Source organism: Acomys russatus, chromosome 16 (genome assembly GCF_903995435.1).
Source record: "Acomys russatus chromosome 16, mAcoRus1.1, whole genome shotgun sequence".
In the NCBI taxonomy this organism is placed as follows: domain Eukaryota; kingdom Metazoa; phylum Chordata; class Mammalia; order Rodentia; family Muridae; genus Acomys; species Acomys russatus.
The window spans coordinates 26127746-26243454 of record NC_067152.1 but is presented as its reverse complement, the minus strand read 5'-3'; the positions used below and the strand labels follow the sequence as shown (position 1 = coordinate 26243454).

Here is a 115709-nt window from a genome sequence, read left to right as displayed (position 1 = left end):
GTTTATTTACAACGAAGACCGTCACCGTCACACAGGCTTTATCAAAGAAAGCATGTGTCCTTTGAGCATATGAATCTGGACCTAAGCTTGAGACTAGTGGGAGATGAACATGGGAGTTCACAAGGCATCAACAATTTAGATCCTAACTCTACTTTGCAGAAGAATCTACAATCTTACGTAGGATGTCCTGACCTAGGTATAGTCTTCACCAAATAAGAAAATCCTATGACCCCACAGATACCATTTTAAAAAATTTTTTTATTATTAATTTATTCTTGTTACATCTCAATGGTTATCCCATCCCTTGTGTCCTCCCATTCTTCCCTCCCTCCCCTTTTCCCATTATTCCCCTTCCCTATGACTGTTCCTGAGGGGGATTACCTCCCCCTGTATATGCTCATAGGGTATCAATTCTCTTGTCAGTATCCTGCTGTCCTTCCTCTGAGTGCCACCAGGTCTCCCCCTCCGGGGGACATGGTCAAATGTGAGGCACCAGAGTACGTGAGAAAGTCATATCCCACTCTTCACTCAACTGTGGAGAATGTTCTGACCATTGGCTAGATCTGGGTAGGGGTTTAAAGTTTACCGCCTGTATTGTCCTTGGCTGGTGCCTTAGTTTGAGCGGGACCCCTGGGCCCAAATCTGCCTATTATAATGTTCTACTTTAGGTTTCTAGGAAATAGAATCATGTCATGCTTCCAGAAAAATGTGTGCTTTTTAATGCATATCTCAGGCAAATATGACAAAGCTATCATTCATGTCAGTAAATATTAGTAGAGTATGTACTCTGAAGTCGCTGTTTTTCCTCATCATTATTGTTCCTTCCCTATAAGGTAAATAGTCTGATGACTCATAATAGCATTGTTTTGCCAATTATGAAATTTTGTTCAAATTAAAATGTCTTAGTATATATTTTGCTTGTTTTCTTTTTTCCTCACCCCTAATTATGTTTGTTAGAATAACTTGCTATTGAATATGGTACTTGTTTGTTCCTTTTTATACAATTGATTATTGCTTTGCATAGTTTTGAAAATGTATTTATTTGTAATTGTGTTCGTCTATTTCTTTTTTCCTTTTTTATTATTAATTTATTCATATTACATCTCAGTTGTTAGCCCATCCCTGTATCCTCCAATTCCTCCCTCCCTCCAGCTTCCCCCCCATTCCCCTTTCCTATATCTGTGACTGAGGGGGACCTCCTCCCCTTGTATAAGCTCATAGGGTATCGAGTCTCTTCTTGGTGACCTATTATCCTTTCTCTGAGTGCCACCAGGCGTCCCCATCCAAGGGACATGGTCAAATATGGGGCACCAGAGTTTGTGCTTGTCTATTTCTTCATCTATGTACATGCACCAAATGTGCAGTGACCAGAGAACACTCAAGAAGATACCAGCCTTTGGGCTGAAGTGACAGGCAGGCGTAAAGCCTCTGTGAGCTTGCTGGGAATTAAGCCTGTGTCTTCTGGAAGAGCAGCTAGTGCTCTTAGCTGCTGAGCAATCTCTCCAGCCCCTATTGTGTGATATTTTGACATATTATTATTGTGTTATTGACAGAAAATTTTTATGATTAGGAATTTTGTTATTCATGCTGTCATGAATATTTTTGTCCAGACCTTGGTCTACTTGAGCACACAATCCTGTAAATATATTAATATTCTTAAAGTGATGATTCTGATTTACAAATTTTGCATTAGGTCAACATTAGCAGATACCTACCCATAACTTATTATTCTTATTGCTCTATGCCTTATATCCATCTATCTATGTATCTATCTACCTATGTATGTATGTATGTATGTATGTATGTATCTGTCTGTCTATCTATCTATCTATCTATCTATCTATCTATCTATCTATCTATCTATGTGTATGTGTGTGTCTCCAGGCACATGTGTGTATCATGCAGAGGTCAGAGAACACTTTGCCTGAATGTTTTCCCTTCCACACGGTGTGTTCCAGGGACGAGATTCAAGCTGTCAGTCACTTACCCATCTCACTGGACCACTCAGTTCTTTATGCTTTAATACCTGGTGTTCTCACTCTGGGATTTCCAGAGTTTTTGTTATCTATATAGGTAGAACATCTCATTATAATTTCTATTTGAATTTCTGACTATGGATGAGTTTAATTTACATATGTTCTTTAGATCTTTGTGTTTCTCATGTGTAAGGCACTATCATGTCTTAAGTTTGTTTCTGCTGATTTGTCTTTTAAAAATTCTTCATTGGAGTTCTTTAAATATCCTAGGTAGTAGCCTTTGTTCACTTCATCACTGACCTTTCCTGTGCTGGTGCTTGTCTTCTGTCAGTTTTAGTTCTGTCTGGTCATGCAACCTTTTCTGGGGCATTTATCGACCTTTCTGTTTCTTATTGAGGACACTGGCCATCCAACGACTAGGTAGATATTATCTTCTATTCCATGCAAAGATGCCATTCTCTTACAACTTACTCGGAATTTTTATTTACCTAAATACCTTAAAATACTTAAAATTACCATATTTCCATATATGTATATAAAGGACCTGATCACATTCACTTCCCTGTAACACTTTCTTGTTCATTCTCCCTCATCTCAGTGGTCCCCTGCCTCAGGAAAGGTCCCCGTTCTTTCTTCGTGGCACAAAGTAGTCTAGTTCTGCATCTGGGAGAAGACATGCGGTATTTGACTTTCTTCCCTATTTCACTTAACATTATAATCTCCAGGTCTGTCCATTTTCCTGCAGATGAAATACTTTAATTCTCCTGTAGAGTTGAGTAGTAACACTCATCACGGTGTCCACAGTCATTTTCTGCTTTATCAGCTCCTAGGCTGATGCCATGGCTTTGCTATGATGGCAGGGGCCACAGTTACCCTCTTATCCATGCTAAAATAATCACACCTGGCACAGCTCACCTTCAGAGACAGCTGATCACTTCACCACAGGTGACCTTTCCCCATTTCACAATCTAGAAGACCCATCTCCCTAACTTTCCTAGGTCCTAGGTTTAAGAATATTCCTGAACTTCCGTTCATTCTCTGGTTGTGTATATGGGTCTTTTTCCTGCACGCACATCTGTTCACCATTTGCGTGTAGTGACTGTGAAGGCCTGAAGAAGGCATTGGGTCCCCTGGGAATAGACTGGGTATTTTTGGCTCTGCAGAAGAGTACCCAATGTTTTTAACCCATGATTCACGTGTGCAGTCTCGAACATAATTTTGTGTTAATTTTATCTTTAGTTAATACATTATATGTTTGTAAGTGAGGGATGATAGGAATCTGCTTTCATAGTTTGAGCTTTGCTTATTGAACATTGTCTGAAAAGCTGTAAATAGAATTGACAGTTTTCTTTCAGTCACAGTCTTACCCAAAATGCTCTTCCTCGGACCAATATTATCTGAAGTATATTTCCTTTAATTCATTTAAAAATGCCCAGACTTTGATTTTGTTGATTTCCTTCATTTTAAGTTCATCATTTACTTCCATAACATACAGCTCTAACTGCTTTTCTTAATCTGGTTTCACTCTCCTGCTTAAAAAAAAAAAATTATTTATTTATTTATATTTATACAGTGCTCTGTGTGTATGCACATCTGCACACCAGAGGAAGCCACCAGATCTCATTATAGATGGTTGTGAGCCACCATGTGGTTGCTGGGATTTGAACTCAGGACCTCTGGAAGAGCAGACAGCGCTCTTAACCTCTGAGCCATCTCTCCAGCTCTCATTCTCCAACTTTTAAACTGGAATACTACATTCAGTATCTTTAAAGATTTCTTTGTAGCATAAATAATTAAAGACTACTGATTTCCTTCAAAATGTCTTTAAAAAATTCCTCTAAGTTGTGACATCTAGTGTCTCCATTATCATTAAGTCCTCAAATATTTTAATTTCTATTATACAACTTTCCAATTTGGTATGCATTTCAAGTCGGTAGCTTTTCATACATTGAGTCTTGTCTATAATAATTTTGTTATTCAATTTCCTTTGGTTCTGTTTAATGATTTTTTTCTAAGAAATTAAGAATTAAACAACATGGTAACTTTACAACAAAAAGAATGGTCTGTAAATGAAATTAATAATGTAATCACCATCATTACACCAAATGACATTACGGTGTCAGGAGGAAGGGGGTGGACCCTCAAATCCAAGACCCAATTCTAGACGTGCTCAGGTTTCTGTGGTGCCTGTGGGAGGTGTGAGAGGCTTATCAGGCTCTGACTTTGAGACTTCCACAGGCTCTAGGGGGTTAGCATGGATGTGAGAGCTGTCAATCAACGTTTCAAACATTCCACTAACTAGTTCTGAGTCATGAAAGGATAGTGAATAAGTAAACAGGGACAGTGAATCTCTATAGCCTTGTAAATATGATGCTCTAATGTCTGTATCTTCAAAATCGTCTTCATTTGTCTGGGAATATTTTGACATATGTCATTTTAGTAGAAATAAGCACATTATACCATTTTATTCTTAGTTTCTCCACACTGTGAGTAAGTTACTCCTGAACATACTATTGTTCTTATGAGAGAAATGATGGTCCCTGAGAGATGGGCAGGTCCTAATCTATGCAAGGTGGAGAAGGGATTTTGCAGCTGTAATTAAGAATCTCCAGAGGGAGAAGTTGTGCTAGACTATTTGTAAGTGTTCAATGTTAACCCCAGCTCCTGAGATAGGAAGATGGAGGTGGAAAACATGGGCAAAAATAATATAAGTCATGGTGCAAGGATTATGGGTAGTGTTGCAAGATTGAAAATGCCAACATTTGCTTACAGAAAGAATATAGCAATACCAACACTTGGATTCAAGCTCAATAATACTGAATTTTGACCTCTGACCTCTAGAACTAGAAGTTAACACTCTTGTACTGTTTAAACCTCTCAGTTGGTAATTCAGTGCAAAGATAACAGGAATTGAACACAAATTTCCAATCATCCTATGCCTGAGCTCTAAAAACTTCCTGTGTGTCTCTTAAAGTTCATGAAATTAAAACGTTTATGCTATCCTAGAGTTTGCAATTGTCTTATTGATAAATGTAGGCAAAAGCGAAGAGTTCAATTTCTACATTGTGTGTTAAGGGGAGAATTCCAGAAAGTCATTACATGCAATGGTTACATAGTTTAGTATAAATTGATTGAAGACTAATGGACAACTAAGTAAATTTAAGTTTGGGTCTTGAATGAAGGAGAGTATCAAATGAATATTGATGTTCATCTAAAAAATGTCTGGGCTGATTCACTGCTCTTGGAGGCAAGTTTACTGATCCTACTGGGAGGATCTTCTGCCAAGTGTTCATATCAAAACCACTCAATGCTCAGCCCGTGACTTCCCTCTTCTTTTTACATAAAAAGAAATGAAATAAAAATAATTTTCTGGGCTAGATCTCTCTCTCTCTCTCTCTCTCTCTCTCTCTCTCTCTCTCTCTTTCTCTCTCTCTCTCTCAGACACACACACACACACACACACACACACACACACACACACACATTTCTATCAAGTTTCTTAGCATGTGTCTGAGAGGACTGTGTGTCTGTGGCATCTCTTCCCACTAAGGTAGATATTTCTTTTCATTGTTCCCACATTTCTGTAGCAGCATCAGCCAACAGATTACTAAGTTCTCCATTTTTCTTTCTCCCAGAATGCCTGTTGTTTTCTCTTTCAGCTCCATGCTCACAGCTACCACTGCTCCTAGGGCCTCCTCTCCTGTTGTCTCCTCCCCTCACAACCTCGCTGACCTCAGAACCAAAGGTTTCATTTTTCTCAGTTGACTGTTTTTACCCTCCAATAGTTCAGGTATATTTTTGACTCCTTAACTGGTTCAAAGACCATGAAAGATCAAAGTGATGGCAGCATCACTAATTTGTTGTCTCCAATCTTGGGATTTGTCACCCTTCTATTTCCTTAAAGCAGTACGACCTGGAAGCAATTATTTCTGCAAGTGTGAGTGTGAGTGAAATCTTTTCTAGTTTTTTTCAGTGATACACATAGCCATATAAGAATAAGGACCAGAAAAGCAAGGTCATTTCTATGACATCAACAAACTTTTACTATGGTGGCTATTCACATCAAAGTCTCAAGACAGAGGCGGGAACACCTGGCTTATCATATGTGTGTAAATGCGTTGACCATTTGCCCGACTTGAGCTCACATCATTTAGTGGGGATCTAAAAACACTGCAGGTCTTAAAGTGTGGGTGGTGGTGATCAAGACATGAGTAATGGGTAGGGAAGAGCTCTGTTAATGAAGGTGAACCAAAAATGAGAGGAGGTAATGATGTTGCCAGAGAAGAAGGCAAAGTATACATCTTCCCAGTGTCCAGCTTGCAGTGTTAGGGTTCCTGATGCTAACACTGCACCTGTGACTCCCTGACCTCAAAATCTCACTACCTGGGCCCTTGGTTTGATCCTGTCTATCCCTAATTGCCGGCTATGACATATGCCACTTAACTTGTGTTGGGTCTGCTCAGGTGTTACTGTTTGAGTATAAAAATGCCCTCCATGGGTTCACACACTGAATGCTTGGTCCTCAGATGATGGCACTGTTTCATACGTTCAGTAAACTGGAGCAGGTGGAACCTGGGTGGAGGAAGTAGGTAACTGGGCCTTTGTCTTTGAAGGTTAAATGAGGCTCCTCACACTTTCTGGCTCTGGCTTCCTGCCTGTGTAGGAGAAACAACTTCTCAACTGCTCTGCCCACTTTGCTTTTTATCCAAATACTGGTGGCCAACCAAACCTGTATTGAAACCATGAGTACAAATAGGTCTATCTTTCATCACGTTGTTCTTTTATGTCCTGTGGACACATGATGAAATTCTACCAGCATACCAACTTTGAAACTGTTTCCAACTTAGATGATATAACATAATTTGAAGAACAACAACAATAAAAAAATCAAAACAAAGTACAATATATTCAAGAATTTATTAGAAAAACTAATGGACAAGGTGGGGTTTTTACAAGATGAATCATATAATCATATTTTTTCATTGTGAGGTTCTAATTAGATATCATGAGTTGCTTTTCTCACTTTTAATTTCTTCAGCTATAAAGGCAATTATCTCTTTGTTAAGGCTGAGAACACAAACACAGGTCAAGATCAGTTGATGTTTAAAAGCAGTCAGATGGATAAGAAGGATATCAAAGTGGATGGGATGGCATCCAATGATTAAGTTACAAATCTGTTAACAAGAAAGTGAGTGGGAGTTCTGTGAGATGCACATGCTTTTAAGTGCATATTATTAGCAAAGAGTGATGGTAAATATAATGTCCTGTGGCTATCTTGCAGATGTGTTGTTCGTGGACCTCTGGTAAGTTGATCAACAGCCACAGCAGCTGGACCCACAGCCTTGGGAGAGGCATCCAGGCACACAGACACTTGTAGGCTGGTAGCAAGTCCTGGTGCAGGTGACAGGTCCAGAGCAGGCTGGCTGGCAGCACAGGTTGAGACAGAAGGGCTGGCAGCAGGGCTTGCAGCAGCTGGACTCACAGCACCTGGGCTGGCAGCAGGGCTGGCAACAGCTGGAGATACAGCACCTAGGCTGGCAGCAGCTGGACTCACAGCACCTGGGCTGGCAGCAGGGCTGGCAACAGCTGGAGACACAGCACCTGGGCTGGCAGCAGCTGGACTCACAGCACCTGGGCTGGCAGCAGGACTGGCAGCAGCTGGACACACAGCAGCTGGGCTGGCAGCAGGGTGTGCTGTAGCAGCTGCTCACACAGCTTGGTTGGAAGCAGGTCCTACAGCAGGTGGTTTGACAGCAAGGCTGGCAGCAGCTGGAGCCACAGCAGCTGGACTGGCAGCAAGGCTGGCAGCAGCTGGTCACACAGCTTGGTCTCCAGCAGGTGGTCCTGCAGCAGGTGGTCCTGCAGCAGGTAGGCTGGCAACAAGGGGAGCAGCAGGAGTTGGTCATGGTGTTGGATGTGGAGGGAGGGTTCTATACAGGTGTTTCTGGGATTCTGACAGCTGTTTTAGACCTGGGGCTTTTATACCCTGGACACAGCAGGGCATAGCTTTTCCTTGTTGTTTGTTTCCAATGGTCATGTGAAAATACTCTTGAGGAAGTTGTTCAATGTATTACAAATCTTCGATAATTTTCTTTAAATAGCTAATTGTGGAGAGTGTGTATAGGGACTCATCAGCATTGTTCCTGCTCTGGCCGTGGTTATACGATGATCGTTGTGGCCATAGGAAGTGGTCTATTTTTTTCCCTTCATCTTGTACCAGTGGCTTAATGCGGATTAGGGAAAGGCTATCATACTGATATGTTCATAGGGTTGAATCGAATCCATGTCTGGGTCTAAGCATGTTGCTTAGCAAACCCTGCTTATTCCATACTTCAACAGGCAGTGAATATTTTCTGTGTTACATCAGCTGTATGCCCTGTCTTTTTCATATGCAAATAAACTCAAGTGTCAGTCAATAGAGCCAGTAAAATGACAGAAGGATCTAGAAATCATCAAACATTTAGATATCCCTTCTTTTCATTGGCCGGACCAATAAACTCAAGTCAGACACCCCGATCACCGCATTGTTTTTAAAAAGTGAGGAAATTCTATTCTGTAAGATGAAATCATATACCTCTATTTAAAAGAAATTGAATCCTAATGCATTTTCAGGAAAATACGTTTACTTGTATACGTAGCTTGACTGAGTATGATAGAGGTGGAGTGTGTTCATCATTCACATCAGGAAAGAATGGCATGCCTGGCTGCTGTCATCATGGTGTTATCTCTGCCCTTTTCCCTGAGGCAACTAGTGAGTCAGAGTTTGTCGATTTCTGATCTTTATTAAAAGTAAAATCACGTAGCTTGTAGTTTTTCATTTTCTCCAATTTGTTTGTGAGACTTATAGATTCCATTGTCTACAGTGATCATTTACTCATTTCTGTTAATATCATTGCACGGTGGGATCAAGCTTTATTAGTGTGTTTCAATGCTGACGGACATATTTCCATCATTTAAACCAGCATGCTTCATCTTGTCATGGATATATTTGTTCATATCTTCTAGTGAATATTTTTTTTCATATATTTCTAGAGAGAAGTTTCTGGACTATAAATCACATGCCTGGACAACATTAGTAGGTCATTGTGAATGTGCTTTTTTAAATGTTACAATATTGACCTCCAGTGCTTATTTGTAACACCCTCACTCCATCACCAGGGATTAAGGAATATAGCAGGAGAGGAAGTGGAAAGGAACTGAAGGGTGGGGAGAAGGGTTGTGAGGGGAGGAGGGCTGGGAAATGCAAACTTCTGAACTTGATGTGGCTATAAACACTCATGCTGACTGTAGCCAACTGCACCTGACCTGCACACCATCAGAACAGCCAGAATTCCTTCCCACGTTGGGAAGGGATTTAGGAACCCATCTGGCAGTTGATAGCTGCTGGTTGAGCAGGGTGGGACCACTCTGATTTGAGTGGATAGCCACTTGGTAGATTTCCCATGTCCCAGTGGATGGCTGCAAACCCATGCATATATGGTAATCTCTAACTGGTCCTAGTGGGTTATCAAAAATACATACATACATACAGACAGATAGACAGATAGATAGACAGACAGACAGACAGACAGACAGACAGATGAAATGACCTGAGGGTGGAAGGATTCCAAGTTGGGGAAAGTTGGAGTAGGTAAATCAGGAGATGGGCATGACCATGTTTCAATATATTTGTTCATGAAATTCCCCCAGAAGAAAGATATCTTTAAAATACTTTGAAAAGATAAAGTAGTCTGTGCAAGTAATTGTTCCAATTGCCTTAGATCTCATTTATACTTGGTATTTTATCTCTATTTTCTTTCCATTTTGGTCATCCATCTAGTTAGCATTACCTCTGTTGATAACAAACAAAAGAAACTTGTTCTAAAAACTGCCATTTTGTTTTCAGACTCTATTTACTCATAGGGGGGAAAGCTAAGTTCAATGTTCCAGGCCCTAGGGGAGCTGAGGACTTCTCAATATTTGAACAGCTTCTGTTGTAAGGAGACAGTTGTCTGATTCCACCCATCTCAAGGACATCTTTTCCATCTTGCTGGCAGAGCCAAACTAAGTTCATGTTCCCAGGCCCAGGAGCCAACTCATGCTGATTGGTGGAAAAATGTAACAATAACTTAACACAGATATTTGCGGTTTGCAAGCTTAAATGTTCTGTGATAAGGATATTATGGCTTGGAGTTGCAGTTTATCTTTTAAGGCTGTTCTGCAGCTCTGATCAGTAGCAACCTGATTATACTGAATTTCTGTCACCTGCACTGACCTGGTATTTGAGTTATGTTGGCTCTAAGTGGAATCCGTAACATCTCAGTATAGTTTTAATTTTATTTCTCCTGAGAACCAATGAACTGATTTTTCCTATGTTCACAGGACATTTGCATTTCCCTTTCATGAGGTGCAGAGCATATCTGAATTGTTTCTGCTGAAATATCTTTCTTTTAATTTACTCTCCAAAGCTCTTTATACATTTTGGGTAGTAGTCTTTATTTTATGCCTTAGCAGTGTCATTTTTGTATACCATGACTTGCCGTGTCTTTTTCTTATTGATGTGCAGCTAGTCCTGTTCCCCAGGAAGTAGTGTCTATAGCATTTTCTGTTTCTTGTGTATATTGATTGTTTTAAAACCATGCGGATACTATCCTACATTATATGTAAGACATGCCATTGCATTGTCATTTAATTTAAAAATTAATTAACCCGTATCAATTGTACAAATAAGAGGTTTAGTTATAGCATTTTAGCATGTGTATGCTGTGTACTTTGGTCATATTTGGCCCTCCCCACATCCTTTCTTCTCTCACTTTCCTTTTCTGATGGCCGCCTTCACTTTCCAAATAACCCCTTTCCACTTTCATAGCTATTAAAGAAATCTAGATTGCACATATGTGGGAAGAGATATGGTATTTGTCTTTCCGTGCATAGCTTACACACAAACAAAAGGCATCATTCTTTCTTACAGCTAAATAACATGCAGAGGTACACACATGCTTCCGTCATTCATTTCTCGATGGACACCAAGGGTGATTCCATGGCTTCGCCATTGCGCCATGATAAAGAGATCAGTGTTTATTGATGGGGAATTGGCTTGAGTGCAATGATAAGCATGAAAATCCTGGAACTGCTTCATATCCAGTTCAGTCGGCTGTCTTTTGTTTACACAGCTGTTTTGAATCCTTGAAGAAAAGCAGCCTTTCCCTAGCCGTCTTCTGTGCTAGCCTTGCTGCCGATCAAGCAACCTTGTGGGACTCACTCTCACTTCTGTACTAATTCTGTTCAAGCACGCCCTTGGGGAGGAAAGAGGCTAAAAATGCTGTGAAACTCCTCTTAATATTCTTTCTTTCTCAGACATTTCCTCAAAATTCTGCATTGTCCTGGCAGGTCTCCAGTAAACTGGTAAGGATATCAATATTTTTATAGATTTATAATTGCTGTTGACTGTGCCACTGTAGTACTATTCACTCCTCTTTCTCTGTTTGAGAAGATAGAAAATTGGGGTAGCAACAATAAAGGGGAAAGAGAGTTGAAGAGAGAGTGTCAACCTTGGGCAAAGCCAGCCTTGCTAACAGTGCCTACATCTCATTTCCTTCACCCCGAAAGTGCATAGAATATCAACTTAACTACTTTTTAAAGTTTTAATAAGAATGTAATTATATCACTTACCCCTTCCCTTTCTTTCCTCTAGCCACTGCTATGACCCTTTCTCCAATCCCTCCCATGCCTCCTAACTCTAAATCTTTTTAGCCTCTTTTGTTATTAACATTACATACATATGCAACAATAATATATAACATATTAATTATAATTATGTATAGTATATTGACTATAATATTATATAGGCATGCACAATATATAAATGTGACTTGCTTGCTCCATTGAGTGTTGCTTGCATGTACATGTGTTTAGGGCTGATCACTGGGATTGGATGACACGTTAGAGGGCTTGTTCCTGGAGAAGGATGAAGATCTTTCTCTCTGCAACTGTTAACTGCTCATAGCTCTTATCTGGGGGGTGGGGCCTAGTGCGATTTCTCCAATCCATGTTGGCATGTCAACTGGTGTTGTCATTGTGATTGTCTCAATTTTAAACTTTGATTCATCTCACGATCTTTACTTCAACTTCAGTGTACTTTGAATAGAATAAGGGTGATAATTCTTACTGTGGAACTCACAAGATTTCATTCATTCATTCATTCATTCATTTCAAAACATGGTAGCCCCTTAATATCCATTGGAATCGGTTTAATGATACCTTAATGATATAAAAAAAATCTTTGTATGCACAAATTCTTTGTATAAACTACCAGAATATTTACATTTAACACATGCACAGTCTTCCACACATATTATGAGAGTTATCTCTGGGTTACTTGTAATAGTTGGGTTGAATGGAAGCTTGCTTGTTTTTGCATTGCTAGGCCTCAAACAAGAATTTCACACGTTAGGCAAATTCTCCGCCACTGAGTTGACCTCAGCAGCTCCAATATCTTGCAGAATGTAAGTGTGATTTGTATAATTGTCTCACTGCATTGTTCATAGAATAGTATATTCAATACAGTTGCATTTGCTTTTCTGAACAATTTGGTCTGGGGTGGATTGTAAAAGAAACCTTTATTTGCCTGCTTCAATTGTTGTCTTGGAGGATTCCTGCCTCTGTCTGCTACCCTAGGCCTAATCCTGGAAGTGTCTAGCATTTGTAATCTAACCTAGACCTTGAATGTTTTCAGCCTCTGAGACTTACTGCTTAATAAGCTCACCCTTTCTTGTTCTTACTGAACTTTAGGCTGGCTGATTCAACTCAGCTATTCTGGCTCAATCTCCTCTCCCAGCTGACTTATTCCATCTGGCTTCTCTCTCGGCCCCTGAATTGCTCTTCTTGGCCTCAAACTAACTCCAGCAATCTGCTTGCATCTCCTGGCTCCTTCGTTATTCATCTGAGTGTAGCTTGTTCCTTCTCTGTAACCTGTCTCTTTGTTACTGTCCCAGTAAAGCTGCCTCCTCTCTCTCATTCAACCTGTCTGTCCTCTTGAGAGTTGGGCATATGCTATCCTGTCAAATATTTCTCGGATTTGTCACTTTTTCTCCCACTCAATTAAACATCACTTTCAAACATGGGTGATTCCTTCTACAAACTAACTTTACCTTCATTGTTTGTGATTAAAGGCATGTATCACCACACCTGGACCTTTTCTTTACCTGAAACTTGTCCTATACCAGCCTGGCTTTGAACTCAGAGCTGCTTGCCTCTGTCTCCTGGGTTAAAGGCATATTTGTAACCCAGACAGATCACACAGACCTAGGTCTTTGGATGTGATCTCTTGCCAGAGCAGCCATGTTCTGAATTAAGGTTCCTCTATAGTGGGTTGAATATATTGATGGTGAAGCCACTGATAAAGGGATGACTACATGAACTAAATATTATTCATTAAGAGCTGCCTAAGATGCTCAGTATTGCCGAACAAGGACCCAAGACATACTGTGCCATGTTCTGGGTTGCTTGGGTCTTGACCTGGCTGGGTTGGGAGGGAATGAAGAAAGAACAGACACATACAGTGAAGATGGGATACAGTGGCCTGTGCTTGCTCTGATGGAAGGTACCAACTACATAGCAACTCAAAGACTCATTGTATTTCTTCTGTATAGCACAGAGGGAACCTGTGGAGTTGGGTGGCAGGGAGGGCTTTGTCAGTTTCCCATGGGTCTGAAGCATTGAGTCCATGACATCACTGTGCCCATGCCAACAATAGATATTCAGCCAGGACTTCATTCGTGCTTTATGTACCCCCCCCCAAGCTTCCTTGGATACCTGCAACCCTGCAAGAATTACCAGCTCTCTTTCAAGATTGTATCACAGCAATGCAGAACATAGGCTTAAGAGAGCACAGGGATGTTTATTCTACCTTTACCAATTATTAACCCCATAGTTTTACATTTTTATTTTTCCAAAGGTGAAACAAGAGCATTTTATCCATTAAAATAGATATAAGAGGCTGCATTTTAGTCTTCATTTGCACTTTCCTGATCTTTTAAGATTGACCATTTTCAGGTAGATCGCTGTGAGTTCAAGGCCAGCCTGGTCTACAAAGTGAGTCCAGGACAGCCAAGGCTACACAGAGAAGCCCTGTCTCAAAACAAAACAAAACAAAACAAAACAAAAAATCGACCATTTCTTTATGATTTTTACCATGTATGTTTACTTACGTGTTTCTTAAACACCATCTATCTTATAACTTGTTTTTTGTTTTTCTGTAACTGTCTCTGATGATCGTAAGCTCTGCATGTTAGCAGTCAAATATGGCCATTTTCCTTGTGATAAAGTCTTGACTTTTCTCATTTTGGGAGCCAGAGGAGTCAAGGTCACCATAAGAAAACCTATACAGTCAACTAACTTGGGCCCATAGGGGCTCACAGAGACTGAACTTCCAGCCAGGGAGCATGCGTGGGGCTGAGCTAGGCCCTCTGCACACATGCAACAGCTGCATAGCTTGGTCTTCACGTGGGACTCCTAATGGTGGGGCTGTCTGTGACTCTGTTGCCTGCCTTTGGGTCCCTTTGCCCTCTAATTAGCTGCCTCTTCAGCCTCAGCAAGAGAAGATTTGCCAAGTCTTCCTGCAACTTGTTATGCTAAGGCTGATTGACATCTATGGGAAGCCTCCCCTCTTCTGAATAGAGAGGGAGTGGAAGTGGATAGGGATGGGAAGAAAGAACTTAGAGGAGAGGAGGGAGAGAAACCTGTGGTTGGGATATAAAGTAAGTAAATTAATTGATTAAAAAGTCTTGTCCCTCCTCAAGATCAAAGAGATGTACATATGTATGTGTATATATATTTAAGTTTTTTATTTAAAAATTTTTTGTCTTTTTTATTATTAATTTATTCTTGTTACATCTCAGTGGTTATCTCATCCCTTGTATCCTCCCATTCTTCCCTCTCTCCCATTTCCCCCTTATTCCCCTCCCTTATGACTGTTCCCGAGGGGGACTTCCTCCCCCTGTATATGATCATAGGGTATCAAGGTAAACTTTAGACCCCTACCCAGATCTAGCCAATGGTCAGAACAGTCTCCACAGTTGAGTGGAGAGTGGGATATGACTTTCTCACATACTCTGGTGCCTCACATTTGACCATGTCCCCTGGAGGTGGGGACCTGGTGGCACTCAGAGGAAGGACAGCAGGTTACCAAGAAGAGACTTAAAAATTTTTTTTAAACAATAATTTTGCTCTTTGTTTGTTTGGGTTTGTTTTTGTTTTGTTTTGAGACAGGGTTTCTCTGTGTAGCCCTGGATGTCCTGGCTCTGTAGACCAGGCTGGCCTTGAACTTAGAAATCTACCTGCCTCTGCCTCCAGAGTGCTGGAATTTAAGGCGTGTGCCACCATCACTTGGCTGAGTTTCAAGTATTTTAATTGATGTTAAGTCTTTAGTCTCTTTGGGTTACATTTGTGTCAGTTAGTGCAATATGTACGTATTTGCAATAGAGACTGTGTCAAGGACTTTCTCTTAGCTCACAGAACATTATCTGCCCCTTTTCATGTTAATGATGCTCTGCTATGCCTGCAGACATGAGCCAAGCTAACTGTTCTCTGAGAAGTTCCACCCAGACAGATGTTAAGACCCACAGCCAAATGTTAGATGGAGATCTGGGGATCTTGTAGAGGAGTTGTGGGAACAAAAGAGGGACCCAAAGGCAACAAGAACTCCACAAGAAGATCAACAGAATCAACTAACTTAGACCCCTGGGAGCTGACAGAGATTGAACCACCAACCCAAGTGTATGCATGAACCTGACCTAGGTCTTCTGCACTATGGCGCTGATGGACAGCTCAGTCTTCATGTGGGTACCTTAGCAACTGGAATGGAGACTGGCACTGACATGGACACAGTTGTCTGCTGTGCAAGAGGACAAACTTAGGCCTGATGTAACATGAAGTGCGAGGGCAGGATGGCACATGGCGGCAGGGTTGGGGACTCTCTTTACTGAGAAGAAGAACAGGGGGTGGGGGAGAAGAGGGTGGGAGGATGGGACTGGGAGGAGAGGCAGGAGGGGGCTTTGATAAGTCTGGAAAGTGAATAAATAAAGAGAAAAAATTTCACAAAAAAATATTGAAAATTTTGCTTTTTTTCCTTACCAGTGTCATCACAAATCAATGCACCCTCCTCCAATATGGCTATATGTACAGGTGACCAGAAGAACAAGGACAGAAAGCACACCATTTCTAGAAGACCAGCACTTGCTAGATTAATCCTCTCACATCAAAATCCTGAGTTGGTTGGGCAGGTAAAGGTGCTTGCCTCCAAGCCCGAGTTTGAGCCCTACGACATATATGGTAGGAGGAAAATGACTCTCCCAATGTGTCCTCTGTCTCCCATGGCCCCCACACACACTGTGAAAAAATAAAAATAAAATCCAGAGATAGCTAGCACACTGTGGTTGAAAAATATTTAAAAAGTCATCACCAGTGGCTTTCTAGGCTCCTAAAACCACCTCTTTTGTTCAGTGGTTACAAGGGGTTGAGATGAGCTGAGGGAGGTTTTTTTTTTTTTTTTTTTAAGAAAAGGTAATTGGGCCCAGCCAGGGAGTGAGCCCCAGATGACCAGCATTTTGGCCTTGAATGGCCTGGGCAGGCAGACCACACCTGAGATGACCTCTGCCCAGTGCCACATTGCACAGGTGGGGCAGAGTACTCCTGAGACAACTTCAGAAGCCCAGAGACCCTGGTGATGTCTAAGAGGAGCAAGTAAGAGAAATGGGAGAACAAGAGAAGCACAATATACAGAGGCAGAACTGGAGACTCAGGGGTAGTGGGGAACAGCCACATGTTAGTAGCCAGTGATGCCACCTAAGACCATGGGGAGATACTGGCTTGTGCTGCCACCGAGGGCCATGTCTGGGTCGGTGGCTCTGCAGCAGCAGCAGCAGTCTGTTACCACCAAAGGCCAGGCAGATGTCTCGGGTCTGGGCTGCTGCCAGGGGCCATGTTGATGTCTGAGGGCTGGGAAGAACTTGCTTCCTCCCTCTCCTGGGCATTATGGGAAAGCTGGCCCTGAGGTTGTGAGAGCAGAAGAGCTGCCCCTGCCCCTTGACAGCTGCAATAGTCAGGAGAGCTCCCTGAACATTGTCCAGGAGGCACAGTGGAGCTGCCCCTGGTTGTGGAGTTGCAAATGAATCAGCTCTGAGGGTATGAGTGTGGGAGAGTTGGCCTTGAGGCCATCAGAGCCTGAGATCTGGCCCTGCCTCTCACTTGGGCAGCATAGTAAAGTTGATCCTGGTGGGGGTGGGGGTGGGGGTGAGCCATGCAGTGGTTTGGATGAAAGGAAGAGAGAGATGATCTTTTCCCCTGCCTGTCTCTCACCATCTATGGCAGGTTGGAGAACTGGCCAGGACTCATGAGAGTGGGACAACCGGCTCTGTCCCTCACCGGGTGCAACTCGTCACTTGAGCAGCAAAGTAGAGCTGGCTCTGGTTGTAGGGGTTGGCCAGCCCATTGCCTGTTGGGAGACTCAGGAGAGAGGGCCCTACACCTCACCTGGGTAACGCAGTAGAGCTGACCTTGATGACATGGGTACAGATGAGCCAGCCCCCAAGGGAATGAGAGCAGTAGAGCTGGCTCTGCCTCTTTCTGGCTGTAGCATTGGATGAGCTAGATGGGGCAGGGCTGGAAAGCTCACCCCAGTGATGTGAGTGCGGGAGAGCTGGTGGGCTGAACAATGCTTATACCTCTTAGGCTTTGAGTTGGCCCACCCCAACATCTACCCCACCTATGAATTGCAGAACACATGAAGGGGCCAGTCCTACAGATCCCGAACTATAGGATCTCCATGACACAGGGTGACAACGGGATATCTGAGAGATGTCCCAGTGAGGTTCCAATATTGATAGTGTAGCAGAAGCCAGAGGCCTTGAACCAGGCCAATGACTCGTTGCAACAAACATTTGCAAGCAAAGAAATGTGGACAAGAGATTATAGTGTGAGACACAATGAGATTTCTTTTTCTTTGGGGGAGGAGGTTGCAAGGAAGGAGAGCAGGTGCAAGAAGACAGGGAGATGAGTGGGATTGGACTGCATGGTATGAAATTCACAAAAGGACCAATAAAAAGTTTTAAAAAGGAAAGGTAATTGGCAGATGGCGGAGAGAGGCATGGGATGCTCAGTCCCAGTGTTTTGTTTCATTAAGCCATCCCCATCATCACACCAGACCGGCAGCCATCATGTCCAGCTCTCAAGATGATGCTCTATCTTTAGCTGTGTGATCTGACATGGCTCACATCCCCTGTGTGTTGCCTCTGCCCAAATCTGAGACTAGGATGTGGGGTTCACATGAAACAACAAACTATGACAAGTAAAAGAGAAACAAAACAACACAATTCAGGAGACAATTGACTGAAGACTTTATTAGTAAACCATAGATAATGGCCTTCCAATGAGAGGCAATGTACAGGTTTTATGAATGAATTACAAGATGAGTCATAGCCAATTATAAACACATGGAAATGAAATGATGACTAACATTGGAAGAAATCTGAATGCTTTCTTTTTTTCTTTTGATTTTTGCAAACTTTCTGTAAGTTGAAAATGAAATAAGCCTTTTCCCCCAAGGCTGAGACTGGAAACCAGAGGAATGAGTAGGGACAAAGTAGATAATGCTGTACTTACTAAGCAAACGCACAAATCTGCAAATGAGATGACCAGTAGTTAGACAGTGTAAGGCTTATTTTCAGAGAAATAGCACTGAGTTTGCTTTAGTGTGGCTATCAGACAGGTTTCATAGTGGTAAGTTGATCAACAACTGCAAGGCTCACAGCAGCTGGACTTACAACCTTGGGAGAGGCATCCAGGCACACAGACACATGTGGGCTGGTACCAAGTCCTGGTGCAGGTCACAGGTCCAGAGCAGGCTGGCCTGCAGCACAAGTTGAGGCAGAAGGGCTTGCAGCAGGGCTTGCAGCAGCTGGACTCACAGCACCTGGGCTGGCAGCAGGGTGTGCTGCAGCAGCTGGTCTCATAACACCTGGGCTGGCAGCAGGGCTGGCAGCAGCTGGACGCACAGCAGCAGGGCTGGCAGCAGGGCTTGCAGCAGGTGGTCTCACAACACCTGGGCTGGCAACAGCTGGACTCACAACACCTGGGCTGGCAGCAGCTGGACACACAGCAGCCGGGCTGGCAGCAGGGTGTGCTGCAGCAGCTGCTCACACAGCTTGGTTGGAAGCAGGTCCTACAGCAGGTGGTTTGACAGCAAGGCTGACAGCAGCTGGGCTGGCAGCAGGGCTGGCAGGAGCTGGTCTCACAACACCTGGGCTGGCAACAGCTGGACTCACAACACTTGGGTTGGCAGCAGGGCTGGCAGCAGCTGGACACACAGCAGCTGGGCTGGCAGCAGGGTGTGCTGCTGCAGCTGCTCACACAACTTGGTTGGAAGCAGGTCCTACAGCAGGTGGTTTGACAGCAAGGCTGGCAGCAGCTGGAGCCACAGCAACTGGGCTGGCAGCAGGGCTGGCAGCAGCTGGTCACATAGCTTGGTCTCCAGCAGGTGGTCCTGCAGCAGGTGGTCCTGCAGCAGGTAGGCTGGCAGCAAGGGGAGCAGCAGGAGTTGGTCATGGTGTTGGATATGGAGGGAGGGTTCTCTCACAGGTGAGTTTCTCAAAAATCTATTTTTTTCTACGCGATTGTGCCTTTTATATATGATGGCCCAAATGAGTTTGGGCCAATGAGCAAAACTTGAACTTGCGTGTGTCATTGTTTATGCTAATTTCCCCACTCTGTTAAGTCCTTCAAGGAAGAAGTTGCTCCTTAAGCGTTTTGGATTTTCCTTTAGTAAAAGATGTTTACTTCCCTGATTGGTAAATAAACAATTAAAAACTTTTTCCTGAAGTGAGAAACCAACTGCTATTGATTATATCAGCTTTAACACTAATCTTTTTTAACAGTGTGGATAAAGAATTAACTATTAATTATTTACTATGACATTTTAAACATACAGTTTTTTTTTTCCAGCAGAAAAGTGTAGCTGCACACATTTAAGTGTTTTCTTTGTAAAATGCAATGAAAATGGGTGATTGTTCTTTGCAGGTCCCAGTAATAATCTTGCCTCCTTTTTGCGTACTATAAAGGATATTCATGTGCAGGACGGCATTAAGATCCAATAGTTACTGAACAATGCCACCAAACGATCATCCAAAGGGTGCGTGCAGCAAATGGCTTCACAGTGCACCGCTGCCTCTCTGAAGCTAGAGATGCCCTCTCTGGATATCGGACCACTGTAGTGTGAAGTAGATTGTTAGAATTTCATTAGCAATTTTATTACGTGCCTTTTAGAAAGAAAAAAAAATGATATGATTTCTCTTATAGTTCTCAGGAGAGACCTACTATTAGAACTGTAAGAGCCAGTGATGTTTTGAATAACCAAATACTCTTTGACCAAGGAGGACCCTAGGGATGATGCTTAATTGTCATTCAGAAGGGCAAGGAAAATAGATACTGGAAGCAGTTGAAGAGAGAGAACAGGATGGGAGCCTACCATAGATGTCCTCTGAAAGACTCCACCCAGCAGGGGATCAAAGTAGAAGCTGAGTCGCAAAGCCAAACTTTGGGCAGAGCACAGGGAGTCCTATGGATTAATAGGGGGATAGAAGGACCCAGAAGGGGACAGGAGCCAATGAATCTGGGCCCAGGGGTCTTGCAGAGACTGATGCACCAAACAAAGACCATGCACGGAGAGGACCCAGCCCACCCCCAACTCCTACCCGCTACTTTTGATGTAGCCGGTAGGCAGCTCAGTCTCCATATAGGTCCCCTATTAAGAGGAGCAGGGGCTGTCCCTGCCATGGACTCTGTTGTCTGCACTTTTATCACTTCTTCCTGGTGGGCAGCCTTACTATGTCACAGAGGAAGAGGATGCAGGGAGTCCTGATGAGACTTGATAGACTGGAGTAATTTGGTAGGGGAGAAGGCCTCTCCCTCTCTCATGACTAGGGGAGTAGGGGGTATGATGGAGGGAGGGTGGGACCAGGAGGAAATGGGGGAGAGGGCTATGATTGGGTTGTAAAGTGAATAAAATTTCAAAAAAAAATGATTAATTTTGTTTGAAAGTCTATTTTGTTCGATACTAAAATGGCTACGCCTGCTTGCTTCTTGTGACCATTTGCTTGGAATATTTTTTTCCAACCTTTTACCCTGAGGTAATGCCTTTCATTATGGGTGAGATGTGTTTCTTGAATGCAGAAGAATGTTAAATCTTGTTTATGTACCCACTCAGTTAGTCTGTGTCTTTTTATTGGAGAATTGAGGCCATTGATGTTGAGAGATATTAATGACCAGGGACTGTTAAGAGTCTTAATTTTGATGTTGTTTCCAGTCGAGCGTTTGTGTAGTTGTGTTTTGGGTAAACTTTAAATCCCTTCCCAGATCTAGCCAAAGGTCAGAATATTCTCCACAGTTGAGTGGAGAGTGTGATATGACTTTCTCACGTACTATAGTGCCTCACATTTGACCATGTCCCCTGGAGGGGGAGACCTGGTGGCACTCAGAGGAAGGACAGCAGGTAGCCAAGAAGAGACTTGATACCCTATAAGAATATATAGGGGGAGGTAATCCCCCTCAGGAACAGTCATAGGGGAGGGGAATAATGGGAAAATGGGGGTGGGGGAGGAATGGGAGGATACAAGGGATGGGATAAAATTGAGATGTAACAAAAATAAATTAATAAAAAAAACAACAACAAAAAATGAAAAAAGTTGATGCATGCCAACGCAACTGTAACGTATAAACATCGATGCCCTTCGCTCTGTTTCCAGTATATACTAGAACTGATATAAGATGGTTTACCTCTTCCCATAATTCACCTAGGTGATGCTTTAAAGCTTTAACATTTTTTTGTGACTTACGATTTCTGACTTTTAGATGAATTTTCTCATCACCACCACCACCTTTTCAAAATGACTGCTTGAAGTCAGTTTAATACAATCATGACATATGTTTCCGATTTGCTTCCTAATAATGATTTTACTAGAGGCTGTAAGTCTACACAGCTGGGAAGTGAGATGCATCGCTCTCTTCCCGTAAACTACTGAGAATATGAAGGCAAGCTACTGTGATCTACCCAGACAAGGCACCGACTGATCATCCCCTGCAGCCCAGAGCTTCTCTTGATCCCAGCTCAGCCCAGCCCCACCCACTCACAGCCTGCTGGGATAGCTACCCAATCTTCATCTTAAATTCATTCATACATATATAAAGTACTTTAGTGATATTCACTTCTCTCTCTCTCTCTCTCTCTCTCTCTCTCTCTCTCTCTCTCTCTCTCTCTCTCTGTTTTGCTACCATAACAATTTTTAATTAATTAATTAACTTTATGTCCCTATCTCAGCTTCCTCTCCTTTATCTCCTCCCAGTCCCTCCCTCATACCTTTCCTTTCCCCATTCTCCCTTCCTATTCTGCAAAGTTCTCCGAACCTCTGGAGGGTGGGGTGACCACTGTTGGATTAGCTAGACTACAGCCTTTACACCATTGTAAGAAATTTCATATACACACATTATACATACACATGCATACATACATACATACATACATACATACATACATACATACATAACGCACACACACACACACACACAAACACATATATAAAGCATTTGTGACTGTAATTGGTATAGTGATAGCATGTTAGGCATAATTATGACCTGGTATTGTTTTCATATGGAAGTTAAGCATAGTATAAAGAGACATGATTGTGTGTCAAATGGACAAGGGGTGGACCTGTGAGGGCTATCCTTGGTTGTCAACTTGACTACATGTGGAATTAACTAAAACCCAAATAACTGGGCATAGCTGGGCGAGATTTTTTTTCTTGCTTATGTTGTTTGAAGTGGGAAGACCTACTTCTAATCTGAATCTTTGCAGTGGAAATATGTCTTTAATTCAGATCTTTTGAGCTGGGAATACCCACCTTTAATCTAGACCACACTCTCTGCTGGCAGCCTCTATAAAGGACAGAAAAAGGAAGCTTGCTTCTGCCCGCTTGCTCTTGCTTTTACTAGCAAATCTATTACTTCACTGGTATTAAAGTCTACTTGTTCAGAATTTCGGCATAAACTGAAGACCAGCTGAAATGTACAGCATCATGGATTGAGCAAACATTGGGTTCTTGAACCTTCCATTCATAGATAGCCATTCTATTGTTAGATTAGCTGGACCCCAGCCTATCAGCCATTTTAATAAACCGCGTGTGTGTGTGTGTATGTGTGTATGTGCGTGTGTGTGTGTGTGTGTGTGTGTGTGTGTGTGTGTGTGTGTGTGTGTGTATTTCTGGGCATTTGAATGCTTGGTCTGCATTTGGTGGCCCAGTTTGGATAGATTTAGGAGGAGTGGCCTTGGTGGAGAAGTGAGTTACTGAGGGCAGACTCTGAGGCTGTTTGAGTTCACATTCTCTCTGCCTGCTGTTTGTGATGTGAGCTCTAAGTTTCTGCTACCATACTTTCATGCCATGATAGTGACAGACTCACCCCTTCTAGACCCATAAGCTCCAAACAAACCTATACATTGTTTTAATCATGGTGTTTTAGCACAGTAATAGAAATGTAGCTACTACAGACTTCATCTATTCCCCCCTCCCCATCCCCGCTCTAGAATGAGCACAGAGAGAAATGAATGTAGAGACCAAACCTGGAGAGAGTGGGGGCAGGGTGGAGGGCAGGAAGACAGAGAGTGTACAGAGAGAAGAGAAACCATGGGCAAGGACATCTTTGTGAAAAACTGGAGATCTAAGATAAAGTAGGTGTCTGGGAGGATATTGGAGTCACTCTAGTGGAGACTCTTCATAGCGGGGGTCATGGAGACTGCTGAGAGCATCCTCTAACTAGACAGGATTCCTAGTAGAGGGGAGGAAAATGCCAACCCACCCACAAAAGCTTCAACCCAAAATTTACCCTGCCTACAAGATGTGAAGAGATAAAGATAGAACAGAGATTGAGGGAATATCCAACCAATGCCTGGTCCAACCTGAGACCCACCCCATGTGAGAAAGCCCACCTTTGATACTATTATCGATATTCTGCTATGCTTGCAGACAGGAGTCTAGCTTTGCTGTCCTCTGAGAGGCTACACAGATGAAACGGATGCTGAGACTCATAGCCAAACATTGGTTTAAGCTTAGGGAGTCTTGTGGCTAAAGGGGTAGGGGAGGATAGAAAGAACTGGAACTGACAGGTGCTCTACAAGAAGACAAACAGAGTCAAACAACCAGGGCTCAGAGGACCTTGCGGAGACTGAAACACCAACCAAGAACCATGCACGGACTGGACCTAAGCCCCCTACACAGATGTAGCTGATGGGCAGCTCAGACTTCATGTGGGTCCACTAGTAAGGGGAGTGGGGCTGTCTCTGACATGGACTCTGTTGTCTGCTTTTTGATCACTCCCCCTGGCGGGGCTGCCTTGCTGGGCTACAGGGGAAGAGGATGTGCTCAGTCCTGATGAGACTTGAAGAGCGGTGATGGGTGGGTGAGCTCCCATTTTCTGAGGAATAGGGAAGGATGGAGGGGGAAAGAGGGAGCAAGGGTGGGGCTAGGAGGAGAGAAGGTAGGGGGCTATGATTGGTATGTAAAGTGATTAAATATATTGATTAATTTAAAAAATAAAAATAAGAATTGTTTTGTCTTGCTCATGCTAATATATTTTAACAGAGGGGCTGAAATGCTGAGTTGTCACTTGTGTTTAAATGGAGTTACAGAAAGGGGAGGGTTGCCTCTGTACTGTGTTTATTGAGGGAATCCTGGAAAAGTGTGGGCTCCTGAGTGGTGACGTTACGCTTCACTAATGAAGTCAAAGACAGGCTTCCAAGATTAAATCTTATATTTATTTTGAAAGAATAAGAAAGCAGATGAAACACTGAGTCACTAAAAATAGAATTAGAATATTATGCCCTGGAATTAGAGAAACAGTTTATAAACGAAAAAAATTAAAATTTAACTGTAGGTGCAACTGAAAACACATATCCATTTACTTGTTTGTTTGTTTGTTTGTTTGTTTTTGGTTAACTAAATTTTGTTCTGTCACAATTCCATATATATGCACTATGTATTCTGGTCACTCTTCCCTACTTTCTTCTATTTCCCTCCCACTCTTACCTCACCCCCTTGTACACCTCTTTTCCTTACTTACTAGTTGGTTTTTTCATCGCCACAACTATGGCAAGAATGAACAGCAGTTGTGTATACTGGCAAGCATGCACAAGAGTTGATCTTCCTAAAAGTCAGCTATGGAAGAGAAGGGACTCATGAGCCCTATCACTTACTCCTGATCTATTGACAACCAAGGGATTCTGAGAGAGGCAGAGGCATAGTGTCCTTTTGTATATCCACTGATGAGTCCACCATGTTAATTCCATAATCAGGGTCATTTAGACTCTGTAGGATAGTAAACAAAACACACATCTGTCTTCGGCTCCTTTACCAGTGTTATATATCTGTTCCTAGAAAATACTGGAGTAAAAGGACTGGGGCACTGGGTCTGGTCTGCCAGTCACTGAATACATAGCAAATTGTTCTTCCATCATTGAAATAAGAATGATAGTTTTCACTCGGTTTAACTTGTAGTGTCATTCCAAGACTACAATAAACTGATAAACGTAAAATTCAGCTAACAAGATATATCAATGTGACCTAGCTATACCACAGCTGATGCAGGGCATCAAGTCCATGAACCACAGAGGCACTTGCACGTCAGTGTTCATGCAGGACTGTTCATAACAGCTGAGCTATGGAGCCAACCATAGATGCCCACAAACACAGAAATGAATAAAGAAAGCATGGAATATGTACACAATGGAATTTAAATTAAGCTATTTCATTTACAAAAAAAAAAAAAAAAAAAAAAGGATCCAACTGTAGGTAATCATGCCACGCAATTTAAGGCAGTTTCAGAAAGAAAAATGCTATGTTTTTCTTCTAACTTGTGGTTCTTAGACCTTATATTGTCATAAAGATAACCTAAAATAGTCTAGAGGATTAGTTGTAGGGGAGAGGAGAGAGGAAAGAAGGGAGAAATGGGTAGGGGAATGGCGGGGTTGGAGAAATATGTGCATATGTATGTACGTATGATGCATGTATGTATATAAATGTAAAAAATAAAAAGTAAAATTTACCATACGTCCTTATGAACGAACTGTTGTGATTAGACAGCAAAGCAAAAAGTTTACCACACAGCACGAAACAATATGGATTTTAATAGGGAAGGCCAGGTAGGAAAACAACTACAGTGATTTGAGAAGAGTTTTGGCAGAGCTTACTAACCATAATGCATATACTAGAAAGACTTTGAAACTGATTCTTCTAGAGAGCCAAATGCAGCCCACGAAAGCTGATTATCACTTTCTCAGGGCTCAGACCATGGAGCTGACCAGCATATATTAGGCTGACCGAAGGACAGTGAAGAACAAAACCAGGGCGAAGCTGAGCATATCCCTCGGTGGTCTTTCAGATGCTGTAGAGGGACGATGGAAGCACATCTCAGTATCATCGTGCTGTTCTCAGCAAAGCTTAGGGTGCAGGCTCGCTGTGGGGATGTGAGTGGTCCACAACATGAAGACATCAGCCAACAGGAATATTGGCAGTGGCTGCACAGCCAGTGAGAGCTGCAGGAGCATCTAAGTTAGCAGCACGTCGGGTTTTGCAGCACTGGCCACACAGGCTGGTCTCCAGTGGGTGGTCCTGCAGGAATGGGTTCTGCAGTAGTTGGTCTGGCAGTAGGAGGAACACCATGTGGTGGGTCCTGGTGACATGTGTGGAGGCGGGGCTTCTGAGGAGAGGCACATTTCTCTTCATCAGCGATCTTCTCTATTAGGTTTTTCATGTACTGGTTTTCAGTGTAGGACAAAGGAGAGCTGAATGCTTATTAGCTTTAAAACTTGTAGTTTGTAAGATAGAATCTCAGAGTCATTTTGATTTGCATTTCTCTGATGACTAAAGACATTGAGCATTGCTAAGATAAAAAATTCAAGCGACACCACATGCTGGCCAGGATGTGGAGAAAGAGGAACACTCCTTCATTGCTGGTGGGAATGCAAACTAGTACAGCCACTTTGGAAATCTATTTGGCACTATCTCAGAAAACTGGGAATAGGGCTTCCTCAAGACCCAGCTATTCCACTCCTTGGAATATACCCAGAAGAAGCTCCAGCACACAACAGGGACATATGCTCAATCATGTTCATAGAAGCCTTATTCATGATAGCCAGAACATGGAAACAGCCTAAGTGTCCCTCAGTAGAAGATTGGATAAAGAAACTGTGGTACATTTATACTATGGAATACTACTCAGCTATTAAAAACAAGGAATTTCCAAAATTTGTGGACAAATGGACTGAAATAGAAATGATCATAATGAGTGAGTTAACCCAGAAGCAGAAATATTCAAATGGTATATACTCACTTATATCTGCATACTAGCCTAAGGGGAATGTCCCATGAAAGTCTTCACTTATCAGGAAAGTGGGACCGAGGGGAGGACATCCTATTGGGACTTTAAGTGAGAGAAGCATGGGAGAATGGGGAAATAGAAGGATCCAGAGGGTCCTAGAAACCTACAAGAAGAACATTAGGACTGGCGGATTTGGGCCCAGAGGTCCTGCTCAAACTATGGCACCATCCAAGGACTATACGTGCAGTAAACATTGAACCCCTACCCAGATCTATCCAATGGACAGGACATTCTCCAAGGTTGAGTGGAGTGCCTTTCACACGAACTCTGGTGCCCCATATTTGACCACGTCTCCTTGATGGGGAGGCCTGGTAGCACTCAGAGGAAGGATAGCAGGCTACCAAGAAGAGACTTGATACCCTATGAGCATATACCAGGGGAGGAGTTCTCTCTCAGTCACAGTCATAGGAGAGGGGAGTAGGGGGAAAGCAGGAGGGAGAGAGGAATGGGAGGATACAAAGGATGGGATAACTATTGAGATGTAATATGAATGAATTAATAAAAAAATATAAAAAATTTAAAAAGTTGTAGTTTGTAATAGGACTGATGGATATAATTTTGCTATTGTATACCGATGTCTGACTTCTGTGTCTGATGTACTCATGTTTACATCTACTTTAAATATCATCCAAATGGAAGGGATTATGTTTCCCTGTCTCACTCAGGAACAGAGAGTTAAATGGTTAGAGGAACAACTCAGCTTTGCTCAGCACAGCAATGACACACACACACACACACACACACACATACACACACACACACACACACACACACACACACACACACACACAAAGCACAGGAGGCTCCGGATGAAATGATGCTGCAATTTAAAAGGGCCTCATGCATCATGAGATGTAGAGCTGATTCAGTGAACATCATGCAAACATCTCTTTAAACGGCAAATGTAATTGTGTAGACAGTGTGTCACGACCAGAATGTCTGGAAAGGTCATAGTCAGAAAACAATTACAAGCATAACAATGCTAACATAGTAGCAGGATGCATATCTCCATATTGGACCATCTTGTGTCTCTGGGGAGCCACACAGAACCTCCATCCAGGACAACATGGTCACCTCTTGTAGCCTCACCTACTTTGACCAGGATTGTGTGTGGCTAAAGGCCCCGCTAGGACCTCTGATGGTGGCTGACCATCTGTTATTAGACTGTTTACTGTCACCCAGTTTCTTGCTTTTGCTGCTTGTCATGGGTAACTACCATGTTGGCCCTGTGCGCCAGCCTTCCTTATGTTTTCTCCATTACATCCGTGCCTGAACAGAGCCATCACTATGTCCATCAATCATTCAGTCATGCTATCAAGGAGCCTTTTTTTTAAAGTTTATTTTGTTTTGGCTCTTTGAGGCAGGGTCTTATGCATCCTAGGGTACCTTAAACTATCTACTTAACTGAGGCTGGCTTTGAACTCCTGATCTTCCTGCCTCTACTTCTTAAGTGCTATCATAAGAAGGATATGGTACCATACCTGGTCTAAGAATTATTATTTATTTTGCCAGCAACTATTTAAACTATAAAACACATTAGTGCTAAATTCCCTGTTTATTACCATGGCACTCTGACAGATGACAGAAGTGTCATGTGACTTTATTGACCAAGTTCATAATATTACTATCCCAGGCGTGCCTCGGAGTTTTTAAGGAATCATGTGGGATAGAATGACTGCGTCCCAATAAATACCTACTTTATTAATATCACAAACATTTGTGGCCATTAGGTGTACTTAACCATCACTTTATTTGGAGAAATGTTTGGGTCGCTGTCACGTGAACAGTGAAAATAACTTGCGTGTAACATCCATATCATACTAGGTAAATTGAAATGTTGACTCTTAAATTATTCATGTATTTACCCGCAAGTCTGTGGAAGCCAAGACAAACTGAAAGACGACAGATGAATTATTATCCCAATGGTGGGAGAGATGTTTCCCTATATCATTTTTTTCTTCCTTTGCACCAAGAAGGCTGGCTATTTCCAAAGAAATAAATGGCCATGAGGTTTGGTTTTTAGACCAAGTTAGCATGTTAAGTGCTTATGTACTTGCTTTGGCCTTGATAATGACTTCTTTGCAATGTGTTGTCCATAAAAGGTCAACTCTCCTGCTTTTTATACGCACCCAGCCTATGTTCAAAATAACTATTGTAAACACATGGGAAAATGATGACAACCTAGACTTGGATTCTCATAAAGTTTTACAAATGATTATTTCAAGATGAAGAAGGAAGATAAAATTTGAATAGAACCAACCTAGATGCCATGTCTATTTACCACCCATCTCATCTTATGCCTGAAAAAATTGCACTTCCATGGTTTTCATATGTACTTAGACTGTTTATTAATGATATCAGACTACAGCGAAGCTCTCAACAGTAGAGATGATATGCAGGTTTCCTTCTACCCCAACATAATGTAACTAGACAGCACTACCAGGGAATGCCATAAGAACTAAATGGAGAAGCTAGGAGCTCAAGACAGCCAAGGACTTGAGTGCAATTTTCACAAAATGGCTCATTTCTATTGTTACAGCTCCTTTGTAATAACACAAACTTACAATTTAATACAGTACAACAATACAATACAATATACAAACAGTACAACAATACAAACAACAATACAATATAACAATACCAACAATATAGTGCAATAATACAGAATTGTGAGTTTACAATTCTTCAGAGAAGTCTGCTTCACAGCCCATCTGTGAAGGTTGTCTAAAATCAACAGTGTTGTCTTCAGAAAAACTGATGTATGTAAACATCGTTTATCCTAACTATTCTCTACAAATTGAAAGTTGCATTCTTTCTCACATTTGTTGACATTCTAAATTTCCCTCTTGAGAAATATCACTGTGGGATGGTCCCATGCCCATGTACAAACTCGTTGTCCTCACTTAATCTTAATCCACACGTCAGCACTCACACTTTCTTCTAGCACTTTAACAGTTTACTATTCAAAAGTCTTTAGATATGATAGACACAGTCCCATTACAGGGCTGTTATGAGGCTTCATGATGACATGTGGAATATTGGATCTAGTTTGCTGTGTCAGCTCACAACTCTCAATCAGCTGAGTCAGAACAGGAATCCTTGAAATTTGATGATACACACAAGGAAACAGAAGAGGTGACTCAAGAGAAAAGACTGGATTTGATAAACTCTGACCCTGTGAAAGAAAATAATGCATTCCATCTAACCTTTACATGGAGTCTTCCATAATTAACTAATTTAGTAACTGTTTATTTATTTAGAGAAACAATAACAATAAAATGTCCTGGCAACAACATCAGGGTATAAAAGAGGACAGGGAATAAGGAGACTCACATATCTGAGAAACTCACTCTCTTGAAAACCTACTCAATACCTCCACCTCTGACACCATGGTCAACTCCTGTTGTGGCTCTGTCTGCTCTGAGCAGGGCTGTGATCAAAGTCCCTGCCAGGAGAGCTGCTGCCAGCCCAGCTGCTGCCAGACTACCTGCTGCAGGACCACCTGCTGCCGCCCCAGTGGCTGTGTGTCCAGCTGTTGCAGGCCCAGCTGCCAGACCAGCTGCTGCCGCCCAGTCTGCTGCCAGACCACCTGCCGTCCCAGCTGTGGAGTGTCCAGCTGCTGCCGCCCAGTCTGCTGCCAGACCACCTGCCGTCCCAGCTGTGGAGTGTCCAGCTGCTGCCGCCCAGTCTGCTGCCAGACCACCTGTTGTCAATCCAGCTGCTGCCGTCCAGTGTGCTGCCAGACTACCTGCCGCCCCAGCTGTGGAGTGTCCAGCTGCTGCCGCCCAGTCTGCTGCCAGACTACCTGCCGCCCCAGCTGTGGAGTGTCCAGCTGCTGCCACCCAGTCTGCTTCCAGACCACCTGCCGTCCCAGCTGTGGAGTGTCCAGCTGCTGCCGCCCAGTCTGCTGCCAGACCACTTGCTGCCGTACAACTTGTTCTGGTCCCTCTTGTTGAATTTTGCACCTGACTACCAACCCTGAGGCAACCATAATCACAATGATCTGACCTTCTCATCCATGTTAACTTTTCCATGTCTTAAAGAATTCCTACTTTTATTGTCCTGACACCAGTAAGAAACTGGCAGAAGAGAGTCCTACATTGAGTCCCACTCATGTTTCTGAAGGATCTCCCCTCTACATGCGTATCTCACCTGCCTGGTGCAGCTAAACAGACCCCTCAAGTCTCCAACTGTCATCCTGCTCCTGACCTTCACCATTCTGTGTTAACTACTCTTCAATAAATATTGCCTTATATCAGAAATATATATATCTTCTCATTTATTTTAAAATATTTTATTTTCTAGCACTATTTCTTCCAAGATGAAAAGATGTTTGGGTTGTTGTGAGCATGAAGAAAATTAGTTTTGTTTGCTACTATGTTAGAGGCCTGCGTAGTCCCATGTTTATTGCAGCATTATTTGCATTGGCTGGGAAGCAGAATTAGTCTGTGTCTATCAACTGATGAGTAGTAAATACAATGCCTTATACATAATGGAATGCTCTTTACCCATAAAATGAGTGGAGTCTTGTAATTTGTGATGACATAGAATTGGAAGATGTTAGGAAGTGAAATCAGCCAGACATAGAAAGAAAATACACATGAAGTCACTCAAAGGTGGAATCTGAGAGAGAAGGGGAGAAGAGGGAGGAAGGGAGGGAGAGATTTTATAGAAGCTCCGAGATGCTGGGGACAATAGAGGGACAGAAGTGAAGAATACCAGGTTAACGTGCGATAATACAATTAGAGGAAAGAGTTCTAGTGCTGGAGGTATGGCTCAGTGGTTAAGTACTCTTGCTTCTCCTCCAGAGGACACAGGTTCAATTCCCAGCACCCACATGGCAGCTCACAGCACGGTATCCAACACCTTTGTGTGGCCTCCTCAGGCACCAGGCACACACATGGTTCACTGACAAACACCCAGGCCAAACACCACATACATAAAACAAGCAAGCAAGCAAACAAACAAAAATAGAGCTTTAAAAATTAAATAGTTCTAGTGTTCAATTTCATAGAAAAGTTGCTACAGATGATTACTTTCAAAACCACCTAGAACAAAGCATACTATATATTTTCCCCAGCCAGAAATAATATATGACTGAGAATGTAAATATGTTAACTTGGATGTAAACAGTGTGTCATGCATGCACATATAAAAACATCACATAGTACCCCATAAATATATACACTTTATTTGTCAATTCAAAACAGAAAAGAAAACTGATTTTGCACAAATAATCTACTACCCATATTGTAAAAAGGACTGTATTTCAAGCTAACTTGGTCTACCTTACTTACTTAATTAACAATAATTTACCTCTTGAATTCATAAGATTATTGGCAGGTTCATAGGGCCACTGAACTCTAAGGATAATAAAACATGTGAAGACTAGTAGTTTCCTACAAATAACTCACAGTCTAGCGTTCGAAACAAGGGTCAGTTAATAAAAGGCATGACCCAAGCAGATGGGATGTATTGGGCACAACTTCTCATCTAGACAAGAGTGATATGGGAGGATTTAATTTTTTAAAATATAAATAAAGTGACTTAAAAGCTAATAAATGCAGCCAGGCTTAGTGGCACATGCCTGTAACCCCAGCACTCTGGGGAGGCAGGGGGCAGAGGCAGGCAGATCTCTGTGATCTACAAAGTGAGTCCAAGACAGCCAGGGCTATTACACAGAGAAACCCTACCTCAACAAACAAAAACAAACACTCAGAAAACAAACAAACAAACAAACAAATGAAACCTCCCAAAACCAACAGCAAAAAGGTAAATGTTAGGGAAGTATGAAAGTCACAAATTCATAGAATGAAAAGAGAAAGAGAAAAAGCAAGATAGGGAAAGGGGAGGGGGAGGAGGAGGAGGAGGAGGAGGAAGAGGAGGAGAAAGAGGAGATAGAAGAGGAGGAGGCAGAGGAGGAGGAGGAGGAGGAGGTAGAGGAGGAGGAGGAGGAGGAGGTAGAGGAGGGCAGAGATTCTTTGCATTCTTATAATGGAACATAAAATGAGCCCAGAGATAAACATCCATGGAGCAAACATGGCAGAAAATGGACCATGCTGCTCACTCCCCTGTCACCTTCACATTAACGACACCATGCTAAAAGAATCATGTGTAGTCTAGGAAGCTCTCAGTCAGAGTGGAGTGCACAGAGACTAGTGATGATAACTCTGGGGTGAGGGGGTGAGGGAAGAGCTTAAATAGCAGGCTAGGAAACAGTTTCATGAACGGGACCAGCAAGATGGCTCCAAGGGTAACAGTGCATACTGTCAACCCTGAGACCCATGTGGTGGAGGGGAGAAAGGAGGTAACTGACTCCCACAAGTTCTTCTCTGACCTCCCCACACATGCAGTGGCATGTATGTGTACCACCCGCCCGCCCACACACACATGCAATGGCACTTGTGTGCACTCCCTATATAAACACTTATACACACAAATAGGCAAAGACGTGATAAAAAACAATTTAAAAGTTGCAAGAAGGAAGATCTTGGGCTGTGTTTGAAAGCTGTGTTCTGAGTGTGTCGTTTTGGGACATTCTAAGATCCTGCCAACACTGTCAAAACTCAGGTGGGTTTGGCCATGCCCAGAGGAACAAACAAAATGCCTCTTGAAACTGCGTCACTGGCTTTACTTAAGATACTTGGCCAAAACAAAGCCAATAGAATAGTTACCCCATGGGAAAGACCTGTAAGGCACCAGAGACATTTTAGAGTAGGGGCAGCTTACCCTTCTGGCAATAGTGGAGGAGCATCATCAATAGTGATGTGTAGGCAGCCATGCCTGCATTTAGAGCTGAAGGGCAGATCCAATGGAGAGCCATTAAGAATGGAGTGTCGCATGGCTTGTGGCCGGGGCAGTAAGGAGTTGAGGCTAGGAAGGCTGTTGGATTTCTGCTTGATTGTCATAGTAATGGACTTGTCACTGCCAACATTTGTCTGTGATGGGCAAACCCATTGTTAGACTTACTTGTATTTCATCTTCCTGAGAGGAAGATGTGCCAGTTAGAATATATTAATTTTCATTGTACTTTTTTTTTTTTTTGAGACGATGTTTTTCCATGTAGCTCTGGCTGTTTGGGAGCTCCCTCTGTAGACTAGGCTGGCCTCAAACTCAGAAATATGCTGGCTTCCACTTGCCGAGGGCTGGGATTAAAGGTGTGTGCCGCCACTGCCCAGCCAGAACATATTCTTACTGGCAGAACTGAGTAGGCAACAGGAGATAAAGTCATTGCCCTTCCTGTCTCCCCAGAAGAACTTGGGCAGTCTTTCAAAATATAGGCTGCCATGCTGTTCTACTGAATGCTTTGTGTCAATTGGTTATTTCAAAAAGCAAAGCTTTGATTTGTAGGGTGATACCACCTGTCCAACAAGCAAACATTGGAAGGAAACACACCAACATACATTGGGTGGAATTTCATTCCCCAACTCCCTAATCCCCAGCCTTCACCTAGAGCCATGCTCTTCCTTCTTGCTCAGGAGTCACTCACAGCAGAGTGACTGGTCCTCTGTACAAACCCGTGTTCCATTATGCTACAACGGGAGTGACTTCACATCTATTAGTTTTTGAGATTGCATTCTCATCTCCTGTGTGTCCTATAAAATGAGACCTCGCAGTATGTGTCTAGATTGAGCCATGGGTGAGGGGAAAATAGTGACACCCAGTCACAAATTGTTGGTTCCCCACCACCAATTGGAAGAGAAATTATATGATTCACACAAGGAAGGGACGAGGGTTGATTTGAAAACATCAATTTGAAAGCAAGTGTCTATAGTTACCCAGTTTTATAATGTCTTATCTGTTAACATAACCCATAAAACTAAAGATGCCTCTTGATGGGGGGGCGATATAAGAGGTATAAAAAAGACTCCCAAATTCAGAAAACCTTTTCTCTTCAATACCCAGGGCAAACCTCCAGCTTCAGCCATTGTGGCTCTGTCTTCTCTGATCAGGGCTCTGACCAAGGCTGCTGCCAGAAGAGCAGCTGCTGCCAGACCACCTGCTACAGGACCACCTGCTACAGGACCACCTGCTACAGGACCTCCTGCTACAGGACCACCTGCTACAGGACCACCCGCTACAGGACCACCTGCTACAGGACCACCTGCTACAGGACCACCTGCTACAGGACCACCTGCTACAGGACCACCCGCTACAGGACCACCTGCTACAGGACCACCTGCTACAGGACCACCTGCTACAGGACCACCTGCTACAGGACCACCTGCTACAGGACCACCTGCTACAGGACCACCTGCTACAGGACCACTTGCTGCCAGCTTAGCTCTTGTGTATCGAGCTGCTGTCACTCAGATGTTGTGTGACCAGTGGCTGTAGGCCCATCTGCTGTTTGTCAAGTCACTGCCGCCTCAGTGGCTGCCATCCCAGCTGTTATATGTTGAGCTGTTGTGGCCCCAGCTGCAGCGTGTCCATCTGTTGCCACCCCAGCTGCAGTGTGCCCAGCTGTTGTGGCACCAGGTACAGTGTGTCTAGCTGTTGTAGCCCCAGATGCTGTGTGTCCAGCTTCCTCCATCCTAGCTGTTGTACATCTAGTTGCTGCTGTCCTGTCTTTTGCAAGACCACCGACTGTCACCCACTTTCCTGTGGATCATCTTGTGGAATTTCATTCCCTCAGGCCGACCAACATGTTGCCTGACTGTTTTCTACCACACTTGGTCTTGTTCTGACCCATTACTGCATCTATTCACCTCAATAGTGATGACATCAAGCAACTACTTAAAAACAATTGTTCAGGCTAATGCCAGGTGGAATTGTCATGTCTATGGCCATGGCATTTTGTCAGATGACCCAGTGTGTCACACTAGATCACTGGAGCAGGCTGCTGTTATTGTACATAACTTATGTTTTAATGGAATTATTTACTGTAGGCTGTATCCCTATAAATGCTTTACTAGTATCGTCAACATTTGTAATATTTATTCTCAGCATCTATTTATTTTTATATGGGGAAAATTTTGCATTTCTGTGATCTAAATAAAGAGAATAGAATGTTCAAATGTTAATAAAATTCTATACTAAAGGAAATTGCCAAATCATTAGTTTTTCCCCTTATTGTAAGATTTCCCACTTTAACTTCAAGCTTATTTTTTAAAAAGAGTAACTTCCTTCTCACTGGTTTTGACTATGGACAGACCAGCAATCTTGGGCTGTGGCAAGTGCATATGTTACCCAACATCCAGCTCCTATCTTCTTTAGATAATTCCGTGTGCAGTCTGGGATTTGGATTTGATAGGAAGACCTATGCCGGATAGACATATACATCTTTGACATATACAATTTTATTAATCTTTCCCAGGAAAGTACACAAAACAAGCACTCCCACTGATATGAAACACACAAGCATGCTGACACAGTGTTGGGGTGGTTTGAGGGGGGCTGGTATGGAGGGCAGCATCAGAGGGTTTGCTGGAGGAGAGACTATCACACAAGTGGTAAAGAACAAGTAGCAACAAGTAGCGTAGTGTCACTCTTGCATAGTGCCTGCAGCAAAGCCAGGGACTTTCTAGTGCCATTCCTTCTGTTGGCTATAGCAGTTCTACAGGGTTCCAGTTTATGGCTCTTACCAGGCTCAACAGTGGCACTCCACGGTCACTTCTGGCTCAACAGTGCATCTGCAAACACGTGCCTGCTATAGTGAACTGGACTGCGAGTCGCTGGGCTCTGGTGGGTCCCATCTCCATTCCTACTGAAACCATGTCTTGAATGTCGAAGACTGCAGTCAGTGGCTCATTTTCACTCTCACAAAAGTACTTGAATTCTAAGAGTGTTACACATTCCTGGAAATATTGTATGTTGGGACAATATTTGATGACTTGCCTGGTAGGTTACCTGATAATCAGAAAAAAATGCCTCTGTCCACCCTTCTTGTGTGTGTGCATGTGTGTGTGCCCGCATGTGAGTACACACTAATTCAAAAGCATGTGCACCTTAAAAAACAGAGCAGTTGTGAGAGGTTTGCTCAAGACAAGATAACAGATACAAATAGCTAATAGATGTAAGAAAGGAAGTTAAGTGAACTTGCAACTAAGAAAATGTGACTCTAGAAGTAAATTGATCATAGTCAAGGCTGCGATTGGTCGCAGGGTTGAGGACAATGTGCAGGATCTGGATGGTCTGTGTTGGTGACGATTGTTTCAACTGATGGCTTCTTTGGAGGGCCACATGGCAATAATCACTAAAAATGGAGAGGCAGACCTGTAACCCAATAGTTAGCTGTGGTATGCATGCCTACAATCTCTGCACTCAGGAGGCTGAAACAGAAGGACCCAAGTTTAAGGCCAAACTAGACCAGATTGTGTCTCAGAAAAAACAACAAACAAACAAGCAAACAAACAAAATTCCTATCCAATAATCTCACTTTAAGATTCTAAAGTTCCTGAGGGGGATTATCTTCCCCTGTATATGCTCATAGGGTATCAAGTCTCTTCTTGGTAACCTGCTGTCCTTCCTCTGAGTGCCACCAGGTCTCCCCCTCCAGGGGACATGGTCAAATGTGAGGCACCAGAGTACGTGAGAAAGTCATATCCCACTCTCCACTCAACTGTGGAGAATGTTCTGACCATTGGCTAGATCTGGGTAGGGGTTTAAAGTTTACCGCCTGTATTGTCCTTGGCTGGTGCCTTAGTTTGAGCGGGACCCCTGGGCCCAAGGAACAGTCATAGGGGAGGGGAATAAGGGGAAAATGGGAGGGAGGGAAGAATGGGAGGATACATGGGATGGGATAACCATTGAGATGTAACAAGAATAAATTAATAAAAAAAAGTTTAAAAAAGATTCTAAAGTTTTCTTTGGCTTTGTTTTCTCCTTCTTCTCTGCTTCTGTTTGCCTTTTTGTTGTTTGTTTCTTGTTTTTGTTTTGAGGTATAGTGTCCCTGTGTCTGTCATCTGGGCTGGTCTCAAACTTGCTTCACCTTCTGCAGGACAAAGATGACAGGAACGCATAGCCCCATGCCTGGTTTCTTTTTCCTTTTTGAAGTAGGCATTTATCGCTTTCTCTCTTATGACTTGTTTCTCAGCATCCCGTTAGTTTTGGTATTGCCATTTTGATCTCTACACTCGAAGGGGGCTCTTAAATAAAAAAAGTGAATCAAAACAGCAGGCCTAAACTTTCTTCTTGACTTGGCCCTTTGCCAAGAGTGTGATCACCCCCACACACCTGTTAACGGCCCCACTCTTCCTTATCAATATTAACTTCTAATCCATTAAGTTCAGAAAGAAGACTTGGTATGCTTCCCCCTCCCCCCGCTCTGTCTCCCATGCTGTATTTTATGTTTTTTTTTCAGTTTTGTTCTGTGTTATTTTCTTTGGGGATTTTGATAGGTGTTCCTTCATCTCTATTCCTATGGTGTAATCCCTATCAGTATTTGTTGTAGTATTGGTAGCCGTTTCATAGTAATCGCAGTGTTTCTAAGCTGATAACAATTTCCTTTGCCTACGTGAACCCTCTGCCCTAGCTCCTCCTCCTCCATTACATGCCTTTGGTCCTAGTTTGCTTTCTATCTCTGTGATAAAACACCAGGGAAAAAAAAGCGACCTGGGGGGCGGGGAGGGATTTATTTCAGTTTGCTGTTTATAGTCCATCACTGAGGGAAGACAGAGCAGAAACTCAAGACAGGAACCTGGAGGCAGGAGCTGATGCAGAGGCCATGGAGGAGCGCTGCTTACTGGCTTGCTCTTGCTCCTTATGGCTTACTCAACTGCTTTCTATTATCTCTCAGGATGATCTACCCAGGGGTGACACTGCCCATAGTGAGCTGGGCCACCCCACATCAATCATCAATCAAGAAAATGCACCCCAGGCATTTTCTCTATTGAGGTTCCTCTTTCCAGATGACTCAGTTGTGTTAAGTTGACAAAAACAGACAAACAAACAAACGAACACCCTCAAACCGATCATGAGACTTTTCACATACCAATTGATGTATTTCTCAATATACTGGAATTTAGTTAGTTATTTGAAACACCTGGGTCTTGCAATCTTCATAATTGTCTGCCTATTTGTTTTGTTATTTTGTTCAGGACATATTACCCCTCTTCTGCATTTCAACCAAATCTTCCCATTGCTTTCTGCATATGAAAGTGCCTCCACCCCTTCCAGCTCTGGTCCAGACTTTTTAGATTGGCCGCCTTGGGCCAGAGACTCTGAGTGCCTCTCAGTCTTTGCTTTGGTTCAAATCACTGTCTCATTCCAAGTAGTACCCCAGGAAATTATAGTGTGACCAGTACATTACTGTCCCAAGATGTGAGGCAGAGCCTTGTCATTCAAGAAGCTGGAAAGTTGGGCTTGCTCTCTGTGTGGTCTGTTTCCCTGATTCCTCAGTGACAAGCTGGGAGTTGGCTTTTATCCTGAACCCACTCAGCACAAAGCTGGGTGGAGGACCTCATGGCACCTTCACTCTCTTTCACTCCTGTCCCTTGCAATGGGATAGTTAGTCTTTTACACAACCGTGGACTACACTCCCATTGGCAGGCAGAGGCAGGCAGATTAGTTGGGGCTTGGGGGGTTGGGATTTGTTGCTGGGGAAAGCCTGGGTGGAGAATTGTGGGAAATGTCTACCCACCTGCTGTTTTGGCTTTCAAAGTTGTGGTAATTATCAGCTCCGTCCATTCCAAGGCTAAAAGGTTAACTAAAATTCTGACATATGGAGAACAGCTGAGAAATTTGGGGCCTCACACCTAATAGGAAGCCAAGCCCATTCCAGAGGGCAACGGGAACTGGGTAGTTTTGTCTGCCAGGTGTACACTGAAAGTAGAGAAATAAGCACTGCTCTGGAGCCTCCTTGAAATTGCCTCTTTGATCCCTATCGTCCCCGAGGACTCTTGTATTTAGGAGCTAGTCCCTTTGATGGGAGCTATAAAAGCTGGAGTGCTTGATGTGTAGTCAAACTCCTTTCCAGGGGAAGGTTGTAGACTTGGTTTCGTGGGGGTAGGGACCAGGCCCATAACTACTACTAATTACATGTGCTGCTGGCTCCCAGATGGAAGCTAGTTAAAGGCTTGGCTCTGGAGCATCAGCACTGAGAGGATACAGTCAACCCCCTCCACGGGGAAGCTGCATTGAGGGTGGGGTGTCAGGGAATCACAGTAGCAAGTGCCTACCTGCATGTTGTTTAAAGCCATCTCATTGCCATAGAGCACTGATAAAACCAACCCCCGCCCTTCCCAGAGATAGATGACTTTGGAGTCAGTCTCTCTGTGAGAGCTATAAATGTTGAGGAATTCAGCTGGCCGACCAACTCCTTGCTGGAGAGAGGTCGGGTAGATGATTCTGTACCTCCTGTGAGGCAGGAAAAAGAATACTGGGGAGAGGTATCTTCCAGACACCCGAGTTTCCCCTTCACTCACGAACTCATAGTGGCTGTGGTTGCTTGCGCAAAACCTACACAAGATTAGGCCGGTCAGCATTCCAGCATGGAGCAGCGAGGGGCTCATGAGCCCCTCACTCCTAAGGTGAGGAGCTGTGGTAGCTGAGGGACAGTTAGTTTTCTTGAAGTGTGTGGCTCCTAGTAGGTCAACCATGTCCCAGTGGATGGCCTCACACCCTCGAGTATGTGGGCAGTACAATCGAAGTCAGTGGGTTAACGAGAAGGGGACAGGAAATTAGGAGGGTAGAGGTGGAATTCGGAGCGGTTATGTGGAGGGGTGGGAGATGAATACGATCAAAGTACATCGCATACAAAAGCACATTCTCAGGGCACCAATAAAAATATTGTATTAAAAAAATGTTTTCCTGAGGTCTTTCGAACTCCCTGCCCCTCTGACTCCCAGGTCAATCCATTCCACTTTGTGCCACTTACGTGTGCTTCCATCTTTAAAGTCACACAGCGGCTACACTTCCATCTCTCCTTTGGCAGCTTGTTCTGGGGTATGGAAACTCTAGCTGTGGACTGGGATGTCACAGAGAAAATAAAGAATAGAGGCATGATTTCTAGGCTCTTCCCCAGACTTTTCTGAGTCAGCCCTCCTGATTAAGGCCCTGCCATGTACTCTTTGGGTTTGGAGCAAGCCCATTCCCTCTGACAAGGCATTGCTTTCCAATCTCCCAGCAGGCTCAAGGCATGTATGTGCCTTAGGAGAATGCTGTCCCATGAAATGCACCAGTGGAAATCAGAATTTTATAACAAGAGCAAGATTCAAAATATTTACAACACAGTAACTTAAGGTTGTCGATTAATCAGAATGGCCATCAGACTTAGCTGTGGAACTTGCTCGGCCTTGAAGCCACCTGTGTTCTTAACTGTCTCTTGCTGGGTCACAGGGCTGTGGTGTTGAGGATGACTCCTAGGGCACTTGGGTCAATGGCTGCTTTACCCAACAAACTTCTTCAGCATCTGAACTGGTACTGCTGGCTGACCATCGGGTTGGCCTGGGATGCCCAAACCTCCAGCCTTAGAAGGTCATGGCAAAGATTCACATTTTTAAAAATGTAAATGTACATTCTTTTAAAAACTTTCTGGTTTATAAAGAAAAGAGTTGTCTTGTAAGAAATTTGAGAAGAAAAGCAATCAGACGAAAGTTGAGCCACTAAATAAGATAAAAATGAAAAAAAAATTATAAGAAACCATTATTAATAACTCTATAACCTGCATCAATCTCTCCCTACACATGTTCAAAATAATCCATGTTAGTTACATATTGTATTTTATATAAATTTAAATATAATGAAAAAGATATGGATATAAATATTCTTAGTAATGTAAGCTTTGTTGCTGACTTCAATGTTGATTCCAATGTCCACCCCAGAAAAAATACTGACTTTCAAAAATCTATTCTTTGAAGATTTCATGCATAGATACATTGTTTCTTCATTATATAGCCCTCACTCCTTCTCTCTAACTCTTCTTGACCCTCAACAAATCTCTTTTTCCCCCTCTGGGTCCAGTTGGTGCTGCTTCTCTACTCAGGGATGTGGACCATCCGCTGAGACATGTGTAACCTAGTAACGGTCACCCATCCAAAAAAAAAAAAAACAAAAAACAAAAAAACCCGTGACTCTACCTCTTTAGCTGTGGGTCAGGAGCATCAGGAGCCCTTCTGTGAGTGCTCAGCCATAGCTGAAACATCTATGCTTTTCTCACCCTGCTCCGAGGCTCAAGGGACACTGTAAGAGTGGACAGACAGACAGAATGCATTATCTGGAGGATGGAAAGGAAAGCTGTGCAGTGCCAGCCTCTGGGCATGACAGGGCTGTTGCACCCATGAACTGGAAGAAACAACCATGCTTACTTACATGAGAGCTACACAGTCCTGTACAAAGGCCTATACACATTCCGCCTGTTAAATATATCGACTTTCCAAAACCAGAAAAGCTGTGAGCCGTCTCAAGTCCAGCAAGTGGGGTGGGGATAGTTTGATTGTCATGGGGTTCCCTTGTTGTCGCTCACTGACTGTTTATGGTTAAAGCGGACCGCACTATATAGTTTAACTTGTCTTTTGGTGCTTTTGAGACTTCAGGATATCTCATAGGACCTATTAGGTCTCTTTTCCTTAGAGAATGCTAAAAATATTGTAGGCATTGTGTGAGCTACAGTCAGGACAGAGCCACACCTGGACCATGGAAGAAGCAGAAGGATTTTAAAAGCACACAATGAGCTCAGGGGCGGGAAGATAAAAATGATTCAGGTCAGGAGGGAGGGAGGAATGGGAGGATGCGTGGGATGAGATAGCAAATGAGATGTAATATGAATTATTTTATTTTTCAATAAAAATGTGTTTAAATTTAAAAAAATGATTCAGGAGGAGAGAACGGATGGAGCGAGCATCGGCGCAATTAATTTGAAATACTTAGTCAGTACCTGAACCATGATGATTGTGCTAAGTGTGTTTCAGGAAGTCAATGGATAAGCCTTAACTTCAGTGGGAAAACAAGACAGTGTTTTCCATCAAATGTAGAAAACATAATTGCCCAGTTTGATGTTTATTTACTTAGTAGGATTAACAACAACAAGGAAGGAATGACCCCAGCAGGGTATAAAAGGGGATCCGGGGAACGGACATTCCCAGATTCAAGTCGTACATTCTTTTGGAAATCCATCTCCAATCTACATCCCAGACACCATGGTCAGCTCCTGTTGTGGCTCTGTCAGCTCTGAGGAGGGCTGTAGCCAAGGCTGCTGCCAGCCCAGCTGCTGCCAGCCCAGCTGTTGCCAGCCCAGCTGCTGCCAGCCCAGCTGCTGCAGGCCCACCTGTTGCCAGCCCAGCTGCTGCCAGCCCACCTGCTGCAGGCCCACCTGTTGCCAGCCCAGCTGCTGCCAGACCACCTGCTGCAGGCCCACCTGTTGCCAGCCCAGCTGCTGCCAGACCACCTGCTGCAGGCCCACCTGTTGCCAGCCCAGCTGTTGTGTGTCTAGTTGCTGCAGACCCAGCTGCTGCAGGCCACAGTGCTGCCAGTCTGTATGCTGCCAGCCCAGCTGCTGCCGCCCAAGCTGCTGTGTGTCCAGCTGCTGCAGGCCCCAGTGCTGCCAGTCTGTGTGCTGCCAGCCCACCTGCTGCCGCCCTAGCTGCTGTGTGTCCACCTGCTGCAGGCCCCAGTGCTGCCAGTCTGTGTGCTGCCAGCCCAGCTGCTGCAGGCCCAGCTGCTGCCGCCCCACCTGCTGCATTTCCAGCTGTTGCAGGCCTCCTTGCTGCCAACCCTCCTGCTGCCGCCCCTGCTGCTGTGTGTCCAGCTGTTGCAGGCCTTCCTCCTGCCACCCTAGCTGCTGCTGTGTGTCCAGTTCTTGCAAACCCACCTGCTGTGTGTCCAGCTGTTGCAGGCCCAGCTGCTGTGGTGGTTCTTGTTGCTGAGTGTCCTGACCTGGATCAGCTCTCTTGCCTTAATCCCTCAGTCTATGCATCTATTCAACAGGATATGTGATACACTGCTGCTATAACAAATAGGATCACGGAATGATTTGGAAATGCCTACTGTTTGCTATTATTTATTTTCTTTTAAAAATAATTTTTGATCTACTTCGGAGTTATTGCCAAACCGTCCTTCAAATTGTTTTCGAATTTCTTGCTCTGTTCCCAAATACAAGCTGTTAAATGGTTTGTTTCTAGATTTTTTTTTCTTTCTAATGTTCCCCCCATGCAAATTATTTTTATGTGGCTTGCTTGACATCTCATAATAAACTTTCAACCCTCAAAGGCATAAAACGTGCTTACCTCTCATTCTTCTTATTCTCATTTGCTTTATTTTGGTTCATATTCATTACACATAGTACTAGGTTTCAAAAAGACAACCTCTTTCAAGTGTAGCATGTATTTTCATCATATTCATCCCCATCCTTGTATCCTCCTGCCTCCTTTCCCTTCACTCTCTTCTTCCACTTTCATGTCAAATATACACAATACACTTATTTATCTATATATAACCCAGAACCACAGAAAAAAGAAAATATGCAATCAAACATATCTTACTTAATGTGGCTATTTCCCATCCAATAACATAATTTCATCCTTTTACAAGGTATATAAACTCTGTTGTGTTTATATTCCACATTTTCTTTATTCATAGGTGCCTGGTCTGATTAACAGCTTGGTTATTGTAAATAGCACTGCAGTGAATACGGATATGTGAGTCTCCATGGTGTGCTACCTTAGTCTCCCTTGTGTACACACCAGAACTGGATAACTGAATCACATGGTGTGTCTACTTTTAATCCTTGAGGCATCTCCTTACGGACTTCTATAGGGGCTGAATCAATCTACATTCCCTACCAGAAATGTCTAAGGCTTGTCTTGCCCTGTGTCTTCACCAGCACTTATTGTTACTATACTTTCTATTCTTTTTGCCTGTCTTCCAGTCTCCCTTCCTTCCTCCCTTCCTCCTTTCTTCCTTTCCTCTCTCTCTCTCTCCCCATTTTCTTCTTTCTTCTGTTCCCTTCTTTGTTCTCCCCCTTTTATTTGTGTAGATGATCACACCCTAGACCTTATACATACTAGGCTGACATTCTACCACTGAGTTGCACCTTCCTTCAGCCCTATGTTTGTTTCTTCATGACAGTCATTCTGGCTAGAGTGAGGAATCTTCATGTAACATTTTTTTCACATGTTTATTGACTGCTTGTACTTCAGCTTCTCCTTTGTCCATATTTCTATCTCTTTTTTTCCATGACACAGAAGGACTCAGCATCTGTGGGTGGGGGGTGGTCTTAGACTTGAAAAATTAAATTGGCTTTTATAAATAAGATTTTAAAATTCAGGCTAGAACTTAGTCTCACAGGAAAGGAGACTCATTTGAGAAAGGATTGATACCCAGTTTTCATAATGAGCTAAGGAAGTATGCCATTGAAAGAACAAATGGTCCAACCAGAAATGGACAAATGAACTGAACAGTCACATCTTAAAAGAAGTACAAATGGTTGACTAATATGCATTTAAAACACAAAATGTCTTTATCCATCAGGGAAATACAAATCAAAACTGTGCTGAGATTCCTCACTCCATTCAGAATGGCTGCCTTGAAGAAAGCAAGCAACAAATGCTGGTGAGGATTTGGGGAGGGGAGGAGCCTTCACTATAGCTTGGGAGGAAAGTGAGTGGAGCTGTTATAGAAATTAGCATAGAGGATTTACCAAAACCCGAAAACATATAACCCCACAATCCTGTTAGATTACCCTAGTAATCTTCTGAAGGAAACTGAATCAGTATGCAAACGAGATATCTGTATATGCATAATTATGGTGAAGCTATTCTCATTGGTCACTATAATGGAATCAGCCTAAATGGATGAGTAAGGAAATTATGGTATATACATATACAATGGATGTTATTCAACCAAAAAAAAAAAAAAAAGCCAAAAAAAGTCATGTCATTTACAGAAAAATATTTACAAACACAGAACACTGTGGGGTTTCATTCTTTTTTTTCAAACGTCATCCATGTACATTTATTATTCTCCAAGCACATTAGCCCTGCATTACCATTTCCTTTATCACCCACTCTTGGAGTGTCACTTTCCTTTCTCCAAATAGCTCTCCTTCTACATTCATGGTGTGTGTGTGTGTGTGTGTGTGTGTGTGTGTGTGTGTGTAGATACAAACACATATCTAGATGTAAGATACATAGATCTATATTTTAAACTCTGCATATGCTAAGCAAGCACGCTACCACTGAGCTATATATAGGCACTATGATAGAAAACATGTGATATCTACCTTTCTGATTCCAGCATTTGGCTGGAGAAACAGAAACGCTACACAGAGAAATGTGTCGAAGCTGAACCCAGCTCCTCGAAGGAGGGGTGCCAAAGCCTCATGCACGTGGTAAGCCAGTGCGAGTCAGGCTTACCTTGGTTTGTCAACTTGATGCATCTTCAGAGAGAGGACCTCATTGGATGAATTGCCTCCAATGGACTGGGCTGTGGGCATGCCTGTGTAGCATGTTCTTAACTGTTGATTGACGTGGAAAGTCACTGTGGGCTGGGTTACCCCCCTGTAGTTGGTCTTAGGAGATATAAGAAAAGTAGTCGCATATGAACCTGGAAGCAAGCCAGTGAGTAATATTCCTGAAGTTTCTCCTTGAGCTTTGCCTTTGAGATCCTGCCTTTGGTGATGGGCTGTAAGCTGTATGCTTAAAATAAACTCTTGTCTCCCAAAGATGCTTTTTGGTATTGGAGTTTCTTATAGCAACAGAAAGCAAACCTGATTGGTCACTCATCTCTGGGGGAGACTGCCTGGCAATCTTAGCCCTGGGATAAGCCCATTATTCTCACAATCTTAAACCCAAATGTGGGGACTTGGTATGACAGCGACTCCTGCATGGCAGGCTAGAGCGGGAGAGAGAATCTGTTTAGTCACTCCCCATGCTTCAGGGTGTCATCAGGCATGGTGCTGGGTGAGGCTTATGGTTTGAGATTGAGCTTCTCTGGGGACCCATAAAGAAGGAACAATCACAAGCCAGGGAGCTGAGGATGCCCTGCTACAGCATCTGGGTGGGAAATAGACACCAGAGACAGACGTGAAGAGGGGCAGGTCTGATCTGGACACAATGAAAACTTTAGGCAGGAGAGGAGCAGGTGGTTGGCAACATGAATGAAAATCTCAGGTGGAAAACTGATATTTAGGGAAGGGAAGGGAATGGAACAGGAGTGTTAGAAGTGCTTTTCTTCTCCACTGAGTCATGTGTAGCCATCAGTCATCAGGGCTGCTCAAGGGCTATTCATTTCCTAAACACAAGAGCTTCTGTGGCTATTAGACTACCCCTTGGGTATAATCGTGGGATCACAAGGGTCTTTGCTCCACAACAACTCAGGGTTCTTTCATCCTTCCTATGTTGTAGAACATTTATTAAATTCTATTGTGCTTTTCTATTACCCAGATAGTTCCCCAATAATTGACTGGAGGAGACCTATGGATTTATTTAAACAAGCCTTAAACATAATAACGGGGCAGGTATTATTCAAACTAATTTTCTAAGCTGGTCTGGCTAGCTCCCAGTAGCACTCCCCAAGGTACTTGTCAATATATCATCCTGTCTGGGTTGGATCTGCTCCATCAGGCCATATTCTTTCTCTCCTCCTCCTCCTCCTCCTCCTCTTCCTCCTCCTTCTTCTTCTCCTTCTTTCTTCCTTCTTCTCTCCTCCTGCTTTGTAGTCCCTATCTGAGACCCCAAGCCTGGGGACTAAAACTCCACCTACTTCTCTTCTGCTCAGTTACAGGGTGTCCAGCATTTTTCTTAACCAACCAGAGAATATTGGGGAGCAAAGTTTATATAACATCATTCAGTGTATGCAAGAATGTACTCATCTGGATTGTAACCAGATCTTGGGGCCCAGAAATTAGCAGTTGTACACACAGCTCCAGACTAACTGCTCAACACTCTTATAACAAAGGGAAAAGGAGAAGTCTTTCCTAAGAACTGTCTGTAGAGCCACATTCTTTAGAGCCGGGACACAATGCAGGCTCAGGATACCAGACAAGTCTCCTAACAAGGTCCAATCAGCAGCTCAGACTATTACCCTGGCTACACAAATCTTGCAATAAGGACCAAGATGGGCAGAAATAGACCAAGCACAAAGGAGCCTTGGAAGAATATCATGATTCAAATGGGCTTGTAATTGCCAGAGGGCAGAATGGATTCTCGACGTCATTGCATTATCATCTGGTTCTTGAGTCTTCCTTAGCAACATTAACTCATGCTAAGTCCCTCCTGAGAGGGCAACCTACTCCACCAGCCCAACCTCACAGGGTGAGTCACAAGCTTTTCCCTGAGATGCCCACTTATCCTCTATCAATACCTCTCAGTCATTTGGGGCGAGTCCCTCACACATGCTACATGCCGCATGCCATCATTTACTCTACTTTTTCTTCTTGGGGCTCAGTTTCCAAAGCTCATTACCACATTAAGTTTAATCTCTATATACCACATTCATTTCCGCTGTTCTGGTCTCTGGACTTAAACAGTGCAGGTGCCGGTGGGTTCTGACTGCTTAGAGCAGAGGGGAATTATTTCTTCTGCAAAGTAAACACCACACGTCCAGGAATGCACAAGTGTTTGTGCACAGGGGCTTCAGTGTCCCAGGGTTTAATGTCTGCAGATGGTTGGCATTGTGAGTTAACACCGAACTCACGTTAGCCTGAAATACCTGAAAATTTGTTTTTATAAACCACACCAACCTCTTTGAAATGCACAGTGGCTATTTCTTTTTTTTTCCTTTTTTTTTTATTAATTTATTCTTGTTACATCTCAATGTTTATCCCATCCCTTGTATCCTCCCATTCCTCCCCCCCCCCCATTTTCCCATTATTCCCCTCCCCTATGACTGTTCCTGAGGGGGATTACGTCCCCCTATATATTCTCATAGGGTATCAAGTCTCTTCTCGGCTACTTGCTGTCCTTCCTCTGAGTGCCACCAGGTCTCCCCCTCCAGGGGACATGGTCAAATGTGAGGCACCAGAGTACGTGAGAAAGTCGTATCACACTCTCCACTCAACTGTGGAGACTATTCTGACCATTGGCTAGATCTGGGAAGGGGTTTAAAGTTTACCTCCTGTATTGTCCTTGGCTGGTAACTTAGTTTGAGCGGGACCCCTGGGCCCAAATCTGCCTATCATATTGTTCTACTTGTAGATTTCTAGGACCCTCTGGATCCTTTTATTTTGCTGTTCTCCCATGCATCTCTCATTTAGAGTCCCAATAGGATGCCTTCCCCTCTGTCCCAGTTTCCTGGTAAGTGAAGGCTTTCGTGGGACATGCCCCTTGGGCTAGTATGCAGATATAAGTGAGTATATGCCATTTGATTCTTTCTGCTTCTGGGTTAACTCACTCATTATGATCATTTCTAGCTCAATCCATTTATCCACAAATTTCGGGAATTCCTTGTTTTTAATAGCTGAGTAGTATTCCATAGTGTATATGTACCACAGTTTCTTTATCCACTCTTCTACTGAGGGACACTTAGGCTGTTTCCATGTTCTGGCTATTATGAATAAGGCTGCTATGAACATGGTTGAGCAAATTTTCTTGTTGTGTGCTGGAGCATCTTCTGGGTATATTCCAAGGAGTGGAATAGCTGGGTCTTGAGGAAGCCCTATTCCCATTTTTCTGAGATAGCACCAGATAGTTTTCCAAAGTGGCTGTACTAGTTTGCATTCCCACCAGCAATGAAGGAGTGTTCCTCTCTCCCCACATCCTCGCCAGCATGTGGTGTCGCTTGAATTTTTGATCTTAGCCATTCTGATGGGTGTAAGATGGAATCTCAGAGTTGTTTTGATTTGCATTTCCCTGATGACTAAGGAGGTTGAGCATTTCTTTAAGTGTTTCTCAGCCATTTGATACTCCTCTGTTGAGAATTCTCTGTTTAGTTCCAAGCCCCATTTCTCAATTGGGTTATTCGGTTTGGTGGTGTTTAATTTCTTGAGTTCTTTATATATTTTGGATATTAGACCTTTGTCAGATGTAGGGTTGGTGAAGATTTTTTCCCAGTCTGTAGGCTGTCGCTTTGTTCTCTTGACAGTGTCTCCTGCCTTACAGAAGCTTCTCAGCCTCATGAGGTCCCATTTATTAATGGTTGACATTAAGGCCTGGGCCATTGGTGTTCTGTTCAGGAAGTTGTCTCCTGTGCCAATATGTTCCAGGCTCTTTCCCACTTTTTCTTCTAAGTGGCTTAGTGTCTCTGGTTTTATGTTGAGGTCTTTAATCCACTTGGATTTGAGTTTTGTGCAAGGTGACAAATATGGGTCCAGTTTCATTTTTTTACACATAGACCTCCAGTTAGACCAGCACCATTTGTTGAAGATGCTATCCTTTTTCCATTGAATGGATTTGGCTTCTTTGTCAAAAATCAAGTGACCATATGTGTGTGGATTCATATCTGGGTCTTCGATTCGATTCCACTGATCAACCAGCCTGTTGCTGTGCCAGTACCATGCTGTTTTAATTACTATTGCTTTATAGTACAGTTTGAGATCAGGTATGGAGATTCCTCCGGAGCACCTTTTATTATACAAGATTGTTTTAGCTATTCTGGGTTTTTTGTTTTTCCATATGAAGTTCAGAATTGAACTTTCAATGTCTTTAAAAAATTGTGTAGTTATTTTGATAGGGATTGCATTGAATCTGTAGATTGCTTTTGGTAGGATGGCCATTTTTACTATGTTAATTCTCCCAATCCATGAGCAAGGAAGATCATGCCATCTTCTCAGGTCATCTTCAATCTCTTTCTTCAGAGTTTTGAAATTTTTTTCATACAAGTCCTTCACTTGCTTAGTTAGGGTAACTCCTAGGTATTTTATATTGCTTGTGGCTAATGTGAAGGGTGTGGTTTTCCTAATTTCTTCCTCTGCAAGCTTGTCATTTGTGTATAGGAAGGCTACAGACTTTTTTGAGTTAATTTTGTATCCAGCCAATTTGCTGAAGGTGTTTATCAGCTTTAGGAGTTCTCTGGTGGAGTTTTGAGGGTCACTTATGTACACTATCATATCATCTGCAAAGAGGGATAATTTGACTTCCTCCTTTCCCATTTGGATACCCTTGATCTCCTTTTGTTGTCTTATTGTTCTGGCTAGAACTTCGAGTACTATATTGAAGAGATATGGAGAGAGTGGGCAGCCTTGCCTTGTTCCCGATTTTAGAGGAATTTCCTTGAGTATCTCACCATTTACTTTGATTTTGGCTATTGGCTTGCTGTATATAGCCTTTATTATGTTGAGGAAAGTGCCTTGTATCCCCGATCTCTCTAAAACTTTAAACATGAATGGGTGTTGAATTTTATCAAATGCTTTCTCTGCATCCAAGGAGATGATCATGTGGTTTTTTATTTTCAGTTTGTTTATATGGTGGATTACACTGATGGATTTCCGTATATTAAACCATCCCTGCATGCCTGGAATGAAGCCTACTTGGTCGTGATGAATGATATCTTTGATGTGCTCCTGTATTCGTTTTGCAAGTATTTTATTTAGTATTTTTGCATCTATGTTCATAAGAGAAATTGGTCTGAAATTCTCTTTCTTTGTTGAGTCTTTGTGAGGTTTAGGTATCAATGAGACTATGGCCTCATAGAATGAATTTGGTAATTTTCCATCCATTTCTATCTTTTGGAGTAGCTTGAAGAGTATCGGTATTAGCTCGCCCTTAAAGGTCTGGTAGAATTCTGCACTGAAACCATCTGGCCCTGGGCTTTTTTTGGTTGGGAGACCATCGATGATTGCTTCTATTTCTGTAGGGGAAATGGGACTATTTAGCTTGTTTATCTGTTCTTCATTCAACTTTGGCAAGTGAAATTGTTCAAGAAAATCGTCCATTTCCCTTAAATTTTCAAATTTTGTGGCGTATATGCCTTCAAAGTAGGATCTTATGATTCTTTGAATTTCTTCAGTGTCTGTTGTTATGTCTCCCTTTTCATTTCTGATTTTGTTGATTTCAATACTGTCTCTCTGCCTTTTAGTTAGTTTGGCTAATGGTCTGTCTATCTTGTTGATTTTCTCAAAGAACCAGCTTTTGGTTTTGTTGATTCTTTGGACTGTTTTCCTAGTTTCTAATTTGTTAATTTCAGCCCTGAGTTTGATTATTTCCAGGCATCTACTCCTCTTGGGTGTTTCTGCTTCTTTTTTTTCTAGGGCTTCCAGTTGTGTTGTTAAGATGCTTATGTGCGATGTTTCCAATTTCTTTTTAAAGGCACTTAGTGCTATAAATTTTCCTCTAAGCACTGCTTTCAATGTATCCCACAAATTTGGGTATGTTGTTCCTTCATTTTCATTGAATTTCAGAAACTCCTTGATTTCTTTCTTTATTTCTTCCCTGACCCAGGTGTCATTTAGCAGAGAGTTGTTTAGTTTCCACATACGTGTAGGCTTTTTGTTATTTCTGTTGTTGTTGAATTGCAGCCTAAGAGCATGGTGATCTGATAGGATACAAGGTATTATTTCAATCCTCTTGTATCTGTTGAGGCTTGCTTTGTGACCTACGATGTGATCAATTTTGGAGAAGGTTCCATGGGGTGCAGAGAAGAAGGTGTATTCTTTCTTGTTTGGGTGAAAGGTTCTATAGATATCTGTTAGATCCATTTGACCCATGGCATTGGTTAGTGATGTTATTTCTCGGCTTAGTTTCTGTTTCAATGACTTATCCTTCAGTGAGAGTGGGGTGTTGAAGTCTCCCACTATTATTGTGTGGGGATTGATGTGTGGTTTAAGCTTTTTTAGAAGATCTTTTACAAATGTAGGTGCCCTTGTATTGGAAGCATAGATGTTCAGAATTGTGATGTCATCTTGGTTGACTTTACCTTTGATGAGTATGAAGTGTCCTTCCTCATCCCTTTTGATTAATTTTGGTTGAAAGTCTATTTTGTTCGATACTAAAATGGCTACACCTGCTTGCTTCTTGTGACCATTTGCTTGGAATATATTTTTCCAACCTTTTACCCTGAGGTAATGTCTTTCATTATGGGTGAGATGTGTTTCTTGGATGCAGAAGAATGTTGGATCTTGTTTATGTACCCATTCAGTTAGTCTGTGTCTTTTTATTGGAGAATTGAGGCCATTGATGTTGAGAGATATTAATGACCAGTGACTGTTAAGAGTCTTAATTTTGATGTTGTTTCCAGTCGAGCGTTTGTGTAGTTGTGTTTTTGCCATGGGATAGTTATCTATTTCCTGGGTAGTTTTCGTTGTAGCTTGACCCTTTGGGATGGAATTTTCCTTCTAGTACCTTCTGTAAAGCTGGGTTTGTGGATAGGTGCTGTTTGAATTTGTTTTTGTCATGGAATATTTTGTTTTCTCCATCAATGGTTATTGATAATTTTGCTGGGTAAAGTAGTCTGGCCTGGCATCTGTGGTCTCTTAGGGTTTGCAGGATCTCTGTCCAGGCCCTTCTGGATTTTATGGTCTCTGCTGAGAAGTCGGGTGTAATTCTGATAGGTTTACCATTAAATGTTATTTGGCCCTTTTCCCTTGCAGCTTTTAATATTTTTTCTTTGTTCTGCATGTTTTGTGTTTTGATTATTATGTGGCGGGCAGTTTTTCTCTTCTGGTCAATTCTATTTGTTGTTCTGTAGGCCTCTTGTATGTTTATAGGCATTTCTTTCTTTAGATTGGGGAAATTTTCTTCTATGATTTTGTTGAGAATAGTTTCTGGGCCCTGGAGTCTGATGTCTTCTCTTTCTTCAATGCCTATTATCCTCAGATTTCTTCTTTTCATGGTGTCCTTAATTTCTTGGATGTTTTGTGTCAGGAGTTTTCCAGATTTGGCATTTTCTTTAATGGTTGATTCAATATCTGTGATTGTATCTTCTAGACCTGAGATTCGTTCTTCCATCTCTTGGATTCTGTTAGAAAAGCTCACCTCTGTGTTGCTCGCCTTCTTCTCTGAGGTCTCACGTTCTCGTTTTTCTTCTGTCTGTGTGTTTATCATTGAATCCATTTTCATTTTCAGATCTTGAACTGATTTTTTGATTTCTTTCATCTGATTTTTTGTATATTCCTGAGTTTCTTCCATTGCCTCTTTATAGGTCTTCAGAGCTTGAACTGTTCTATTTATTTCTTTCATCTGGTTGTTTGCATTTTCCTGCAAATTTTCCAGTTCCACTCTATGTGCTTCTTTTATGTCTCTCACCTGTTTTCTGCGTCTTCCTGCATTTGATTACAAATTTTATTTGTTTCCTCCATTATCATCCTCATTACTAAGGATTTGAGGTCATTTTCTTGTATTTCCGTTGTATTTGAGTTCTCTGTGTTGTTTTCTTTGGTATAGCTGGAAACTGGAGACACCATGTTGTTTTGGGGTTTTTTGCGTATGCTTTTTCGTTGTCCTTTAGACATCTTGCCGTCTTTGTTTTTGTTGGGTAGCTTCCAGAGTTGAATGGAGGGTGTCTGACGATAGATTCACTTGTTTTCTCGCGATTTCCCTAGGTCCGAGCTCAAAGCTTCACTGGTATGGATGTTAGGAGGTTAGCCCTGTTGTTCTGGTCTCTCACAGCCAGTGATCCTCAGTCCCCCTCTGCTGTGGATCCTGCAATCGTTCTGGGTCTCTGAATGAGCGTTGGGTCAGGCCAAGGTATCCACAGCCTTCTGTGTTCCCTGCCAAGTCCAGCCAGGAGCACTGGGACTGAACCACGGGCAGAACTCAGCTAGATTCTCAGGGCCTGAACCGTCTGCCAAGCTCAGCTAGGGATTTTGGGCCCAAAATGCACACAGGGTCCAGCCAGAATTTTTGGGCTGGGACTACGCACCAAGCTCCGCTAGGGCCTTTTGGCCCAAAGTGCGTGCTGTGGTCAGTTATTGACTCAGGGCCCGAACTGACCACCAATCTCAGCCAGGAATTCTGGATTCAAACTGCACACTGTGTCCAACCAGAGTCTTAGAGCTGTTGGAACCGAGAGCTCTGTCCAGCCTGCGCCACAGCAGGAGAACTGCGGCTGCTCTGAGTTAGCGCCAGTGGTGGAACAAGTGCTCCGCCCAGACTGTGTCACCGCAGGGGAGCTGCCGCTGAGCTGAGGTGGTGCCTAGGATGGAACTGAGCCTGTCACCAAGCCTGCGCCACAGCAGGAGAACTGCAGCTGCTCTGAGTTAGCGCCTGTGGTGAAACCAAGTGCTCCGCCCAGACTGTGTCACCGCAGGGGAGCTGCTGCTGAGCTGAGGTGGTGCCTAGTGTGGAGCTGCGAGCTCAACTAAGCCTGCGCCACAGCAGGGGAGCTGTGGCCACGCTGAGTTAGTGCCTCAGGCAGAATTGCTTGCTGGGTCGGGCCAGTACCCGGGACTCTGGGGCCGAACTGTCCGCCGAGTCTAGTCTGGGTCCAAAGGCTCCACACGACCCAAATCCTGCCCCGAGTCCCCTCTCCCGCAGCAATTCCCACCAGCCACCACACCAATCGCCTCCACCGGAAGGCTATGAGCTGCAAACCTCAGCTGCCGCTGCTGGTGCCGCTGGTGCTGCTGCCTCTGCCGCTGCTGCTCCGATCAGAGAAAAACCACAGTCCTCCCGTGTGCAGGGGCACACAGGTCCTCCGCACCCTGGTCCCTCCTAACCGTGGAGCACTCCCGCTGCTGTGATGTTCGGACCTCGGTGTTCCTGGCTCAGAAATCTGTGCAATTCCCTGAATCGGTCACTGGAGCCTCCAAACGCGGTCCACACTGCTCGCCGCCATCTTGGATCTCCGGCACAGTGGCTATTTTTATACCAATTGGTCTTAACCATTTTTCTTTTCTAGTGTTCTTCTGATGCAGCTCAGGTTAGCCACAAATTGATGCTGTAGCCTAGGTTTGCCTCAAGCTTATGGATATCTTTCAATCTCCTCAGAGCTGAGATTATAGGTATGCACTGCTATGTCCAGTAGTAACTCAAGAGTAATGGATAATTTGATCTAGTTTTTTTTTGTGTGTGTGTGGGGGTGAGACTGGTTAAAAGTTGATGAGGCTCAGCCGAACCTCAGGGACTGTAGGTTATTTTTAAGAATTCCTTCCAAGAAGTATAGATGCAGTCAATTCCTCTAATATTGGTCACTTTCATGATGGCAGCCTAGTGAGTTCGTTTGTTTGTTTTGGGATTTGACACTGCCCCTGAAATAATCCACCACCCCTGTTAGTGTTTTCTCTCATGCAAGCATGGCTCAAGCACTTGGAAAAATGATTCTGCCATTCAGCCGTTAATCTTTCCTAGAGTCAAAACCCCCAGATACGTAGAAGAGTAGAGTTTATGGGAAAACTGACCCCAGACTGAAAATAGGCATGACCATTATGAGAGAGAGAGAGAGAGAGAGAGAGAGAGAAGTCTAACACAGGTGTTGTTGTGCAGAGTGTCCTAAAGTGAAATGTGGCAGGAACCTGGAAGTTGATGACGTAAAGCCAGGATCTCTTTCCTCAGCCCGCCTTGGCTCCAGAGATGGAAGAGCCCAAGAGGCTGTCAGCAGTCCCTGTTTTCCAGAGTCAGCAGCTAGCAGCTGAGTTAGGCATATGTTTTCAGTCTTTCAGCATGTACTGTGTTTTCACAGTGAAAAAACACTGGCAGAAGTCCTCTGAGTCAGAAATCTGTACCCTCTCTTCTCCTGTTTGTGGAAAATAGAACTAGAGATTAAATGCTGACAGCCAATAAAGCAGAGAAGCCCTGGGGCTTTATAGGCCCAGCCCAACATGGCAGGATCCAAGTCAGAGCAGCAGGCAAGCACACAGTGAACCATCGTGGTGGTGGCGGGGAAGGCAGGCAAGATTGCCCTACAAAAACTGGAACTGGGTCAATGTGGCCCACAGAAGCCAGAAATCCAGTACTCAACAATGAAAATCAGCTCCACAGCAGCAAGCTGAGGGACCTGGATCTCATGGTAAAGCTGGACTTGACAGCCAACTTCCCTGAGATGCCCTAAGAATAAGTATGGGGTGTTTGTGCTTGGCAAAAAGAAAACATCACAATTTCATGTCTTATTATTGTATCTGAAAATGGTGCTGCACTTCCCATGAGAAAGTCTAAACACTGGGCAGTCAATCACAGCCAGCAGGGCATAAGCCCTGTTTTTCGCATTCAGTATTTTATTTTTTTGGTAATCTGACGTGTAACAAATGGGCAATCAGGCTGTTCAGTGAATTCATTCATGTGGGTGATCAGAAACATTTATATGCAAGTAGAATCATTGTCACACCAGGATAGACAAGCTATGCCATGTGAACTGAGACTGAAGTATATAATATCTAGAGGCAAAATGTCATGTGATGGTGCCCTTTGAAGATGAAGAGTTAGAAAGGTAATTCAGGAAGTGTGACAGATGCATTCTAACACACCAGGAAGAGAAGTTGTGTTTCCTATCCGACTTGAAAATGTAACCAGGAAAACAGTCTTGCTTAATTTTATAATCATGGAATATTTATCAACACAAACAACAAGGAAAGAATGCTTATTGTGAGGACAGCAGCCCCTCAGCAGGGTATAAAAGGGCGTGTTGGCAGGGAGACTCCCACTTCCAAACCTTCCAACACACCTTCTTTTAAACCCACCTAGAACCTCCACCTCCGACACCATGGTCAACTCCTGTTGTGGCTCTGTCTGCTCTGAGGAGGGCTGTGGCCAAGGCTGCTGCCAGCCCAGCTGCTGCCAGCCCACCTGCTGCAGGACCATCTGCTGCCGCCCCAGCTGCTGTGTGTCCAGCTGTTGCAGGCCCAGCTGCTGTGTGTCCAGCTGCTGCAGGCCCCAGTGCTGCCAGTCTGTGTGCTGCCAGCCCAGCTGCTGTCGCCCCAGCTGCTGCATCTCCAGTTGTTGCCGTCCCAGCTGTTGTGTGTCCAGCTGCTGCAGGCCCAGCTGCTGTGTGTCCAGCTGCTGCAGGCCCCAGTGCTGCCAGTCTGTGTGCTGCCAGCCCACCTGCTGTCGCCCAAGCTGCTGCAGGCCCAGCTGCTGTGTGTCCAGCTGCTGCAGGCCCAGCTGCTGTGTGTCCAGCTGCTGCAGGCCCAGCTGCTGTGTGTCCAGCTGCTGCAGGCCCAGCTGCTGTGTGTCCAGCTGCTGCAGGCCCCAGTGCTGCCAGTCTGTGTGCTGCCAGCCCACCTGCTGTCGCCCAAGCTGCTGCAGGCCCAGCTGCTGTGTGTCCAGCTGCTGCAGGCCCAGCTGCTGTGTGTCCAGCTGCTGCAGGCCCCAGTGCTGCCAGTCTGTGTGCTGCCAGCCCACCTGCTGTCGCCCAAGCTGCTGCAGGCCCAGCTGCTGTGTGTCCAGCTGCTGCAGGCCCCAGTGCTGCGAGCCCACCTGCTGTCGCCCAGCTTGCTCCAGTTGTTCTTGTTGCTGAGGGCTCTGACCCACAGCCTCCCGTTCTTCACCAACCGACATCCCTTATGCAGACCACCTGTCAGCTGAACCCTAAGACTAGAGATGCAAACTCTTAATTCCAGTTGACTAGTATGCTGGTTTTGGCCTACATACATATCCTATCTCCCACTCCTGTACTCTCTCCCATATGAACACAACTTTGAATTTCCTTTAAGTTCCTTGAAACTATTATGTGACCCTCATGGAAATACTTGGTATCTACCCTGTTTCCTCAAATGGAGTCGTCGCTACAACTTAAATAAATGTGTGTTTTGCAGCCATATAAAGGCATTTTGTCTTTCTTTTCCTTTCTTTTTGCTACGTATCAGCTTTTCTGTAGTTCATCTCTAAAAACAAAAAGACCACGGGAAGCAGCGGCCTGCACGCCAGCTCCTTGCCTGCAGAAATCTTCATTTGAAAGCACAAATATGGATGTTTAGAGCAGGTACCTGGGTCTTGCCTGCAGAAAGTCTCCTACAAAGGCCAGGCTTTAGGCCGGAGAGTTCACACCTCTGTGCTTGTGCATATAACTTAAGGGGATATCAGCGGGCAGCTTGCTGCTGAGGCCTGCTGAGTTGAAGGTTCTGCCACTGCATGAAGTGTGTGCGTTGTTGTGTTTAGAGAGGGGAGAACCTCAAACAGGAACTTCTGCAGGAAACATTAGCAAGGAAACGCTCTCCAGAGGAACCTGGAAGAAGCTTCCAGAAAAAAGATCACAGTAGTAGAAATGAAGTGTGCCTTCCGTAAACGCCAACCTGGCTGACATCATCTGACAGGGTTAGGTTAGTGCCTGGACTTTTCTTTGCACGGCCACTTGGTTATCACCATCTGTGGCCACTCAGCATGGGAGGAGAGGGGCCGGTAGGACAGACATGTATAAAGTCGCAAGCGTATATAAAAACAATTACACCCCCCCCCCCCCCCGAGAACACAGCACACAGCAAACAAGCAGTGTGAGCCACCGGCGTTGCGTGCTCGTACTCGCTTAAAAGGTGAGGACCATTAGGATAAAGGGCATCTGAGTAGAGCATCCTATATCCCCCCATGCGCCTCTTTCTTCTAGTTACTCCAGCTCATTAGTGGGAATAACTAGAGAAAGTTATAGTGGGCGTATCAGATGCCAGCTTTGAAGAGCCACTTAGGTCACATCCTGAGAGTTCTGAGCTAGTGGTTCTATATTCTTATTTAACTATAGCTTTTCTTCTCGGCCGTTCACACATTGCACTCAAATTAAAATAGCCAGAACTGCTCATTGGGCCATCGATGCTAAGTACGCTCCTCTCCTCTGTTCGTGGGGTCCCTACTTCACCTTGATAGCAGTCAGTCACTGTGAGCCAGCATCAGGTATTCAGAAGGCTTGTGTCCTTTCAGACTATATTGCAACAAGGAGCAGGAGAATCAAGGGGACCCGAGGCTATTGCAGAGAATTTATATTTCTATTGGCTCTATGTGGCCCAGAATTGTCTTCCCTTACCTTGATAGCATTAGGGCCCCATTTGCATTCCATACCACATACTGTTAGCTTACTTCACCAGCATTTTATATATTTCAAGACAGCCATAATTGGATCTGTTATTTAATTGGCTTTATGGTCCTCCATTGCCCTTTGTTATGACAAAATTTTCTTAGTGGAGACTGTCCTGGTGAATTTTACTGATGGACCAATCTGATGGGATTTACCCCCTATGGATGCATTTGAAGAACCTTTAATCTGTGAGTTTTATTGACTAGCTCTCATGGAGGATGGGCATGGATGTTAGGCCATTCTGGGGGCTTTGTGTGGCCTTCTCTATTCCAATAGCTCCCATTCCACAGCCCAAGGAAAGAATGTGCGATAGCTTATGCCTGTGGATATGGGTAAACGGTCATATGAGGCACACGTAGATTGAGTGGACAGACTGTGAGAGCCGCATTGGCCAAGACTCCATTTATTTTTCTAATTATCACCACTGGGTCCCAATGGAGGCTTTGGTGGCATTTTGGAATGCTGTTGTCAGTGTCAGCTCTGATCTGAGGCTCAACAACACCCAAATGTGTGGGCAGTTCACTTGCCTCTGAGTTGCTACAGGAGGTTTTAGAAATAGACAAAAGGGTTACTGTTGCACATGTTTGTTTCAATTCTATCTCTCAGAGGACTGTCTTCTTTTTCAATTGATGAGCCATGGGCCTGAGAAGTTTAACCAAATTGGAACTTGGAGGAGAAGCCATGCCTTTCCATTGGTGCAACTTTCCTTAACGCTTTCCTCAGTTCTTTCAGGACGCACATGTACATGTTAGAGAGTGTTCCATAAGATTCAAGCGTGTACCCAATTTCATAAAACAAATACCCCGGATACAAATGGATATGTCGGTCCAGACATAATAATAGGGAAAGATTTCAGTGCGCTACTTGGTCAGTCTGTTGGTCATCTAGACGCCTCTCCAAAAAGGACCATAAAGCTTTCGGGCTAACCTATACTATTAGATCAGGCAGATGGAAGAAGAGTCTAAGGATGTTTTGTTATACACACTATGTGTTCCAGGGATCATCTGAAACTTTTTCCAAAACACATTTAAGATCATAAGTCAACTCTTAACAAATATAAAAATTTAAAAAATGTTTTTGTATCTTATCAGATCACAATGAAACGAAATCAGAAAGTAGCAGTGAAAGAGATTACACAAACTATACAGACGTAAAGAGATTAAATAATATGCTTTTGAGTCACCAGTTATCAGATAAATCAGCAAGGAAACTGTCAAATTTCTAAAACCAAATGAAATAAGAACACAACTTCTCAGAACCTGGGGTCTCCAGCAAAGGCAGTAAGTACTAATGTTTATAACCATGAGTGTCTGTAGTTAAAAAATGGGAGATCTTTTAATAATCTTCACACAGACAGCCCCACAAAGACAACCATCACAGTTTCTTCCATATGTATAAGAACTGTGTACATGAAAATGGAAGAGGGCCTTTAGGAAAGGGTAGAAGGAGGATGAGAGATTTAGAGAGAGGTATAATTGAAGTATATTATATACTATATGGAATGTCATGATGAAATCCATTACTTGATTCCATTAATGTATGCTAATGAAATCATAAACACATATGCACATATGAAATAATATGCATATATCTGTAAAGCCTACAATAACAGATATTCCAAGTTTGTGTTCCTCTGTCCTATAATTGGTAAGAGCAGATTCCCCTTTAAAATTCACTGATTGCTGGAGAAGTTACACTTCATTCCTGCTCCAGTTGCAATAACTAAGTGGTTACCCATCCGATAATTATAGTCATATTAATTCTCAGGGCTAAATGATTCTACCTGGATTCCTTTGTGATCTTATCATTGTCATTGCTCCTATAGACCTACATTCTGCAGCAATGCTTCTATAAAACCGACAGCATTAGTAAACTGTTTCTACTCTGAATTTCCCCCACAATGCTGGTGCCCCCTTAGCTGAATCATCCTAATCACCTTAGTAAACAGAGCATCCCTTGGACCACCCAGGAGCAAAATGTGTTTGCTGGGCTTGTGGCTGTTCAGAAGGAGTGCATTCTAGCATACCTATGTCTCCTCCACCTTTGGTGGCTTCTTTTCCTTGGCGTTCTTTGCGCTGTTCATGTGTCATTACACAATTTCAAAACTTGACAACATAAGCACTAATCAGTATAAACTCTCAGGGCCTGTGGGTGAGGACTCAGAAGCAGCATCGTTGCATGGCTGGTGTCCTAGCATGTCATATGCTTCAGCAAAGATGTTGATTGGCACCAGCGTTTCTTCTGAAAGAATCTAATTTTAAGCTCACTTCTGTGATAGTTGAGGATGCCTTCTTCCTTAACACCATTGGGATGAGAGCCTCAGCACCCTTGTGGGTGTTGTGTGAAGGTTGTCTCCAGTTTTTGTTTTTGTTTTTTGCCACATGAATCTTTCCCACATTGCAGCCGAATTCATCAAAGCCAGTGACAGAGGAAAGAGCCTGCAAGAAAGAGTTTACCAGCAAGAGGAAGTGACTTTAAAACCTGACGGGGATTTTCTTGATTGACGATGGAGGTAGGTGTTCGAGCCCAGCTTACTTGGTACTACTCTTGGGCCTGTGGTCCTGAGTTCGGTAAGAAAGCATGGTGAGAAAGCCATGAGGAACAAGCCAGTGAGTGGCACTCCTCCATGGCTTCCTGCGTCACTTCCTGTCCTGCTGGAATCCTTCCCTGACTTGTCTCAGTGACAGATGAGGACCCTTTCCTCCCCAGTTTGCTTTTGTCTATGGTGTTTATCACAGCAACGAAAATCACCAACCAAGACAAACCCCAGTGGAGGGCATGCCTATGAACCTATAAACCTCTCCTGCGGTTCTCTCTCTTGAGGATTCACAACACCTCCTGATGTTGGCCCTCTGCATCACAACACCCAGACTGTAACACATAGCATTGGGTGGCCACTCTGCACACTTAAAGCACATCAGTCACATATCCCATGAAGTGAGCATAACCGAGACCGCCTGTGAGGTTGTCTACCCAAGAGAGTATAGAACACTGAACGAAAGAATTGAAATTCAAAATGCAAAGAGTGGCATTCCACTGCAGAATACTAGAAACAAAAACCAAAAACAGTAAGACTAAACTTTATTGTTTAAAAATGTAAACCTAGGTGACTGAATTTTGAAGAAAAGAAATAAAGAAGACTATCTCAAAAGTTGCAATCGTGACTCTGTGGTAGAGGGAGGGAGGGAGATATAGCCACGAAAGACATATAGAAATTCTACTTGAGGAGATAAAGACTCTCCACTGGTCTTTGGGGGGAGGGTGTAGACACTAGCTTAATAATTATTTTCTATATTACACATGAATATTTCATATACAGTCCAGTATACCCACGTTATTTTAAATGATACCAATGTGGGGATCTCTGTGACCACCGTGGCCAACAGAGTAACATTCTGTGGGAGGCAATAGGGCAGTTTAGTTCAGCATGACTAAGTAGCTGGTGTTGGCTCAAACTTTGGGAGTCTGACCCTGAGTAGTTTATTTTAGGCATATTTAAGCACAAATTGGTGAAAATCTTCCTGGTGACAATTAAATCAACTCCTTGTGTACAACAAACCACACACGTTTCCTCGAGGAACAAAGTAAGCTTAATAAAAATTGAACTTAACTACATCGAAACTCTTTCTAAGGACCATGTGACATTGTCCATAAAGATGGGTTCTGTAGATTGACTACAAGTGACAGCTCCCATAAAAATAGGCTCTATAGATGGACTGAGAAAAACAAGCTCATGAAAAGGCGGAGGATTGGTGTGGTCCTGGCCACACAGGTAGTGCAATGGTCAGTAGGCTAGTAATACCCACATCTGCTCTCATCCTTTTGATGGGTTCTAGGCTACCCATCCCTTCTGCTGAAGGAACAACACTGTGTGTTTAATATTTCAGGTGCCCCCTATTTGTGAGCACAAAGACCTCTGTGCCTCCTACAACCAAACACTTAAAACTGGGTATAGATAAATAACATATAAAGATGAACAGAAACAAGATGAAATTAAATCAACAATAGGTGGACATCGTTATTACTTCACAAACTGATCTGAATATATCTATCATTTCACAACAGGCACAACAAAAAAGTAACCTAGATGAAATGCAAAATAAGGTTTAAAAATAACTATTTGTGTCTCTATTTAGATAAAGATATAAACGGAGAAAAAAGTCAGACTGAAACCTGCCTACTGACAGTATATCTTAGCTACATATAGAATACATAGGAAGTATTTACTAAATATAATGGACTATGCATTTATATAGCATACGTGATGCCTAATGAGAGAAGTCTGGTTTGCTTACTGTGCGTTTTATGTACCTAATGATGAGTTCGAGGCCAGCCTGGTCTACAAAGCAAGTCCAGGAAAGCAAAGGCTACACGGAGAAACCTTGTCTCAAAGACACACACACACACACACACACACACACACACACACACACACACACACACACACCCCTAAATGAAGTACCTATTGACACCAGGCATTCAGTTACTTATGTTTTCAATAGAAACTGACCTGGTTCTTGGGATGGACGGCATTTGCATGTGCCAACCTTGCCCATTCTCATTCCCGCAGTGATTAACTGAGCTCTTTTATTACATCATCATAAAAGACAGAAAGATAAACAGCTCAAGAAGAGGAAAATTCTATAACAGAAAAAAAATTATTCACTACAGTCTACTCTGTGTGACGATGGAGGTGTTCGTAAATGTGGTCCAGACATTCATTATGAATTCTACTTAAACATATCGTGGTTAAAACTTATCTGTTACGTGGGACGATGATGTCCCCACTTCTGGGTTTCCTCTGTAAGGTCACTCTGTGGAAGGTCTAGCTACAGTGACCTTTCACTGTGGGTCAAGCTGGAGCAGTTTCTCTTACCCACGTGAATCTGCCAATGTTGTTAATAGAGTAGTTTCCAACCATAAAGAGTGTTACAAATGCTTAAACCTCATTGTTTATAATTCAGGATGATTTCTCTATTATTCAAATACCATTTGCTACGTTTTATTATTTTGCAACCTATATTCTTAATTGAAATGGACACAGATGCATGTAATACGGACAATTGAAGGAGGTGGGTCTCAAACGTCAGTGCCTGTTGAGAGAATCTGAGAAGGCTGGAAATCTTCTGAGCTCCAGGCTTTACTCCAGACCAATTAAATAAGGATGGCTCTGGGCAGAAACCAAGAATCGGCCAGCTTGCAGCACCCTTCAGGGTGGTTGCACCATGTGGTCATCTGTGGGAGCCATTGGCTCAAGGATGGGCATCATTTATCTATAGTCTATGAAAAGAATGTATGTTGTCTTTTGGAACTGCAGAGATGGCTCAGCAGTTGCTGTGCTTGCAGCAAGCCGAGTTTGGTTCAAGGTTCAGCCGTGTCAGAGGACTCAGAACTTGCCTTTAACTCCAGTTCTGATGTCCTCTACTGGCTTCTACAGACACCTGCATACACATGCATACTCGCACACATATGTACACCCCCATGCCCCTGCAATAAAAATAGGCCTGAAGGAAAACTGAGTATTGAGTCACACTCCCTGAAGCCATAAAAATAGATCTTAGAAAGTAGCATATTCTGATTTTAAAGGCGAGAGGAAATGTCTTTCTTAAACGTCTCCTTAAATCCTTGTAGAAGTCTCTGCGATTAACAAAATTCCTTTCATTGATGCTTTTATTTGTCTCTGTATACTTTTTTTGGTAGGTGTTTTTGGGAAGTGGTTTCTCTCCCTGGTGGTCCTGGACTCATTTTTGTATATTTAAGTCTGTGCATGAGTTTGTATACACCCATCAGAAGTCCCGGTTTCTCAGGCTGTAAGAGATACTTTCATAGAATTGCATCAGCACCATTCTGTCCTACAGCTACAGTGGGTCACAGAAAAAGAGAAGAAAGTAAGGAGAACCAAGATGCATGATGTCAGGTGACAGCTCTCCTGGAGCAAACTGAACCAGGAAAGGCACTTAACTGGTGGCTTAGCAACAGTGGACAGGGAACCAGGAAAAGGAACTCTTGTTTTTTATCCACCTTGAAAATTTAACCAGGAAAAGAAACTTGCCTAATTTGATAATCATCTACAGTAATATAAACAATAACAAAGAAAGAATACTTATTGTGATGACAACAGCCCCTCAGCAGGCTATAAAAGGGCATGTGGGTGGGGAGACTCCCACTTCCAAACCTTCCAACGCACCTTCTTGTAAACCCACCCAGAACCTCCACCTCCGACACCATGGTCAATTCCTGTTGTGGCTCTGTCTGCTCTGAGGAGGGCTATGGCCAAGGCTGCTGCCAGCCCAGCTGCTGCCAGCCCTCCTGCTGCAGGACCACCTGCTGCTGCCCCAGCTGCTGTGTGTCCAGCTGCTGCAGGCCCCAGTGCTGCCAGTCTGTGTGCTGCCAGCCCACCTGCTGTCGCCCAAGCTGCTGCCGCCCCTCCTGTTGCATTTCTAGCTGCTGCAGGCCTTCTTGCTGCCGCCCCAGCTGCTGTGTGTCCAGCTGCTGCAGACCCAGCTGCTGCCAGTCTGTGTGCTGCCAGCCCACCTGCTGTCGCCCAAGCTGCTGCAGGCCCAGCTGCTGTGTGTCCAGTTGCTGCCGCCCCTGCTGTAGCAGTTCCAGCTGTTGTGGAACCAGCTGCTGCAGACCCAGCTGCTGCATTTCTAGCTGCTGCCGCCCCAGCTGTTGCCAGACCAGCTGCTGCCGCCCCAGCTGCTGTGTGTCCAGCTGCTGCAGGCCCCAGTGTTGCATCTCCAGCTGCTGCTGCCCCACCTGCTGCCAGACCACCTGCTGCAGAACCACCTGCTGCCGCCCAGCATGCTCTAGTGGTTCTTGCTGCTGAGCACTGTCACCCACAGTCTCCTGTCCTTCATCACACAGGAGTCCTGATATAGACCATCCGTGTTCTGAATCCCAAGAGACCCATTATAAAACCTCTAACACAACTGAGATTGATTGGGACAACAAATATATTGCCCAACTCCCATCGGCTTGGAGTTTGTCTAACATGAACACACATTTGAGCTTTCTTTGAGCTCTGTAAACTTTTGCAGTAATTTGTTCTGTGCCATACTTAAAAAAGAAAACAAGTTTCCTACATCCTAAATAAATCGAAAGTTTGAAGGTACATAAATAAAATGCCACTGTGTCTCTTTATTTTTCTTGCTTAAATCATCTTCAACTGCCCCTTACTGCCTTGGTAAACTGAGTGTTTACTGGGTCACTTAGGACACAGTCATTCCACTGGGTTTCTGAGCTTCATGAGTAGGAACATTCTAGCATATCTACTTCTCTGCACCTTTTGATTCTTTGTTCCTCCTTTATGGGCCATGAGAGACCAAGTGAATAGAGAGTAACACTCGACAGTCACGCCATCCTCCCTGAGCATGCAACAGCTAAAACACACCACATTTGTCATCCGTTTCTGTGGAGCCAGGTACAGACAGGCTGCGATGTCTGTGTCCTTGTAAAGGGACCTTCTGTGAAGAGTTGGTCACCAAGAGGAAAGTCACAGTTTTGCTCACCTCATTCTCAACTGTTGCCATGTGCTGTTGGTTAGCAGTAAGTGGCTCACAACCAGGGAAGAGCAGATAGAGAGAACTGAGGTCCATTTTAAGGGAACTCTGTTCCCAGGTAGAGTAAACTATCAAGCAAAGGGGCGGGGAGGGGGGAGGGAGAATAAAAATATTGATATTCTATGCAATGCTCACAAAATTACTGTGAAACCAAACTACACTGTTTACAGATATCTATTAGAGGGCTAAGAGACCTACAGCCAAATATTAGGCAGAGCTCAGGGAACTCTGTGCAAAAGGGGGAGGAACGATTATACGAGCCATAGTGGTCGAGGACACCAGGAGAACACAAGCCACAGAATGAACTAGGCAGGGCTCTTAGGGGCCTACAAAGTCTGAAGTGGCAATTACGGAGCCTACATGGGTCTCCACTAGGTCATCTGCATATCTCTTGTAGTTGTTTAGCTTGGGATTTTTGTGATACCCCTAAGAGTGGGAACGGGGGGTGTCTCTGACTCTTTTGCCTACTCTTGGGACCCTTTTCCTTCTACTGGGTTGCCTCATCCAGCCTTGACATGAGGGTTTGTACCTAGTCTTACTGTAACTTTATATGCTCTGTTCAGTTGATAGCCCTGGGAGGCCTGCTCTTTTGTGAAGGAAAACAGAGGAAGAGTGGATGTGGGGGAGAGGGGAAAAGGGGGATGGGCCAAGAGGAGAGGAGGTGGGGGAGACTATTATGGGGATGTATTGTAATAGGAGAAGGATTTTTAAAAAAAATTCCAATAACAAATCCTCCACCCCTCCAAAAAAGAAAGGAAGGAAGGAAAAGCAAAGCGAAACAAAGACCGCTGGAGTGTCGAGGCAAGGATGCAGTGATTCTATTGGGTTATGTGGGTAGAGATGTGGTCAACACATAGCGCCATTCTTGGAGATGAAATGTCTCTTTTGACTTGGTCTTAGGCTATACTTCCTTAAGAGCTACTGTGTCGCAAATGGACACTTATACATTTCTAGTATAAATGCTTTTTTATAACAATAAAGATTGAAATGAAACGCTTTCATTCATTGCACGTTCATCCGTTCATTCAGTGTATATTCATTAGTACTTAAAGGAGCTCTGTTTTTAATTATAAGGGAGTTAATTGTATTGGAAGTATGTGAGTTTCCACTAGACGTACTTACTGTAGTCAGAACATGATGTCATAAATGAGACCCGGTTACTCATCTAATTATCCAGGTTAGCTATAGACAAGATTCATGCCAAAATTTTGTGAAAAATAGTTGTATGTACTAACATGGTGCTTGACAAGATATACTCTCAGCCTGTGCCAGGTTTCTGAAAGACACCATCTAGCACCTAGATGTCAAATACGTTTGTCTTCTCTGCATTCTAACTGCACTGTTTTTCTAACTGGCTTTTTTTTTCATTATGATATTCTAAAAAAAGATGAAAAGAGAAATTTAATATGTGACTCCCAAACCTCTACCAGAAAACTCCTACAGACGATAAACGCCTTCAGCAAAATGGCTGGATACAAAATTAACTCCAAAAATATCAGTAGCCTTCCTTTATACAAATGATAAATGGACTAAGAAAGAAATTAAGGAAGCAACACCCTTCACAATAGTCAAAAACAATATAAAATATCATGGTGTAACTCTAACCAAGCAAGTGAAAGATGTGTATGACAAAAACTTCAAGTTGCTGGAGAAAGAAACTGAGGAAGATATCAGAAGATGGAAAGATATTTCATGCTCATGGATAGGTAGGATTAGCAGAGTTAAAAATGGCCATCTTGCCAAAAGCAATCTACAGATTTAATGCAATTCCCATAAAAATTCTAACACAATTCTTTACAGACCTTGAAAAAGCAATTCTCAACTTCATATGGAAAAATAAAAAAACCCAGGATAGCTAAAATAATTTTGTACAATAAAAGAGGTTCTGAGGTATAAACATCTCTGATTTCAAACTATAATACAAAGCAACAGAAATAAAAACTGCATGGTATTGTCGTAAACACAGACAGGTTTATCAATGGAATTGAATCAAAGACTCAGAAATAAACCCACATACCTATAGACACTTGATTTTTGACAAAGAAGACAAAACCATACAATTGAAAAAATAAAGCATGTTCAACAAATGGTACTTGTCTAACTGGATGTCTGCCTATAGAAGTATGCAAATAGATCCATATTTATCACCCTAAACAAAACTCAAGTCTGAGTGGATTAAAGACTTCAACATAAAACCAGATACACTAAATCTAATAGAAGAAAAGGTGGGGAATAGCCTTGAACTCATTGGTACAAGAGACAACTTTCTAAACAGAATATCAGCAGCTTAGATACTAAGGTCAACAATAAATGGGACATCATGAAATTGAAAATCTTCTGTAAGGCAAAGGACACTATCAATAGAACAAAATGGCAGCCTACATATTGGGAAAATAGCTTCACCAACCCTGAATCCGACAGAGGGCGAATATCTAAAATACATAAACAACTTAAGAAATTAAACAGTACCTAACCAAATAACCCAATCAAAAAAGGGACACAGAGTTAAACTGAGAATTCTCAACAGAGGAATCTCTAATGGCCAAGAAGCACTTAAAGAAATTCTCAATGTCCTTAGTCATCAGGGAAATGCAAATCAAAACGACTCTGAGATTCCATTTTACTCTTGTCAGAATGGCTAAGATCAAAAACTCAGGTGACAGCACATGCTGGTGAGGACATAGAAGAAGAGGAACACTCCTCCATTGCTGGTGGGAGGGCAAACTTGTACAACCACTTTGGAAACCAATCTAGAGGTTTTTCAGAAAATTGGGGATAGTTCTACCTCAAGACTCACCTGTACCACTCCTGAGAATTTACCCAAAGACACTCCACAATAACACAAAGATACCGGTTCGACTATGCTCATAGCAGCTTTATTGATAATAGTCAGAATCTGGAAACAACCTAGATGTCCCTCAACCAAAGAATGGATAAAGAAAATGTGGTACATTTACACAATGGAATGCTACTTTAGCTATTAACACACACACACACACATAAACACACACAAAATCATGCAATTTTCAGGCAAGTGGACAAATGGATGGAACTGGAGAATATTATCCTGAGTGAGGAAACCCAGACTCCAAAAAGACACACATGCACCACTTACATAGTGGTGTAATGTCCACTTATAAGTGGATATTAGCCATAAACTACAGGATAACCATGCTACAATCCACAGACCCAAAGTAGGAGGGCCCAAGGGAGCATGCTTGAATCTTCCTCAGAAGGGAAAGTAGACATCCAAAGTGGATGAAGAGAGATAATGGGGTGGAAGAAGGGATGGGAAGGGGAGCGAGAATGGGGATCAGGTTAGGAGGCAGAGAGTGGGAGTGGGAGGTGAGATAGAAACCAATAAGGGGCATCTGGGACAGGCTGGAGATGCCATGACTGGGTAGGTTCCTAGAAGGATATGGGGTGACCCTAGCTGAGACTCCTAGCAGCAGAGAATATGGAGACTGAAGTGGCCATCTCCTATAGGCAGGCAGGACTTCCAGTGGAGGAAAAAGACACCAGCCTTACCACAAAACCTCCAAAGCTAAATTTACCCTGTCTACAAGATATGCGGTGATAAAGATGGAACAGAGATTGAGGGGATGGCCAAACAATGACTGGCCCAACTTGAGACCCACCCATGGGAGAGAGCCAGCCTATGACACTAATAACGATATTCTGCTGTGGTTGCAGACAGGAGCCTAGCGTAGCTGTCCTCTGAGAGGCTCTACCCAAAAGAGGATGGAACAGATACTGAGACTCACAGCCAAACATTAGATGGAGCTCAAGGAGTCTTGTGGAAGAGTTGAGGGAAGGATATAGAGACCCAGAGGTGACAAGAACTTTACAAGAAGGCCAACAGAGTTAACTAACCGAGGACCATGGGGGCTTACAGGGACTGAACCACCATCAAAGAGCATGCACGGATTGGGCCAAGGCCCCTACACACATTTAGCTGATGGGCAGCTTGGTGTTCATGTAGGTCCCCTAGCAAGTGGAGCAGGGGAAATCTCTGGCATGGGCTCTGTCACCTGCTTTTGGATTACTTTCCCCTAGCTGGGCTGCCTTGTTTGACTTCAGTGGAAGCAGATGGGTTTAGTCTTGATGCCACTTCATGTGCCAGGCAGGTTGTTGTTGTTGTTGTTGGACTCCCCTTTTCTGAGGAGAAGGGGAGTGGAGGAAAGGGAACAAGAGAAGGAGAGTGGGACCTGGAGGAGAGGAGGGAAGGGGGCTGAGATAGGAATGAAAAGTGAATAAATAAATACAATTTAAAAATTATTTTGCAAAGTGAAGTTTAAAGTTTAAAGTCAAGAGACATTAAACCTCACATAATGCAAGTACAGCATAGGTGGACGCTGCATGGGTCTGGTGCAGCACACTGGGCACCAATTGTTTGGTCTGCTTGCTAGACTCCCAGTACATTTTAGCAACAGGTATGTTGAGTGATGTCTCTCAGGGTGGGGTTTCCTCTTTAATACGCCAGTGTGCCATCTATAGCAACTTCCCACCGGGCTTCAGTCCCATTCTCAGTGCTGTGACTCTGCTAGTCTCCAATGCTTGGAGCTCAATGTGTCCAGTTCAGGGAACACATCCTCTGTAATTTTAGATGCCGCTCGGTGATATGTACCTGATTTGGCCAGTTCTCTTCTGAACAGAATCAGCAATGTGTCGTGGAAGATTTAAGGAGAGGGATTTCAAGCTTTGTTGGGCACTGGAATAAACTGAAGAGTTTTATAAACCTTTGACACACATGATCTACCTCAGATCTTGGAATGGACTCATTGTTTCTGCTGTGGGTGGGTGGGTGGCAGCTGGCTTTATTCTCACATGCAGTTTTCAGTGTTGGGCTTGACCACAGGCCCTTGTACGTGCTAGGCAAGTGTTCTACAACTGAGCTAAACCCCAGCCCCGAGGAGATGCCTTCATTTTCCTAGTTCTACAGAGAAACATCTCCCCTAAGAACCAACCGTGTCTGTATTTTTTCACTCTGTGGCTATGATGCTGCAAATCGAGCAAGCATTTTACTACTATGGCTATCTAAGTGTTTACGTCTTTCTCTTTCTTCAGCACTACAGAGAGAAGCCTCAAGTAAAAGTATGAAATTGACGAGTTTGCTTCGCAAGCCAGTGAGATGAAAGTCTTGCAGAGGGACTTGTCTTTAAAGGATCCTAAGGATGACATCATCGCCAGCTGGTCTCTGGGAGGCAGAGGAGGCAGCATACCTCCTTACCTGAAGCTCTAATCGCCTGGCCTGTGGGGTGGAGGCTTTCCTCACTTGAAGTCTGTACTCTGACCACAGTATGAGCAGACACAAGCTAAAATCTGCTCATCTAAGTACCAGCTTTCAATCATTTTCTTGTTATATTATTCTTAAAAGAAAAGCTGTAAGGAGCCGTCCAGCCACGATTCTACCCAGGGAGCAGGAGAGTCTTGTATATCTAAAAGTCTCAGGCAGGGCCATGACAGACACAGAAAGGTTGGGGACAAGCTAACTAACGTCTTGCCAACCTTCTAATGCTGTGGCCCCTTTATTACAGTTTCTCGTGCTGTGGTAACCCCCATCATAAAATTATTTTCATTGCTACTTCATAACTGCAAGTTTGATAGTATTATGAACAGTGATGCAAATATCTGTGGTTTCTGATAGTCTTAGGAGACCCATGTGGAAGGCAACCTCCAAGGGATCATGGTACACAGGTTGAGAACCACTGATCTAGATTAAGAGGCATTGGCATGTTGTCTAATAGGGATTCCAAAGTCTCGAAACTGAGACAACGTGGTTGGCAGGATCAGTTAAAGCCAGAAGACAGATGGCAAAGACATAAGGTCAAAGGACACAGCTTAGGGACATGCATGCATTTTATGATATAGCTCAGCTGTGCAGTCAAATGTCACTCTCTCCTAAGTGACATGAAAATTAGTTTTAGATTATTGTTTTTGTTAGAAAAAAAGTGAATGAAACTCAACATTTTACCATCCAGCTTACCACTGGAGATTACTCCATTTCCAATTTTTAAAAATCTAGAAACTGGATCAGAGTCTGCATGGGAGGTGTCTGGAGACCTACCTTGCCCTGTCTGAATCACGATGAGCCATCAAACTAATTCAGCTTTATCCTCCTTGGTCATGAGAAAAGATCTGCAGGAATCATAATTACCTAAGAGTGGACAGTTGTGCTGTGTAGTATGAGACTTAAGGACAGAGTGACAAGATATATAGTGTATTGTGGAAACTCTTCTAGAAGGAACTAAAGCATATAAAACACCTAGCAGATGGCTTCTCAAGAGCTGACAATGAGCCCTAACACATCAGGAAGAGGAAACTGTTTTTCATCTACCTTGATAATTCATCCAGGAAAATAAACTTGCATAATTTGTTAATCACCTATTTATTAACATAAACAATAACAAGGAACGAGTACTGCATGTGAGGACAGCAGCCCTTCACCAGGGTATAAAAGGGGATGTGGGCGGGGAGACTCCCACTTCCAAACCTTCCAACGCACCTTCTTGTAAACCCACCCAGAACCTCCACCTCCGACACCATGGTCAACTCCTGTTGTGGCTCTGTCTGCTCTGAGGAGAGCTGTGGCCAAGGCTGCTGCCAGCCCAGCTGCTGCAGGCCTAGCTGCTGCTGTGTGTCCAGCTGCTGCAGACCCAGCTGTTTCAGGCCCCAGTGCTGTCAGTCTGTGTGCTGCCAGCCCACCTGCTGCCGCCCTTCCTGTTGCATTTCTAGCTGCTGCAGGCCTTCTTGCTGCCGCCCCAGCTGCTGTGTGTCCAGCTGTTGCAGACCCAGCTGCTGTCAGTCAGTGTGCTGCCAGCCCACCTGCTGCCGCCCCAGCTGCTGTGTGTCCAGCTGCTGCAGACCTCAGTGCTGCATCTCCAGCTGCTGCCGCCCCAGCTGCTGTGTGTCTAGCTGCTGTAGACCTCAGTGCTGCATCTCCAGCTGCTGCCGCCCCAGCTGCTGTGTGTCCAGCTGCTGCAGACCTCAGTGCTGCATCTCCAGCTGCTGCCGCCCCAGCTGCTGTGTGTCCAGCTGCTGCCGCCCCAGCTGCTGCAGACCCCAGTGCTGTATCTCCAGCTGCTGCCGCCCCACCTGTTGCCAGACCACCTGCTGCAGAACCACTTGCTGCCGCCCAGCATGCTCTAGTGGTTCTTGCTGCTGAGCACTGTCACCCAGTCTCCTGTTCTTCATCACCCACCTTTCCTGATGTAGACCATATATGAGCTGAACCCCAAGAGTCCCATGCCCTATAAAGCCTCTCTCTTAACTGATTTTAAACCTTCCAAACACATTGTCCCCAGGTCTTTTTCAAATGAACACAAGATTGATTTTTCTATAAAATATGTAAGGTTATCTTATCCTCACACTTTGTTCTCTTCAGTTTTCAAAAACTGATCCCTCCCTGCCTATATTCTGAATAAATTGTAGTTTTGCAAGCATACAAGTGTACATATGTCTCATCTCTTGAGTTGTCATCCTCATTTGTCAGTACTTTGGCTCATCTCTTACAAGGTGAAGACCATAGCAGACGATTCCAGGCATCTGCTCTGTTCCCGCTGTGTCCATCTTCCTATATAGAAGGTCCCCTAGGGCAAGCACACACATCTCCCTGACCATCTCTAGTTGAAGAGTGGCCTGTAGGAAAGATAGTAAACACCACTGAGCACAGAGCTCAAGCAGTGAAGTTGAGTTGTGATCACGTGCTCTCCCTCACTTCCTTCCTAGATGAAGTGTGTCATGGTGGCGTTCCTCGAGGCCCTGGGTGTCATGGGAGCTAGTTGTCTCCTAGGGTGCTCTACTCCTTGAGTTTTCCATTGGCTTCCTCTTTGCCTGGTATAATCTTTCTAGTTTAAATGCTTCCTGAGACCATTTGCCCAAGTAACTACTTCATGTCCACTGCTGCACTCCACCTTATCTAGACAGCCTTACTGCGGAAGCAACTCAAGAATTCTGCATCCCTAATCATGTGTCATCTGACACCCGCACTGAGGCAGGGTGAGTTACTCCTAATCTCAGGATTGCTGCTCACTGCAGTGGTCTATCTCATGAACCTGTAGCTACAGCTTCAGCCCAATACTTGTCTATCTCAGGAACCTGTAGCTACAGCTTCAGCCCAATATTTGTCTATCTCAGGAACCTGTAGCTACAGCTTTAGCCCGATATTTGTACAATTTTGTTATAGTAGATATCTTAAGTCTTTTTGTTGTTACTGTTTAATGCCATAATGGTTTTTTTTATTTTTATTTTATTTTTTAAATTTTTTATTATTACTTTATTCTTGTTACATCTCAATGGTTATCCCATCCTTTGTGTCCTCCCATTCTTCCCTCCCTCCCCTTTTCCCCTTATTCCCCTCCCCTATGACTGTTCCTGAGGGGGATTACCTCTCCCTGTATATGCTCATAGGGTATCAAGTGGTACATATACACTATGGAATACTACTCAGCTATTAAAAACAAGGAATTCCCGAAATTTGTGGGTAAATGGATTGAGCTAGAAATTATCATAATGAGTGAGTTAACCCAGAAGCAGAAAGACTTAAATAGTATATACTCACTTATATCTGCATACTAACCCGAGGGGCATGTCCCACCAAAGCCTTCACTTACCAGGAAACTGAGACAGAGGGGAAGACATCTTATTGGGACTCTAGATGAGAGAAGCATGGGAGAATGGCAAAGTAGAAGGATCCAGAGGGTCCTAGAAACCTACAAGTAGAACATTATGATAGGCAGATTTGGGCCCAGGGGTCCCGCTCAAACTAAGGCACCAGCCAAGGACAATACAGGCGGTAAACTTTAAACCCCTATCCAGATCTAGTCAATGGCCATAATGTTTTTATTTAGTATTTAATAGTTAGACAATAAGTGGGTCTCCTTATGACACTTTCATATGTATAGAAAGCAATCGTTTCTCGGGTTGGGTCTGTGGGCTTCCCGTCCCTGACACTCACCCCCTCGCTGCCCTCCTGCAGATCCTAATCCTTTCCCATCTCAGTTCTCCTTCTTCAGCCTTTTCTGAGTCAGTTTCGTAGATGAGACATTTGATGAGTCTCCTCCTGAGCCGCATTTCTTTTACTTAACATGGTGTTCTATTCTTTTCCCCTGCAAATGACAGGATTTAATCCTTCCTGATGGGTGGCAATGGCCCCCATTGTCTGCACGTGCCACATTTTCATCACTCACTCATCTGCAGACTCACACTGAGCTTATTTTAGGGCTTGACTACTATAAGCAGCAACTCTATAAACATGGGTGTGCTGGAATCTCTGATTGCACGTCGCCTTCAGTGCCACCCTGTGCACATCCAGGGGTAGCGTAGATAGAGGGATCATTTGAGAGTTCTACTAGTTTTTGAGAAAACTGCATGCTAAAAGGCGTTGAAGGTTATGGCCCAAAGCTTTCAGTACCTATGGCCACGAGGTAGACACCTCCAGATGGAATCTACAGCTAAACACAACTACCGAGGAATAAGGAGAACAGTGTGAGTCACTCTGACACCGCTCAAAAGATGACCTGAGTAGACCACCCTACCACCTTCTTCACACATCTACTGCCTTTGCTCTGCATTCACCAACCCGCTAGTCAAAATTACGACAGAAAGTTATCTTCGAAGTGTCGATTAGTGGGCACCTGCTGTGTTATGCCACTTGCCTCATACAGCTACCAAAGTTACAACCTGAGAGTTCGGAAGGCTTGGCTACAATATCTTTATTGGTTTGTGGTTGTTGTATTTCTCCCCTAAAAACACCAGGACTGCCCCAGTGGGTCTGACATCTAATGTAGTCCTCCCCACCCAACAGGTGTGTCCAGAGGCTTGTCCTTTAGCTTTTTTTTCAATCTAGCCAATCAGACAACTAAGATATCCCATTATCACCCTAGGTTGCATGGAGTGGTAGTAGGAATGGCGAAGAGCAATTACCAAAGGTTTCACATTTCCTTTTATGCTTTGAGAGCTTATATTTCATATCTCAAGGAAACAATGTGTTGGGTTTCACATCAGGTGTGTCTGGGACCCAATGGACCAACCACAAGAGTGGCTTGAAGTAACCCACACATATTTTCCTACTCTCACTGCTGGATTCTAATGAAGGCCATGCAGGCATTTTCATATCCAGCTGTCATTGTCAATTCTCTTTAGCTATCCAACACCATACAAATACATGGACATCCCAATTTCTTCTGTATCGATAACCATTCATCACGTTTGTATATATGTACACACACACACACACACACACACACACACACACACACACACCCATTGTGGCTTTTTAGTCGGCAAGAGTATAATGTTTCAATTGATGGTCCAGAGATTAGAGAAATATATAGAGTTAGTTACACATACACGTGGGACTCTAGGCCTATATTTGTGGCCATGCCAGTTTTGGTTGTCTATCTTGAATTATGAGTAATTCCAAAATCTCTTAATGGTCCCTATATAACCCCTTAAGTTACAGTACTCTACATTATCCTACATTAACTCTGATAATTATGATGTTCACCAAGGCTGTCTGGGATCTTGTCTGTTCACCTCTGGAGAGCTGCAGTCTACTGTAGTATTTATTGTCAATGTTCTAGCTTTAGTGACATGGATGTACTGAGTTTCTCTGTGACACTGTTCACCTCACTGCCTGCTTTTCCCATATCACCTTAGCTAGCAGTGTCTCCATGCCACCAAGGAAACCACCTGTTGGGTCTTCGGGACATATGAATACACTTATTCCAACATACCCATTTCTCTATAGAGTTTGACCCCTTCTTCACCTTTCTATGAGTCATGTGGGACCAGATAAAGATTGATTAGTAATTGGTATCTCTTATATTTACTCAAAATGTAGCAAAAACCCACAACACACTCATTATTTCACAGTTTCTGTGCTTCAAGAATCAGGTGCAGTCAGACTTCCTAGCGTGTTACAAGGTTGTCACTGGGGTCATGTGTGAGGAGTCAACCAAAAAGAATCAGATTCCACGATCACTTGTTTGGTGGCTGAGAGTGTTTGATCCTTGGAAACAGATGGAGTGGGAGACCCAGTGCTTGTCAGGTGGTGAGCTCAGGCTGATCTTAGGGTTTTTTTTGTTTTGTTTTTGTCTGTTTGTTTTCACTTCAGGAATCTCTCCCACTTAGTATAAGTTCATCAAAAAAGCCAGTGATGGAGTAAAAACCTGGAGGACAGAGAGGACTACAGATAGGAAAGCCACAAACCTCTTGTCATTTCATCAGTGAATGTTACTATATGCTGTTGGTTAGAAGCAAGTAGCTTGAGGACACGAAATTACATACATCTTAAACACTAGAAAACTGATAACAGTTGGTGGTTTATTTCAAAGTTGCCTGCTCCAGCTAGCAAAGGAATAAAATTATATGTGTTTAGTAAAATTATCTTTATGTAATATCCACAAACTTACTGTGTAATTAAACTGCATTTGTTGGCGACATGCACCCACTGAGGTAGCATCATGGCTAAGAAAAGTAATATAAAAGCAATTTAGAATTAATAATAGTGATTACCCCCCCCTCCCGAGGTCAAACGATACACATAATCATGGGAGCCACTGTTCCACATGCAGTAGTTTCATACCAAGCTCAATTCCCTATTGTTCCACTCTCCTTGATGTGGCTTGGGTCCTGTGAGTTCTAGAGTGACCTAAAATAGTAAAGAGGACTATTGGACTTTCAATCTACAGTGTTCAAAGATCAGTGGTTCTAAGCCACAGACAGTTGCTTTCTATTAGTTAAATAACCATTATTGAAAAAAAAAATATATATATATATATATATTGGTTTCGGGGGGTTCAATCTTGCAGCCACTAAGGACTTGTGCTGGTCAAAGGTTTGTGATTCTGTCTATGTAAATTCTCTATGCAGTGAGAACTTACTGTCTTTTTAGTTATGGGGAAAGAGCCTTTTTCATCTTCCTAAATGGAAATAAAAACTTTCTTACTAATTAACACAGTCTTTAAACAATACCTTTATTTCATCTGTGGTCCCTCTAACAACAGTGAAACAAACAACAACAACAAACTTCCTACGTGTATCATTGTTTAAAGTATACATATCATCTAATTTACAACTTCAAGCCAATGAAAACCCAAGTAAATCGAATGCACGCTAAGCAAGTGTGATAAAAGAATATTACAATGTGCTTGGTCATTAAATGGTCCTAATTAAGACATTTAATTATGTCATCACATAGCTACAGCAAGTCTCTGCCTGTTTCTATACCAACAGACCATGAATAATGGACTGGTAGCATTCTTAATTTTTAGAAACCCCAGTCACTGGCCACCTAGGTGGGAATTTTGTACCCCTTAACCCATTAATATGTCCCCAATATAAACTGATAACCTTTCATGTAGACATATGCTTTTTAAAACAATTACTCATTCTTTTTACATTTTTTCCACAGGAAGACCTAAAGGATGACCTAAAGGTCCACTTACCTGAGTAGACTAAGGTGAAGCTACAGGGGCAAGGAACTCCACAGGCACAGAAGGTCTGGGGCCAAATAGAATAAGACACACTAAAGTTGTTCATCTAACTAAAGTTGTTCATCTAACTAAAGTTACATGTTAGAAAGGAAAGAGCTTGGGTCAGGAGTTGCTACTAACATAGGAAGGACTGTCTAGCAGAGACAGGACAAGAAGCCCACACGGCAGGAATAAGGCACCTGGACTTTGAGGAATAACTGAGCTGTAGCCCATTTCCCCTAAGAGGTATTAAAACTGAACATTAGATACAGGTTTTGTTTCTGAAAAAAATTAACATTTCATCACTTAGTTTTCTGCCCAAATTTTTCTGTGTTTCTCATTGACCAATAATCTAGAAGGTGAACCATGGTCCACATGGAATAGGAGATATGGCTTAATAGGTTTTCATTTTTCATATCATTTGGGGTTTTTGTGGTCAAACCTGTGCCAGCCTGACCCCTTATGTATGAGCCAACAGCATAATAAACTTGTATCCTCCTGGGTCACGAGAAACAATCATGTAATACCAATGGTTATCTAAGGGTAGACAGTAGAGCCATTGCTATGAAGCTGAAGCATACAGTGACTAGACACACAATGTCATGTGACAATTGTTTAGAAGCTACGAAAGCAAGAAAGACACTTGGGAGATGGTTCAGCGAGACCTGATGATGAATCTTAACACCAGGAAAAAAAAATCGCTGTGTTTTCCATCTACCTGAATAGTTTAGCCAGGAAAAGAAACCTAATTTGATAATCACCTGTTTATTAACATAAACAATAACAAGGAACACGAATACTGTATGTGAGGACAGCAGCCTCTCAGCAGGGTATAAAAGGGGATGTGGGCAGGGAGACTCTCACTTCCAAACCTTCCAACGCACCTTCTTGTAAACCCACCCAGAACTTCCACCTCCGACACCATGGTCAACTCCTGTTGTGGCTCTGTCTGTTCTGAGGAGGGCTGTGGCCAAGGCTGCTGCCAGCCTAGCTGCTGCCAGACCACCTGCTGCAGGACCACCTGCTGCCGCCCCAGCTGTTGTGTGTCCAGCTGCTGTAGGCCCCAGTGCTGCCAGCCTAGCTGTTGCCGCCCCAGCTGCTGTATCTCTAGTTGCTGCCGCCCCACCTGTTGCATTTCTAGCTGCTGCAGGCCTTCTTGCTGCCGCCCCAGCTGCTGTGTGTCCAGCTGCTGCAGGCCCCAGTGCTGCCAGTCTGTGTGCTGCCAGTCCACCTGCTGTCGCCCAAGCTGCTGCAGGCCCAGCTGCTGTGTGTCCAGTTGCTGCCGCCCCTGCTGTAGCAGTTCCAGCTGTTGTGGAACCAGCTGCTGCAGACCCAGCTGCTGCATTTCTAGCTGCTGCCGCCCCAGCTGTTGCCAGACCACCTGCTGCCGCCCCACCTGTTGCCAGACCAGCTGCTGCCGGCCCAGCTGCTGTGTGTCCAGCTGTTGCAGGCCCCAGTGCTGCATCTCTAGTTGCTGCCGCCACAGCTGTTGCCAGACCACCTGCTGCCGCCCCACCTGTTGCCAGACCAGCTGCTGCCGCCCCAGCTGCTGTGTGTCCAGCTGTTGCAGGCCCCAGTGCTGCATCTCTAGCTGCTGCCGCCCCAGCTGTTGCCAGACCACCTGCTGCCGCCCAGCATGCTCTAGTGGTTCTTGCTGCTGAGCACTGTCACCGACAGTCTCCTGTCCTTCACCACCCACCATTCCTGATGTAGACCAATTGTTTTGTAAAGCCTTTGTTCCAGCTGAGATTGATTTCAGCCTCCAAAATACTGTCCCTACTCTTGCCTGTTTATTATCTTTCTCTAAAATGACCACAAGTTTACATTTTCTCTGAAACCTGTAAAGTTTGATCCTAGTCCCAAAGAAGTACTTGTTCTTTACCATGTTCTTTAAAAATGAAAATTCTCTTATGTATTAAATAAACCAAAAATTTGCAGGTGTACAGATATATATATATCATGTCTCCTTATTTTTCCTCTAAGATCATTTTCTTCATCTGTCAAGTTCTGAAGCCGATTTCTAAGTACAGAGAGAGCATGTGAACTCAGGTGGCCAGCCCTGTCCCCTTTGCACTTCCCTGCCCAGAGAGGAAGATGTTCTCATAGAAAAAAAAAGTATGGGCTGTATACCAAGAATTTCCTTTGGTTGAGGCAGCAGCAGTAGGGAGGAGAGTTAAAGGCCCTAGGCACAGGGTTCACGCAGTGAGGGGGACTGGGTGAGCAGAAGCCTTTGCGCACTCAGTTAAGTGGCCATGCATCGCACAGCTTTCTCTGGGTCTTCCATGGGACGAAGTGGGTCCAGCTGAGTCTTGGAGGTGTTTGCGCTGACTTATGTCACCCCCTAAGTTCACCCCAGTGCTTCCTGAGGTCACTTTCCTTGTAAGCTACTTTGTCTCAGCTCCCTGTGTAAAGGCAGGTCTCAAGGACAAGCCGTCTAACGTTTACATTTCCAACCCTAGTGCCCCTTCCCTCCCACGAAAGTCTAATATCACACAGAGAGTTTCATGCTGCCATGATCTGGCCTTGATTTTTGCCTCACTGAGCTGTCAATCTTCTGAACACATTGACCATTTATTGATATTTCTCATTTCTTTTCAGTATTTTGAGTTTTTAAATATTCTGGATATTGATCTTCTGGGCAATTAGTAACAGGTAAAGATTTTTCATTTTCAAGCCTATCTCTTCATCCTGTTGTGTCTTTTTTGATGAGGCCCGCCCGGTCCATCAGTTCTTACCATCATCTTGAAGTTTTCTTCTTATATTTTCCCTCTGGTGGTTTCAACTTTTCAAATTTTGAGTTTATCTATTTTTGAGTTAGTATTTTTCTAGAGGAAAGGGCAAGGGTTTGTTTCAGTCTTTTACAGGTGGATATCCTGTTTTTTTTTTTTTTTCTAATACAAGTCGCTAAAGGGACCCCGCCACCCATATGTTCAAAGCAACTTTTTTAAAGCTCAGAAGGTGTGGGTTTATTTCTGGACCCACTGTTACATAGATCTACATACTCATTTTTTCTTACGTTGTCCTGTGCTGTTACTGTTACCCCACCTCTACAGGGCAGCTAGAGGCTGTGTGTGATGTGTCCTACAACTAATTCAGTGACGACGACGACAACAACAACAACAACAACAACAAAACTAAAAAAAAAATCCCAAGTAAATCAGTCTCATTAAAACAACCCCCAGATCTTCCCCTCCAAATAAAATACCAACTCCCACCTAACATTCTATGGATTTCCTTAAACTTCAATGAAATGTCCTTTGGGCATTTGTAAAACAATCCTAAAATTTGCCAAAAAAAGGAAAGGAAAGGGAAGGAAGGAAGAAAGGAAAGAAGGAAGGAAAGAAGTAGTGTAGGAAACAGTCAAAGCAGTCTTTATTGGAAAAACAATTTGCTTTGTTTTGCCTTTCTGCTCTGCTGTCAGCATTTTCTTATCTATGTCCAGCTGGTGGGCAGGGGGTAGGAAGATGGTGGCAGTGGTGGTGGCTACAAATGCTGTGTCTAAGGAAGTTTGCATCTAAGCTGTCAGGGGAGGACACTGAAAGTAAGCAAATCAAGTGCTTTGGCTACAGGGTGTTTATAAATTTAACTGACAAGCTGTAAGAAAATCAAATTAATAGGGCAGCACCCTAACTTTTAAAGGGGCTCATGTTAAGAGTCACTAAAAGCAGAACATGAAGCAGGAATTTTGTTTTAATTGAAAAATATACATTTTCATACAATATATTCCAATTATAGTTTTTCCTCTTCTAACTCCTCCCAGGTCCTCCTCTCTTTCCCAGCTCCCTACTCACCCAAATCTTCTTTCTTTCTTTCCTTCTTTCATTTTCTCTCTGACAATAATATAAGCAGAAACCTGAAATATAATGTAAATAAAATAAGATAAAATATGAAATAGGATGGTGCAAACAGGAGAAAAACAGCCACAGAAAAAGCACAAGAAAAAAGTGTGTGTGTGTGTGTGTAGTGTAGTGTAGTGTATGTATGTATGTATGTATGTATGTATATATATATATATATATATATATATATATATATTTCTAAATACATAAATACAATTTGCCCAGTCTGTGTAATGTTACTGATACACACACACACACACACACACACACACACACACACACACACACACACACACACACGATTTTCAGAAATGACGACTTGGTATTGGATAACCAGGAGATATGCTCTTCTGTGGGAAGACGATTTCTCCTACTTGGAGCATTCCTTAGTTGCCTGTAGTTTATTGTGTAGGGTTAGGCATCACGAGCTTTCCCTCACTCATGTTAGCATGTCTTATGATGCCATCTTTATTCAACTCATGTTTAGGCAGCCGTGTTGGTGAGGTTTATGGGTGGAGCTTTTGACCTTCCTAGGAGTCACAGTCACACAGAGTCCCTGATGCTGTGGCTGTAACAATCTTTCCACTCCCTGTTCAGCAACGATCAATGAGCCTCAGGTACAGGAGTCACGCTGTGGATGTGCCAGTTTGGACTAGGCTCCAAAACACCTCTCTAGTAATCAAGAAATCTTCCTATGCATGTCCATGTGGAAGAAGATGTGTCCTTGCTGCTGCAGCAATCCAGGGAGGATCAAATTAATCTCATTCAGGATATATAGTTATTTAAAGCCTTCATCTTTTCAAGTTTTACAAATATGATCCTATGAAGAAAAGAAAAAGCCTGTAGACTATGTATTTGCTAAGCAAACTAATGTTATGGCAAAGGGCTTGGACATTAAATGATTCCAATTTCTTGAGTTCTTTACCTATTTTAGACATTAGTCCTTTGTCAGATGTAAGGTGCAGATATTCTATGAGTCTGTAGGCTGTCATTTTGTTCTGTTGATAATGTTCTTTGCCTTAGAGAAGCTTTTCAGTTTCATGAAGTTCCATTCATTAGTTGTTGATCTAGAGTCTGAGCTGTTCAGGAAGTTGTCTCCTGTGCTAATAAGTTCAAGGCTGTTCTCCACTTTCTCTTCTTATACATTTTGTGTATCTGGTTTTATGTTGAAGCCTTTGATCTGCTTGGATTTTCGTTTTGTGCAGGGTGATAAATATGGGTTATTGGCATTATTCTACCTGCCTGCATCCAGTTAAACCAGCACCATTTGTTGAAGATGCTTTCTTTTTTCCATTGTATGGTTTTGACTTCTTTGTCAGAAAGAAGGTGTTAGTTGGTGTGTGAGTTTATTTGTGAGTCTTCAATCTACTGATCAACCTGTTTGTTTTTATGCCAATACCATGTGGTTTTTTATTACTATTGCTCTGTAGTACAGCTTGAAGTCAGGGATGGTGATACCTCCAGAAGCTCTCTTATTGTAAAGAATTGTTTTAGCTATCTTGGGTCTTTTTTTTCCCCAGACATCAATCTGGAAGTTTCTCAGAAAACTGGGAATATATCTGTGTCAAGACCCAGCTAAACCACTCCTGGACATATAGCCAAAAGATGCTCCACCATATCACAAGGACACATGCTCAATTGTGGTCATAGCAACTTTATTCATAATACCCAGAAACTGGAAGCAACCTAAGTGTCCCACAACCAGAGGATGGATAGAGAAAATGTGGCACGTTTACACAGTGGAATACTACTCAGCTATTAGAAAACAAAGACATCATGCAATTTGCGGGCAAATGGATGGAACTAGAAAAGATCATCTTAAGTGAGGTGACCCATATTCAGAAAGACACACATGGTATGTATTCACTTATATGTGGACATCAGCCATAAGGTACAAGATAACCATGCTACAACCCACAGACCCCAAAAATCCAAAGGGAGATGTTTGAATCTCATGCAGAAGAGGAAAAAATAGACATATGAAATAGATAAATGGAGGGAGATGTGTGGGAGGAGGGGTGGGGAGGATAATGAGGGCAGGGATCAGGTGTGGGGAGAGCAGGGGTGAGTGGTGGGGCAGTGGGAAGGGAAGGAACTGGAGAGAGAGCTGATATCAGTGGGGGGGTATCTCTGGCACAAGGGAATGCCCCCAGGAGTCTATTGGGGTGACCTTAGCTAAGATTCCCTAACAGTGTTTGACATGGAGCCTGAAGTTGCCACCTCCCATAGCCAGGTGGGACTTCCAGTGGAGGGAAGGCAACACTAACTCACCCATAAAACCTTCAACCCAAAATTTGTCTTTCTTACAAGAAGTGTAGGGATAAAGATGGAAAAGAGATTGAGGGACTGGCCAACCAATGACTTGCCTAACTTGAGACCCACCCCATGGGAGAGAACCAACCCTTGACACTATTAATGCTACTCTGCTGTGCTTGCAGACAGGAACCAAGCATAACTTGACTTCTGAAGGGCTTCATCCAGCAGCTGATGGAAACAGATGCAGAGACCCACAGACAATAGGCCGAGCTCTGGGAGTTTTGTGGAAGAGTGGGAGGAAGGCTTGAGAGAGCTGGAGGGGTCAAGGACACCACAAGAGGACCTACAGAGTAAACTAACCTGGACCCATGGGGGCTAAAAGAGATTGAACCACCAATGAAAGAGCTTGCATGGGCCAGACCTAGGCCCTCTACACATGTGTAACAGATGTGCATCCTGGTCATCATGTGGGTCCCCTAATAATGGGAGTAGGGGCTGTTTCTGACTCTATTGCTTGCTTTTGGATCCCTTTCCCCTACTTGGGCTGCCTTGTCTGGCCTCAGTGGGGGAAAATGTGCTCAGTCCTGCTGTGACTTGAGGTGCCAAGGTGGGTTGGTACTCATTGAGGGCCACCCCTTCTGAAAAGAAAGATGGGGGAGTAGTGGGGGAGAAGACATGAGGGTGGAAGTGGAAGAAGAAGAAGAAAGTGGGGATCAGGTTGTAAAGTGATTAAAGAATGAGATACAGAGCTAAACAGATAATTCTCAGCAGAGGAACGTCAAATGGCCAAGAAACACTTAAAGAAGTGCTCAACGTTCTTAGTTGTCGGAGAAATGCAAATCAAAACGGCCCTGAGATTCCATCTTACACCTATCAGAATGGCTTAGATCAGAAACTCAAGTGACAGCACATGCTGGCTAGGATATGGAGGAAGGGGAGCACTCCTCCATTGCTGGTGGGAGTGCAAACTTGCACAGCCACTTTGGAAATCAATCTGGCACTTTGTCAGAAAATTAGGAATAGTGCTACCTCAAGACCCAGCTATACCACTCCTGGGGTTACCTGAAAGATGTTCCACCATACAACAAGGACATCTGCTCAACTATGTTCATAGAAGCTTTATTCATAATAGCCAGAATCTGGAGCAAACTATGTGTCCCTCAACCAAAGAATGGATAAAAAAAACAAACTGTGGTACATTTATATAACGGAATACTATTCAGCTATTAAAAACAAGGAAATCTTGAAATGTGTGGGAAATGGATGGAACTAGAAAAGATCATCCTGAGTGAGGTAACCCAGAACCAGAAAGACACGCATGGTATATACTTATAAGTGGATATTTTAAGTGGATATTAGCCCAACATAGATGTCCTCTGAGAGACTGCACAGAGCTGAGGATCAGAACAGATACTGGGACTGCAGCTGGACTCTGGACAAAGTTCTGAGAGTTTGTCTGGAAGAGTTGGGGGGATGGAAGGACCCAGAGGGATCAGGAGCTCCACAAGGAGACCATCAAGGGTGGTGAATCTGGACCCAGTGGGGCCTGCACAAACTGGTGCATCAACCAAGGACACTGTAAGCACAGAACCTAGACCTCATGTTCAGATATAGCCGACGGACAGCTCATTTGGTGAGGGTTGGGGGGAAGGAGGGAGGGTCACAGACTGCCTCTGGCATAAACTCTGGAGCCCCCAATTTGTTCACTGTACAAAGAGGAAGGGGATGCAGGCTGTTCTGATGAGACCTGATAGGCTGAGATCGGATGGTGGGGGGGAGGGACCCCCTGTCAGAGGTCTGGGGGCGAAGAGGGCAGAAGGAGGATGAGAATGGGAAGATAAGAATGAAGGGATAAGAATGAAAATAAATTATAATAAATAAAAAATTGAAAAAAGCAAAAAATAATGTAAATTAATCTTTGCAAAGATCCTAATTAAGAAATTTAATGATGTTATCTCACAGTTAACCTCTGTCTGTCTGTTTCTTGACCAGCAGAGGATAGCAGAGGGACTGAAGTATCTCTCATTTTTGAAACATTACTCACCTAGCTAATTGGATGGTTGTTTTGTGCTTTTTAAGGCATTTACTGTGTCCCACAATAGATACATATCAATTTCCCTTCATTCATATATGTGATATATGTATGTATACCTATTGCATATGTACAGATGTATATATTCCATATACATCACATATGTAAGTATGTGTGACATATGCCCACAAGTGTGTGTATATACACATATCTACATGTGCAAATGAACATCAAGAAAGGATCCTAGTCCACCATTTGAAACATGAAACAGGAGGCTCTGTGGCTCAGAAATCAGCTGAAAGCAGGACATTCGGGTTTAAGTTAGAATAAGAGGCAATGGCACTTGACTGTCAACTGTTGTTGGAAAGCACATCTTGAAATAGTCAGGGTATGACTGCAAATGCTCTGTTAAACCAGAAAGATCGCTCGACAAAAACAGAGAAATGATCCCACAGGCAGAGCTGGGAAACCTGAGCTTTGTGAGCTGGTAGAGGTCTGCAACTCACTGTAAAGAGAAGCCCTATAACTGACTATTAGAGGCAATCTGGCAAAAAGGAGGGTGGATAAACATCAACATTTCCCCATTTTTCCACTTTGAAATTGGCCCAGGCAAGGTAGGAGTCACAGTCACCTGAGGAAGACATTTCTTTGTTCATGCAAATGATCTTGATATTCTAATCCTTAGGACCCACCTCATGCATTGTGGATGAGCCATCAAATGACAAACCTTTTCTCTCCTGTGTTACCAGAAACAATTATGGGTTGTTAATAGTCATGGTTATCTAAGGGTAGACAGACAGTAGAGCCATCCACCATGAAAATGAATCATATAGTGAATAAACACATGATGTCACATGACAGTTGTTTGGAAGAAATTAAGACAAGAAAGACATTTAGGTGATGGCTCACTGAGAGCTGATGAGGAATCTTAACAGGAAAAGAAACTGTGTTTCCCATCTACCTTGATAATTTATCCAGGAAAAAAAACGTGCATAATTTGATAATCACCTATTTATTAACATAAACAATAACAAGGAAAGAATGCTGCATGTAAGGACATCAGCCCCTCAGCAGGGTATAAAAGGGGATTTCTTCAGGGAGACTCCCACTTCCAAATCTTCCAATCCACCTTCTTGTAAACCCACCCAGAACCTCCACCTCTTAACACCATGGTCAACTCCTGTTGTGGCTCTGTCTGCTCTGAGGAGGGCTGTGGCCAAGGCTGCTGCCAGCCCAGCTGCTGCCAGACCACCTGCTGCAGGACCACCTGCTGCCACCCCAGCTGTTGTGTGTCCAGCTGTTGCAGACCCAGCTGCTGCAGGCCTCAGTGCTGTCAGTCTGTGTGCTGCCAGCCCACCTGCTGTCGCCCAAGCTGCTGTGTGTCCAGCTGCTGCAGGCCCCAGTGCTGCATCTCCAGCTGCTGCCGCCCCTGCTGTAGCAGTTCCAGCTGCTGTGGATCTAGTTGCTGTCGGCCCAGCTGTTGCATTTCTAGCTGCTGCAGGCCTTCCTGCTGCCGCCCTAGTTGTTGCCGCCCCAGCTGCTGCAGACCCTCTTGCTGCATCTCCAGCTGCTGCCGCCCCAGCTGCTGTGTGTCCAGCTGCTGCAGGCCCCAGTGCTGCATCTCCAGCTGCTGCCGCCCCTGCTGTAGCAGTTCCAGCTGCTGTGGATCTAGTTGCTGTCGGCCCAGCTGTTGCATTTCTAGCTGCTGCAGGCCTTCCTGCTGCCGCCCTAGTTGCTGCCGCCCCAGCTGCTGCAGACCCTCTTGCTGCATCTCCAGCTGCTGCCGCCCCAGCTGCTGTGTGTCCAGCTGCTGCAGGCCCCAGTGCTGCATCTCTAGCTGCTGCCGTCCCCCCTGTTGCCAGACCACCTGCTGCAGAACCACTTGCTGCTGCCCAGCATGCTCTAGTGGTTCTTGCTGCTGAGCACTGTCACCCACAGTCTCCTGTTCTTCATCATCCACCTTTCCTGATGTAGACCATGTATAAGCTGAACCCCAAGAGGCCAATCAAAACCTCTGTTCCAAGTGATACTGGCTTTGGCCTCCAAATATGCTTTTTCTGGTGCCACCTGCTTAGCAACTCTTTACAACATGAAACAAGTTTGTGTTTCCTCTGGAATTTGTGGACTCTCATCCCAATAGAAAACTTTGTTAAAAATGGAGACTTTCTTACTTGCTAAATAAATATAGAATTTGCATTTGCAGATATAAAGACACCATGTTTCCTGGTTTCTCCTTTTCATGTGGGCATCCCCACAGCTCAATTTCGAGTTAGTGCATCTGTAAATAACAAACGAATTGCAGCAGTAATTTCTAGTTTACTCACCCTGTTCCCTCTGCGTTCTGCCCCCAACACAGAAAGATAGGTTCATAGACCATGAACATAAACCCACTTCCTGATGACTTTCTCTGACAAAGAGGAGGCCTACATAGGAGTCAAAGCCTCTGTGTGGATCAGTGAGAGGGTGAGTGAGAACGTGTTCTTTCTCCCTTCCCCTAGAATGCATGTGGCCTCCCAATGTCCCTGAGGTCTTGAGAAGCTTAGACCATTGATGCTTCCTGGGATCTCATACTGAATGTAGCTCTCGCTATTGGTTTCTCTCCTCTATGGTCTCAGTGACTTCTCTAATTCCCACACAAGTGACATTGTAACTGTCAGTATTGTGTCTACTGCTTAGAACGTATATCCCAAGACTCCTGCTAACCACAATGTTGCTGCCACTTGCTATATTTTTCACACAACATGGAGGTCCCGTGTGTTCTAGTTTGGTTTCTGCTGCTGTGATGAACACAATATCCCAAATCAACTCAGGGAGGTAAGAGTTTATTTCAGGCTGGATGTGGTTGGTTACATCCATTAAACGCATGGGATTATTACCCATGTGGACAAATCTTGCCATCCTGGTCATTATTAAACTTTGTGTGGTTCACAGCTGAGCAAGATTACTTTTCCCCCAGCAGCTGGCATTACACTTTGCAATACTATGAAGACATCCAGGAAGGAGGAAGATTAATCCTAACAAGGAACTTAACCCTTAATCCATAACTTGTAGTCAGTGTGTACGGTGGTGGCATCAGCCATAGGGTTTTGCCATCAAGTCTTGGTGTCCGTGTGTCTGAAGCATGGGAGAAATGCTGTGGCAAAGGCTTTGTATGCATATGGACACTGTTTAAGTGATGACTGGCCTGAAGCAGTCAGTGAAACAGGCTAAAGTTTTACCGGTTAATGTTATGGGCTAAAGGAGCCTGAGTGTGAAGAAATAACCTAAGGCAGGAATTTCTGTACAAATGATCGATAAGGGTGAAACCAGTGATTTACTAAATAAAGGATGATAGAGCACGAGAGCATGGGCTAAGATGCTTGCTAGGTGGCCTCTGCTTCGTTTGACCCATGAGGAAGATGCAGAGTAAGTATGAGCGAGACCACAGCTCTTCCTCCATTGGAGGCAAAAGAGCAGGACCTTTGCAGCTTTCTCAGTTGTCATTGCTGGTAGCTACTCAGGGAGGGAGGAGTAGGTGCAGGAAGGATGGGCATGCCTTCGGGAAGTGGCACCTACACCTGATGGCGGTGATCTAGAGAGCAGCATATCCAGTTTGTGCTACCTGCCCTGTACACTCACACTAGCTGAAGAATGAGGACATTTTAGGGTTTAAAGTCCTTGTGTATAGTGTCAACATCCATCATACCTACCTGCTTCTCTAATTCTCGTTATTGTGTCTGGTTTATCAACATGACCAGAGAAAGTATCGCAGGTGTGCCAGTGGCCACGTGTCTGCTGTTCTGGGTTACTTGCCTTGAAGGGCCACTGTGGTGTTTAATGTTAATTGTCAACTTGATGGGTTCTTGAGTTACCTAGGAGATGAGCCTTATTGGGATACCCAATGAGGAATGACTTAACCTCTGGACATGCCTTGGGTTAATTGACTTGGGGAGACCCAAGTTAGCTGTGGGAAAGACCATTCCCCGGATGGTATAAAGTAGCTGAAAGCTCACACTCATTCTGTGCTGTTGACAGTATGAACATCCACTTCAAGTTCCCACTGTCACGACTTCCCTGAATTGAAGGATTGCACTTAAGTAAACCTCCCACTCCATGAGAGATTCTGATTATTTTATTACAGCAGCAATAAAAGAAGCTAATACAGCTGGCACACTTACACCTGGAGACCTCTGATCTCTTGACTTCTAAGTTCAAACTAGACCATATGCCCTGCTGCTTCCCCTTGTACAATAGAAAACTGACTCAAAAGCATCAAGGCTATAGCAGTGTGCCATCTAATGCTTATGTGATATCTCACCCTTGATATACATCAGTGTTCCACCTTTCTCATGGAGATGAGGTGAGTCACATTTGAAAAAGCCCCTTTCTTTGACTAGACAACCAGAACTGTCCACTGACATCCAGCATATAGCGTGGTGGTAGTAATGATAGCTTTTGATGCAAGGAAACACACAGAACTTCTCCTGGAGTCTTATTACCTCCTAAACCAAGACCTCCAAATCCATAGAGCCTGAGTTTATAAGATTCAATGAGAAGGGATCAGATACTCTGGAACCAGTACAAATACATTTGAGATGCCAGCAAGGATTTTGTGGAAAAACTAAAGGTTCTGTACACTCTAAAAAGCAAGCCAAGTTTGAAACCCCAATTCAGCTGTGGATTTAGAGGATGATGGCGTGATATTACCAGATTATCTGTGCTTGAATGGTATAGTATGAGGTTGAATAGCATATCCTAGGGCCCTGTTTTCAATGACCCAAATAATTTGCTGCCAGCCTGTTTTGTTTACACCAGTTGTAAATATTTGGGGATCCATAGTGATGCTCCAAAGACACTGAAGGCCACCACAAAAAGATATAAACTAATATAGACTAGTAACTATACAGATAACTAGTTAAATGCCATGAAGAGATGTACCTTACTAGGAATTCCCTATTAGCCTCTGTATTCCAGCCAATGTATTGTAAAAAGAATTCCATGCTTTATCTACACTGGACAATTCAAAATATTACCCATGGAGCAGCCCATAATAATCACTGTCAGGTTAACCAGCTATCTTCTGGAGTAAATCTGACCCGAACCAATTCATCAGTATAATATTCAATACAGAACTCTGTAGTCATCTAGAGGTTAAAATCCCATTGAAATATGTTGTGGAGGAGGGGAGATGTGACACAGTCCCAGGCACAACATTGAGTTTATACTTTTAGAGGTTTTCCCCAATCTGGTTACCCCTCTGCTACTGTGTCTTAAAGGATGTAAAGGTGCGGTTGCTATGTCCATGTTCTACATCTAATCTCGTAACTGAGATTTAGTTGTGAGCCTAGACTATGTGGCTATCACATGGACTCATAGCTAATTCTTGTGGCCATCACTGTGATCTTCCATCCACCCATTTGTTTTGGTTGAAATGAGTTCTTTATTTAAATGGTCCCACATGGATTCTGTTTCTCTACAGTCTTGTCACTACCATCATCTCAAGTTGTGAGAGGCTTGGAGCACTGAGGCCTCCCAGGTTGGCCTTTTTGGTATACTGGCTTCTGTTTAGTAAAGTGCCTTCCTGATCTTAAGTTCTTCCTAATCCCCCTTCAACCATATCGAAAGTACTCTCTCCTGGGTAGATGTAACATCAACCCTCAGTCCTGTGTGTACTCCCAAGAATGCAAAAATCCATGGGGCCATGTTGGAGGAGCCTGCTGTTGGAGGTTGCAGTCCTCTATGTCCACAAAGCCTTTCTGACCTCAGCACTAGATGATGTACTCCCTCTCCACACCTGGCCCTGGGGCTCTTGGCCTGACCCCTTCTGGAGAGTGTCTTTAGGCATAGATGCCTCTAACCATAACTAGAAATAGCCTTCTGGCATAGTTCCCTTATATCATGCCCCTCCTAAGCCTAAAGAATAGTTAGGTACAGTGTTCCCAACCATAAGGACTTGGCTTCCAAAATCAAATAAAGCATCCCTGGAAACCCTAGCCTCACCAATGATTTATACCCATCCTTTTAACACCCACCCCTATCCCCCAAGGACTATATAGGCTTTGCTCCCCCTGAATAAAGTTGAGCTATCTTGCTGAAGTGGGTCCATTTGGCATTCCATCCTACTTGTGACCCAAAGGACTCATCAGCTCATTGCTTCTGCTTCCTAGTTAATAACACCAGTGGTCAATGACCAAAGGAAAGAGGGAGACCCACCAAGCCATGCTCCTCATTTACGCATTAGTGCCATTCAACCCATTATTTTTAAAGAGCCATAGCCCCAAGTTTCCACATCTGAATTTTCTGTCCATTCATATAGTGGAAGAGCACTGGCCATCTTTCTATCTTAAAATATGTCCACAATATACTTAGAGCAACTTGTTTTTGCTACCTTGCACTTATTAATTAGAAAAATTTTCATTAGGAATATGAATTCAAATGACAAAATATCCCTTTTCACCATCACATCACATACACCAATGGAAGGCTTTGTGTTATCTATCCACATTTTTTAAACCCTATCCTTCTGATAACCCAGTGCCGGGTGTGAGGAGAGCAAGGAAAATGTCCATTCAGGGGGACATGCAGAATAGCAATAAAGACTCCTCACACGCAAAGCCAGACAGCCATGTTCTCAGAACCTTGGTTTACATGTGGATCAGAGAGAGAGAGAGAGAGAGAGAGAGAGAGAGAGAGAGAGAGAGAGAGAGAGAGAGAGAGAGAGTGGCTCAGGATTTTCCCTCTTCATTGGACACCTTAGGTTCTGGTATTAGAGTATTGTACTTCAGGGACAGGAGGTCAAACCTGCCACAAATGGTGTCATGTCTATCATCAAAAATGGTTGTCTGTGTGTGTGTGTGTGTGTGTGTGTGTGTGTGTACCCACATGAGTATAAACATGTGTAGAGTCCAGATGTGAGGGTCTACAGAACTTAAGAGACAGTCACAGGAACTTTTGAGAAACAGATATGGGTTCATGTTTGGGGAGACCTGCATAAACTTAAATGGGTACAACCCACTCTCCAGCACCCAAAAATATCCTGTCCAAAAATCTATCACCAAAGACTCAAAGGCAGGATGTCAACACTCTGTTGAATCACCTGTGTTTGGAATGCAGGATTTGAGGGGACACATTGAATACCATTTCAGATTTTCCATGCCTCATCTTTGTCTGTACTTAGGTCTTTTGAAAAGTGAACTCCAATACTGGAGAGATCTTGTTTAGCGTTGCTGGATAGCAGACTTCTGAGGCAAGCAGACAGATCCTTTCAGAGACATAATGTCATCAGACTACAAAGGATGTATCTGGTTAATGCCCTTGAGATTTGATAAGCCTTTGAAGATTCAGTGTTTGTTTGTTGATGGCAGATACTGCAATCCACAGAGAACATTCTGGTTTTCCTTGGCTGGACTCTTCAGCATAACAGGGGTGGGACAATCCTGAGATTCTCTAACAGATTTGCCTGCCACGTCTTCCTCAGAAAGTGCTTCTCACACATGGCTCTGTAGCTTCTTGTTTCACAGAACTGAGGAAAACCGTGTGCTCAGGACCACTCCTTCAGGCAATAGTCTTTAAATATATTAAGGTTAGACTCATGATGTCACGCATTGCAAATGGAGGAACTAGAGGAGATATGGCACATATCTGAGAGGAAATGGCTACTTTATACTTCTGCAAGAAGGTCACACTAAAATTACACCCGGTTTACTCATTGATCAAGGATCTTCAGGGCTTTGATTGTGATTTCATTTTTACCCTTACTCAACAGACTAAAAGTCTGGCCTATGCCAAGATTGTATGTCATTTGTATGAGGGGATGAAAGAGAAAATGAATGTCTGTAGTTATCGATCCTATCCTGTCATATTCCCTCAGCATAAGTAGGGACAGATTCTCATGGTTAACAACAGATCTCACATTGAGTCAGGTTCTCTACTGTCCCATCATTACCATAATCCCAGTAGAGCTACATATACACTATGGTGCATTAAGAGCAGCTAAACAGGAGTGGGAAGGTCCTGGAGACCTTTGTGTTCTGACGTCAATAGCTTTTCTCATTCACATTCTCAGTACTCACATGACACCATTAGGACAAATGAGAACCTGACACTCCCAAAAGAAGGAAAAACATGCCACAAAACCAATTCTGAAGCACAGAATATGAGCCCAGAGAGTATCACCTGACTACTTTCTTGGAAGGAAACAACACTGGAAAGCACATCCCCTAAGCATCAATGGCCATTGCCATTGGTTCAAAATACATCATGTTGGGAGGGCATGATTTACACTCACCTTGAACACTGACTCAGGCAGAGACTCTCACTTCATTTCATAACTGGATGCCTAACAAACCACCAAGAGGTAGGAATGCTGCACGTGAGGACAGAGTCCCCTCAGCTGGGTATAAAAGCACATCTGGGAATGGAGGCTTCCAAACCATTCAACCCACCTTCTTGACAACCCAGACCAACCCTCCAGCCTCTGACACCATGCAGTGCTATTGCCAGCCATGCTGTTGCCAGCCATGCTGCTGCCAGAACACCTGCTGCAGGACCACATGCTGCAGGACCACCTGCTGCTGCCCCTGCTGCTGCCAACCTTGCTGCTGTGGGTCCAAATGCTTTTAATCTGGATGATGCTAGACAAATTGCGGCAAGAACAGCTGCCATGGACACACCTGCTCAAGACCAGCCTGCTCTACTAGTTCATGATCTTGAGTGTCTTTTCCACTCTTCTGTCCTAAAGCATCAAATAGACCTCATGTAGATAAATTGTTGCTCATAACCTGTAGGCTGTTGCAAGGAGTCTGTTCTAACTAATATTCTTTGGTGAAACAAATACGCTGCCCCACAACTTAGTTTCCATCTCTGAAACCTACACATCCCAGAATGTTTCTCTGCACTGGAAAAACTCATCTGGGAACTATGAAACCTCTGGCATTTGTGATGGTTTTGAGAAGTGGAAATCTTGTAATTCTTAAATAAATGTGACCTTGGAACAAACACACAGGTATGAGTGTTATGAATCTTCATTTCTCCTTTTTGTTTTGGCTTGTTTTTTTTTTTTTTTGTTGTTGTTTGTTTGTTTTTGTTTTTTTGTTTTTTGTTTTTGGTTTTTCAAAACAGGGTTTCTCTGTGTAGCCTTGGCTGTCCTGGACTCACTTTGTAGACCAGGCTGGCCTTGAACTCAACAGCGATCCACCTGCCTCTGCCTCCTGAGTGCTGGGATTAAAGGCGTGCGCCACCACGCCTGGCCATTTCTCCTTTTTTAGTTGCCCTAAAAATGTGAAACTCTTACATCTCTCCTTTCGAAGGAGAACTGTACAGCCTTTCCCACAATACCACTTCTTTCATTTGAATGAACAACATGCCAGAACAGACATATGTGGGAAGCCTTGATCTCAAGTGCTGGAGTTATCTGGGAAGGATTAAGAGGAAGGATTGTACTAGTTGAGTATATTTCTGAGATAGGCTTTGGGATTTCAGAAGCCCAGGACATTCTCAATTGGTGCCCTGCCTCATTGAGATGGCTCAGATTTGCAGCCTCAGTCCTTGCTCCGTAGCCATGCTCAGCTGCGTGCATCCACTGCCACCACCACAGGGACACACCTTCTAATCCTCTGAATGTGTAAGCCCCAATAAATGGCTTCTTCTCTTCAGTGTTTTTGTGTTGAGGTCTCATCTCAGGAATAGAAATGTGCATGTGGGAGTTTGTGATATAAGGAGCTTGCACATAATCACTCCTCAGTGCTATGCTCTTACCATAGAGGAAGCCTTCTGGGGGAGAGTTTAAACCATTAGAACATGAAACTCAAGCTAAGAAGGGCCTTAAAACAGCATCTAGTTTTCTTCCATTTTCCATGAATGCAGTTGTGTTATTATGTACTGTCTCCCAAATTGTGAGAGGATTGGAACTCCGCCACTCCCTAGGATAGCCTATTATTATTTCTATGTCAGGTAAAGCAGCTTTGCACTCTCAGGTCTTTCTTTATTGCACTTCAAACATTTCCAAGGTCCTTTCCTCCAGTGTAGATTTAATATCAATCCCCAGTCCTGTGTGTACTACCAAGGATGCAAAAAAAATCCATGATGTCATGTTGGAGGAAATGGATGACTGAGGTTGCAAACTTTTATGACCATGAATCCTGACCTCAGCCCAAGTTAAAGGACACCGTTTCCTCAGCTGGAACTCCAAGTCTCTGTCTCATCTGATCTGGAGGGAGTCTTTATGCACAAATGTCTTTAACCTTATCTTTTTTTTTTTTTTTTTTTTTTTTACTTTTTTTTTTTATTAATTTATTCTTGTTACATCTCAATGTTTATCCCATCCCTTGTATCCTCCCATTCCTCCCCCCCACCATTTTCCCATTATTCCCCTCCCCTATGACTGTTCCTGAGGGGGATTACGTCCCCCTATATATTCTCATAGGGTATCAAGTCTCTTCTTGGCGACTTGCTGTCCTTCCTCTGAGTGCCACCAGGTCTTCCCCTCCAGGGGACATGGTCAAATGTGAGGCACCAGAGTATGTGAGAAAGTCGTATCACACTCTCCACTCAACTGTGGAGAATATTCTGACCATTGGCTAGATCTTAACCTTATCTTGAATATGATCTTTGGCACTGTTCGCTACTATCACTCTCCTTGTTCACACAGGATAATTAGTTATTGTGTCCCTGTCCATATGAGAGGATCATGCTGACAAATTCAAATAAAGTATCTCTGGAATAGCTAGCCTCAACCAATAATGTACACCTATCCTGTGAAATCCCGACCCCATGCTTCAAGGGCTGTACAGGCCCTGTTAACCCAGAATAAAGTTGAGCTATCTGCTGAAGTGGCTCCCTAGTTTTTTCAATCCTAACTGTGGGGCATCTGAATCACATTTCATCACTTTGTCTCCCTTGTTTCGGCAGACCAATGACCAATGACCCCAGGAACAAGGTAGAGCCACAATGCCATGGTCCTCATCTCAGTATTGTTATTACTTTGAATGTTCTGGGGATCAATATTAAAGTTGAAATGTCTCAATATTCTGCACACCCATGCAGTGCGAGTGCACTGGCCAGCTTTCTATTTTCAAATGTGTGCACAAAATAACTTCAAAATGGTTTTTCTACCTTACAATTCTTAGTGAGAAGTGCTCTTATCAGGAGTATGAATTTAAATGACAGAATAGCCCCTTTTACCCTCATATCACACCCACCAATGGAAGGTTTTGGGTTATTTATCTACATATTTTAAACACTAACTCTGATCACCCAATGCTTGGTGTGAGGATAGCAAGGAAAAAATGCATTCAGGGCAAAATAGTAATAGAGACTCCTCATGTGGAAAGCCAAACACCATGTCCTCAGAAACTTGATTTACATTGTGTATCAGAGAGAGAGAGAGAGAGAGAGAGAGAGAGAGAGAGAGAGAGAGAGAGAGAGAGAGAGAGAGAGAGAGTTGCCCAGGATTGTCCCTCATCATTGGACAGTTTAGATTCTGGTATTAGAATATTGTCCTTTAGGGAGAGGAGGTCAACCTGCCATAAACCTTGTCATGGATCCATTTCTAAAATGTGCGTGCATGCGTGTGTGTGTGTGTATGCATATGTGTGTTTGTGTATTCAAGTGAGTATAATAGTGTGCAGAGTCTAGTTGTGAAGGGGTAAAGAACTTGAGGGATATTTATGTGCAATTTTGAGAACAAGACATGGGTTCTGTGAGCAGGACTTGCACATACCTAGTGGCCAGCATAAGGTAGAGTGGGTTCAAACCATTCTCCAGCATGCAAACACATCCTGTGCAAAGACCCATCGCCAAGGACTCAAAGACTGGTCATCAACATATTCTTGAATTGCCTGTGTTTGGGATGCTGTTTTTGAGAAGCCCCACTGGATACCATGCCCAGATTTTCTGTGCTTGCGACATGTCTGTACTAAAGTCTTTTAGATATTGAGCTTTAGTACTGGAGAGACCTTGTTTAATGAGGCTGTATAGCAGAGTTTAGAGCTAAGAGGACAGATCCTTCCAGACATATAATGTCATCTCATGTTGAAGCAAGTGTCTGGTCAATGCCCTTGAGAAATGACAACCCTTTGGAGATGCATTGTTTGTTCATTGACGGCAAATACTGCAGGGCACAGAGAGTGTACTGGTTTCCTTGCCTGGACTCTTTAGCATAACAGAGGTGGGACAGTTCTGAGATATTCTGATAGATTTGTGTGCCATGTCTTCCTCAGCAAATGCATCGTACAGATAGGTCTCTAGCTCCTTGTTTCACAGAACTGAGGGAAAACAAGTGGCCATGGTCATTCCTCACTCAAATGACATTTAGATATTGTAAAGTTAGGGAAGGGATATCATGCATTTCAAATAGGGGAATTAGACATGTATCACCTCCTTGAGAGGAATTGGCCAGGTTATACTTCTGATGGAGAGACACCCGATGGATTCACCGGGTTCACTCATTGATTAAGAACTTTGGGACTTTCTTTGTGACTTATTATTTTTTACAATTCACTCAACTGACTGAAAACCTTGTCTACATCCAGATTGTATATCATTTACATAGTAGAGAAATGGATGTCTGAAGTCATCCCTAGTTGGCCGTAAGGTTCCTTCAGCTTCACCTGGGATCACATTTTAGGATTAACAGGTCTCACATGGATTCTGTCTCTCTACAGTCTCCTCATTACCACTACCCCAACACAGCATTGGCATTGGGAGCAGGCACTCTGGACAGGGCAAGGTCCTGAAGGCCTCTGTGTTCTCATGCCAATGGCCTTTCCCATTCAAATCTCTATTCCCACATGAACCATTACGTGTGAGCCATAAGACTAATGAGACCTGACAACAGTCCTGAAGGGAGGGAAGATAGGCCACAAAACCAACTCAGAAGTATAGGATGAAAGCCCAGAGAAGATCAGCTGACAGCACTCATGCTAGAAAATGACACCAGAAAGCACTTCTCATAGGCCTTCGAGTCCATTGGCATTGATTACAAACACATCACTTGTAGGAAGGCATGTTTTGTATTCACCTTGAATAATGACCCAGGCAGAGACTCTAGCCTCATTTGGTAATTGAATTACTAGCAAAGCTTCAGGATGTGGGAATGCTGCACACGAGGACACAGTCCCCTCAGCTGGGTATAAAAGCACATCTGGGCATGGAGGCTTCCAAACCATCCAACCCACCTTCTTGCAAACCCAGACCAACCCTCCAGCCTCTGACACCATGCAGTGCTGTTGTGGCCCATGCTGCTGCCAGCCATGCTGTTGCCAGCCATGCTGCTGCCAGACCACCTGCTGCAGGACCACCTGCTGTGGCCCTAGCTGCTGCTCACCCTGCTGTTGTGGGTCCAACTGCTGCCACTCTGGCTGCTGCTAGGCAACCTGTTGCAAGAACCTGCTGCCATAGACACCTGTTCCTGGATAGCCTGCTCTCCAACTTCATGTTCTTGAGTGTTCTTGCCATTCTTCTCTTCTGAAGAATCAAATGGACCACATGTAGATCAATGGATTCCCATACTCAGTAGGCTGTTCCAAAGAATCTGTTCCAACTGATTTTGCTTTGATGCCACAAATTCGCTGCCTTACAACGTGAGTCCCTTCTCTGACATCTACACATGCCAGAATGTTTCTCATAGGGAAACTATGAAACGTGGTGACTCTTACCATAGCTTTGAGAAGTGGGAATTTTTGTGCTGCTTAAATAAATGTGACCTTAAAATGAACACACAGCAACAAGTGTCATGAATTTTCACTTCTCCTTTTTGTCCTGTTTCTGTAATATTGGCAACTGTTACAACCTCTCTCTACTAGAAGTACAATTGCTCCAGCCTTTCCTGCAACGCCACTTCTTTGGGATTGAATGAACAATGCCCCAGAGCAGACATATTTGGGAAACCTTGATCTCCAATGGTGAAATTGTTTAGAAAGAGTTAGGAGGTGTGGTCTTGATACATAGGTATACTTCTGGGGCAGATTTGGTGGTGACAAAATCCTAGGACATTCTTAGTTGGTACCCTGTCTCATTGAGTTGGCTCAAGATGTTCTGAGCCATTCTTGCTCCAGAGCAATGCTCAGCTTCCTGCATCCACTGCCACTGCCATGAAGGACACACTTTCACATCCTCTGAAAATGTAACTCGCAATAAATGACTTCTCTTAGGTGTTCTATTATTGATGTATCACTTCAGGAATAAAAATATGCTTGAGTCCCAGATATTCCCATGTACTATTTCCTTGTAGGAGTGGGTGAACTGAGAATCATGCAGAGACGCCTTCCTCAAGAGGAGAGTTGAAAGTATCAGAACTTGAAATTCAAACTAAGAGAGGACCAAAAAAGGCATCCATATTTCTTCCCTTTTTCTTTATTGCAACTTTATCCCCTTGCACTATCCCCAGTTCTATGACTGGCTTGGAGCACTGCTGCTCCCCTGTTGACCTGCTTGGTATTTTTCTGTGCAGTGCAGTACCCTTAGGCTCTTAAGTCCTTCTTTATCCCCATTCACCACTTTTCAAGGTCCTTTCCCTTGGGGACATTTAATATCAACCTTAAGTCCTGTGTGTGTGCTCCCATGGATGCAAAAATCAAAGACTCCATGTTGGAGGACACTGCTGTTTGAAGTTTAAGTCCTCCATATCCAGAAAGCCTTCCTGAGTTTCGTCGAGGAGGGAGGACTCCCTCTCACCAGAAGAACCTCAGACTCTCTGCCTCATGTCATCTGGAGAGTGTCTTTAGGCATAGGTGTCTTTAAAATTTATTTGAGACATTTCATTAAGTACAGTTCCCTGTTAGCACTTCACTACCTGTTCGTGTAGGATAATTAAGTACTGTGTTCCCATTCTTATGATAGGACCCTGCTGCCAAGTGCAAATAAGCCTTCCTTGCAATTCCAAGCCTCAAGCAATAATGTACAACCCTTCTGTGAAAGCACCCCTCCCCCATGCCTCATGGACAATACGGCCTTTGTACACACCAAATAAAGATTAACTATCTCTCTCAAGTGGCTCTCTTGGTCATTCTTTGTTCTTGTGAGCCATTTGAATCTCCAGTTTGTCATTTCTGTTAATGACCCCAAGAATGAGGAAGAACCACAATGCCATGTTCTCAGCTCAGCTCATTATTGCTGCATTTCACCACATTACCTGTCTGTTTGGTAGCGTCCTTGGAATTGACTGTCTACTCATGTGGGGGAAGACCAATGCACATCTTCATATCTTTAAATATGTGCACCATATAGTTTCATGACCTTGTCTTCCTATTTAGAAATACTCTCACCAGGAATATGAATACAAATGGCAGAAGAGGCCCTTTAACCCTCACATCACACACACCAATAGAAGGCTTTGTGTTAAATCATCTATGTATTTTAAATGCTGTCCCTCTCATCAACCAGTGCCTGATGTGAAGATGGAATGGAAAATATGAACTCAGGGACACGTATAGAATAGCAGTAGAGACTCCTCACAAGCAAAGACATACAGCCATGTCCTCAGAACCTTGGTTTGCATGGTGGATCAGGGAGAGAGTGTCTCAAGATTGTCCCTCATTGCTGGACACCATGGATTCTGGTTTTAGCGTACTTTACTTTAGAGAGAGTAGGTCCAACCTACCACAAACATTGTCCAGTCTCTCTTCTTAAAACAGATCCCCTCCAGTGCCCCATTCATCTCTCTCTCCCTCCCCCCTCTGTGTGTGTATGTCTGTGTCTCTATCTTTTCCTCTCTCTGTGTGTATATGTGTGTGTTTGTGTATGTGTGTATACACAAGTGAGTATAGATGTGCGAAGTCCAGCTTTGAGTGTCTAAAGAGCTTGAATGAGAGTTGCAGTAACTTTGAGAATCAGATATGGGTTCCATGAACTGCCTTTCATGCTCAGGATGACCAGGATACAGTTTAATGGGTCACCACACTCTCCCTCACCCAAAGATATACTGTAAAAATACCCATTGACATAGACTGTAAGGCTGGATGGCACCACAGTATGGACTTGCCTGTATTTGCAATGCATTATATGAGGGGGCTTATGGATACCGTGACCATCTTGTCTAGATGTAGGTCTTTTTAAAAATTAAGCTCTAGCACTGGAGAGATCTTGCTTAATGATGCTTGGTAGGAGAGTTAGACTTTAGCAGACAGATCCTTCCAGAGGCAGATGTCATCTAGTGTAAAAGCTGTCAGGAGCCATAGGACCTTGCCTGACCTGCCCCAGTGGCTGAGAGGCCCTGCAGGCTGAAAGTCACAGCTGTCTGCATACTTGAGTTAATTATTCTGCCTGGCTACCACAAAGATCCAGCCTGACCTTGAGAAAGAGAACATTTGGTGTATCGACACTTCTGTATAATCACCCCACTCCACATCTGCTGTCCTTGGGCCTGGCCCAGAAGATTTTGTAACTTTCCACTGCATTCCTTCCCATGCCCCGCCCTTTCAGAAGCTTACTATAAATTTGGATACCCCCTTACAATAAACGGCCCCCAATAAGCAAAGTTTTCCTGGGCTCGTGCCTTTCTTTCGTCCATTCTTTATTCACAGGTCGCGACCCTCCTCGCCACTCGACGAATAACTGAACCTGTGGGTCGGGAACAAAAAGCAAGAGCCTGGTTAACGTCTTGAAGAAGTACAAACCCTTAGTGATCTATGGTTTATTTCTTGATAGCGGATACTGCAACCCACAGAAAATGTCTTGGTTTCCCTTGGCTGGACTCTTCTGCATAACAGACGTAGCAAAATGCTGAGATTCTCTAACAGATTTGCCTGCCATGGTATCCTCAGCAAGGGCATCTAACACATGACTCTCTGTCTAGTTGTATCACAGAAATGAGGGAAGCCATGCACTCAGGATGATTTCTTAGTCAAATGCTCTTTAGATGCCTTAAGTTTGGAGTCCTGATGTCATAATCACATGTTGGAATTAGAGGAGATGTGGCATATCCCCTAGAGGAAATGGCCAGGCTATACTTCTGCAGGAAAGGCACTCTACAGATACACCTGGTCCACTCATTGATCAAGGATCCTCAGGGTTTTCTTTGCCATTTATATTTTTTACATTTCGTTCCATGGACAGTAAATCTTGTCTAATCCCAGAGTCTATATCATTCACATCAGTAGGGCAATGATGGCCTGTCATCATCCACACTAGCCTGTCATGTTCCCTCAGTTTCAACTGTGATAGGTTCTCATAGCTAACAGGTCTCATTTTGATTCTGTTTCTCCACAGTCTCATCCTCACCATCATATTAGCAGATCTACATTGCACAGCATTTGAGAGCAGCCATACAGGACAAGGCAAGGTTCTGAAGGCCTCTATGTTCTCATGCTAATGGCCTTTCCCAATCACAGCCTCTATATCCATATGGCCCATTATGTGTGAGCCATAAGACTAATAAGAACCGGCACTCCCAAAAGGAGGAAATATATGCCATAAAACAACTCTAAAGCATAGAGTATGAGGCCAGAGAATGTCAGCTGATTTTCCCTTGGTAGAAAAGAACACACAAAAGCGCTTCACACAGGCCTCAGTGGCCATGGCCATTGACGACAATCACATCACCTGAGGGAAGGCATGATTTGCATTCACACTGAATACTGACTTAGGCAGAGGCTCTTGCCTCATTTGATAGTTGAACTACTAGCAAACCATCAGGATGCAGAAAGGCAGCATGAGATGACAGAGTCCCTTTAGCAACCTTCCTTTTTTTTCAAACCCAGACTAATGCTCCAGCGTCTGAAACCATGCAGTGCTGTTGTGGCCCATGTTGTTGTCTGCCATGCTGCTGCCAGACCACCTGCTGCTGAACCACCTGCTGCCAACCCTGCTGCTGTGGGTCTAAGTGTTGCCAGTCTGGCTGGCTGCTGCTAGAAAACCATCTGCATGAATGGCTGCCATAGACACACCTGTTCCTGGCCAGCCTGTTTTCTTAGTTCATGCTCTTGAATGTCCTCATCAATTCTTCTGTCCTAAAGCATGAAATAGACTGCATGAACATCAATTCTGTTCTGTAACTCATAGGCCATTCCGAAGAGTGTGTTCCAACTGATGTTGCTTTGGTGAAACAAATTTTGCTGCCCCACTATTTGGTTTCCATCTTTGAAGCCTACACATCCCAGATTGGTTGTCTGCACTGGGGAAGCTCCCATCTGGGAATGATAAAACTTACGACTTTTGCCGTAGCTTTGAGAAGTGGGAATTTTGCTCTGCTTAAATAAAGGTGACCTTGGAACAAATACACAGCTACAAGTGTCATGAATCTTCATTTCTCCTTTTTATCCACTTGCCCTAATACGGACAACTGTTACAATTTCTCTCCACTCAACATTGAACTATAGCAGCCATTCCCAGAATGCCATTTCTGTTGGTTTCAATGAACAATGCCCCAGAACATACATATATAAGAAGCCTTGATCTCCAGTGGTGAAATTGTCTGGAAAGACTTAGGAGGTGGGGTCACGACAGTTGGGTATACTTCTGGGGAAGATTTAGGGGTTTCAACAGCCCAGGACATTATCAGTTGGTGTGGCTCCAGATGTGCAGCCTCAGTTCTTGCTCAAGAGTCATGCACAGCTGCCTGCGTCCACTGCCACTGCCATGAAGGACATACATTCTAAACTTCTGAATGTGTAAGTCACAATAAATGACTTCCTCTATTAGTTTGTTTTGGTGGTGAGGTCTCATCTCAGTCACAGAAAAGTGCTTGGGTCCCAGGTATTCCTCCTGTGTCTTTTTCCTTGTAGCAGTGGGTGACCTGAGGAGCATGCACAGAATCCCTCTTCAATGCCATCCTCATACCACACAGGAAGCCTTTGGGAGGACAGTTGAAACTATTAGAACCCAAAATTCAAGCTGTGAAAGGAGAGAAAAAAAGCATACACTTTTTTTCACTTTCTTCTTGAATGCAATGGTGTCATTATGCACAGTCTCCAGGTTGTGAGAAACTTGGAGCTCTGCTTCCTTTCAGGTTGGCCTCCTTGGTATTTCCTTGCCCAGTAAAATATGTTCTAACTCACAAGTTCTTTTTAGTGTCCTTCAACCATTTCCAAGGTCTTTTCTTCTGATGTAGACTTAATATCAACCCACTATCCTGTGTGTACTCCCAAGGATGCAAAGATTCATGATATTATGTTGGAGGAACCTGCTGATTGAGGTTGCAAACTTCCATGCCCATAAATCCATCTGAGATCAGCCCTAGTTTGAGGGTTGTAACTCCAATGCTGCCTCACCTGATCCAGAGAGAGTCGTTAGGCATAAATATCTCTATTATTATCTGGAGTACTATCTTTGGCACAGTTTGCTGCTAGTATTCCCCTCCTCATTCCTATTGGATAATAAGTTACTGTGTTCACATCCATATGAGAGAGTAATGCTGCCAAATGCAAATAAAACATCCATGGAATTCCTAACCTCAACCAGTAAAGTACACCTATGCTGGGAAACATCCACCCATGCTTCAAGGACTATATAGGCCCAATTCACACAAAATAAAGTTGGTCTATATGCTGAAGTGGCTTCCTTGTTCATTCAATCCTAATTTTGAGGCACATGATTCCCACTTCATCGCTTCTGCTCCATTCTTTCTGCAGACCAGTGGGCAATGACCCCAGGAACAAGGGAGACCCACATGCCATGCTCTTCATTTCAGTATTGTTGTCATTAAACACATTACTTTTACTGTTCTGGGAACCAAGTTAAAGTCAAAATTGCCCAATATTTTTTCCACTCGTGTGGTGGAAGAACACTGGTTATCTTTCTGTTTTCAAATGTGTGCACAAAATACATTCACCAAATTGTTTTCACAACCTTGCACACACACACACACACACACACACACACACACACACATTCTTATCTGGAGTATGAATTTAAATGACAGAATAGCCCCCTTTACCCTCATATCACATGCACCAGTGGAAGGCTTTGATTTATTTATCTACATACTTTAAACACTGACTCTGATAACCCAATGCCTGGTATGAGGATAGAAAGGAAAATATGCATTCAGGGGTACATAGAGAATCCTCAGCTTGAAAGCCAGACAGCCATACCTTCAGAACCTTGATTTACATTGTGGATCAGGAAGAGAGTGGCTCTGGATTGTCCTTCATCATTGGACAGGTTAGATTCTGGTATTAGAGTAATGTACTTTAAAGAGAGGATGTCAAACCTGCCATAAATGTTGTACTATGTCCATACTTAAAGTGGATGTATGCATTGTGTGTGTGTGTGTGTGTGTGTGTGTGTGTGTGTGTGTGTGTGTGTACTCAAGTGAGTATACAAGTCCATAAAGTCTAGGTTTGAGGGTATAAAAAACTGGAGGAATATTTACACATGCAATTTTGAGAAAATGACATGGGTTCTCTGAGAGGACTTGCATATACGTACTGGCCACCATAAAGTATAGTTGGTTCAGTCCACTCACCAGCATGCAAACATATCCTGTGCAAACACCCATCACCAAGGACTCAAAGACTGGACATCAACATACTCTTGAACTGCTTATGTTTGGAATGCTGTTTTTGAGAAGCCCCACTGGATACCATGCCCAGATTTTTCTGTTCATGCATCATGTCTGTAATGATCTCTAGTTCTGGAGAGATCTTTTCTGATGAGGCTGTCTAACAGATTTCAGAGCTAAGAGGACAGATCCTCCCAAAGATATAATGCCATCTCCTGTTATATAGGTGTCTGGTTAATGCTCTTGAGAAATGACAACCTCTTGGAGATCCATTGTTTGTTCATTGGTGGCAAATATTGCAGGGCACAGAGTGTATTGGCTTCCTTGCCTTGACTCTTCAGCATAACAGAGGTGGGACAGTCCTGAAATTCTCTGAAAGATTTGCTTGCCACATCTTCCTCAGCAAGTGCATCATACAGATAGGTCTCTAGCTCCTATTTTCACAGAAATGAGGGAAACGATGTGGTCATGATTATTTGTTACTCAAATGATCTTTAGCAATCATAAAGTTAGGGAACTGATATCATGCATTTCAAATGGAGGAATTAGACATGTGTGACCTCCCTGAGAGGAAGTGGCATTGTGCTGGCCACCTGATGGATTCACCTGGTCCACTCATTGACCAAGAAACTTCAGGGCTTTCTTTGTGATTTATTTATTTATTTATTTTTTACAGTTCACTCAACTGACTGAAATCTGGTCTAAGTCCAGATTATATATCATTCACATAGTTAGAGAAATAGGTGTCTGAAGTCATCCTCAGTAGCCTGTCATTTTTCTTTAACTTCAAATCTAATGATTTTCAGATCTCACAAGGACTCTGTCTCTCGACATTCTCATCATTACCATTATCCAAACAAGGCTGTATTGTAGAGCAATGGCATTGAGAGCAGCCATAGAGGACAAGGAAAAGTCCTAAAGGCCTCTGTGTTCTCTTTCCAAAGACCCTTCCCATTCAAAATCACATGACCTATTATGTGTGAGCCATAAGACTAATGAGACCTGACACTCTTGAGGGGAGGCAAGATATGTTTCAAAACCAACTCTGATGCACAGGATGTGAGCTCAGAGAACATCAGCTGTCTGGTCTGTTGATAGAAAAATAACACCAAAAACATTTCCTATAGGCCTCAGTGGCCATTGCCTTTGATTCCAAACATATCACATTGGGAAGTCATTATTTGTATTCACCTTGAATATTGACATAGGGAAAGACTCTCTCTTCATTTGATAATTGAGTTACTAACAAACCATCAGGAGGTAGGAATGCTGCACATGAGGACACAGTCCCCTCAGCTGGGTATAAAAGCACATCTGGGAATGGAGGCTTCCAAACCATTCAACCCACTTTTTTACCAACCCAGACCAACCCTCCAATCTCTGACACCATGCAGTGCTGTTGTGGCCCATGCTGTTGCCAGCCATGCTGTTGCCAGCCATGCTGCTGCCATACCACCTGCTGCAGGACCACCTGCTGCCATCCCTGTTGCTGTCAACCTTGCTGCTGTGGGTCCAACTGCTGCCAGTCTGGCTCATGCTAGACAAACTGCTGCAATGGACACACCTGTTCCTGGCCAAGCTGCTCTAATTGTTCATGCCCTACAGTGTTCTTACCCACTCTTCTGTCCTAAAGCATCAAACAGAGCTCATGTAGATCAGTAGTCGGTCATACCCAGTAGGCTATTCCAAAGAATCTGTCCTAATATTCTTTTGTGCAACAAATATGCAGCCAACAACTTAGTTTCCATCTCTGAAACCTGTACATCACAGAATGTTTCTCCACACTGAGCAATCTCATCTAGGAACTAGGAAACCTTATGACTTTTGCCATAGCTTTGAGATGTGGGAACTTTGTGCTAATTAAATAAATGTGACATTGGAACAAACACACAGCTATGAGTGTCATGGGTCTTTATTTCTTCTTTTTCTAGTTGCCCTAATATGGGAAACTGTTATATACCTCCTCTAGATGTACAGCTGTAGCTGTAGCATCCTTTCCCACAATGCCACTTCTGTTGGTTTGAATGAAGAACGTGCCAGAACAGACATATGTAGGAAGCCTTGATCTCAAGAGCTGGAATTGTCAGGGAAGGATTAAGAGGAGGGAATCTCACTAATCAGGTATACATCTGGGGCAGGTTTTGGGATTTAAGAAGTGTAGGAAATTCTCAATTGGTGCCCTGCCTCATTGAGGCAGCTCAAGATTTGCAGCCTCATTTCTTGCTCCAGCACCATGCTCGGGTACCTGCATCCACTGCCACCACCATAGGGACATGCCTTCTAATCCTCTGAAAGCCTAAGTTCCAGTAAATGACTTCTTCTCTTCAGTGTTCTGGTGATGTGGTCTCATCTGGGGAATAGAGGTGTGCTTGTGGGAGTTCGTGATTCAGTGCTCTGCTAACATTACCTTAAGAGCGCCTATAATATAATTAGGCACTGTGTTTTCATTCATATTATAGGACCCTGCTGCCAAATGCAAACAAACCATGACAGAAATTCCTAACCTTCCAATAATATACACCTATCCTGTGAAGTGTCAGCTCATTCTTCAAGGATTTTATAGCCCCAGTTCACCCAAAATAAAGTTGAGCTCTCTGATGAAGTGGCTTTCTACTTCATTCGGTCCAACTTGTGGGGTACCTGATTCCTACTTTGTCATTTCTGCTCCCTTGTTTCTGCATACCAGTGGCCAATGACTCCAGGAACAAGGGAGAGCCACAATTCCATGGTCCTCATCTCAGTATTGTTGTCATTATACTCAGTACTTTCAATGCTCTGGGGACCCACGTTAAAGTCAAAACTTTTCAATATTCTGTTCACTCATGTGGTGGAAGTACACTGGCCATCTTTCTATTTTCAAATGTGTGCAAAAAAACTAAATAAATTCACCAGATTGTTTTCACTACCTTGCAATTTTTAGTGAGAAGTGCTCTTATCAGGAGTATGAATTTAAATGACAGAATAGCCACTTTTACCCTCATATCACATGCACCAATGGAAGGCTTTGAGTTATTTATCCACATATTGTAAACACTGACTCTGATAATCCAATGCCTGGTATGAGGATAGCAAAGAAAATATGCATTCAAGGGCACAAGCAGAATAGTAGTAGAGACTCCTCATGTGCAAAGCCAGACAGCCATGCCCTAAGAACATTGATTTACACTATGGATGAGGGAGAGAGTGGATCTGGGTGGTTTTTCATCATTGGACTGATTAGATTCTGGTATTAAAGTAATGTACTTTAGTGAGAGGAAATCAAATGAGCTATAAATGGTGTTCTATCTCCATTCTTAAAATGGATGTGTGTGTGTGTGTGTGTGTGTGTGTGTGTTTGTGTACCCAAGTGAGTATACAAGTGCATAGAGTCTAGATTTGAGGGTATAAAGAACTTGAATGAGATCTACTCACAATTTTGAGAAGCAGACATGGGTTCTGTGAGCAGGACTTGCATAGACCTAGTGGCCAGCACAAAGTATAGTGGGTTCAGCCCACTCCCCAGTATGCAGACATATCCTGTGCAAACACCCATCACCAAAGACTCAAAGATGGGATATCAAGAGTGTCTTGAATTATCTGTGTTTGGAATGCTGCTTTTAAGAATCACCATTGGATCCCATGTCCAGAGCATTGTCTATACTGAGGTGATTTTTTTTTATGTATGGAGCTCTAGTACTGTAGAATTCTTGTTTAATGAGGCTGTCTAGCAGACTTCAGATTGAAGAGAATAAATCCTTCCAGAGACATACTGCCATCTCATGTTAAAGCAAGTGTCTGGTTAATGCCCTTCAGAAATTTCAAGCTCTTGGAGATCCATTGTTTGTTCACTGATAGAAAATACTGCAGTGCAAAAAAAAAGTCCTGTTTTGTTTTGTTTTGTTTTGTTTTGTTTTTTGCCATGACTCTTTAGCATGACAGAGGCAGGACAGCCCTGAGATTCTCTAACAGATTTGCCTGTCATGTCTTCCTCAGCAAGTGCATTATACAGATAGATTTCTAGCTCCTGGTTTCATAGAAATGAGGGGAACCATGTGGTCATGGTTGTTCCTCACTCAAATGACCTTTAGATACCATAAAGTTAGGGAACTGATATCATGCATTTAAAATGGGGGAATTAGGCATGTGTCACATCCATGAGAAGAATTGGCCAGGCTATACTTCTGCTTCTGGGACACACCATGGATTCTCCAGGTCCACTCATTGATGAAGGAACTTCAGGGTTTTCTCTGAGATTTATATTATTTTTTTACAATTCACTCAATTGATTGAAAATCTGGTTTCAGTTGAGAGTCTATATCATTCACATACTTAGTGAAATGGATGTCTGAAGTCATCCCAATTTGCCTTTCTTTTTCCTTCAGTTTCAACTGGGATAAATGCTCATGGTTTAAAGGTATAAGGTAGATTCTGTATCTTTACAGTTTTCTTATTACCATCATCCCAGCAGAGCTACATCACACACCATTGTCATAAAAGCAGCCATAGAACAGTGCAAGGTCATGAAGGCCTCTGTGATCTCAATCCAATGGCCTTTGCCTTTCACACTCTCTGTACCCACATGACCCATTATGTGTGAGCCATAAGACTAATGTCACCTGACACTCCTGAAGGGAAGACAGATATGCAACAAAATCAATTCTGAGGCATAGGAAGTGAGCTTAGAGATCATTAGCTGACTGCTCCATTGACAGAAAATAATACTGTAAAACACTTCCTATAGGCTTCAGGGGCTTTTGCCACACTTCCAAACACATCACCTTGGGAAGTCATGATTTGCATTCACCTTGAATATTGACTCAGGCAAACACTCTCATCTAATTTGATAATTGAATTCTTAACAAACCATCAGGTTGCAGAAATACTTCACATTAAGGCAGAGTCCCTTCAGATGGATAAAAAAGCACATCTGGGCATCAAGACCAAACCATTCATCCCACTTTCTTGCAAACCCAGAACAAAACCCACCTCTGGCATCATGCAGTGTTGCTGTGGCCACTGCTGTTTCAGGCCTTGCTGCTGTCAGCCATGCTGATGCCAGACTACCTGCTGCAGAACCACCAGCTGCCGCCCCTGCTGCTGCCAATCTTGCTGCTGTGGGTCCAACTTCTCCCAGTCAGACTGATGCTAGACCAAACTGCTCCAAGAACAGCAGCCATGGATACACCTGTGCCTAGCCAGCTCTACTAGCTCATGCTCTTGAGTGTTCTTACCATTCTTCTGTCCTAAAGATTCAAGTAGAGCTCACATAGTTCAATTGTTGCTCATACCCATTAGGTTATTCCAAAGAGTCTGTTCTAACTAATATTCTTCTTCTTTTTTCTTTGCTGCAAATATGTTTCCCCACAACTTGTGTTCTGTTTCTGAAACCTATACATCTCAGACTGTTTCTCAATGCTGGGAATTCCCATATGGGAACTATGAAACGTTATGACATTTCCCATAGTTACTTACTACCCACATGACCCATTCATTGTGTGAGCCATAAGACTAATGAGACCTGACATTCCTGAAGGGAGGCAAGATATGCGACAAAACCCACTGAAAAGCATAGAATGTGAACCTAGAGAACATCAGCTGAGTGCTTCGTTGGTAGAAAATAACAACCTAAAGTACTTCTAATAGGTTTAAGTTGCCATTGAGTTGACTGCAAACATATCACATTGGGAAAGGATGATTTCCACTCACCTTGTATATTGACTCAGGCAAAGACTCTCACCTCATTTGATAATTGAATGCCTAACAAACCATCAAGGGTAGGAATGCTGCACGTGAACACAGAGTCCCCTCAGCTGGGTATAAAAGGACATCTAGGAATGGAGGCTTCCAAACCATTCAACCCACCTTCTTGACAACCCAGACCAACACTCCACCCTCTCACACCATGCAGTGCAGTTGTAGCCCATGCTGCTGCCAGCCATGCTGCTGCCAGCCATGCTGCTGCCAGACCACCTGCTGCAGGACCACGTGCTGCTGCCCCTGTTGCTGTCAACCTTGCTGCTGTGGGTCCAACTGCTGCTAATCTGGATGATGCTACACAAACTGGAGCAAATCCAGCTTCCATGGACCCACCTGTTCAAGACCAGCCTGCTCTACTTGTTCATGATCTTGAGTGGAGTGTCCCTCCTTACTTCTCTGCCCTAAAGCCTCAGACAGATATTGTGAAGATCAGTTCTGTAGGCTATTCCAAGGAGTCTGTTCTAACTATTATTCTTTTGTGCAACAAATATGTTGCCCTACAAGTCAGTTTCCAACTCTGATATCTGTACAACCCAGAATGTGTCTCTGCACTGGGCACTCTCATCTGGGAACAAAGAAACCTCATGTCTTTTGCCATCGTTTTGAGATGTGGGAATTTAGTGCTACTTAAATAAATGTGACCTTGGAACAAACAAACAGCCATGAGTGTCATTAATCTTCATTTCTTCTTTTCCTAGTTGCCCCAATATGAGAAACTGTTATATATCTCCTGTAAAAGGACAACAGTAGCATCCTTTCCCACAATGCCACTTGTGTTGTTTTGCCTGAACAACGTTCCGGCACAGACATATGCGGGAAGGCTTGATCTCAAGGGCTGGAGTTGTCTGGGAATGAATAAGAGGAGGGAATCTCACTAATCGGGCAACATCTGGTGCAGCGTTTGGATTGTCATAAGCACAAGACCTTCTCAATTGGTGAACCGCCTTATTGAGGCAGCCCAAGATTTGAAGCCCCACTTATTCCTCCGGAGCCATGACCAGCTCCCTGCATGCACTGCCACCATGATAGGGACACACATTCTAATCCTCTGAAAGCATATCTCCCTATAGATGACTTTTTCTCTTCTGGGATTTGGTGATGAGGTCTCATCTGGGGAATAGAGATTTGCTTGTATGGTTCGTGCTTCAGTTCTCCGCGAACCTTACCTTCCTTGAGCCTATATTATAATGAGGCACTGTGTTCCCGTTCACAAGATAGG

At 43.5% G+C, this 115709-nt stretch overlaps 9 protein-coding genes across 24 annotated transcripts; 7 read left to right on the top strand and 2 right to left on the bottom strand.

Moving 5' to 3' along the window:
• Positions 1-6941: 6941 nt before the first annotated feature.
• On the bottom strand, positions 6942-8100 carry LOC127200373 (keratin-associated protein 9-8-like). Its single transcript, XM_051158573.1, has one exon. It carries the CDS (start codon positions 7880-7882, stop codon positions 7289-7291), a length of 594 nt encoding a protein of 197 aa, XP_051014530.1. The 5' UTR covers positions 7883-8100; the 3' UTR covers positions 6942-7288.
• A 10413-nt stretch (positions 8101-18513) lies between these two features.
• Positions 18514-19588, bottom strand: LOC127200374 (keratin-associated protein 9-8-like). Of its 3 annotated transcripts, none has more exons than XM_051158575.1 (3): positions 19252-19588; positions 19054-19143; positions 18514-18945 (listed from the first exon to the last, which is right to left on the bottom strand). In XM_051158575.1, the coding sequence occupies exons 1-3, from the start codon at positions 19554-19556 to the stop codon at positions 18741-18743; spliced, it is 600 nt and encodes a 199-aa protein (XP_051014532.1). In that variant the 5' UTR covers positions 19557-19588; the 3' UTR covers positions 18514-18740. The 3 variants fall into 3 exon arrangements, with proteins under 3 accessions (XP_051014532.1, XP_051014533.1, XP_051014534.1); XM_051158576.1 differs by having other exon boundaries at positions 18514-18924; positions 19003-19098; XM_051158577.1 differs by having other exon boundaries at positions 18514-18924; positions 19003-19083.
• An 11168-nt stretch (positions 19589-30756) lies between these two features.
• Positions 30757-31642, top strand: LOC127199857 (keratin-associated protein 4-1). Of its 2 annotated transcripts, XM_051157845.1 has the most exons (2): positions 30757-30992; positions 31119-31642. In XM_051157845.1, the coding sequence occupies exons 1-2, from the start codon at positions 30821-30823 to the stop codon at positions 31385-31387; spliced, it is 441 nt and encodes a 146-aa protein (XP_051013802.1). In that variant the 5' UTR covers positions 30757-30820; the 3' UTR covers positions 31388-31642. The 2 variants fall into 2 exon arrangements, with proteins under 2 accessions (XP_051013802.1, XP_051013801.1); XM_051157844.1 differs by having other exon boundaries at positions 30757-31642.
• A 7638-nt stretch (positions 31643-39280) lies between these two features.
• LOC127200361 (keratin-associated protein 4-6-like) lies at positions 39281-44298 on the top strand. Of its 8 annotated transcripts, XM_051158554.1 has the most exons (3): positions 43508-43569; positions 43630-43905; positions 43951-44298. In XM_051158554.1, the coding sequence occupies exons 1-3, from the start codon at positions 43508-43510 to the stop codon at positions 44231-44233; spliced, it is 621 nt and encodes a 206-aa protein (XP_051014511.1). In that variant the 3' UTR covers positions 44234-44298. The 8 variants fall into 8 exon arrangements, with proteins under 8 accessions (XP_051014509.1, XP_051014511.1, XP_051014515.1 ...); XM_051158552.1 differs by lacking the exon at positions 43508-43569 and adding an exon at positions 39281-39288 and having other exon boundaries at positions 43591-44298; XM_051158558.1 differs by having other exon boundaries at positions 43810-44298.
• Positions 44299-57830: 13532 nt separating this feature from the next.
• On the top strand, positions 57831-58644 carry LOC127200358 (keratin-associated protein 4-2-like). 3 transcript variants are annotated; one of them, XM_051158548.1, is made up of 2 exons: positions 57831-57950; positions 58278-58644. In XM_051158548.1, the coding sequence occupies exons 1-2, from the start codon at positions 57876-57878 to the stop codon at positions 58626-58628; spliced, it is 426 nt and encodes a 141-aa protein (XP_051014505.1). In that variant the 5' UTR covers positions 57831-57875; the 3' UTR covers positions 58629-58644. The 3 variants fall into 3 exon arrangements, with proteins under 3 accessions (XP_051014505.1, XP_051014504.1, XP_051014503.1); XM_051158547.1 differs by having other exon boundaries at positions 58248-58644; XM_051158546.1 differs by having other exon boundaries at positions 57831-58644.
• A 7755-nt stretch (positions 58645-66399) lies between these two features.
• On the top strand, positions 66400-67293 carry LOC127200366 (keratin-associated protein 4-2-like). Of its 4 annotated transcripts, XM_051158565.1 has the most exons (3): positions 66400-66731; positions 66777-66841; positions 66977-67293. In XM_051158565.1, the coding sequence occupies exons 1-3, from the start codon at positions 66400-66402 to the stop codon at positions 67000-67002; spliced, it is 423 nt and encodes a 140-aa protein (XP_051014522.1). In that variant the 3' UTR covers positions 67003-67293. The 4 variants fall into 4 exon arrangements, with proteins under 4 accessions (XP_051014522.1, XP_051014520.1, XP_051014519.1 ...); XM_051158563.1 differs by lacking the exon at positions 66777-66841 and having other exon boundaries at positions 66400-66692; positions 66888-67293; XM_051158562.1 differs by having other exon boundaries at positions 66400-66692; positions 66798-67293.
• A 6941-nt stretch (positions 67294-74234) lies between these two features.
• LOC127200362 (keratin-associated protein 4-3-like) lies at positions 74235-74900 on the top strand. Its single transcript, XM_051158559.1, has one exon. The coding sequence runs from the start codon at positions 74280-74282 to the stop codon at positions 74898-74900; it is 621 nt and encodes a 206-aa protein (XP_051014516.1). The 5' UTR covers positions 74235-74279.
• Positions 74901-81125: 6225 nt separating this feature from the next.
• On the top strand, positions 81126-81912 carry LOC127200360 (keratin-associated protein 4-12-like). Its single transcript, XM_051158549.1, has one exon. The coding sequence runs from the start codon at positions 81135-81137 to the stop codon at positions 81870-81872; it is 738 nt and encodes a 245-aa protein (XP_051014506.1). The 5' UTR covers positions 81126-81134; the 3' UTR covers positions 81873-81912.
• A 7368-nt stretch (positions 81913-89280) lies between these two features.
• Positions 89281-90392, top strand: LOC127200357 (keratin-associated protein 4-6-like). The gene has a single exon (XM_051158545.1). The coding sequence runs from the start codon at positions 89508-89510 to the stop codon at positions 90258-90260; it is 753 nt and encodes a 250-aa protein (XP_051014502.1). The 5' UTR covers positions 89281-89507; the 3' UTR covers positions 90261-90392.
• The last annotated feature ends 25317 nt before the right edge of the window (positions 90393-115709 follow it).

What these genes read in the sequence shown, in the direction of transcription:
- LOC127200373 (XM_051158573.1), bottom strand. Translation starts at nt 7,882, where the DNA reads ATGACCAACTCCTGCTGCTCCCCTTGTTGCCAGCCTACCTGCTGCAGG.
- LOC127200360 (XM_051158549.1), top strand. Translation starts at nt 81,135, where the DNA reads ATGGTCAACTCCTGTTGTGGCTCTGTCTGTTCTGAGGAGGGCTGTGGC.
- LOC127200358 (XM_051158546.1), top strand. Translation starts at nt 57,876, where the DNA reads ATGGTCAACTCCTGTTGTGGCTCTGTCTGCTCTGAGGAGGGCTGTGGC.
- LOC127199857 (XM_051157844.1), top strand. Translation starts at nt 30,821, where the DNA reads ATGGTCAACTCCTGTTGTGGCTCTGTCTGCTCTGAGCAGGGCTGTGAT.
- LOC127200374 (XM_051158575.1), bottom strand. Translation starts at nt 19,556, where the DNA reads ATGACCAACTCCTGCTGCTCCCCTTGCTGCCAGCCTACCTGCTGCAGG. An exon ending in TCCAGCTGTTGCCAGCCCAG is followed by an intron (nt 19,144 to 19,251) that starts GTGTTGTGAGAC and finishes CTGTGTGAGCAG; the next exon opens with CTGCTGCAGCACACCCTGCT. An exon ending in TCCAGCTGTTGCCAGCCCAG is followed by an intron (nt 18,946 to 19,053) that starts GTGTTGTGAGAC and finishes CAGCTGCTGCAG; the next exon opens with CACACCCTGCTGCCAGCCCA.
- LOC127200357 (XM_051158545.1), top strand. Translation starts at nt 89,508, where the DNA reads ATGGTCAACTCCTGTTGTGGCTCTGTCTGCTCTGAGGAGGGCTGTGGC.
- LOC127200362 (XM_051158559.1), top strand. Translation starts at nt 74,280, where the DNA reads ATGGTCAACTCCTGTTGTGGCTCTGTCTGCTCTGAGGAGAGCTGTGGC.
- LOC127200366 (XM_051158561.1), top strand. Translation starts at nt 66,400, where the DNA reads ATGGTCAATTCCTGTTGTGGCTCTGTCTGCTCTGAGGAGGGCTATGGC.
- LOC127200361 (XM_051158550.1), top strand. Translation starts at nt 43,508, where the DNA reads ATGGTCAGCTCCTGTTGTGGCTCTGTCAGCTCTGAGGAGGGCTGTAGC.